Here is a 103,089-nt window from a genome sequence, read left to right on the forward strand (position 1 = left end):
TGAAGCATGTTTATATATTGAATGTTTCCCAGCTATTCCTGAATTCTGTTTGTGTTCTTCAGGTGACAGGACAAAGAAATGTGATCTTATAAGAGGATTAATTTAATAACCATTTTGTCATGTGATCAACCATGGCCTTAAGCCAAATAAATATCTTAATGCGTGTTCTCTGGAAAAACTTCACAAGGTGTGATGGTAAGGGGCGGTGGGGGGAGAGAGAGGCACACGTAAGTTAGTTTTGAACAATTTATTCCTTTTTTTATCAAACCAATGAACAAGCAGTTGATTTTTTGAAAATATGCAGAGCATTTTGACAACTCTCTTCTTTGGAGCAATGTAAGTTTTACAACAGGATGTGAAGCTGTATTTGCACAATGCAGCTTTGGGATAGAGAAGGACTGGCCTATTACATTCCTTGAATTTTGTGAATGTTTAAACCCAAGGGTTTAAACGTGCCACATGCTCCTATATATACACATGTTACTTACCACCTACCACTGTTAATATCATTAAGATAAAGCTTTCAAGGGGAAGAGCCCCCTTGCATCCATAACTAGTAAACTATTTAAACAGAAGCCAGAATGGGCATTTTCAAGAGCAGGGAATTAAAGACAGGAGTGCGTTAGCTCATTCTTGCATTTCTAGCATTCTAGTACTTACTAGGAAATAAGTCCCCATTGAACCCAGTAGGACTTATTTCTATGTAAACTGCCTAAATTCAGACTGCAAATACGGGCCAAGGTCACTGTGCCTTTAATAGCTGAGTAGAAGGGAGAATGCTGGCAAGTGTGGTTTCTCCTCCATAGTGGCCCAGTAGCAGGAAAAGCTGCAACTTCCAGGTTTATTTTTCTTCCACACCAGGGTGGGCAACTTGTGGCCCTCCAGATGTTTTGGCCTACAACTCCCATCATCCCTAGTCAACATAGCCAATGATGAGGACTGATGGGAGTTACAGGCCAAAACATCTGCAGGGTCACAAGTTGTCCACCTCTGTTCTACACAATTATGAAGCCATAAAAGTCAAGCAATTGGAGCCCAGCCACTTGCTATGGGCAGCGCTGTCTGATTTCACACTGGAAAAGGTTTTTCTGAGGTTCAGCCTTTTCATCCAGAAGTCTAATGAACCTCCTGACTGATCTCGAATCTGTTTCAGATGCTAGATTAGCAGTTCCTTATGGTGAATCCCCCCATGATGCAGCAGGTTTCGTTAGGTTCTGGGTTCTCTGGAAGCTTACTCAGCACTGTAAGCTATGCTGGGCATGCACAGACACCTCCTGTACCAGTACGCTTCTTTAAGAGCATCACAGATCACACTGGCCAGGAGACCTCTGAGCAAGCCTAGTGCAGCAGCCTCGAATGCCAGAAAAGTTTGTGCCGAAGTCTCCTGCCTTGACATGGCCGCCCTCCTGGCACTAGAAGATGCTTCCCCAGCCCTGCAGTTAGGAAAGCTTTCTGAGTTCTCAGTGAAACTATCCAGATGCCAATAAATCTTGTTTCAGTTCTGCTGTGAGCAGAACTGCCAATTAACTGGCAAGTTCCATTTGCAGCAGGATTCACTGGCATCTCTACTAACTGGAGATACATAGTGATGCTGAGCTTTGGATTTATGCGTAAGAGGAATCACACACTGGCTATGCAGTTCGACACACACCTGCCTTCTGGCTGGGTGTGCCACAGTAGCAGAGCATGTTGTGTTGCGAAGTCGGAATGTGTTGTAGAAACCTAGGGCCTAGTTCTCATTGAGGGGGTAGAACTGTGCCTGGGCTGTACAACTTCAGGATACAGAAGGAGACTCAAAGGAGCAATCGCTCCTCCATACAAAAAATACATAAATCCTGGCACCTGGCACACCTGGAAGAAGGCCAGGCTAGAAGCCCCTGATATTAAGGGCCAAGCTACACTTTATCCTGGGAGCACCATGTTTGGAGATTTTCCTTTTTTGTAAAAAGCAGTCATGGGTGGGGTGGGGGCACGGGAGAGAGAACCCTGATTTGGATCAGGGCCATGGCATGGACATGTGTATGTTTAATAGCTATTAGTCAAGGAATGGAAAACTTGGAGGCTTAAACATTTAAGCTGGCCAAATTCCCCTTCTGCGGCTAGCAGCAGTTCTGAGGATCGACGGGGATCTGCATCAGGGCTGCAGCACATGGGGAGGGAAGGGTTAACACGGTGCCCATCCAAATTCCTCCCCTGTCTGCAGCTGTTTCTTAAAAAGGAAAATTACATGGAACTCCAATGTAATGGGAGTATTTGCATGTAATGACAAACCAGGAATCTTGCCTTAATAAACTACAGTGTGAAAGAGCTGCATGCTAAAGCACCCAGTTTGTTCACTCCTCCCTTCACACAAGTGGGTAAATGAAATAGGAAGGGGACAGCTTTGCACGGCATCCAAATCTGGGATTATGGCTTCTTGTGCCCAAACAAGCTAGGATTTGTAAGACAACAAAACCTGGTTTAAAGCTGGCTTGTTATGATCCTGGCTTGTCTGAGGGCACTTAACCATAATCCCAAGTTTGGACTTCATGTGTAGCTCTCTCCTTCCTAGTTTGTTTAGCCACTTGCAAACAAAGAACAAAGAAGTTGTGTGCGCCAGCATGCAGCTCATTCGCATTTTGTTTTATTAAACCAGGATTCGTGGCTTATCATTGGGTGGACTTGGCCAATGCGTCATTCTACTCTTAGTTTTCAGTGTGGAGGGTGTGTGTGTATGAAGAAGCATTCAATCATATGAGTCTGCACATCTGCAGTCTCAAATGTAACAGCCCAGAAACTGCTTTTATCACAGCCCAGAAACTGCTTTTATCACACTTCATTGCTTTATCACTTCACATTGACACTCTTTCTTTAGCATGGGGCACAGTGCCATCAAATGATACAAGCAAGAGAAAATTTGTGTTTAGATCTTTTTGGAACCAATTCATTTATTTTTTAATGAATTATAGAAGAAAGGGTTTGGGCAAATTATCCCTGTTGGTGGTTGTTTTGCCACCTTGCTAGGGAAGAGCAACCTTTCCTTGCATCCAGATGTAGTCTATGAAACTCAGATACAAGGATTTTCTGCATCCCTCTGTATTTTCTGTATGCAGTTCTTAATTCTCAGGGAGATTTTAAAAAAGAAAAAGAGAGGAGAGGAGTGTCTGGGGGTTGCATTTTTCTGCTCTAGAAATGGGTTTCATTCTTCTGTTCCTTCAATGATGGTCTTAAAGGAGAATGGTGTAAATGCATAACCTGACCCAGCATAGAATTTGTTCTGGAACTCTACCCTAATGGAGGGAAAAAAAAGGAATGTTAGAGGTCTGTGTTCCTTGAGGAATTATTTCTATCCCACCTTTTTATTAAATGATAATCAAAGTGGCTTACAGAAGGAAAAAAAGAGAAAAAATGCAGTGAGATATAAAACCAATTAAAATGACATACCCATTTTTTTACTCCAGAAGCATAAAAAAAAAATCAAAAAGGTGACAGTGCCAACACTTCCTAATCAAGGGGAAGGGTTGTGGCAGGACCATCACTGAACACAGTTGTGGGTGGAATTATCACTATGAGTGTGTGTTAGGGCAGCCTTCCCCAACGTGGTGCCCTCCAGTTGTTTTGGACTTCAACTCCTATCACCCCAGCTAGCATGGCCAATGGTCAGGAATGCTGGGAGTTGTAGTCCAAAATATCTGGAGAGCACTAGGCTGGGGAAAGCTAACTTAGGTGCAATCCTATGCATGTTTAGACAGAAGAAAGTCCTACAACTCCCAGCATTCCTCAGCCAGCTGGCTGAGGAATGCTGGGAGTTGTAGGACTTTCTTCTGTCTAAACATGCATAGGATTGCACCCTTAGAGCAATGCCTGATCACAGTCTGTGAGTGGACAACCCAGTTATGTTTATGCAACACACTTACCCACACTCAATGGTTGGGTGTGGGTTGTTGTTGAACTGTGCGTTGTTTGCTGAACTGTGGGTTAGCGTGTTGCCTGGACCCAGGACATTTTCCACAGGCTGACTTGTTATCCACCCTGAAGAACTGAACAATAGCCCATGGGTTCTCAAAGTGGCTTGCTCGGGAAAATCTGGTGCGCTCCAGATATTTTGGAGTACAACTCCCAGAATTCCTTACCATTAAGCCTCCTGGCTGGAGCAGAAGGGAGCTGAAGTCCAAAACATCTGGAGGGCACCAGGTTGGGAAAGGCTGGGGTAGAGAGAGCCTCTCTCTGGGGATCAGATGTGAAGTAGAAGAGCTGCCACCTGGCAGGAGTACCCCTGCTGCTAGCTTCCACTGCCACTCTACTTGAATAGTTACAACTAAATCACGTATTTAAAAAAAACACTACCAATCTCCAGTGTTCCCTCCTCCAAAGGCAGTTAAACCCACGTAGCACTTCTCCTGGAACTTCTCAGGGAAGCAGGGACCCCATAACAATACCTGTGCAAAGTATTATTTTATACATACACTACTTAAAACTTTCACTACTTAAAGCCCCAGAAAAAAAATCCTACAACTCCCAGCATGCTGGCTGGGGAGTGCTGGGAGTTGTAGGACTTTTTTTCTTTCTAAACATGCACAGGATTGTGCCCTTAAGCACTTAAAACTACCCAGGTTACTCAGTAGTTGGGATGGATGAATCTGTCAGTTTCTATCGGTGTCACCTTTTTCTAATCTTAAGTTCACTCCGTCCTTTTTCTGCATCAGTTAGCAAACCTTATTTTAAAATATGCACTAAAATTCATGTGCATTTTTGTGTGGACTTCTCCTAACATATGCATTTTTGCAAGCAATTTTCCCTAATGTCATTAATGCATTGTTGTACGCTATTTTCACTTATATGTATTTTTCTTGCCACTTCCCCAAATGCATGCCTTTTTGTATGGATTTCTTATTCAGAGAGGTGCATCGCAAAATTCGGAGAAGTGTGAATATACCAAACAAATTATTGTGTTTCAGTTTGTGTATTGGTTTGGGAAGTGCAGATTAGGTAGGTTTGCATTAAAACGAGAACCAAATGGATTTCTCCCCTGTGCTCCTACTTACCAGTGAAGTCTTAGTGCATGCAGGAAGGCAGAGAGGCCCTCCATGATAAGCAGAATGGCTATAGTCAAACAAGCAAAGACAGCAAAGATGATGAAGATGGTGATGAGTCCTACCCAACCAGAAGAGTACAACCCCTGGTGCATCACCATGCTCCAGAGGACCTCTGAGAGCTCTGAAGAACAAAGGGGGCGGGGAGAGAGAGAAAGCACCAAGAAACATGGCAAGTGAGAAAGAGCCAGGAGCAAAAATATATTATAATCCATTCCGATATCAGAAGTTCTTACAAAGCCACCCCCACCCAAAGGGCTTTTCTACATAAAGCTTTTAACCTGCACCTTTACAGAGGCTTCTGCTTCTGGATTTTTTGCAGGATTAAGATTGGCTCCTTTACACATAGTGTTTTTCCAGGCTTTTTCTTTCTCTGCTTTTCTATTATGTTCTATTACACAACCATTAGGTGGCGCTGTTCTTTAGGGGAATTGCACAGATAAAAATACCAGACTTTCCTCATCAGGGAAAGAATCGCAATAATGGTTGCAAAGTACAGGACAGGCTCAGGAGGATGACAACGTCGTGTAAAAGACCCACAAACTACCGTGAGTGAGGCATCATGAGCACACAATAAAAGCCTCACATAGAAAGGCTCAAAAATGATGGTTAGGACCCTCCAGTAGGGTCACAGGGACATGTGGGTGAGCTATGTGGATACTGACAGGTGCCAGGTCAGTATCAGCAGGGAGAGAAATTCTGCAAGTGGGAACCACAGCACGACAATGCCATTAAAAGAGTTAACAGTTTTCAGCATAATACAAGAATCCCTCTTTGTCCTAAGCAGTGGTGAAGTGGAGCCTGGAGTGGGGTAGCAGATCTCACAGGGATGCAGCACTGGCACTTTTTTTATTAGCAGGGATACTGATGTCATCTGCCGGCCCTCTCCAACTTCCCTGTTCCCTCTGAGCTTGGCTGCAATTTTCATAGCTGGGGGGAAACTAATTTTCCCAACAATAAAATATTGTTCTTTGTTGTAATGCCAAGTATTTCAGGGTGGTTTGAAATGGGCAATTAAGAAGAATAGCTTCCAAATCCCGGGAAGTACTAGTTCCCGTCTACTCAGCACTGTTTAGCTTCATCTGGAGTACTGTGTCCAGTTCTGGGCACCACATTTTAAGAAGGATGCAGACAAACTGGAGAGGGTTCAGAGGAGGAATTGTCGACAATGGAACCCATTCCCTAGGGAGGTGGTGGGCTCTCCCACACTGGAGGCCTTCAAGACGAGGCTGGACAGCCACCTGTCAGGGATGCTCTGACTTGGATTCCTGCATTGAGCAGGGGGTTGGACTCGATGGCTTTGTAGGCTCCTTCCAACCCTACTATTCTATGATTCTATGATTCTATGACCCTTTAGCTTTACAAAAGACCTGCTCCTGGTGGAGATAAAACAGCTAGAGCTGGTTCGTTTAGTTAGTTAGTTAGTTAGTTTATTTATTTATTTATTTCATTTCTATGCCACCCAGTAGCTGAAGCTCTCTGGGTGGTTCACAAAAATTAAAACCACAAAGTGCAGCATAAAACAATTTAAAATATAAAAGCTTAAAACAACAATATAACAGTACAACCAGAATAAAGCCCAGCAGCAGTGAAGAGATTTAAAATACAGATTTAAAGCACCAGAGCTAAAAGATTTAGAGCACAATCCTATCAAGATAGGCGGCTGCCTATCTAAAGCAAGGCAAGAGAGGCATGGGGGGGATTGTTCCCTCCATGCCTCTCCTGCCCTGCTACTTTCCACCGCAGGGGGGCTGACTGGGAGAGGAGGCTGCTATACGACACATTGGATGTGTCGTACACGCAGCTCCACTCTCCCCGCCCCGGAATGCCGCTCTGTGCTCCTCTTCAGAGCGTGGAGGATGGGGCTTCTCTGCGCTGCCTCCAAGGCAGCGCGGATGTGGGGGGTGGTCAGTTTTCCGGGAACCGACCTCAGAGTATGGGCATATCCTGGAAAACAGCATGTCCTATGGCCCTCTAGACAGTGTCTACTGGCCATAGGATTGCTCCCTCCGACACTAAAATACTAAAATACTGGGAGAATAAAAAGGTCTTCACCTGGCACCAGAAGGAGTGTAACATAGGCACCAGGCAAACCTTTCTAAGGAGCTCATTCCACAGCTGGGGGGCCACAGCAGAAAAGGCCCTCCTCCTGGTAGCCACCTGCCTCACTACCTTTGGTGCGGGCTGCTGGAGAAGGATCCCAGAGGATTATCTTTGTTGATATGGATCAACACAGGTGCCTGAATTTTTGGACTCTCCTTGGGGAGCTATAGGGAGTTTTAGCTTAAATTAGCCTAACTTTATCCATTTTGTGCCCAGAGTGATTTAATTAGCTGCTACGCATTCGGATATTCTATACAGATTCATACTAGAGTATCAATATCAGTCTTAATACTGAGAGCCAGTGTGGTGCAGTGGTTAGAGTAGTGGACTAGGACTGGGGAAATTCAGGTTCTGGTCCCCACTTGGTCGTGAAGCTCACTGGGTCACTTTGCGCCAGTCACTGACTTTCAGCCTAACCTACCTCACAGGGTTGTTGCAAGGATAACATGGAGAGGCGGAGGAGCATGTACACCACAGTTGTTACTCACAGAGGTGAGCACCATAAAAATGAAAACTCACGTGCATGAGCCAGGCTAAGTGCCCAGAGCCGAAGGTACGAAGCCGTGTTGGAAATGCAACCCAGACAATATTCAATGGTGTGAATACACTGGTGGACAAAGATGTCTCCGAAGTTGAACTGAAATGGATTTTAAAGAAAAACACTAAGGGTTGGATCCAAATTTCACCACGCTTAGAGTACATGCATTGGAATCAACTGGACCTAATTGAATCATGATTAACTTAAGTCCCATTGATTACACTGGGTAAGCATGACTAAGTCTGGATCCAACCCCAAATATATTGTAACCAGAATTTGAAGTAGTGTACAGTTGGTTCCATCAGCCCAAAATGGGTTTGGACTTATTTTTTTTCCAAACAGCAGAACCCCCACACCCCCCCACCACCAGTACTGCACACATTCTTAAGTCAAACTGATGCTACTGACTTCAACATGATAAGCCGTTCAGTCCACTGTCCAGTTGGATCTAGACACTTGGGTCTAAGGGTGACTCTAGGTCAAGTCCCACAACCACAAGGTTGTGGTTTCACTCCAGTTTCATATGGTGAAATGTCACTATTTGAATGACGGGGGACAAGACAGCCCGTGTGGTGTAGTGGTTAGGGTGTTAGACTGGGACTCGGGAGATCCGGGTTCTAGTCCCCACTCGGCCACAGTGCTCACTGGGTGACTTTGGGCCAGTCACTGACTCTCAGCCTAACCTACCTCACAGGGTTGTTGTGAGGATAAAATGGAGAGGAGGAGGATTGTGTAAGCCGCCTTGGGTTCCTTGCAAGAGGAAAAAAGGTGGGATATAAATGTAATAATAAAAAATAAAGAAGGGGATTGCATTTTCTGGAAGCCCTCTTACCTACCGTGTTTAGAAGGCTAATGGGGAGGGGGATGATTTGGTTAAAGCTGGAGGGAGTGAGGGAGGGCTTGTGGATTTCATTAAGGATCCCTCCACCTTTCCTCACAATAACGAGAGCACTGGGTTTTGTATCTGCCACATGTGAAGAACCTCAGGCCTGGAGTCCCAATAGAGCCCTTCTGGGACTCCACAGATGGTCACGCCCCCTTTCCCTGGTCCCATCCCCTTTCCCTGACCACCAATTTGTGGTTTCCTGGCTTTTGTGCAGTTTTCCCTTGAAATGCCTTTCCTAAGGCTGAGTTACTGGCAGGAAAAGCTTGAAGCTAAAACATGTTGACACGTTGGGTATTTCGGCCCTGCTCCTTTTGCCTTCAGCCCCGCCCACCACTGGAACATGGCCCCAAAGAGCTTTTCCAAAATTGAATTGGGCCCTCTGGCTGTAAGAGGTCCCCCACCCCTGGTATAAGCCCTCCTATGTCATTATACTGTTCATTACCAAGATCATAAGCTGTGATCTAGGAAATCTCCCCTTCAATGCGGTGCCCTGTAAGCCATTTTCTCTGCTTCTGCCATGCTATATTTAATATGGGGACAATATGGCCTAAAGTAGACATGACATCATTCATGTGATTAGCAATTCTGTTGCAGGCGCGCGCGAGTGTGTGTGTATGGGGGGGTATCCAAATTGAGACCCTGTCATGGGGAACAAAGGGGTGCTTTAAATCTTTCCCCACCTCCCAGCTGTGGTCCTGGTCCAGGTCACTCCCTCTCCCAGTACCTGCTATTTGCATAGTGCGGGGGCAGGGAGGTGTTCCCAGATTTACTGAAGACACTTTGAAATTTGAAATGAGCAGTGTTGAATTTTCTAATCATGTTTACTGATTTAATTTACTTTCTATTTCATTTGTAATATAATGCCTTTTTCCTGTTTTATAGTGTCATGACCTAGGGCTGTAAACAAACTAAACAGATACTTGGACCTCATTCAGTAATGGTGATATCAAGATTGTTAAGGACGGTGCTTCCACAAGACACAGAAAGCTGAAATGAGGTCCACATCTACAAGCCATCCTAGTTACTAGAAAGTCTGACAAGAAGCCGTCTTTTTATTCCTCTCATCTGAACATTACAACATGAAATCTAGCGCAGAGTTATTTTGTAAATGTCATGTATACACACTTCACTTAATAGGTCGTCTACATTATGGATCCTATTAGAATATGCAAGGAAGTAGAACATTTCTAAACCTATCTGTTCATAGCAGCCAGACTTCTATCAAATATCTAGACTACGTCATTTATAAAACGCATGGCTGATGTGGCATTTGCAGTGGCAGGCAGGAACATACCACGTATGCCAGAGGTGTGCAAGCTCCCTTTCCACACACCTCTGCTGTCACCGAGTCAAGGGGAGTGCAATCCAAGAATGTACCATCCAAGCTCATAGAATTCAGGCAGTAGTGACTATTACACATGTGCAAGGATGGGTGGGGATGGGGAAGCAACGGACTATTCCACTGTGGCTTCCTTCAGGTCTCCTCCTCCCCAGTCCTACCTCTTCCTCATGGTTCTCATGTCCTCCATGACCACCACCGCTGTGTTCTTCTAGCTTTCCTTTTTTAGAGTGGTTAGACTCCATGATCTCCACCTCGATATCACCGGTGGGACTCTCCGACAATCCAGATGAAACCAGCTTAAGAGAAGCAAGACAGAGAATGACTACTGTCAGCAAACAAAGAGCAGAACCAAGAGGTATTGACTTCTGGGAGGGATTCATAATTGAACAGTCTCCCATTCATTCATTCATTCATTCATTCATTCATTCATATTGTTGTTGCTGTTGTTGTTATTTCATTTATATCCCACTTTTCTTCCATTGTGGAACTCAAGGTGGCTACATATGGTTCCCAGGTGATCTCCCCTCCAAGCACTGTCCAGACCCAGATCTGCTTAGCTTCAGCAAGGTAGTTGTTTCATGTACCTTCACACCATGCTTGGGACCACTGAGGGGGCAGGGGGAGGGTTACCTTTTCTGCATTTAGAAATGTAGTACGTCATGCAGAAGGGTTCAGCCTAGCCTCCTCCCTGAGAAGCTGTTTTTCTACCTGCAGGGAGTTTGTGTTCACATGTATGAACATTCACATACAAACATCCCCACCTGCAAATTTTGTAAGAACAAAAGCAGTGCATGAAAACAAAAGTATCTTAGGACATTGACTCAGAAGCAGTTTTGTTGCACAGATCCTGGATTTCTTTTCCAACATGTTTTGTAGGCAAAAACTCATCATGACATGTGGATAGGGGTGGGTATTGCCCAACTGAATCAGTAATCTCTATCATACTTGCCCATTTCAAGCTGTCTCAAGTGTTGGAACAAAGAAGGCATTTTGTTAGAGCTCCCTCTCCTCTCATGTTTAATATTTTTGGATACAGAACTTCTGAATAGGGCTCTTGAGAATCCCCAGATACTGCCCCAAATGGCAGCCTTTGAAGATGAGGCAACATCACAAATGGTGGCTTGTTGGTTCAGATGCAATGCCACACCACAGTTTGCCAAAAGTGTGGTTCGTAAACCAGCTTCAAGCTATGCTTTCAAAGCCTGGTTTGGCAGCTATTCGCAAACCATATGTTTGGCAAATGGTGCTATTTGCAAACTATCGTTTGGCAAACGTGACAAACGGCTTAAATTTGTCCACTGAAGGGGACTGGTACATTTTCAGCAGGAATAGAGACAACCCAGTTGTGAGAGTTGCAAAATGTTGCTCCTCATCTTCCATTCAGCGAGGCTTCACCCAATGCAATCGCTACCCCTGCAGAGGCCCTGTGTCACAAGAGACCTTTGGTCTTACCATCCGCTGAGCTCTCTGGTGATTGGCTCGAAGGATGAAGGGCCTAATCAGGAGCATCCAAGGAATAGAAATCAAGGCGAAAATGACCAGGAAGGTTTGCACTTCTTCCTAGAAGGAATATATAGATCCTTAAAATCTGCTTATAGGAAAATGCAATGTCAATTATCTTCTTTTTAAGATGTTACTGTGCTGTAACACTGGAAAAGAACAGCACCATCTCATTCCACAGAATTGCAGAACGTTTGGATTCAAAATTTCACCAGCTTCCTTGGTGGGAAGAAACAGACAGTCGGTAACGATGACCATTGGACCCAGCCTCCCCCAACCAGGTGCACTCTAGAGGCATCTAATGAAGTGGGCTATAGTCCACAAAAGCTTCTGACAGAATAAGGGTGCAATCCTATGCCTGTTTAGACAGAAAAAAGTCCTACAACTCCCAGCATACTGGCTGGGGAATGCTGGGAGCTGTAGGGCTTGACTTGACATGTCTAAACAAGCATAGGATTGCACCCTATTTCTTTCCCTACACAGCACCATGTCTACATCTTAGTCTAACTTATTATCACTCAGTCTGGGTGACTGCTTTAAATCATCAGGCATTGATTTATCACTTTGTAGGCTCACTGCCTCCAGCAAAGGAGATCGTTACCTTGTCGTGGTGCTGGAGCTTGAGCACCTCAGTGACGCCATGAGCTAAACCATGAAAGGACACCCAAGATGGGAAGGTCATGGCAGAGAGGTCAGACTAAATACGATCCCTGGGAAGGAAACGGCAACCCACCCCAATATTCTTGCTGTGAAAACTAAATGGTCAGTACAACCAGAGATATGTCGGTGTACCATCAGAAGATGGGACTCCCAGGTCAGAAGATGGTCAAAATGCTACTGGGGAGGAACTGAGGATAAGTTCAACTAGCCCCAGATGTGATGACGCAGCTAGCTCAAAGCCGAAAGGACGGCTAGCAGCCGACAGTGCTGGTGGTGAACGATGAATCCGATGTTCTAAAGATCAACACACCATAGGAACCTGGAATGTAAGATCTATGAGCCAGGGCAAATTGGATGTGGTTACTGGGGAGATGTCAAGATTAAATATAGACATTTTGGGTGTCAGTGAACTGAAATGGACTGGAATGGGCCACTTCACATCAGATGACCACCAGATCTACTACTGTGGACAAGAGGACCACAGAAGAAATGGAGTAGCCTTCATAATTAATAATAAAGTGGCTAAAGTAGTGCTTGGATACAATCCAAAAAACAATAGAATGATCTCAATTCAAATTCAGGGTAAGCCATTCAACATCACAGTGATCCAAATATACGCCCCAACCACAGGTGCTGAAGAAGCAGAAGTGGATCGGTTCTATGAGGATCTGCAGCACCTACTGGATAATACGCCATAAAGAGATGTTATTTTTATTACAGGAGAGTGGAATGCTAAGGTGGGTAGTCAAACGACACCTGGAATTACAGGCAAGCATGGTCTGGGAGAACAAAATGAAGCAGGACATAGGCTGATAGAATTTTGCCAAGACAACTCACTGTGCATAACAAACACTCTCTTCCAACAACCTAAAAGACGACTTTATACATGGACTTCACCAGATGGTCGACACCGAAATCAGATTGACTACATCCTTTGTAGCCAAAGGTGGCGGACATCTATACAGTAGATAAAAACAAGACTTGGAGCTGACTGTAGTTCAGATCACGAACTTCTTATTGCACACTTTAGAATCAGACTAAAGAGAATAGGGAAGACCCACAGATCAGTTAGATATGAGCTCACTAATATTCCTCATGAATATGCACTGGAGGAGAAGAATAGAGTTAAGGGACTAGATTTAGTAGATAGGGTCCTGGAAGAACTATGGACAGAAGTTCGCAACATTGTTCAGGAAGCGGCAACAAAAAGCATCCCAAAGAAAAAGAAAACCAAGAAGGCAAGATGGCTGTCTGCTGAGACAGTGGAAGCAGCCCACGAAAGAAGGAAAGCAAAAGGCAACAATGATAGGGGGAGATATGCCCAATTAAATGCAAAATTCCAGAGGTTAGCCGGAAGAGATAAGGAATTATTTTTAAACAAGCAATGCATGGAAGTGGAAGAAGATAATAGAATAGGAAGGACAAGAAACCGCTTCCAGAAAATTAGAAACATCGGAGGTAAATTCCATTCCAGGCAAAAATGGGTATGATCAAAAACAAAGATGGCAAGGACCTAACAGAAGCAGAAGAGATCAAGAAAAGGTGGCAAGAATATATGGAAGATCTGTATAGGAAGGATCATAGTATCGACGGGGATAGATTTGACGGTGTGGTCAGTGAGTTAGAGCCAGACATCCTGAAGAGTGAGGTTGAATGGGCCTTAAGAAGCATTGCTAATAACAAGGCAGCAGGAGACGACGGTATCCCAGCTGAACTGTTTAAAACCTTGCAAGGTAATGCTGTCAAGGTGATGCATGCCATATGCCAGCAAATTTGGAAAACACAAGAATGGCCACCAGATTGGAAAAAATCAACTTATATCCCCACACCAAAAAAGGGAAACACTAAAGAATGTTCAAACTATCGAACAGTAGCACTTATTTCACATGCCAGTATGGTAATGCTCAAGGTCTTGCAAGGTAGACTCCTTCAAGGAATGAGAATTGCCAGATGTACAAGCTGGGTTTAGAAAAGGCAGAGGAACTAGAGACCAAATTGCTAATATCCGCTTGATAATGGAGAAAGCCAGGGAGTTTCAGAAAAACATCTATTTCTGTTTTATTGACTATTCTGAAGCCTTTGACCGTGTGGAGCATAACAAATTGTGGCCAAGTGCTTGGTGGTATGGGGATACCAAGTCATCTTGTCTGCCTCCTGAGGACTCTGTATAACGACCAAGTAGCAACGGTAAGAACAGACCACGGAAAAACAGACTGGTTTAAGATTGGGAAAGGAGTACGGCAGGGTTGTATACTCTCACCCTACCTATTCAACCTGTACGTAGAACACATCATGCAACGTGCTGGGCTTGATGAATCCAAGGCTGGAGTTAAAATTGCTGGAAGAAACATTAACCACCTCAGATATGCAGATGATACCACTTTGATGGCTGAAAGCGAGGAGGAGCTGAGGAACCTTATGACCAAGGTGAAAGAAGAAAGTGCAAAAGCTGGGTTGCAGTTAAACCTCAAAAAAAACAAGATTATGGCAACCAGCTTGATTGATAACTGGCAAATAGAGGGAGAAAACATGGAGGCAGTGACAGACTTGGTATTTCTAGGTGCAAAGATTACTGCAGATGCTGACTGCAGCCAGGAAATCAGAAGACGTTTACTTCTTGGGAGGACAGCAATGACAAATCTTGATAAAATAGTGAAGAGCAGAGACATCACCCTGACAACAAAGGTCCGCATAGTTAAAGCAATGGTATTTCCGATAGTAACCTATGGATGTGAGAGCTGGACCATAAGGAAGGCTGAGCGAAGGAAGATAGATGCTTTTGAACTGTGGTGTTGAAGGAAAATTCTGAGAGTGCCTTGGACTGCAAGAAGATCCAACCAGTCCATACTCCAGGAAATAATGCCAGACTGCTCACTTGAGGGAATGGTATTAAAGGCAAAACTGAAGTACTTTAGCCACATAATGAGAAGACAGGATACCCTGGTGAAGATGCTGATGCTAGGGAAAGTGGAAGGCAAAAGGAAGAGGGGCCGACCAAGGGCAAGATGGATGGATGATATTCTGGAGGTGGCGGACTCGACCTTGGGGGAGCTGGGGGTGGCGACGGCCGACAGGAAGCTCTGGCGTGGGCTGGTCCATGAAGTCACAGAGAGTCAGAAGCAACTGAACGAATAAACAACAAAGGCTCACTGCTCATCCAACGCTTGTTGGAGCTATTATAAAGGCATTTAGTCATGTCACTAGCATCTGCCTGCTTTTTTGCCAGCACTAATTAGCTGTCTAAGGGTGCAATCCTATGCATATTTAGGTAGAAGAAAGTCCTACAACTCCCTCTTGTGCATGGAGGTAGTGCTGCTTCAGATAATGATAGGCACTCATCCCTGAACATCACCAATAGAGGGAATGATTAAAGTGGATCTGAACTATAGAACTGGAAGCAACTGCAAGGCTGGTAACAAAAAGAAAGCCGAGAGATGCTAGCCAGCCTGTATGCAGAGGTTTAAATGCTACACAGGGTGGGCAATCTGGATTGTGCCAGCATGCGCATCATTGAGGGTGCAATTGCTCCTGCCTGACATTTGCACATTGGACTTGCTGGGTTGGATCCAGGTGAAGTAGCACTGAAACGACTGTGAAACATTAGCCACAACTGACTTATGTCCCATTGATTTCAATGGGAACTAAAAGTGACTAACTTAAGGCAGAATCCTATGCATGTTTAGACAGAAAAAAGTCTTTCAGCTGCCAGCATACCACAGCCAGCATGGCTGACTGGAGAATGCTGGGAATTGTAGGACTTTTTTCTGTCTAAACAGGCATAGGATTGCACCCTAACGTACCAGAGCAGTAGGATGAAGATTGGGGGTGGGTGGGAGAGTATATATTCTTGCCATCCCATGTCCCACCTCTTGACCAACCACTTCACCACTATTTCCAAGGGCGAAAATGGACCTAGAAAAGGCAGGCTTCTATAGTACAGGCAGAAGGTCGATCTCTAGAAGTTTTGGATTTCAACTCCTAAAAGCCCCTGCCAGCATGGCGAATGATCACGAATGCTGGGAGTTGGAAGTCCAAAACATCTGGAAATCTACCTTCTGCCCACCCCTGTTATATACCATATATGTAGGAGTATGGGTTTGGGTTTGTACCTCCATTGGCATATATTCACATTATATTTGGTATCAAAGGCCCATGTGACCTTCTGACCGAAGTCTGCCCTAAGCCAGAAGTTTCTAGCTTTTCTTGCTGAAAGGCTTATCCAGGTTCCTGGAAGTTTCTGTCAAGCACATAAGGCCTATGCTCTCTTACAATAAAAGTTTGTTTTAAGTTGGAAATACAGATTCTTAAAAGAAACAACCCTATGCCTTCCAAAAACACCAACTGCCTTGGCTCTAAATTGGTGAAATTACTATATTGAGAAACAGAGACATATCCTAGGAAACGAGTGAACTTAGCAGTCACCTCCCAACATGACTAATTTGGACTGTTAGGAAAGAGGTTTCCCAACTTTTGAACTGTATTTTCATTGAAAGTTTATTTGGCCAACATGAGACATGTTCTTCTTGCTCAAGACTGCGTGCTAATAAAGCCAGCGTATTTGCTAATCACTTGCTAATCTGGTTCCTGCAAGCTCATTTCAACATGTTACCTGAAACTGAGTGGTTCTGTGACATTATAGGACATACACGTCCATGGGGCAATGGCTGTATTTTTGCTCTGTCATTGTTCCAACCAGCCTTATCTGTATTGCCTGAAGTCTCTGCCTGTATGGCTTTCCTTCCATCTGGCTTTCATAAACCAAATTCTTATGGGAGAGTCTCGCAATGTTGGCAGACCCAGAGGCCCTACACCATAAGACCTCTTTTAACCCAAGGGCCAAATTCCATTTTGGAGAAGCTCTTGGGGGCTACATTCCGGTGGGCAAAAGGGGGCAGGACCAAAAAATACCCCAAATACCAGCATGTTCTGGCTTAAAGCTCTTACTGCCAGAAACTAAACCCCATTCTACCTTTTAGAATGGGGAAAAACTGCACAAAAGCTATGAAAACACCAAATGATTGGTGGTCGGTGGAAAGGGGGTGGGGCCAAGGAACTCCAGAGGGCTGATTGGAATTGTGTTTACAAGGCTTTTCTACATGAAGCTTTCAACCCGCACCTTTACCGATGCTTCTGGATTCTTTGCAGGATTAAGTTCGGCACTTTTATACTTTTTTTCAGGGGGTTTCTTCCTCTGCCTTTCTATATGTTCCATTACACAGCCACTAGGTAGCACTGTGGTACAGTGGAATTACACAGTTACACAACATTTCTTTAGCATTACAGAGGCCATTCAGAAAAAATATCACACTTCCCTCATTAGGAAAAAACCTGCAATAATGGTTGCAAAGCATGGGACGGGTCCTGAAGGGCTGTCGTGTAAAGGACCCACAAACTTCTGTGAGTGAGCAATCACAAGCACACAATAAAAGCCTCATGTAGAAAGGCCCACCATCTATTGAGAAATTCTGATTCAGCGGAAATGTGTCCAACTCATGGAGCTATCTCTTTGAATCCCCAACCATAAAATTTATGTAATGGGCTAAAACAGGTAGAGAACCTATAGCTTTCCAGATGGTGTTGGCTTACAGCTCCCATCATTCCTGCCCATTGGCCATGCTAGCTGGGGCTGATGAGAGTGGGATTCCAACAACATATGGAAGGCTGCAGATCCCTCCCCTCTGGTCTAAAACCTACAGGAGTTAAAGAAGCTGGAAGAGGCTGTACATGTTAAACCACAGGAGAACATTACAGAGAAGGACCTCTGAGTGAGCAACAGTCAATCGAAGATCTGCTGTAACTGAGCTGAAGAGCAATCCTATGGTCCCTGGGAGAATGTTCCAGAGACCATAGGATTGGTTGGAGACCGCCTCCCAAGGCCACAGACACTGCCACGACCTCGGGAGGGGGACTCTGAGTTATGATCCTCCTTTCCCACCCCTTCGCTGCTGCCACGGGAAGATCTGTGCTGGCTGCTTCCTAAGGTTGTAAAAGCGGCTTCAGAGAGCTCAGAACAGGGGCATTTTTGTGGGCAAGGAGGAGAGGGGAAGGAAGGGGAGGGGAGAGGCCAGGATATGAAAAATCTTATGGCCTCTCCAGCCTCAGCCCAGCCCCCGCCAGTATGCCATCTCTAGACGAGTTCAAAGGCCAGTCTAGAGGGAAAACATTTAAAAGGAGGATGGAGAGGCAAAAATCACTTCCATTGCTACTCCTGCCCTGCTGGCAGCAGCCCAGCAGGGCACTGGATTTGCAGAAGCCTCCGAGATTGGAGACTTCCTCTGAAGCTAGCTAACTCCCTGGTCTTCACTCACCTGCAGCCCTGGAACAACCTGATTAGTTCTAGCATGGGGGAAATGAACAGAAACAATGGATGAGTACTAGGGAAGTAAAAGAGGAAGAAGTGTTTATAATTCTAAACATTTGGCCCTGCAACCAATGCAACCATTCATGGTATGTCCTGAGTTAAGGGATTCTACTATAATAAGTGTCACATTAGGGTTAACTTAACTAAAGGCAAGGTGATACGATCAATTTACTTTAAAGAGAAAAGTCACCTTGTGGTAACCTTTCCCTGTAAAGCAAATTGAGAGTATCACCTTGCCCTTAGCTAAGTAAACCCTACTGCACAATTGTTATTACCACAAGGTGACCTTTCCCTTTAATTTCTCCAGGGATTGTTTTTACTGGTTTTTATCCATGTGATCCTACATGCTGAAACTGAGATACAACCACAAGAAACTCAATCACTAAAAAAAAACCCCACTTCTCACAACGTAAGGTTGGATTTTCTGTAGTTGTACCGCAGTCTCATCATGTTGGAAGACATGGGTAAAAGCAAGTCACTATTTCTTAAAAAAAATTAAAGGGGCAGGTCGCTTGGTGAAAACATTTCCTGTAAAAAGGTAACCTATAAATTCACTCTGTGTCTGACTGGTGTACTTCCTCAAGTAAGTAACAGGATTCTTGGGTGCAGAGGAGAGGGAGAGAGGCAAAAAAGACCTCCGGGCCTGCCCCAGCTGGATCCTCAGAGCCATCTACCATCAACTATCCTGTGGGAAGGATTTCAGAAGAAAGAGGGAGGTAGATGAGGACAACCCCAGACATCTGGTGCTGTTCCATCTGGACTTTCCCTACCCCCAGTGCCATAGTCCAGCATCTGCCCCAAGGGAAGGATCCTGACTATACACATGTTAATATTGTTTGTTGTGGTTTTATTGTTTTTAAGTTCCTTGCAGGTGGCCTTGGTAGGATGAATTATGAAAAGGCGGCATATAAATAATTGCAATGAATGAATGAATGAATGAATGAATGAAGACAAGGTGTCCATACCTGATGCTCGTATAGAGGACGATTTGTCTGGTCACTGTAACTAAACAGAAACATGTTGATGAAGTGGATGAGGATGCTTGGGGCAAATTGGGCACTTTGGGCATTGTACTTGCACCACTTGAAAATAATCATGAAAACGAGGTAACCAAATAGGGAGAGGATGAAGATCATCTCTGGAATGAACTGCAGGAAGATGTTGATGGTTTTCTTGAAATAACTGGGAAGACACGAGCCAAGAGAAGGAAAAGCATTGGTGTGGAGGGTCAGTGGTCACTGTGGAAGCAAAGAGTGTGGGGAACACGTGGTCCTCCAAATGTTAATGAACTCCAGCCCCTATCTGCCCAGCCAGTGTGGCCAATGGTCAGGGATGATGGGAATTGTAGTTCAATCAGGGCTGGCACCAAGGGTAGGCATGATTGGGCACTTGCCGAGGGTCCAAATCTCAGCAGGGGCCCACTGATAAGAGCTCCCTGGACTTGCTCCACCACTGCAACCTGCATTGTTCACAGTACGTGCCACTGCCTACCTGTTCACGGGCTGTCTGCCCATCAAGCAAGCAAGTGGCAGTGATAATGAGAAAGTGGAGGAAGAGTGGGAGCTGGTTGACTTAGATTCCTGCACTGAGCAGAGGGTTGGACTCGATGGTCTTATAGGCCCCTTCCCACCCTACGATTCTATGGTTCTGTGATTCTAAGGAGGCCCACTGAGGGTGTCTTGCCCCAGGGCCCTCAAAATCCTGGAGCTGGCACTGATCTGGAAGGCCACAGATTCCCAACATCTGGGTTATAGGACGATGTAGAAGGAAGAAGAAAACCTGGGTCATATAAAAATAATCTCTTGGTTTATTTTGGAATGGTGATGCCAACAGAAACCAACTGCATCATGTAGAGGTCATCTGGCTCAATCAGCTCTACATCATGTAGAGGTCACATGGTCAATCCATGCTGAATGACTTAAAAAGTAGCTCATCTCACCACAAAACAGGATAGTGGTGCAATCCAGAGGTGGGGAGCCTGTCGCCTTCTAGATGTTGTTGGATTACAAGTCCCATCAGCCCCAGCCAACACTGTAAATTGTCAGGGATTGTGGAATTTGTAACCCAGCAACATCTGCTGGAAAGTCACATGTTGCCCAACCCTGGTGTAATCAACACAGTCTCAGTTGCCAGAGACCTTTGCACTGGGAATTTCCTGTTAGGAAGGACCAGAGCACCTAAGGAAGGCCAAAGGAGCAGCTTTTTTGCTTCCACCCCAGTTGCCACTGAAGGGGAAATTTGGGGGAAAGGGAAAAGGGAGTCTGCAAAGGAAGGCAAAGGAGAGAAACCAGCTGCAAGGGAACTTGACGAGAGCGGCAGGCTGGCAGGGAACCATTTGGAACAGGCAAGGCCTTTCCAAGATTTCAAAGAACTCTCGGGAAAAGCCCAAGCTCCAGAAGAATGGGCTGATTCCTCCAAATCAAAATGGAGAAGTTGGCTCATCTCTGTCAGGAAGTGGAGCAGGACGAGAAGGGGCAGAACGAGGAGCCATGTTAGTGTGGTGCTACTTTGTATATAGGTAAAATCTGCTGCTAATAGGGAGGGGAAATTATATAGCAGGGCTGAGCAACCAGAATAGGAGGGGGCCCTGGATGACACCCCCCCCAGCTCTTTCTTTTTTTGTCATGAAATCTTACTTTATTTTGAAACAATGTTAACAAAATCAGTGCAACAAAAAGAAGAACATACATAATAATAAATCATGATCGCTAAAGAAACAAAGGAATTCCCAAACTAAATAACTAATATGCTTATGGAACATCCATAGTAAATAGTGTGGCCACACCCTCTGGCGTTATTTGTCCCCAGAGTGTGTGTTGGATGATCATCCTGGCACATCTCCCAGGAACCGGCTTCACAGCATGCAGGTCTTCTCCCATCCAAAAAGGCCCACCTGTGGCAAGAATGCTTGGCCTGCCCTGCACCTTCTTCCATTGGGAATCCCTCTCCCAGACTCCTCACAAAGCCCCCCCCCCAGCCTCCAGGGCCTGTATGGGCAACCTCTGCAGGCTGCATTAGGCCTTTAGGCCAGATGTTGCCCTCCGCTGTTATATGGGGACCAGAAAGGACAGCAGCCAATCACACAGAAGGCGAAGGGCTGGAGCAGTAGAAAGTGGTGTTGAAGCTGCTTGGCTCCTGGGCTTACAGTTTCACATAGAGGCTGGCACAGCAAGGGCTACCTCTGGCTATTGACCCTGAAAATACTAGCAACCCTCAGGCTGTCACTGGGAGATCTGGACACTGAAGAGGTGGTTAGATGAAGGTAAGGGTGAGATACCAGAGATCATAAATTTAAACAAAATGGAGGGAACTGGGACTGGGGACTGTGAAGTCTCCAAAGCCAGGATGTGAAACAGGGTTTTGATTCAGAATTCCCAGCAGGCTCACAAATGATTCACAGTAGTATATCGCAACAAGCAATATTTGCAACTACGAGACACTAAAACTTACACATGGTTGAAGAGACTAAGTATCACGCCAAAGACCATGTGTGTGATCCCCATGATGACGGACATCTTCATTTTGTAGGAGTTCAAGAATGTCAGCTTGTTGCTTGCGATGTTCCAGATCTTGGAGAAACAGGTAAGTAGGTGAGCGAACAAAAGAAAATAACAATTAGAAGTGAGGGCCTGTAAGGCCGTATGAGAAGTTTAACTTTATTTTTAACTTAAGTTTATCCCACACAAGTTTAAAAGAAGTGCCATCCATCCTTTCTGAACTCTGTGGGACTACAGAAATATGCTGAACTCGGACTGCATCATTTTGCAGAAAGAAAACCGCCTATCATCCAAGAACATCAGAGGAAAATATTAGCCTTATTTTAAGAAACAGAGAAGCTAAGTCAACATACAAATAAATTGATTTACGGTCACCCAACTGGGCAAAGACTTCAGATTCAAGATCTCCTGAGCTGGGTTGGAGAAGCAGAATCCAAATGTTCTGATAATCAGCATTTGCGTTGCTCAATAGTCATAATATTTGATTACAAAAAAAAGAGAGAGAGAGAGCGAGAGAGAGATCTTGGATATTGGGATCATTATATCAGTGTAGCTGTCCCTGCTTCTTATCGCTACTCAACAGAAGAGCCATTTTATAGAGAAACAGGCAGCAAAGCTTCTACTGCAAGGCAAAACGTCCAGCTACAAGTACAGAATTTCTGAATGCTCTCCATTACGGGGGGTGAGGGTGGAGATGCTTGCATGTAGAAAAATAGCAGGCCAGGAAGAAGCGTCTGAGAATACAGTTTTCAGGGGCTTCTTTACCTGCCTATTAATGCACTTAATCAAATTTAAATAAATTATTACATAAATTTCGCATATCCAGAAAAGCTTAGTATGGGTGCCTCTGGGAGGATGTTGAATGGAATGTGAGAAAACTCCCAACTTAATATAAATTGTAAGTCAGTGTTAAAAGGAAAAGCGTCCCTGACCCTCTTCACCCTCCTTCCCCACCCCTGACTCTGCCCGGCTGCAACCCAGACCTGCCACGTTCCTCCTCCCTGGTGCCACCTAACCCCCAATGAGAGTTCTTTTCTACCTGTTCCCCCTGATCAGGGCCAGCGTCAAGGATAGGCAACTTTGGGCACCTGCCAGGGGCCCACACCCCAACAAGGGCCCACTGACAAGAGCCCCTTGGAGTTGCTCCTCCTCTTCACCATTGCAGCCTGCTTGTTCACCTGCCTCTCGCACTGGCCTAGTCAATGATGGTGGTGAGAAGGAGGAGGAGGAGATGCTACTGCCTACTTGCTCCCGGGCTCTCTGCCTGTCAAGCGAGTAAGTGGCAGCAATAATAAGAAAGAAGATAAGGAGTAACAAAAGACCACCTGTCCATTATTTAGCCAGGCATACTGATATCCCCACTCTTGTCACTGTCCTTGTCAATTTCATGCTCAACTTCTGGGCTTCCCTTGATAGTGCACACCTTCTTTAAAAGGCTGCTTCACATTCTACTGAAGTAAGAATGCCCACCCCTTAAGCTTCTCCTCTCCTGCAGCCGCCAGCTGCGTTCGGCTCCCCCACCCACCCACCTATGTGCTTGTCGCTTCCCTCCACTGGTCTCCATTGCTAGCTGTCACATATACATATGGACTGCAGAGCAGTGAGCAGGATCGCCAAGCATACACAAATGTCATGGCAAAGCAGTAAAACAGAGGGGGAAATTGTGCAAATTTCAAGGCGCAGCAGTAAAACTAACAGGGAAATTGCGCAAATCTCATGGAAAAGCAGTTTTTACCTAATTGTTTTACATTTTGAATCTTAAATTTTTTTTAGACATTTTATTATACTGTTGTATTATAATGTTTACAATGTTGTAGTTTTTGTATTTTTCTGTGAATTGTTGCAAATCACCCCAAAAGTCTCAGCTATTGGGCGGGACATAAATGAAATGAAATCAATAAGGGGAAAACTGCACAAATTTCAAGGCAGAGCAATAAAGCGAAGCGGGAAATTATGCAAATTTCCTAGTGGCAAATGTCACTCCTGCACACTTGTGCAGGATTAGAAAAAAAAATGCAAATGTGTTCAGAACATTCTCTGGTGTCCTTTCTTCTCTGATTTTTAGGAGCATGGTGCTGAGAGCACTGAGAAGGGATGAGGAAGGATAGTGGCGGTACTAGCAAGATCGCAAGGAGTGGCAGGGGTTTTCACTGCTCTTGCCAGGTGGCTCTCTAGCCAGACCCAACAATCTACAATGAAGACACCCTGCTGGGTTTGGATGTCAGAACAATCCACTGTGGGTATGAACAACCCAACAACAAGCCATGGGGTGTAGTGGCTAGAGTGCTGGACTGGAGTCGGGAGATCCGGGTTCTAGTCCCCTCTCGGCCATGGAAGCTCACTGGGTGACTTTGGGCCAGTCACAGACTCTCAGTCCAACCCACCTCACAGGGTTGTTGTTGTGAGGATAAAATGGAGGAAGGAGGAGGATCATGTACGCTGCCTTGAGTTCCTTGGAGGAAAAAAGGCGGGATATAAATGAAATAAATAAATAAATGGGTTCACAAGGGTGGCTTGTTCATGAAAAATAAGCCACCCTGCGGAAACCGCACCAGGTTCCCACAAAATGACAACCCACTATATCTGGTGGGTTGTCATGCCTTGAGAACCAGGCCATTGCATCCATGTGAAACATTGTCAGGGATTCAGCTCCACGTAACAACTCTTGTGGACAAACATTGGGCGCAGATCCATTCCTGCAGCCTGCCTGCTCTCGGTGGATGGCACATTTAGGCTGGGTGGCAGGCTGGCCTGCAGGAAGCTGGTGAGCGAATTTCCTGCCTTTGAGTAGCTCTGGACTGCAAGTTTTGATTCCCTTGCAATGATGCAATTCTATACGGCAGGGGTGAAGAACCTCTTTCAGCCTAACAGCTGAAGTCAATTTCAGAGAAGCTCTCCTGGTCTGCATTCCAGTGGCAGGTGAGGCCCAAATGCCAAAAATGCCAGCACATTTTAGTTTACAGCTCTAAGTATCAGTAACTAAGAATCCCAAGACCAGTTAAAACCTTATGCTATGCTGGGAGTAGAGTACTTTCTTAATCTGGCGCTGAAAGGATGACAATGTTGGCACCCTTATGCAAACTTCAAAATTGCTGTTAACTGTACTTTTTACGCCTGGTTAATCTTCTTCTGCCAAGTCTTCTTTGCTGAAAGGCAGCATGGAAATTTCATCCGTTCATTAAGACATGGTGAGGTTGCAGGAGCATAGACCTGAACAGGGCCGCCCAAAGTCTACCATGGACCATGGTATTAAGACTGATATGAACGCCAGCTCAGCAGCTTAGAGGAAGGCTTGCAACCAATGCTGCCATCTAGTGGCAATTTGCCATAGTCACAGTCATTCAGTGATTAAGCTGGATGTTTCTTTTCATGTCTATCAAACAGCCTTAACAAGACACTGATAATGAATTTTTGGTGGAAGGCAACATTGATGTGGGATGGAAAATGTTCTGGTAAATTTTTCACTGCTATATTTTTCTGTAGAAAAATAATCTATTTCTTAAAAAAAGCACTGTTGCATAAAGTTGATTACTAACATAAAGACTGGATACAACCCCAGCGAATTTGAAGAGTTTTAAAGTTGTAATCGAGTTCCCCCCACCCCAGTAACTATGCTTGGATATTTAGTAAATACAAATTCATACTCTTTAGCCATGATGAAATTAACATTTTCAATTTCGGTATTGGAAATGGATACCACTGAAAATCTAAATAATTTAATGGGCTGTTATTGAGTTTAATATAAAATATTAAGGCCAGGTGGGTCCAATTTGGAATTTGGATTTGCCAAATTCTTCCTCCATCCCTAGTGGCCACTGAGAACTCTCAGTCGTTATTTATTCATTAATTAAATGCCTCACAAAACTAGTTCTCACCCGTTTTCAATTGAGTCTGTCTGTCTGTCTGTCTATCTACAGCGCGCGCACACACACACACACATGAAAGATATATATATGGCAATCCAATTAAAATAATTTTGCATATAATTTTGCATACCAGTAATGGGCTGGTTTGGGGGATTCCCCCCTCTTATGGGTTTTTTTCTAAAGATTTTTTCTGCTTTTGCAATCCTTGGAGATCTCCCAAGCCTGCTGGTACCTCCCTCCCATGTGTAGATGGTGCATGGACTGGCACTCACACTGAACAACAGAATAAGTGGGAATGATATATGTGGTGCCACTTCTTTCTCACCCTTCAAACCCTTCTTCAAAATCCACCATTACTGCATGGCCTTTGGCTTATCCTCTTAATCCTCATTCCTAATTGTAGCGAAGCTTTGATATGTAATGAATTTGATTTTGCCCATGTACTTCTCTCCTCACTCTCTATCCCTCCCTCCATTATTTCCCCCCTCTTGTCTATCCCCCCCTCCGTTATTTCCCCCCTCTTGTCTATCCCTCCCTCTATTATTTCCCCACTCTCGTCTACCTCTCCCTCTGTTATTTCCCCACTCTCATCGATCTTTCCCTCCGTTATTTCCCCACTCTTGTCTATCCCTCCCTCCATTATTTCCCTACTCTCGTCTATCCCTCCCTCTGTTATTTCCCCACTCTCGTCTACCTCTCCCTCTATTATTTCCCCACTCTCGTCTATCCCTCCCTCTATTATTTCCCCACTCTCGTCTATCCCTCCCTCTGTTATTTCCCCACTCTCGTCTATCTCTCCCTCCGTTATTTCTTCACTCTCGACTATCCCTCCCTCCGTTATTTCCCCACTCTCGACTATCCATCCCTCCGTTATTTCCCCTCTTGTCTATCCCTCCCTCCGTTATTTCCCCACTCTCGTCTATCTCCCTCTCCATTATTTCTCCACTCTCATCTATCTCTTCCTCCGTTATTTCCCCACTGTCTAGAATAGACAGACTGTAAGCTCCATGGGAGCATGGATCTGCCTTCACTGCCCATGCATGTCTGGAAGATGCCATATATACTGTTGGTGCAGGATCACCCAATCAATAAATATTAGATCTGGGAGAAGAAAGCTGAGCTCACGTGCTTCTTGAATTTGGGGTCTCTGCCCATGTAGCTTTGTTTCCTTAAAATGCACCTCACTAAAAACTTTGTCCCCAACAGTGGTTGCCTGTCACTAGCTTAAATCCTAAGAATTCATGTAGTCATAGTACTATCCCTACATGGTAGGCAGAAATACAACAAGCAAAGCTTTTCCCCTGCATGGTGATGCAGTGAAGGAAGAACCTTTAACCAGCTGAATTTCTGCCTATAGTTTCAGCTATTAAGGGTGCAATCCAAGCAAGTTCAGACAAAAAAGTCCTACAACTCCCAGCATTCCCTAGCCAGCATGCTGGGAGTTGCAGGACTTTTTTCCATTTAAACATGGAAGACAAAAGACTCAGAAGACATTGCTAGAAACCCCAGACTTAGTCCTAAAACTGCTGTCTTCTGAGTAACTGTGTCAATTTACGGACGCCTTTCTGGAAAACTTTAGGTTGCCCCAACAAATTGCCCCTTATTCCTTCCTTATGATCCACTGGCAGATGAGTGACATGGAGAAATCTTTTTTGTTTGTTTTAATTACCGGATCAATTCCAAAAGGATAGGGGTTTCCAGAGTATACTCCTGGTTTTGCTGCGTTCAGCTGGAGCACTTCATTTGCATGAACAAATTCATCCCTAAGAATGAAGGAAGAGAGGAATGTTAGATGCTTAGGCTCCCCGCAGATGTGAAATGGGCTTTCGTAGGGATGTCAGAGAATTCCGCCACGGATCTCAGTGAGGCTGAATGCCAGTGCATTCGGCCCCCCGAACTCCGTGGCGGAACGGCCTGCCCCCCCCGCCCCCCCGTGGATCCCCCCCGGGATGAGACTTACCTGGGGCGGATCTTCCGGGTGGCGGCGGCAGCGGCTGGTCTTCCGACCAGCTGCCGCCATCGCCATTTGCAGTCTTGTAAAAAAACAAAAACAAAACGACGTCATAGGCTACGTAAAGATTTACGTAGCCTGTCATGGCTGGGTTTAAAAAACAAAACAAAACCGCGTACGCAAATGGCGGCGGCTACGGCTGCCACCATTTACGTTCCTTATTTTTGGCCATCTTAATCTACGTAAATATTTACGTAGACTATGACGGCGAAAATAAAGGGGAATGCAAATAGCGTAGCGGGTGCTATTTGCGTCCCTTTTTGATTCGCCGTTTTAGCCTACGTAAATCTTTACGTAGGCTAAAATGGTGAATCAAAAAGGGACGCAAATAGCACCCGCTACGCTATTTGCATTCCCCTTTATTTTCGCCGTCATAGTCTACGTAAATATTTACGTAGATTAAGATGGCCAAAAATAAGGAACGCAAATGGCGGCGGCCGTAGCAACTGCCATTTGCATACGAGGTTCCCCCCCCCAGAGCCCTCCGTGGCCGGAGATCCGGCTGCGGCTGGCTCTGGCCTGGCTGGGCCTGGCCGGCTGCTCCACAGAGCTGCCGCGGAGCACAGCCGGCCGTGGAGGATTCCAGAGGGGGAGGAACGGATCGCCTCCCCCCCGTCGAGGATTCCGGGGGGAGGGACAGAATGCCTCCCCCACCACCACCATCAACATAATCTGCGGAAAGGTAAGTGACTTTCGTACATCCCTAGGCTTTCGTCACTACTTGATTTAACAAAAAAAAAACCCCAAAAGCTCAACCCTAAACCATTGTGTAGACTGGCCTGACTAGCACATCATGGTAGCTGAGATTTTTAAAAAATTCTGGGTTACCACGAATGAGGCAGCAGGCTGGTATACAGTACGTGACTGCTCCCGCTGAAAGCAGGAGCAGTTGAACAAACCAGGGACCACAGCTTATGGCCCTGGCTTATTGCAGGAGAGACAAGCCAGAGTTTCTGGTTTGCATGTAACTCTTAGGGAAGGCCTGTGGTTTGTTTAGCTGCTCCCTTGTGCAGAGGAAGTGACTGGGGAGCAAGTACCACCATTCATGAGAACCCAGAGTTTAAAAAAAAAATACTTCCAGTGTCCTCAGGAGAAAACCTTTTCTTTTTGTTGTTCTGACTGAGGTTGTCAGGTCAAGATCCTCCTGTTCTTTTGGTGGTAACAAAAATTTCCTCCAGTCGTTCACAGTCTGTTGAAGGGTGTGAAAGAACAGGAGGATTCTTGACCTGAAAGGAACATCTTGACCTGACATCTTCAATCAAAACAACAAAAAGAAAAGATTTTCTCCCATGGACATCAAATTTCTTTTTCCTAGTGACTTGATAAATAATTAACGTAGCTGAAACAGAATTTTACTGGTACTTCATAGTCGTTATTGGAGTCTGAAATATAATTCTCTATTGTGCATTCTCACTTATGTGTTGAGGAAATTGTGTGTGTGTGTGTGTATAGTGTATTCACTCTTTGTTATATGTTGAATTAAGTAAATATATTGTGTATGTACAGTAGCCTTTGTTTTGGATGGATAGTGCCTATGAATGAACATCTTAGTTTGTGCGCATTCTTACATCTTCTGTGTCACCAGCCCTAGACTTCCCTTTGAAGTAGAACTTATCCCATGTATTGACACCATGGATGTTCTGTGTTTTCCCTAGTGATGGTGCTGAAGTTTGGAAAATGGGAGGGGAGCAATTGTAAGGTTGAATTTAGGAGCCTGTCCCCCACATACACAGTGGTGTAGCCAGAATTCATAGAGATGCAGCACTGGCATTTTTGATTAGCAGGAACGCTGAGATGAGATTATCTCACTCCCATCCTCTGCAATTCCCTGTTCTCCTTGTGCTTAGCTGCAATCTTCACATTAGCTGGGAGGGAAATGGATTTTCCCAGCCAAAATATATTGTTTCTTGTAGTGATGCCAAGTATTTTGAGATGGCTTACTCTTGAATAAGCCATAAAGACCCATGAGCTTTACAAACAACCTGCCCCTGAAGGAGATGAAAAGTGCTAGAACTGGTGTGTTTATATGGGTCAACACAGCTGCTTGAAGTTTTGGACTCTCCTTGGGGGCATGGCTAAGGGGACTGTCACGATGAGTGCCTGCACTTCAAAATTTACCATGGCACCATTGATCCCCCCAGAGACTCATTAGGAGCCAAGCCCAAATGTCCATGAAATCCCTGACATTGCAGCCACCCCATTTCCCATCACAGTAACCTCGCAGGGGGAGGCATCACTGCATCTCCATTCATCCCTTCTCGGCACCTTGAACACTAGAAACAGCAGAGCCCCAGGGAAATGTACTTCTTCAGGGCACTGAGTACTTAATATAGACACCAGGCATCCTGGAAATTACACATTCCAGGGCTCCCTACACCCAGGACATTGTCGTAAGCATGCTTACAATAATGTCCCATGCACAGGGAGCGTAGAACATGTAGTTTCCAGATGCCTGGTGTCCACGCCAAGTGTACTTGGGTACCCTGGAGAACAGTATTTCCCAGGGCCCCTGGTATGAAGGTTCCCCACTACTAACACCACTACCAAGTAACTTATCCAGGACAAAAGGAATGTCAGAGTGAGGCTAAGGCAGCTTGCAAATTGCGGGCTTGTGGGTGGGTTGAAATAATCTGTGTGGATCCTATCATATTTCTGGAGTCAGAATTTTGGAACGGGCTCAGAATAAAAACATTTTGTAGGATTTCCCTTTTTTTTAAACAACAACACCTCGTATGGGCCAAGCCCGTTCTGAATCAAGCCAAGGGACATTTTGCTGTCACTAGTTTCCCCTCACTGGCCCTGCATCATTGGCTGCTGTTGGCACAGGGAAATGTGGCAGGTTATTGCGACGTGTCCTGAAGTAAGTTCCACAAGATGTTATGGAAGGGTAGGGGGGAAATGGATACGTGGATGCTGTTTTCTGCAGCAGTCATGGATATGTGGCTGCTGTTTTCTCCAGCAGCCATGTGTAACGTATCTAGCTCGGCTGACAAACGCGGAGTTTACCACTTACGTCCATCCACCATTGTTGTACATGGGGCGGACATGCCAGGAAGACCCAAATATGTTGAATGACTTAGAGAAGCAATCATTGTAGATAAAGCCAGTGTAGATGGAGAAGATACTCATGAGAAGGATCAGGTAGCGGCCACTGAAAAAGGTGTTCCAGATCTGCACAGGAAGATTACAAGGTTACTCAAGAGATCTTCAGGAATAGTATACAGCCGGGTCTCTTGGTGCCAACCAGGCTCCCTGCCCGTCCTGATTTTTATTTTAGTTGTTAAGATTTTTCAAAATTAGGAGGCTACTATGCTGTAAAGCAAAGTGTTGCCCTCCAGAGCCATCTTCATTTGGAATCAAAAAGTGAATTTTGTGTTTTGGAGCTCTGCCTCGGAATTAGGTTCTTGGGCAAATTACTTTTCTTTTAGTCTCACCAATTTACCTTCTGGGAAATGAGTGTTTTGTGATCAGCCATGCCCACTATGACCCTCATTTTATGAATGGGCAAGCCTCCCACCATGGCAGGTATTTTGTTAGAATGCCCATGACACTCTCAAAATTCCGAACATGCCCACTGACCCAAAATGTTTGGGGATCCCTGCAGTGCAAAGCACTCTAGATAGTTCCTTTGGAGTTCTGACTGGCTCTGGCTGAAACCTAGAGTGGATTCACTGCCCCACTGACATCAGAGACACCAGAGACACCAGCCTCCACTGGATCCCAGATCCAGAGTGTCCTACCATCTACATCCGCCTTCCACAACCTGGTGCCCCCTGGATGTTTTAGGCTAGGGTGGGGAAGGCTGATCTCAAGGTAAGAGCTCTTCATCTGGCCATTCTCCCCACTTCATTACTGGTTTGGAAAGTAATGAAAATTTGGAAAGAAATTAATCTACTGAGCAAACCTTGGAAACTGCTGTAAGGATACAATTCCACTTGAGAGCACTCACCTCACTGTCATTCTTCTGGGCTAAAAGGGACTTCTCGTTGCTGATCATCCAAAGAGCGAAGCCCAGCATGACTGTGCCATGACCACAATCACCAAACATCACCGCAAACAGGAAAGGGAAGGTAATTATAGTGTAGGGAGCTGTGGGAAGGACAAAGACGGTCAGGTCATTCCCTTAAAAGGAAGTGGATTGCTATATCGTCTTCCTCATCACCACCGTATACATAAAAGCAGTGGAGCCTGGTGGCTCCGATTTCGGTGGGGCTGTGATTCCATTCTGGGTTTCAGTCAGAACTAGCCGGAACTCTAAAGCAGCTATCCAAAGTGCTGAACCCCATCCCCAAAATGGGTTCAGCACCCTGGATAGCTCCTTCAGAGTTCCAGCTGGTTCTGACTAAAACCCGGGATGGAATCACAGCCCCACCGAAATCAGAGCCACCACATCCACTGCATAAAAGCCAGTTGCACACTTGCCTGCCTTGGTCACACTGGGCTTTCATCATCCTGTGTAGCGGTGGCCCTGAAATTCAGAACTGTGGAGCTTTGGAATGAACTCCTCCACTCTAGGAAACAATGAGCCAAGCCCAAACCCTCCGGAAATGCAACCCCATTCTGCAGTGGCCCACCCTAACACCAATACTCTTTGCTACCAGACAGCCCTCCCTGCTACCGGTTTCACCTGCTTTGCCAAAACATACCTTTCTAAAGAAGGGGCAGTAGGAGCAGGGAAGGGTGTCTGGTGTGGATACTTTCAGAGGCTTGGATGTGCTTGTGGATCATCCATCACTGCCAAGGAACCTGGAGAATAGAGTACCCAACCTTGCTGCTTAATTGACTGGGCCAGAAAGTACTGGGAACTTCCATTTCCCAGGCAACCTAGAAGCAATGGATGCTTCTGAACAAGGTTTCCAGTGCCTCCTGGCTCAATCTACTGGGCTAAGAAGCACTGGGAACTTCCATTTCCCAGGCAACCTAGAAGCAATGGATGCTTCCGAACAAGGTTTCCAATGCCTCCTGGATCAATCTACTGGGCTAAGAAGCACTGGGAACTTCCATTTCCCAGGCTCCCCAGAAGCAGTGGATGCTTCCGAACAAGGTTTCCAATGCCTCCTGGATCAATCTACTGGGCTAAGAAGCACTGGGAACTTCCATTTCCCAGGCAACCTAGAAGCAATGGATGCTTCTGAACAAGGTTTCCAGTGCCTCCTGGCTCAATCTACTGGGCTAAGAAGCACTGGGAACTTCCATTTCCCAGGCAACCTAGAAGCAATGGATGCTTCTGAACAAGGTTTCTAGTGCCTCCTGGATCAATCTACTGGGCTAAAAGTACTGGGAACTTCCATTTCCCAGGCAACCTAGAAGCAGTGGATGCTTCCGAACAAGGTTTCCAATGCCTCCTGGATCAATCTACTGGGCTAAGAAGCACTGGGAACTTCCATTTCCCAGGCTCCCCAGAAGCAGTGGATGCTTCCGAACAAGGTTTCCAATGCCTCCTAGCTCAATCTACTGGGCTAAGAAGCACTGGGAATGTCTATTTCGTAGCATGGGACACCCCATTTTCTGACACTGGAAAATCCATTTCCCAGGTGTGATATGCCCAAGAGCAGGAGAAATACCATTTGGCTCCCTGCCCACAAGAGCTGGTTGGAATTAATCACAGCTGGATCGGATAAGGGCAAGGGTGGGAAAGCGGAGGGAGGCATGTGACAAGCAGGAAGGGCAGCTTTGGCTTTATTAGCAGCAAAGAATGCTGAAGAGAAGGAGAGGGAATGGGGAGGACAGAGAGAGGTTGAGAGGGAGAAGTCGTTTGCTTCTAGGAAAGCATGGAAGATTATTTCTACTAAAATACGTGGTGAAAAATGTTTTTGCATTATTATTGTACATTTTTTATTGTGTGTGTGTGTGCACACACACAAATGCCATGTGTGAATTCAACCTTGGGGGCAGAGAGGGGGCCCACTACAGATGGCTAGCCCCAGGGTCCATCATGGCCTGGATCCAGCCCTGCTGAGAAAGCTCTGAGAGGCTGGGATCATGTGGAGAACCCCACACCAGGCTTTTTGTCCATATCCTGTGCCCATTTGCTCAAACAGTGTAGTATCCAATGGTAGTCCTACACAGAGTAGACAATGGGTCTACTCTGCACAGGACTACCATTGGATACTGCCCACAGTCTTTTACCTATTCAGGCTCAGTATCATACTTTAGAATGAAATTTAGGCAGTAAATATTTGTCTTTAGTAATTATTTTTCAGATTTCTGTTGTTGTTGTTGTTCAGTCGTTCAGTCGTGTCCGACTCTTCGTGACCCCATGGACCATAGCATGCCAGGCCTTCCTGTCCTGCGCTCTCTCCCGGAGCGTGCTCAAGTTCATATTCATTGCATCGGTGATGTTATCTAGCCATCTCATCCTCTGCCATCCCCTTCTCCTTTTGCCTTCAGTCTTTCCCAGCATCAGGGTCTTTTCCAGAGTTTTCTCTTCGCATTAGGTGGCCAAAATACTGGAGCTTCAGCTTCATTATCTGTCCTTCCAATGAGCACTCAGGGTTGATTTCCTTTAGGATGGACTGATTTGACCTCCTTGCAGTCCAGGGCACTCGTAAGAGTCTTCTCCAGCACCACAGTTCGAAAGCATCAATTCTTCGGCGCTCAGCCTTCCTTATAGTCCAGCTCTCACAGCCATACATTACTACTGGGAAAACCATAGCTTTGATTAGACGGACCTTTGTCGGCAAGGTGATGTCTCTGCTTCTTACTATGCTGTCTAGGTTGGCCATAGCTTTCCTCCCAAGGAGCAAGCGTCTTTGAATTTCATGGGCAGCGAATGTTGGCGATTTGATCTCTAGTTCCTCTGCCTCTTCGAAACCCCGCTTGTACTTCCGGTAGTTCTCGGTTCGCATACTGCTGAAGCCTAGCTTGTAGGATTTTGAGCATCACCTTGCTGGCATGTGAAATGAGCGCAATTGTGCGGTAATTTGAACACTCTTTGGCGTTGCCCTTCTTTGGAATTGGAATGTAAACTGACCTTTTCCAGTCTTGCGGCCATTGTTGAGTGTTCCAAATGTGTTGGCATATTGAATGCAGCACTTTAACAGCATCATCTTTTAGGATTTTAAATAGCTCAGCTGGAATACTGTCATCTCCGCTAGCTTTGTTGTTACTAATGTTTCCTAAGGCCCACTTGACTTCACTCTCGAGGATGTCCGGCTCAAGTTCAGTGACTGCACTGTCATGGCTATCAGGGACATTCAGATCTTTTCTGTATAGTTCTTCTGTGTATTCTTGCCACCTCTTCTTAATCTCATCTGCTTCTGTTAGGTCCCTGCCTTCTTGGTCCTTTATCATGCCCGTCTTGGCACAAAACGTTCCCTTGAGATCTCCAATTTTCTTGAAAAGATCTCTAGTCTTTCCCATTCTGTTGTTTTCCTCGATTTCTTTGCATTGTTCATTTAACAAGGCCTTCTTGTCTCTCCTTGCTATTCTCTGGAACTCTGCATTCAGTTGGATATATCTTCCCCTTTCTCTTTTCGCTTTTCGCTTCCCTTCTTTCCTCAGCTACTTGTAAAGCCTCATCAGACAGCCACTTGGCTTTCTTGCATTTCTTTTTCTTTGGGATGGATTTCGTTGCTGCCTCCTGAACAATGTTACGGACCTCTGTCCATAGTTCCTCAGGCACCCTGTCTATCAGGTCTAATCCCTGAAATCTATTCCTCACCTCCACTGTATATTCATCAGGGATATGATTTAGGTCATACCTGAATGGTTTAGTGGTTTTCCTTACGTTCTTCAATTTAAGCCGAAATTTTGCAAGAAGCAGCTCATGATCTGAGCCACAGTCAGCTCCAGGTCTTGTTTTTACTGACTGTATGGAGCTTCTCCATCTTTGGCTGCAAAGGACATAATCAATCTGATTTCGATATTGACCATCTGGTGACGTCCATGTGTAGAGTTGTCTCTTGCGCTGTTGGAAAAGAGTGTTTGCTATGATCAGCGTGTTCTCTTGGCAAAACTCTATTAGCCTTTGTCCTGCTTCATTTTGTACACCAAGGCCATGCCTGCCTGTTATCCCGGTGATTTCTTGACTTCCTACTTTAGCATTCCAATCCCCTATGATGAAGAGGACATCTTTTTTGGGTGTTAGTTCTAGAAGGTGTTGTAGGTCTTCATAGAACCGATCAACCTCAGCTTCTTCGGCATCTGTGGTTGGGGCATAGACTTGAATTACTGTGATGTTGAATGGTTTGCCTTGGATTCGTACTGAGATCATTCTATCATTTTTAAGATTGTACCCCAGTACTGCTTCTCCCACCCTTTTGTTGACTATGAGTGCTACTCCATTTCTTCTAAGGGATCCTTGCCCACAATAGTAGATATGATGGTCACCTGAATTAAATTCGCCCATGCCAGTCCATTTTAGTTTGCTGATTCCCAAGATGTCGATGTTCAATCTTGCCATCTCATGTTTGACCACCTCCAGTTTACCTTGATTCATTGATCTGACATTCCAGGTTCCTAAACAATATTGTTCTTTACAGCATCGGATTTTCTTTTCACCCCATGGAACGTATCACAAGGCTAAAAGATTTCTGTTAGATCTCTTAAATACCAGTTTTCACCTATTAATTCCATCAAATGGGATCTAATTTGAAAAGTATGCAAACCAGGTGGATCTCTATAATTTATTCTTTAACAAGCATATGATGATATATTATTTTGAGATTAATAGGTCTTTATAACGGAAACAGTTATTTTATTTCCAACTTCTAAAACATTGTTTGCTATTTAATTCTAGATCTTCAGTCGCTGAACTGAATGGAGTTCACTCCCTCTTCACACCTGGCGCCTTTTGTGGCATCCACCTTGAGGGCCAAACTACACGTTCTAATCACACATAGTATAATGATGTGTGACAGTTTTCCTTAGTCTTGTGTAAGCACGTGCAGCCCCAATTTGGACCACAATGCTCAGGAAGGGGGGTGTTAAACCTTCCCCCAACCCAGTTTATTCCTGAATTTCCAACCCCCACCCTCAAGGGTTATTAAAAAATGAAAAAAAGTTTCCACTGGAGTCAATGCATGAGTAGCGGAATGTCTAGTTTGGCCCTTAACTAGGAATATACTGATATTGTTAAATCCTTTCTGTCTGTGTTTCGCAGATTGTCAGGCGCCTTTTGTTCTGTCATCTACTCACTGATAGAATCGGAATTTATTAACCAGAAATGTTGTTCTACTTGCGCTGCTTCACATTAGTGCTAATGCACACTTGTGCAAATGCACATTAGTTAATCAGTTAATGAGCATTAGTGCAAATCCCCCTCCCCCTGTGAAAACCCAGTCTGCGTGACTCGGAAAAAGCTGGTCTGCTGTGGAACCCACAGGTCGGATTCACAGAAAGCAGAGCATATTTGAATCTGTTGAGGATTTCTCCAACATCCCTACTTTAGCTCCTGATTTTACGCTATAGGTGAGCCCAAGATTTGGCAAAAATGCCGGGGGGGGGGGGGAATGAGACAAAGGATAAGGCTTGTGCATTTCATTAAGCACCTCCCCACCTCTTCCCCCATACAGTACTGACTGTACTGATTTCAGCATGTCCAAAAATTTAACACACAAGAACTTTAAAATGTGTGTTATTACAATTGGAATCGCCAGATGGTGCTGTTACACAGAGTTTTCATGTGTTCTTTGCGGACATACTGGGAAGGAATGCTTGCTCATTTTGCAGTGACATTTTCCTTTTGCGCAAGGTATTCCAAAGCAGGAAGACAGGCCATTTTCTCTACCAGAAATTGATGATAATAATAGACAGTCATTATAATTGTCTTTTCAAAACTGAGCATTGGTGATCACACTGAACGTTCGGTGAGAAATGTTTGCTTGGTTAGTTGCACGTTTTGTCCATCTACTTAGTTCTTAAAACAGCATACAATAAAAAGAATATATCCAGAATTCACATTGTTATTTTTTTCCCTATAAAATATTTGATCTACAAAGAGCCAAACGTCCTTGCGTGTCAGGCAAACTGCCCGGGTAAAAGTTGGAGTAACTGGAATCAACCATGACAAGGCCCTTCGCATTTCATGTCCAATTCTCAATCTAAAAAACGCAGTATAGTCAAAATAAAACAGAATGCATTTACCTGGATTGAGCTCTCTGTAATTACCCACACCATAAGCATTTACTATGTTCTGAAAACCTGAGGTGAATTTATTGGTTCTGTTGAAGGTAGGAGGAGCCATCTTGGTCTGTATAGTGGTCAGGATTGGATTGATTGTAGAGCCGCTACGTTCCTGCGACCAGATTGATGATGATTATTGTCACATCTACACCACAACTGGCTGTAAAACTGGGTTAACTGTCATATAGCATCTGCCAAGGAATCCTGGGATTTGTAGTATTTTGGAGGTGGGCCAGTGAGAGTTTTCAGATAAATATCTCAAGTGGTCTCAATAAACTACATTTCCCGGGGATCTTTGCGAGAGAAAAGCCATTAAACTGGGTTAATCTGTAGCATGGATGGGCCCTAGGACTACAGAGGGGAGCAGAACCAGTCAAAGTTATCATGGATTTCATTCACTGATAGTGGAATCCCAACTCATTCTATCTTGAAGACTAAGGGCTAGGAATGTCGGAGGAATCTGGGGGGCAGAGCTCAACAAGCTTTCATCGGCTCACCCCCCCCCCCCAGACTTTATTCCATCTTCCGCCAGCTCGTCCAACTCAGTCTGCAGCAAATGGGGCCAGCTGGCAGATTTTCCGTATTTTTTTATTTGTGTAAATAGACATTTGCTCAAATTTCAGCTGCAACTTGTGTAATTAGCACAAATTGCAGTTGAAATTTGTACAAATTCTATAAATTGTGTCTGCAATTTGTATAAATGTCTACTTACCAGCAGCTTGGCTCATAAATGCAAGCCTAGTTGGGGCACCGTAGAAATGCAGCAAGCTCAAAAAGAGCTGCATTTCCAAGAGATGGACATCCCTACTAAAGGCTGAAGTAAAGTGGACCTCCCAAATTCACCAGGAGGGGCTGACCCTCTGGCCCTACCCTCGATGATCCATGGCTCCTCCCAGCCCCACCTTCCATGTCAGGGTTTCAAACATGGTACCCTCCAGATTAGTTCCCATAATTCTCAGCCAGCATGGCCAATGGCCATGGTTGGGGAAGGCTGCACCACACATTAGCACAGATGGTCTTCCAGGTCCTGAAGAAGTCCTACATGGGTAGGATTCTCTGCCTCACTCATTCAGGCTCGTGATGACCAGGGTTGAAGGTAGCTGTGTGTTATTGGGGGGTGGGGGTGCAGCCCCACAGCTCCTTTCTATGCATGTCACCCCTTCATGCAAGTCACGCATGAAGGGGGCTTAAGTCTCAAGCTGTTTACATGTTAGCAGTAGCAGTTTATAGGATGGGCCAGTTGCAATGGAAAGTTTTGCCACATCCAGCAGAACAAAGGTCAGTCACCAGTAAAATAGCAACAGCAAAAACAAAACAAAACCCACAACGAAAACTGAAAACAGCTGCTCTCAGCAGCCCACAGATTATTTGTTCAGTTCTCCCCATGTTTTGAGAGTCTTTTCCAAGGGTCACACATTTCTTTTATGAAGTTTCCAAACTTAGCTATTGCCAAACTGGCAGCAGCTGTATTCATTTCCCACCCATTGCAATGAAGACTTTCTGCCATGGAAGATTACCTATGTGGAATAACGGCCTGGTTCCAATGAGCTTAGAGGCAACATGTGGTGGGGAACTGAGGTGGAGATTGAGTTCGTCCTATCCCACACATTGGGTGCACTTGTCAGCCTCAGGCACATGTGGATACCACATTTGCAGAGGGCCTTTTCTGAAATACAAACATCGACTGCATAATTTGGACCTTTCACCGTTGAGCAGGGCCAGCGTCAAAGGTAGGCATGGTTGGGCACTTGCTGAGGGCCCATGTCCCAGGAGGGGCCCACCGACAACCGCCCCCTGGTGTTGCTCCTCCTCTTTCTCATTGCAACCTGCTTGTTCACCTGCCTTTCTCTCTGACCCAGACAACGGTGGTGGTGAGAAGAAGGAGCAGTAGATGCCTCCTTGCTCACTGCCTCTCTGCCTGCCAAGCAGGCAATGATGAGAAAGAGAACGGCCCTGTTCGCACGATCGCAGGATGGCCCTGAACAAGCCACGGTGCCTTGTTCATCACCCTGCACACGCTGGTCACACACCAGGGGGATTCACATAAAGACCCTGGGCAGCACGGCTTGTCATGTTGTGTGAACTTGGCCAGGGTGGCTTCTTGCCATGGGTAACAAGCCACCCAGAAACCATGGCATGTGTGCGTGGGGGAGAGGGCAGGGGGGAATAAGCCACCGTGGCTTATTTCACCCTCTGTGATTGTGCCAGTCAATGAGGAGCATTTGCGGCAGGTGACAATGACAGTGAGAACGTAACTCACTGAGGATGGGGCCCCGTTGAGGGTGTCTTGCCCAAGCACCCTCAAAAACCTGGAGCCAGCACTGCTGTTGGATTTTGCGTGTGTCGATTGGGTCCTATCCAGATATTATGTCCGTGCATGGACACCCACTGGGCCCAGAGGTTGAAGAGAGGCACCACCTAGGAGAGGAAACATGGGAACCATCATATTCTTCCACCGCGGACAGCCTCTGGGTTTGTCCGAACCAGGCCTCCATCAGAATGCAAGATCCACCTTGACTTTTTCAGGAAGCATCTCTGCACAGCATCGGGCAGGAGTCGATCTTGATCCCAGATCTTTCTTGCAAAACCCTCATAGATTTTTCTGCATTCTGATGCAACAGGTGGCTTGTTAACCACCCTTTAAAAAAAATTACATCAGAATTGGCTGGTTTCCAGGAAAAGCACATGCAGAAAAAGTCACAAGTACAAGGAAGCAGCAAAAATGGATGATTTTGGATTTGGAAATCATTAGGAACACATCCCATATTGTCAAAATCAGCCTTCCCCAGCTGGTTGCCCCCCAGATGAGTTGGACTACAACCCCATCATCCCCATCCAGCATGGGTATTGGCCATGCTTGCTGGGATTGATGGGAACTGAAGTCCAACACATCTGGAGGGCAACCGGTTGGGGAAGGCTGGACTACCATGATTGGCAGCAGCTCTCTTGGATTTCTGATAAGGGTCTTTCTCAGCCCTACCTGGAGAGGCCGGGGATTGAACCTGGGACCTTCTGCATGCAAAGCAGGAGCGCTGCCACTGAGCCATTCGTCCAAAGCATGCTGGCGAAGGTCCTCTGGAAATTAGCTAAGGGATTCCAGATGAAGCATCTTACCATTCCTTTGTCCAGAGCCCTCTTTATCCTGCCCGTGTCTGCCACGGGGAACCAGATCTCAGCAATGACACACTGCTGGGTGACATCAATGTTGCAAGAGTTCAGGATGTGGTAGATGGCCTTCATTTTCTTCACCTTGATCCCCCAGCTCCACAGGTTTGCGGATGCTTCCTTCAACAGCCCTTGGCGATGGGACTCAGTTTGGGTGATCACCTGTAAGCAAGGAATGGACAAGCGCTCAGGTCAGGGGTGCAAATCCAGCCCTCTGGGGCTCCCCAGAGAGCCACACCCTCTTCCACTGGCTCCACCCCCTTCCCCCTGCCTGCTGATTGCTTGGTGGTTTCCTGGCTTTTGTGCAGTTCCACCCACCACCCACCCTCATTCTAACAGCTTGAAATGCCTTTTCTAAGGAAGTAAGAGCTGTAAGCGAAAATGTGTTGGCATTTTAGGGTTTCTGACCCCACCCCTTTTGCCTTTGGCCCCGCCCACCACAGGAATGCAGCCCACAAGAGCTTCTCCAAAATGCAGTCCAACCCTCAGGCTGAAAGGCATCCTGCACCCCTGGGCTTAGGTCATTCTTAATTTAGCTTTGCTGCTTATTAGAGGGCCATGCAGGACCAGGTTGTAACTAATGCCTCCCATGCCTCTGGGGACCGCTTGATGCCAGCTCTCACATCTTTATGCCACAGCCGCAGGAATCCTTTAAATGGTGCCTGGAATTTGCTTTCTTCCTTTGAGCACCAGGCTCTTCATCAGTGGAGGCTGGTGGCTCCGATGTCAGTGGGGCTGTGCATCTGCTCTGGGTTTCAGTCAGAACTCTAAAGGAGCCCTCCAAGGTGGGCACCTTGGAGGGCTCCTTCAGAGTTCTGACTGGTTCTGACTGAAACCGGAGTGGATTCACAGCCCCACTGACCTCCACGGCTCATCAACCTTCTGTCACAACAAAGGCAGCTCCAGGTTTGAGGGGGCCCTTGGCAAAGTGTCCATCGTGGGGGCCCTCCTACATTAGTGGGTCCTGGTGGGCTTTCCTGCCAGCACAGCCAGCAGACAGCGTTGTAATTTCCGACAGTGCCATTCCTCCACTTATTGTTGCTCCGGGGCACTGTGGGAAATAAAAATGGCAGCTGCCAGACACAGTTGCTGTTTTCAAAAAGGGAGACGTGGGCAAGCAACAGAGGAGGCCCCTGGGGACCCTGGCACCTGCCCCAAGGTGCTTTGCGCCAGTGCTGGGCTTGACTCACCATCTGCCATTCCTGAGCAGCAAAAATGCATATGCCAAGGTAGTGGCATAAAGGGGGAAATTGCTCTTATGCTGCACAAACGTCCTGTCCTTTACAGTGGACTGTCCAAAGGCCAAAACAGTGTGATGCAGGGCTGCTGTTGTTATCCCTGCCAGGCTAAATAAAAAAGGGGAGACCAGGGAAAAGAAGGGGTGTGGCTTAGAGAAGGGCTGTGGCTCAATGGCAGAGCACTTGCTTTGCACGCAAAAGGTCCCAGGTTCAATCCCCGGCATCTCCAGGTAGGGCTAGGAAGGAATCCTGCTGGAATCCCTGGAGGGCCACTGCCAGTCAGGGTTGACAGTACTGGGCTGGATGGACCGGTGGTCCGACTCGGTATAAGGCAGCTTCCTGCTGTTCCTAACAGCAGTTCTTGCCATGGTTCTGAGGCCCTGAAATTGGCCTGAGGATGCTGCAGACCCCGGGCCTGGACTACCACTAAGGCAGAAGACCAAGGCTGAAGGATACGTACCGTGTTTAGATCCTCAATCCTTGTGTTCACACCAGCAGCTATTTCGCGGCGTTCTCCAGCTGACTCTGGACAGGGGTACACTGTAGCACGGAACCTGGTGGAGAAACAAGACAAAATGAACCAGGCAACAGCACCTATTGTACCCAAGTGTTTGTTATATACTGAAAGAAAAACGTTCCTGTCAGGGATGGCGTCAAGGGTAGGCCTGGTCAGGCACCTGCCAAGGGCCCATGCCCCAGGAGGGGCCCACTGACAAGAGCCCCCTGGACTTGCTGTTCCTCTTCCCCGTTGCAATTTGCTTGCTCACTTCCCTCTCGTTCTGGCCCAGACCATGGTGACGGTGAGAAGGAGAAGCTGTAGATGCCACTGTCCGTTTGGTCACTGTCTCACTGCCTGTCTAGAAAGCAAGTGGTCGCAATGATGAGAAAGAGGAACAGAAGGAGCAATAGCAGCTGGTGACAATGGTGGCGAGAAGGGAGACCTACCAAGAGAGGGGGCCCATTGAGGGTGTCTGGCCCCCCCATTGAGGGGGCCCATTGAGGGTGTCTGGCCCCCCCATTGAGGGGGCCCATTGAGGGTGTCTGGCCCACCCTCAATGGCCCCCCTTTGAAGGCAAAGGGGGTGGGGCCAAATTACAAAAAATACCAGCATATTTTAGCGTAAAGCTTTTACTGCCAGGAACTAACCCTTAGGAGAGGCATTTTAACATTTTAGAATTGGGAGAACACTTCACAAAAGCCAGGACACCATCAAACAGTAGGTGGTTGGGGAAAAGGGGGCGTGGCTATTCTGGGCCAGAGCAAGAGGCAAGTGAAGAAGCAGGTTGCAATGGTGAGGAAGAACAACTCCAGGGGGATCTCGTCCGTGGGCTCCTGCTGAAAATTATTATACTACCCTTGACACCAGCCCTGCTCCTCTTGTCCAAGCTAAATGAACCCAGCTCTTTCAACCATTCCTCGTAGGACTTGGGTCTCCAGACCTCTCACGATCCTGGCTGTTGTCCTCTGGGTGCACCCCCAGTTCCCCACCCCCTAGTTCTTTAAATTAGACATTAGAGAAGGGAAGTTAGAACTTGACACGGGGCAGTGTAATTTTCAGTGGAAAGTTTCCACTGTTTTCTTTGTACCATTCAGTTGTGTCCTAAATGACTTGTTTGCCCAATCAGTGTTCAATAATGAAAACAACATCATGACCGAATACTTATAATCATGAGTATACCGAAGCTGCCTGAAAACACCGGGTGTTTTGCCCAATGATGCACCGAGCAGCCATCATTTGCCAAGCCGAAACCTGATCACAAGACAGTCCTTGCATATACATGAACAAGATCACCAGGGGAAGGTAGCAATCCTCGTAAGTACTTTGCACCTTCAATTTCAGACAGAAAGAGCTACAGAGGAACATAGAAAGCTGCTGTATAACTGAATCACAGATCTCTTGGTCCATCTAGTGCAGTATTGCCAACACTGACTGGAAGCGGCTCTCCTGGGTTTCAGGCAGGATTTTTTCCTCACCGTATCTGGAGATACCAGGGATTGAACTTGGGAAGTTCTGCATGCAAAGCAGGTGCCCTGGCACTGAGCTACAGATCCTCTGAGTCCCTCCACCCCACCCCTCTCCCTGCCTTCAATTCAACAAAACCATTCTCTCTTCTGATTTTATTGCGGGACCTGTTTACACTGCCAACATGAACTGGTTTAGCAGTCATGGCTTCCCTCAAGGAGTTTTGGGAGGGCAAACAATCACTTCTAAGTAACAGAGACTACAAATCCGTAATAATCTTCACTCCAGTTCTAACTCTGGAATGGGATCACCACCAAAATATTCTTTAAAAAAATTGTTTAAGGCAACTCAAGCCTCCGGGCTCTCTTTCGTTATTATTTCTGCTTCATATGCTTCTGGGTTCTTAGCCCATATTTAAATTGGGCTTTTTAATCATGCCTGAAAGATTATTCCTCTTTACTGCAGCCCACAGAGTTCATCCCCCACTCCCCCCCCCCACATTATTGCAGTAATGCGGCTTTGATCTCCAAACAGTCCTTTTGCATACAGAATGTCAGTTTTACCCTAATGGCACATACATCTAGGAAAGCTTAAGGAGAATTCACTGGGGAGCCTTCAGATTGATAAATCTGCTGCAGTGTTCACATCGGCACCCGCAAGCGAAAGAGACTGGGATGGGGGAAATGGCTGGCATTTTTGTGCTGCCTTCTCTTTTTAAGGAATCTGCATGTAAATTTCCCATTTGTGAAATTGGCAAAGCGGCATTACTAATTAAGAAGAACTTGGCGTAAAAACAAGAGGCAGAGGAGCATCGCAATAAATGGATAACCCTACTTTGGAGTGCTACTGCTGTCTCACATTTCTAATTTCCGTACAATATTAGCTGTTTGCGGTTGCACTTAGGCATAAACACAGTGCCAGGGTCTCCAAGGAATTAGGACAGCACACCATGGCTCTGAACTGTTGATGATTGGCACACAACTAGAAGGCAGGATGTTGCATGGTGGACGAATTTCTTCATGTTCAGTGTCCGAAAGACTGCCATATTTAGAGCCTTTCTGCATTAAGCTTTTATTGTGCACTCGTGATTGCTCTCTCACAGTCGTTTGCGGGTCCTAGAATTATCATCCTCCAGGACCTCCCGTGTGCTTTGCAACCATTATTGTGGGGGTTTTTAAATTGAGGAAAGTCTGGAATATCCTGAATGGCACTATGAATGCTCTTTGTATTTATGCAATCCTACTATACCACAGTGCCATCTAGTGGCTGCATAATGAACCATACAGAATGGCAGAGAAAGGAAAATCCATGGAAAAAAACACCTGTAAAGGAGCCAAGCTTAATCCTGCAAAGAATCCAGAAGCAGAAGCCCCAGTAAAGATGCAGGATACAAGCCTCACACAGAAATGCCCTTAATGCTAGGAAGAACCCCCATCCCTGCCCAGGTGAGATTGGCTAATGACTCAGGAAAAAGGAGATGAAGTGCCTTCCCATGCAGTACATACATCAAATCACACTGCATGAGGTAGAGCTATTTACTTTCCATGCAACCTTTTGTAATGCACATGGCTCTTGGCACAGTGGTTTGGACTGTATTATTGCCCAGTGGAAACCTCCTGGGACAAATGGTCCTGCACGGCAAGAAGATGTCTGACTGGATGTTCTTTTAGGCGGTGCTAGTTCTAGGTTCCCCTGAACATGCTGGTATCTCCCTCTTATGCATGGAGACAGAGCTGCTTTGGCTAGATAAGGATAGGCACTCATCCCTGAACGTCGCCAATAGAGGGAATGATGAAAGTGGACCTGAACTACAGAACTGGAAACAACTGCAAGGCAGGTAATGAAAAGAAAGCCAAGAGACGCTAGCCGGCCTGTATGCAGAGGTTTAAATGCTACACAGGGTGGGCAATCTGGATTGTGCCAGCAGTTGCCCCTGCCTGATATTTGCACATTGGACTTGTTGGGTTGGATCCAGATGACGTCGCACTGAGACCAGTGTGAAACATTAGCCACAACTGACTTACGTCCCACTGATTTCAATGGGAACTAAAAGTGACTAACTTAGGGAGGAATCCTATGCATGGTCAGAGAGAATAAAGTCCCACAGCTCCCATGTTTGCACAGAGGCCTACATATGTACAGACCAATGTGTGTAGGCCTATCCACTCCATCTGCATGCCACAAAATCAAGGGCCAAAGGTCAACACACAAATGACAGGCAGGAATGGGGTGAACATATTGTAGGGTATGGGGTAGGTTGACACAGTCTTCACCCCACCTGCATAGATAAGATTCGAACGTCAGTCCGCACAGGACGCTGACTTGTGTTCCAAACACCGTTGATCACAACTGATAAAACACTTCATCTGTTTGCATCAAAATGCTGTTTTCTCAACAGCTCTTTTTTTTTTTTTTTTACCCTTCACAAATCTTTTTGATTTTCTGTCTGAGCTGCTCCCCTTGATAGAAGATAATGAACACATTCTTTTTCATTTCTTCTTTCTGGAGAAAATAAATGCAATATAAGTAGAATGTTAAAATACTCATGCAGCCCAGCCAAACGCTACACTAGCAATTCAATAGCATTGTATACCAAACACAATACTAGGAGTGATAAAATTAAAAACCCATCTACACCTACTGTGATAGGATCTTCCAGGAGTGTATCCATTTCACTGAACCTCAGATAGATGTTTCCCCGGCAGGCTCTCCACAGCAAACGTTCAAAAGGTACCAACCTTTCCCTTTTTATCACACCAGCTATGAATCTGTGGAACAACAACAACAACAACAGATAAATTACAAGTCTACTGCTTAAATTACTGGTTAATTGCTATCATTGAGAGCCAGTGTGGTGTAGTGGCTAGAGTGTTGGACTGGGAGTCGGGAGATCTGGGTTCTAGCCCCACTCGGCCACGGAAGCTCACTGGGTGACTTTAGGCCAGTCACAGACTCTCAGCCCAACCCACCTCACAGGGTTGTTGTTGTGAGGATAAAATGGAGAAGGAGGTGGATAATGTACGCTGCCTTGGGTTCCTTAAGGAGAAAAAAAGGAGGGATATAAATGAAATGAATAAGTGAATGAATCATTGGGGAAAGGAGAAATGGCTCAAAGTGCAAAATTACCATTCCTCCTCCTAAGAACATAAAAAGAGACATGCTAGATCAGACCAAAGACCTATCTAGCCCAGTTTCTGTCCCCACAGTGGCCAATCAGATGCCTCAGTGGGAAGCCCACAAGTAGGACATGAGTGCAATAGCATCTCTGATACTGGAGGCAATACACAGCCCTCATGGCTAGTAACCATCGACAGCCTTTGAATGAACTGATCTCATTCGCTTTTAAAGTCATCCAAGTTGGTAGCCATCACTACATTTAATCTCCAATTGAAGGGTTGAAAACACAGGTGTCAGGCCAGCAGAACTGTGTAATAGGGATGGTATACTACAGAGTGAGATGCCTCCCCAAGGTGTTTGCCGTTTAGAAGGTGCAGAGTGCTCAATTTAAAAACTAACAAAGAAGTGTAACACCCCCTGGCCACGCTTTAATCCTATTTCTGAGGCAATTTGCTAATTCGGTAGAGGCTATATTTTCACTACAAACCTATATTGGTTTTATATCAGTTGCTTTCCAATTGTTTGAAAATCTGAGCCATGGAAGCAGAAAAAAAATATTCAGAATAAAATTTATTCACCTTTGTTTTCCATAACTTTTTTAGAGCAGAGAATTTCAGGTTCTTTGGGGCAAAAATGTGGTAGCGTTTAGGATGTGTGTGTTTTGCTTTATCTCCCCTTCTTGGGCAACTTGATGATTCAGTGTGCTATATGATAAATTTGTTATATGGGTTTTATACCAGGTTAACTGGCATGGCTTCCCCCAAAGAATCCTGGGAATTATAGTTTGGTGTGGGTGCCACAACTTCTCTGTTAGAGACCCCAAGGCTTCCACACAGAATTACAATTCCCATGGTCCCCTGGAGAAAGGGCATGGCTATAGAACGAGGCTGAGTCTGTGATTCAGATGGACACCCTAGAAGGAAGAGGAAGAATTAAGCTAGATAACCAAAGGAAGATCTTCTCTATCATTTCTGAGCCAAGCCAGAAGGATCTGCCATTGATTTCAATGAGATGTTCAAAGATGCCTGCAGTGAACTATGTGCTCTCAGGGGATGGGGGGTGGGAGGAAGCTTCCTTCATGAAAATAAATCAACAAGAATAATGCTAACCCCAGTTTTGCAGCAACTGCTGCAGGAGTACTTCTTAATTCCAACAAGCCCGAGGTGTCTTCACTGAAGAAATCATCAGGCAAATTAGTTTCAGTCTGAAAGCAGGAATAATATTTATCTTACAGGTCTGTTTAGAAAATCAGCAGAGCATAAAGTGGTTGTCACGTCTCACTGCTGCTAATGCTGCTCTCAGTCACGTTGTTTTAGGCCATAGCTAAATTGCAGGCTTAAGGCACAATCCTATGCATGTTTAGACAGAAAAAAAGGCCTACAGCTCCCAGTATGACCCAGCACTGTGCCCGTAAACTGGTTTAGTAGACATTTGCTCTTCACAGGAAACCTTGGGAATTGTAGTTCTGTGAGGTATTGGATGGCCTAGAGCAGGAGTGGGCTACCACAGCGCCCCCCAATTGCCGCCACCGCTGTTGTTGCCACACCACTGAAATCCCAGCAATCCTTGTTTGGAGAGTGTGGGCCTTGTTTCCCAGCAGAATGAGGTTCACCACAGCCCCCCAAACAGTCTTGGGGGGACTATTAGCTGTGGTGTGCAGAAAGGGAAGGTTTTGTCAGGAAGCCACAATCCCCACAAAAATCACCCCCCAGCAAGACAATTAGTTTCAGGAAAAAGACTGTGGGAACTTTCTCCCTAATGCGAATTGCCATGGGGGCACAGTCAATTTTTGTCAGCTTCAGTGGGAATGGTTAGCACACACACACCCTGCCTCGGTACACTGCTGTCCGGACAAAAATTGCGCCTTTGCGCCTAGTTTTTAATTTGTTAAAAACACAGATATAGTTGCTAAGCTATGCGATTAATCATTTGACTCTTAATTCCTGTAAGCATTTTCTGAGTATAGATGGGAGGGGCCAACTGGGTGTAGTAGTTGACTGGCAACAGGAGGGAGGGACAAGCACCATAATAATCAGGTACACCAAGATCCCAGGGACAGTGGGAGCCAGTGCAGCTGATAGGATTTACAGGCCTCAGAATATATGTGAGGGGAAGCAATCCTATGGCCCCTAGGCAGCATCTGTGGGGCCACTGGACACTTTGCATTCCTGGATCCGAGGTCGAGGCAGCACTCCAGCCTGTGATCCAGGAATCCACACTGCACCCCCCCTCCCCCTTGCAGCCAGCACGGAAAGAACCACAATAGCTGCCTCTCCAAGGCTGGGGGTAAAGGCGGCGTTCCAGTGAGCAGGGAAGGGAGGAGACTGGAGAGGCCGGGATACAAGCTATCCTGCAGCCTCTCCAGCTTTCTTCCCTCCCACTCTGGAACACCACAGCTAGATGGGCAAAAAAGCCTGTCTAGTGAAAATGCAGAGCGGGAGCAGTGGCAGAAGCAACAATCACCTGCACTGCTCCTCCCACTCTGCACTGGATGCTCATAAGCCTCTAAGTTCGGAGGCTTATGAGCATCAACGGTGGGAGTCATAGGATTGGGCTCTAAAAGCGTTAGGCCTCTTTGTTACAAGTTTGTATCATACCCAAGGAAATTATGCTTGGGCACTGTTCACATACAGTTTGACCTTGAGCTAAACTGAAAGGATATTCCAAAAAACTGGCAGCATATTCCAAGATTACATCACCTCAAAGAAGTCCTGGGTTTTCTTCAGGAGATGTTTTAGTTCAGTGAGTTCTAGAAAGTTCTGCCTCAATGCCTGCAGGTTCTGGTTGGCCTCTTGCAGCTCCCCTTCCAGTTTCTCCAAAACTGCCTGTTCATAGCCAGAGCAAAACAAAGCCATGTCCAATTATTCCTTCATGCACCTCGCTGCTGACAAAAACAGATTACTACGAAGATGGATTATTACGTTGCAAACATTTCAAAATAAATATGTCTCTCAGCGTGTTAGTCAATCTTGTGGGGAATATTAAAATCTCAGTGCTGTTTCTGAGAATGAATGATTCATGAATTACAAAAATGATGCACTGATAGTAAAATAAGTAACAGTAAACATGAGAAATCATCTTTAGTTTGCTTTAAGTGAAACGGTGAATGATGATGATGAGTTTCTTACACCTCTCATACCTAAAAGCATCTCTACACCAGCCTAAACTCCCGCATTTAAAACGGGGCTTTCTGTTCCCATTTTAAATGCAGGATAACAGTGGACTCCCTTTACACGTGCTTCCTTTTCCCCCTCCCCTTTCCCCCTCCTTCTCCCCCTTATCAGAGTCTTCCATATGTTTCACTATCTGGCTTCTTTTCTCGCAGTTTTTCCTTTTTCATGGAGGAAACTCAAGCTGAACATGAGTGGGCTAATTTGATACCTCATTATCTCCGATCTTTATAAAAATGAAATAAAGCTCATTTAGTGCAGGAGATAGCCTGGAGGTTCACGATGTCATCTAAAGGGCCTGCAAACTTCTGTGAGTGAGCAACCTCAATCGCAGGATAAAAGCTCCATGTGAAGAAGCCCTAAGGCTCTTTTAGGGTTCAGAAAGCTTCTCCAAAATGGAATTTGGCCCCTGGGCTGAAAGAGGTTCTGCCCCTCCGCACTAGGGAGTAAAAACCATTGAACACAGTGGGAATTCCCACAATTTCACACATTCCTGTCCTTCTACCTTTAAGCAGGGTGCATAAAGAAATTAGTCAAAGAAACACTTTTCTCCCTCCCTTGTTGTGCTAGAATTTAGGGCTAAACTAGAGATTCACTTAATACATAGTATACATCTATGTAACTCAACCTTTTTGGACCCATGGGCACATTTGGGAATTTGAGAAACTGCTGTGGGCACCACCACAAAATGGCTCCCACGGAGAATGTGGCTAGTCACATAATGGCTGCTGTGGAGGCCTGGCTAGTCAAATGTCAGCTAAAGAAGGGCAGGGGAAAAGGAATACTGAGGCTAGCAGCTGGGAGGGAGGGGGAAACAGCAAGGCAAAGGGGTAGAGGGAAGAGGAAGAGCAAGGCTAGAGGTCAGAAAAGGAGAGACAGAAGACTGCTATAACATTTTCCTAGGTTTTAATGAAAACATTTTTTTTAAGAGGGCAGGGAAGGGAGAGCTTTGTGGGAGCCAAGTTGTGGACCCCTGATGTAACTTGTTTTACCTTAAATAACTGTGTGTGCATGCGTGCGCGCATGTTCATGCGTGGAGGCTCATATGATTCAGAACAGATAAAAGGAAGAACTTCTTCACACAGCACATAGTTAAATGATGGAATTCGCTATCACAGGATGTAGTGATGGCCACCAACCTTGATGGCTTTAAAAGGGGGTTAGACAAATTCCTGGAGGAGAAGGCTATCAATGGCGACTGGTCCTGATGGCTATGTGCTACCTCCAGTATCAGTGGCAGTGAGCCAATGCACACCAGTTGCTGGGGAACATGAACAGGAGGGTGCTGTTTCACTCCAGAATGCTGGACTAGATGGACCCTTGGTCTGATCCAGCAGGGCTCTTATGTTCTTATAGCTTTACTTCCCTACTGCAATCAGAACAAAATCTTTCCCCCGCCTTACCCCATGCAGCTCAGAGCCTTCAGGAAAAATGTCTAAGTCTCCTAGCCACACACATGGGGCAGGGTGGGGGGTGGCCGGTCCACGGTTTATGCCGACCACAGCAAGGGAGTGAAAAGCTTCGCCTCACTGTGCACTACCTTTCCAGTACGAATCACGAACACACACACACACACACCCTATGCATGACTGTTGTAACAGACCAGAAACAGCAGAACAGCTTCTTTGACGAAGTCGACTCTGGCGAGCCCTCTATCTTTTTCTTCGTTTTCTTATTTTATATCAAACTTAAGAGAACAAACAGAGCATAATTTTCTGCTGACAGAACTGAGGGAGAAGGCCTAACTACTGCTAACAGAAAGCACAAATTATTTTCAGGTTCACTTTGCTAAGAAAAACATTAAACCTTTAGAGGTTCAGCACCTGTAATTTAAGGAAAAACAAGATACGTAGCTATGTGCTACGGATGTAGGTGTAGTCTGGCCCTCAGGAGCATCTGACAAAACTGACCGGCAACAGAGTCAGGACAGAGAACAGGAAGTACCTCTTGACACAGGGCGTCATTAATTTATGAAATGCACAGCTGTGGGAGGTGGTGACAGTCATGAGCTTGGGTGGCTTTAAAGGGGGATCAATCTGTCAGTGGTGGATCAATCTATCCATGGCTATATGGAACTCCATGTTCATAGGCAGCATTGCCACTGAATACCAATCACTACGGAGCAATAGCAGGGGGTTATTGCTTTCCAGCCATATTCAGGCTTCCTGGCAGCCCGCTGTTGGAAACAGGATGCTAGCTGGTTAGGCCTTTAGTCTGATCCACCAGGGCTCCTCTTGCGTTCTTTCCACTGAAAGCCACATAAGCCTACCTGAATGTATTCCTTTGTCATCCAAGAAGAACGTGTAACAGAAGGGTAATACTTTTACTAGGACCAACAAAAAGCTGACAAAGAACTGAGTAAGCACTTGAGTTCATCAACATTCTTCATCAGGTCAACCTGTTTATTACTAGTCCTAGGAAAGGCATTACCCTGCTATTCCATTCCATTTTTCCCCTAATGGATCACCATAGCTACCTGCAATGCTTGTCTAACAAGAAGCATATGGGTTTCCTAAGGCAGGTGAATTTCAGGCTAAGCACCAAGGGCTTCTTCACAAAGAGCTTTTATCCGGCTATTGAGATTGCTCACTCATGGAAGTTTGCAGGCCCTTTAGATGACGTCATGAACCTCCAGGGCGTCTCCTGCACTAAATGACTTTTATTCCGTTTTTTTTTTAAAGATCAGAGATAATGAGGTATCAAATCACCCCGCTTGTGTTCTGCTTGAGTTTCCTCCGTGAAAAAGGAAAAGCCGCAAGAAGAGGAGCGAGATCAGTGAAACATATGGGAGACTCAGATAAGGGGGAGAAGGAGGGGGAAAGGGAGGAGGGAAAGGAAGCACGTGCAAAGGGAGTCCATTGTGATCCTGCATTTAAAACGGAAGCAGAAAGCCCCCTTTTAAATGCGGGATTTTAGGCTGGTGTCGAGATGCTCCAAATTCAATTTTGGAGAAGCTCTTGGGAGCTGTGTTCCAGTGGTGGGCAGGGCCAAAGTCAAAAGGGGCGGGACCAAAACACCATTTATTGTAGTTTCAAGCTCTTCCTGCCAGTAGCTAAGCCTAAGGAGAGCGGCGTTTCAACCTCTTAGAGGCAGGGGGGGAGTGTGCAAAAATTGGGAAACCACCAAACCATCGGTAGTTGAGGATAAGGAGGTATGGCCATCTGGGGAACCCCAGGGGGCTGTATTTGACCCCCAGGTGGGCCAGATTTGGCCCATGGGCCTGAGGTCCTTCACCCCTGTCCTAAGCTCATGGGTCAATGTCACATTCAAGTCCTCCTGGAAGCCGCAAGCATGGCAAGAAGGCAACAGCCTCTCCCTCCTTCAAGCTGTTCATCGCCAGCACAGGCATGCAGGAAGTCCGGAAACCCTTACCTCTAGGTCAATCATTTCTCGAGGCAGTGGAGTCTCTGGATATTTCCCAGGATTAAGAAGAAGAATATCATCTCCCATTTCACTCTCCAGAAAGCCTGCAAGCAAACCAAACAGAAGCATGCTACCTTCATTGTCATATGAATATAGGATGGAATGGTGGGCCATGCCAAAGGAAGCACTCACCCGCTCCTGCAAGATCGCTGTGTGGCCCGCTAGTCGAAAGTAAAAAGTGCTGTACTCCCTTAACTGTGACTAATAATCCACCAGGCTGGTATTTAATAAAACATTGCAAAAAGAGTTCTGGAAGGGATCTGAAGCCACCCCTGCCGGCAGGAATAATAGCCTGAATTTGGCCAGAGATAAAGAAAACTGTTTGAGATTGTAGAACTAGCTGAGTAAGAGGTTTCTAGCTGGATTCTTTTTTAAAATAAGGGGTGTTGGGGCTAGCAGAGTTTTCCTACTTGCTTCCCACCTGTTCAAGCTGTACACATTCTCTCTCTCTCTCTCTCTCTCTCTCACACACACACACACACATACACACACGTGTGTATACATGTGTGTGTATATACATACAGAGAGAGAGAGGGGTGATTTGGGGTTAGTCTGGATCAGGGGTGACAAACCTCTTTCAGCCCAAGTGCCAAATTCCACTTCCAGTGGTGGATGAAACCAAAGGCATAGGGGGACTGCGGAGGCAAAAGGGGAGGGGGGCAAAATACCAAAAATTACCAGCATATTGTGCTTAAAGCTCTTAAAGCTCTGCCAGTAACTAGGAGAGGCATTTCAGCTTTTTAGAATGGGGAGAACACTTCACAAAAGCTGGGAAACTACTGAAAGATCAGTGGTTGGGGACAGAGGAAGGGGGCATGCCCTTCTGGGGAATGCCAGGAGCCTGGATTGGCATCCTAGATTCTGCATCCCTGGTCTGGATTATCGCCTGGAGGCTGCTCCCAACCCTGTGACAAGGAAGGCATCAACTGATGAAAGTTGGTCAAACCTGCTGGACAGGTTTGGCCTGGACAACTGATCCTTAAACAAAATTCTGAATGGGAATCCACTCTCCCCATTCCCCTGAGGAATGTGCTAATTGAGCCTGAGGTAAGAACAAAGGAAGCAGCTTGACTGACTTGTACTTCTGGGAGACTGGGGGCCAATCTAAAGTCTTTGTGAATGATTTGGGCAAAATCTGCATTGTCATAGAATCGAATTAGCGCTTTCCGCGGTACACGCAGTGCTGCATTCCTCCGCTTTTGCGGGGTAAATGGGAACTGAAGCCGCATTAGTTGGGGTGGGGTGAGTGAGTCCCACCGCAAGTAGAAATGAATGTCAGCAGTTGCGTAGGTGAGGGGCAGCCAATGGGCGGAGCCTTGCTGCCCCTCCTTCGCGTGTTCAACGGAAGTGCAATGGAGGACTTGCTAATGAGCAGGCATTCATGACAAACCCCACATACCCCTCACACACACACACACATTTATGAGGCGGGTGGGCAAGGAGGCAGCTGCCACTGCCGGGAGACTGAGCAGAATGAGCAGGAGTGCAAGAGGTGCTGAGAGCAGAGTGCAGAGCTGGAAAGGAGGGAGAGCGACTGGAAAGGAGGGAGAGCACGTTGTCTTTGATGTATATGAATTGCCCAATCAACAGGCTCCCCACCACACAGACACACACACACACACAGGCTCAATGTAGTGCTTCTGTGTGCACATTCATGAAAATCATCCTCCCTGGCATCCACCCTTCTTAGCTACGCAGCTTTGAATCAACAGGTGTCCCCCGTTGCTTCAGTGCACTCCTTCCTAGCTGTGCAGTTTCAAAACAGCGGGGCTAGCTCCCCCGCCCCGCCCCGCCCCGCCCCGCCCCGCTCCCAAGCTCAATGACTTTTTAAAGTGAGAGGCAGTGACTCAGCCCACGTTCACAGCTGCGCAGTTTCAAAGCAGCTGGGTTGCTCCTGTACTTAGCAAAATGGAACGGAAGGCAATGAGTTAGTTCTGGGTAGACATGTTTACCCCTCTGCTCTCACCATGCAACTTTCCCTTCCACCAATCAGCGTTGTTTCCACCAGCCCAAGCCAAAGCCAGCTGACATCACACAGGCTCCCAAACAGCCCCGAAGCTGCTGTGACAGGAAAATCCGACACAAAATGCATTTGAAAAAAATCTGGATGTAGGGCAAGAAATGCCAGGCTAGCTACGGAGTACAGCATGCATCACAGAATCATAAGGCTGGAAGGGGCCTACAAGACCATCGAGTCCAGCCCCCGGCTCAATGCAGGAAGCCTGATTCCCAGGCAGTCTCCCATCCAAGTACTAACCAGGGCTGACCCTGCTTAGCTTCTGAGATCAGACCAGTTCAGGCACATCCAGCCATCTAACACTATTGACCTGGGGGTGGAGTAGACCTGGAGTAAAAGCCCCATGTAGATGGGGCCTAGGACAGGGTCAGGCTGGGAGCTCAGAGACCTTAGTTGGGACTCTAGAGCCCTCTTTAGGGTGCCAGCCCCGCCCCTGAGAAACCTAGTGTGGGAGCCATATCTGTTGGAGTTTTAGAGCTGTGAAGGTGCACTCATGTGCAACCTGTATCTTTGTTTAAAAAAACACACACATTACAGAACGCTGCAAGCCCCCAGTGACCTCTATCCAAAGAAACCCGGCCCTGGGAAAGTTACTGGCACCATCGGCATTCTGCCGCTTGGAGAACTGGAGTGCGAGGGTGTAATAACATATGTGCATGCAGCAGGGCCGGCACTACCATGAGGTAAGCTCAAGGAGCGCCTCCAGCAACACCAGACAGGCCACTTAACAAGATCAGCCTCGGATGGCCTTCTCTCTGTCCCATCAGCCAGGACAGTTAAGACTGGTGAGGACGAGGGAGAGGGCCTTCTCTGTGGTGGCCCCCATTCTGTGGAACTCCCTCCCTAGGGAACTCCGCCATGCCCCCTCTTTAATGAGCTTCCGCCACGCATTAAAAACGTGGTTCAGGTAGGCATTTGAGGTAGGTTAGGGTATTTTAGAAATATGATGCTTTTAATGTAGAATTTTATTGTTCTAAACTGTTTTTATTATTGTACATCACCCAAAGTGGCTGGGTGACCAGCCAGATGGGCGATTAATAAATTTAATAAATAAATATGTAAGTAAGCAAGCAAGCACGCGAGGTGGCTGCTTCAGGCAGCAGATTGCTGGGAAGTGTAGAATGGATAGAGCTGTGATTAATTAATTAAATGTGTATCCTACTTTTCTGCCAAAAATGTCTCTGAAGGCGGCTACTTGCGCCACGTGGCTTACTCTGCTCTCACTAAGCTATCCTGCTGCCCTCAGTTGGAGCGGAGAATGCTATCCTGTCATCAGCGTTGAAATAAGATTCAGCTGACAGCAGCAGAGGCTGGTGGCTCCCATTTCAGTGGGGCTGTGAATCAATTCTGAGTTTCAGTCAGAGCCAGCCAGAACTCTAAAGGAGCTGTCCAAAGTTCTGAACCCTATCCCCAAAATGGGTTTGGCACCTTGGATAGCTCCCTTAGAGTTCTGGCAGGTTCTGACTGAGCCCCAAAATGGATTCACAGCCCCACTGAAATGGGAGCCACCAGCCTCCGCTGACTGACAGTCTGGTCAGCTTTTGTATGGAATCCAAGGGGTGGAGGAAGGCACCATGTTGTCCTTTGATTCAGGAAGCAACATGTTTGTATGAAAAAGCCACTAGAATTCTCTAGTGCTCACTTCTTACAAGGAAATTCCGCATGTAAAAAAGTAGCCCTGGAACCTTCCACGGCTTAGGACCGAAGTAGAAATGACTGTAGCACACATGCATTTAAAAATATGGATCTGCCCCACTCAGTATAAAATAGGATAGGCTCAGATTTTAACAGCAGCTGAGTACACCCACAATTTATCTCTCTGCAGCCCTTGCCCCTCAGTGCTTTTCTCACAGCTAAGCACACTTCTGGCACCACAGGTCAGGAGAAAAACACTCAGAGGGACTGACCGTAGGAGGAAGTAAGTTGGATGGGGGGGTGCACTCCTCATTCACATCCCTGTTGCTGTACAAGATAGGCTTCTCCCTTTTCTATATGATTGGGGCAGACCTGTCCAAACTCATGAGTCTGCCACCATCAGATGACCCTTATGGAATTGTGGGTCATGAAACAATAAGATGGGAGTCGCTCTTATGTAAGGCGCTGCCTGTCTTGTTATGCACCTGTCCAAGGATGGCCCAGGATATTTTGCTGCCTGAAGCAAAGGACAAGACGGCGCCCCCACCTTCCATGTACTAATCACTCTTATCTCATTCCCAGTCTAATTTCTGGGCAGTATCCAGTGCTGTCGGTGTCCCTTTGCTGATGATGTTGCACCAGTGGGAACCACCATCAGCGCAATAGAAAGCTAGCGCTTCCTAGAGCAACCCCAGAAATGAGCCGAAATGCTAGTATCTGGAACAGGACAGGTCAGCAGAGCTCCCTTCTGCAAGCTCCATTATAACTTGTTTCAGAAACAAACATCTTGGCTTGTTTCTGGTTACTTTACGAAGCACTAGCTAGTGGTGGGTTCCGCTGGTGCATGTGAAACGTTGGATATGGCCAAGGCTGGCCCAAGTTATTTTGCTGCCTGAAGCAAAGGACAAGATCCCCCCCCCCATTCCATGTACAGAAGCCAACTGGACTGGACTCACAGGGGAAATTTAATTCAACCCTGGCAATCGATAGCATCCTTCATCACTCCTGTAGTAAAAATGTAACCTAAAAGCCATTGTATGTGTCTTAAGCAGCACATAGTACTGTAAGAGCTGCGCATGCCTGGAATGAGCAGACAGTAACCCTAAGATAAGGTTGCTAAGCAAACCGCTGGCAACCAATCAAAAGTAACACGCTGGCTGAGGAATGCAAGCTAAGTGATAAAACTGTAGCGCGGAGGTTGCCCAGGGTCGACTCTGCTTTGAGCGTGAGATCCTTTGTCGAACTGTTTGCAAACAATAAAATCAAGTTGGACCCAGCCTGAAGTTGACTCTCCTCTTTGGGGCAAATTGGACTAGCCTCCAGGGGGCGAAACTAGCATTTTGTGCAACAAACTGGCGAGCCAGTCAAGAGTCCCTTGGACCACCCTGGGGTCAAACGACAGAACCGGCAAAGGTGCCTGTGGGGCGCGCCGGACCGCCTTTGAGGTCTGCCACGGCACCAGAGAACGGGGGTCGGGACACCCAGGAGGTTAAAGGCGTGGACTCCATTGATTGAGTCAACCAGGCTGAATGGGTCTGAAGAGACGGCACTAGGGTGTTGGGCAGAGTAAGTACTTGATTTCCCTTCTGTCTTTCTGTTTGAGTTGCCTTCGGAGCGTCTGAGGTTTGTCAGACTCTGTGTAAACGTCTGAGGTTTGTCAGACTCCGTGTAAGTGTCGGAGGTTTGTCAGGCTCCGTGTATGGTTTCAAATAGAGGTAGGCACAATGGGGGCGGGTAGCTCCCATTTAGAAAGCTCTGCCACTCCCTTGGGATGCATGCTAAAGAACTTTAGCAAAGTCAAGCGTCTGAGGTTTGTCAGACTCCGTGTACTAAGATGTCGAAAGGCAAGCTGGTTACACTCTGTCAATTGGAATGGCCAGCATTTGGAATTAGTTGGCCAGACATAGGATCCTTTGGTGTAAATCTTGTAAATGCTGTATATAAAAATGTGGTGAATAATGGGCAATGGGATCAATTCGCCTATATTGATGGTTGGTTGAATTGGTGCGGAAAGAATCCCCCTTAGTTACAGAAGTGTAAATGTGTAAATGTGTTACTGGCAAAGGACCACAGGGGCAAGAGACCCCGGGTGGTGTCTGAATCAAGTAGTAAGAGATAAATTTGCCTCAGGGAAGGTGAGGTTATCAGCATTTGGATGAGTGCCAACCAAAATCCACTGAAGGCGAGAAAAGGTTGAATATAAAGTTCAGTATTGTAAAGTCATGATGGTATGCTCCGAGGTGAAGCCCAAAGCCCCTGTTCTCCCTGATTCAAGCCCCACAGAAGGAGCTTGAAGACTGGGAGACCCTGCCCAAGGTGCCCTGAGCTCCCCCCGGTCTGATTCGGTCTGTTAGGTTGGGAGGAGAGGTTGTTGGGGGAGGGAGGGGGCCCTCCAGAGACAGTTTGTCTGCCACCGTATCCAAGTTTGTTAGAAGAAGCAAAAGCAGTTAAAAAAGTTGCAACTTCTGAAGAAAGAGATTTGTTTGACGACTTAAAGACTGTGGCAAAATCAAGAAACAAAGACAGAGCAAGTTCTTAAAATATCAGGGTCTGTGTAAGCTTATCTCTGTCAGCCTGCTCAGAGCAGAGCCAAGGGGGACTTGCCTAACCCCCCTTCGCCGTGGCTGGTTTAGCCTTAGCAAGCAGAGAGGCTGGAAGGTGTCTGTGAGGACCTGACAAAAGAGTGAGATTTGCAAAAAAAACAAACAAACAAGAAAAGCATCACAGCTGGAAAGCTGAGCAGCACTGCTCTGTTCTTATCTGTGGAGGAATCTAGAAGAGGTGTAAGGTTACACCTTCCCCATTCGAACTGATGAAGAGACACAGAGCTTTTGTTAAAAACATCCCTTCTTTATGGCCCAAAGCCTTCTTTGTTAGAGGCACTCTGCACATGGACTGGAACTTTAGACAGTTAAAGACTTGGCATGAAAAGTACTGTGAGGCTTGTCATAGCCTTAAACTCCCGTTGTTGTAGATTGTGTGTTTGTTTGTGATCAGCTCAGTGTACAGTTTGATTTGTGATTTCAACACTCAGATAAAAAGCTGCATTTGACTGAAAGAACTGGGTATATTTAGCCTTGAGAAGAGAAGACTGAGAGGAGATCTGATAGCACTCTTCAAGTACTTAAAAGGTTGTCCCAGAGAGGAAGGCCAGGATCTCTTCTCAATCATCCCAGAGTGCAGGACACGGAATAATGGGCTCAAGTGACAGGAAGCTGGATTCCAGCTGAACATCAGGAGAAACGTCCTAACTGTTAGAGCAATACGACAACGGAACCAATTACCTGGGGAGGTGGTGGGCTCTCCCACCCTGGAGGCATTCAAGACGAGGCTGGACAGCCATCTGTCAGGGATGCTCTGATTTAGATTCCTGCACTGGGCAAGGGGTTGGACTCGATGGCCTTGTAAGCCCCTTCCAACCCTACTATTCTATGATTCTATGATTTCCAAGGCTTTGATTTCATTTACCCTAATGAAGCATACAGATACAAATTTCTAGAGATTCATAGACTACAAAGGAAACAGCCTTCAAAAACTTCAAAGAGAAACTACGAAAGTTAGTTTCCCTTTAAAAAGGGGGGCAGCAAATTCTCTTAACTTAAGAGGTGAGAGAGAGAGAGTCCCCCACTATCCCGTGATACTTCTAAGCCCAGCTGTGTTTCTGAAGACTAAGAAAGTTCCTGCCCCATGTGTTCCAGCTCTTTCTCAAAATCTGAACTGTTCTGACGTTCCATTTGCTCAGAGGCAAACCTGACACTCTGCCAAAACTCATGCAGTGTGGAGTTGCCGATGCAAAAATGGTGGCTTGGAACTCTTTCCACATATGAGAACGCCCTTCCCTTGATTTTGATGGGCCCTGACCATGCAGTCAGAGGAGCAGTATAATGGTTAGATCTGCTCCACCATGCCCTACTATACAAAACAAATGTTTTCCAGTCATGGTGTTAGATTTTAATGATATGAAAAAGGTATAAAAGAAGGCAGAAGAAAGTAGCAGACAAAAAGGCTTAAAAAAAAAAGAAAGAAAGCTTATCCCAAATGTGTGTCGTTGAGATTAGTAAGAAGATCTAAGCAAGCGAGTCTCTGTCGAAGCAATGGCAAACAGCCTAACTTGCAGAGAAAACAAAGAGTTAAAACTGGTGCATGGCACAGAGAATTTGAAACATGATTTGCAGAACAGGCAAGCCAAAAGATAAGTGTGCCTGTTACAAGAGGGAGGCTATAGTAGCCATAAAAAGGGGTGAAGCCCCCGTATGAAGCTTTAACAAAAATATTACCCACTAGAAGTGGACAATTAAAATAAAAAAGGCTTTTCTTAAATTGAAGCAAGCCTTAATATCACCGCCTGCTTTAGCCTTATCAGACCCCAGATCATGAAGTTTTTAGAGCTATGGTGCACATGAGAGCACATAAAAAAGTGCCATTCCTGGAAAAAGGAAAAGGCAATGCTGGCAGCCACCATGGGCGGAGATATAAACAGCAGCTTGAGAGCACAGAAGCGACCAGAGGGGGGGGGGGGCAGAAAAGGAAAGGGCCGACCGGGGCTCAATAAATGTGCGTATTGCCGAGAGAAGAGACATTGGAAGAAAGATTGTCCAGAGCTGAAAGAAAAGAGAAAAGAGACTCACCCTGAAGGCTGCCAAATGCTGGCAGGGTCCTCCAGTGGGGGGGAGTCTAGCTGAAGGGCCACCACCCTACGAACAAACGCTCGGGAGAATCCCAAGGTAAAAGTAAGGGTTGGTGGCGAGGACTGTAAAGCCCTAGTAGATACTGGAGCCACATTTTCTATGATCCCTGTGAAGCCCCCCGGCAAGAGAAAGTGGAAAGCATGTAACTATAAAAGAAATTAAAGGGGAAAAAAAACAAACTAAATTGCCCATGTGTAAGCCCCTCCTCACGAAGACTGGAAATAACATACTGGAACATGCCTTTGTAGTTTCATCTGCATACCTGGTTGCCCTCTTGGGGCGGGACTTGTTAACAAAACTGCAAGCTAAAATCTTCTTCAGTGATAATCAGATTGTAGTACAGCTGCCAGCAATGCAGGGCTCAAATTATCGAATGGCCGGCCCTTCAAGCAATCAAGATTGTGTCAGAGGCCAAAGGGACTGAGATTTTAGAGAATGTTTATCCATGTGTGTGGGCAGACAGAACCCCTGCCCGACCAAATGCATAACACAAATTAAAATCTTCTTTAAAAAGGGAGAGCCCTGTGTGCGTAAGGCAGTATCCTCTGAAAAAAGCCACCTGTGCAGGCTTGAAGCCGCTCATTGAGAAGTTCAAAAATTATGGTTAGTTAATAAAGGGATCATCCCCCTTTAACACCCCGATTTTGAGTGCGCCCGAGGCAGATAGCACCTCCTTCAGGTTAGACCAAGACCTGAGAACAGTGGCTGACTGCCCTTTGTGCCTCAAAAATAATTCAAAGATGTTTGAGCCCCCAGCTCAAATGAGAAGTCGCCCATGCGCTTACTATCCTTTTCAGAGATTTCAAATTGACTTTTCAGAGTTGCCCCAGACTCATGGCTATCGGTACCTGCTAGTAATGATAAAAGCAATTGACTGCACCGCTCAGACAGTAGCCAAGATCCTGTTAAAAAGTAATCCCTAAGCTCTTGTTACCTAAAGAGAGTGAATCAAATCGGGGGCCCCATTTTGTTGGACAAGTGACGCAAGTAGTGGCCCAGGCATAACAAACTAACTAGAAGCTACACCCCCCTTGGAAACCTCAATCTATAAGTCAAGTTGAGAAGATGAACCGCACCTTAAAGACAATGCTCATTAAAATTTGTTTAAAGATTAAGTTGAAAGGCCACAGGCCTTGCCAATCACCTTGACTCGAGTATGGTGCACCCCCAAGGGAAGTATTAAATTGACACCTTTTAAACGTTCCATAAGTGCCCACCTCGGATATTACCTATGGCTGATAGCTTAAATGTGAATTTAAAAGTAAAAGTTTTAAGATTCAGGGCTATGTTACTGCTTTGCAGTCTGTTTTGTTTTCACAGGTTTGCGACACCGCACCAATCCTGGCCTTTAGATGCTCCAGTGCATAATCTCAATCCCAGCGATTGGGTGCTAATCCAGTCCTAGAAAGATGAACCACCTACCAAGAAGCAGAAGGGTCTGTTTCAGATCCTACTTACCACTCCCATTGCTATGAAAGTTGCCAAAGAAAAGAAGTGGATTCATCACACTGAATAAAGGCATCACCTGCACCAGAGAGGGTCACACCGGAAGCTGACCCACCTGAAGGTCACCGTTGGAATAATGAACCATGAATAATGAACAAGAAGAAAAGGTGGAAGACAACAGAAGAAGCCAATGTGGCTTCACAAAAAGCTTAGGGATGACCTGAAAACAAAAAAGGACACATATAGGAAGTGGAAAGAAGGCCAAGTAACAAAGGAAGAGTACAGGCAGGTAGCACAGAATTGCAGGGATGGCGTCAGGAAGGCTAAAGCGGAGAACGAGGTGAGGTTAGCGAGGGATGCTAAAAACAACAAAAAGGCTTTCTTCAGCTACGTGCATAGTAAAAGGCAGAGGAAAGAAATGGTTGTTCAGCTATTAAATAAGGATGGCAAAATGATAACAGAGGACAAAGAAAAGGCAGAGGTGCTCAATTCCTACTTTGGCTCAGTCTTCTCCCAAAAGAGGGTCTATGACCCCCCTGGCAAAGGCGAAGTACAGGCTGAAGGGGCAGGATTGCAGCTTGAGATCGACAGGCATATGGTCAAGGAACACCTCATTACTTTGAATGAGTTCAAATCTCCAGGGCCAGATGAACTGCATCCTAGAGTCATAAAGGAACTGGCAGAAGAACTCTCAGAACCGCTGTCTATTCTCTTTGAGAAATCATGGAGGACAGGGGAAGTGCCAGATGACTGGAGGAGGGCTAACGTTGTCCCTATCTTCAAAAAGGGTAAAAAGGAGGAACCTGGGAACTACAGACCAGTCAGTCTGACATCAATCCCTGGGAAAATTCTGGAGCAGATCATAAAGCAATCCATCTGGAAGCACCTTGACATCAATGCCGTGATTACTCGAAGCCAACATGGATTTGTCAAAAACAAGTCCTGCCAGACAAATCTGATCTCATTTTTTGATCAAGTCACCTCCCTTGTAGACCGTGGGAATGCTGTAGACATCATATACCTCGACTTCAGCAAAGCTTTCGACAAAGTGCCCCATGATATCCTGATGAGCAAACTAGCTCGAAGTGGGCTAGATGAAACAACGATCCGGTGGATCCACAGTTGGCTACAGAATCGGACTCAAAGAGTGCTTATCAATGGGACCTTCTCAAGCTGGGGAGAGGTAACGAGTGGGGTACCGCAGGGCTCAGTCCTGGGCCCAGTGCTCTTCAACATTTTTATTAATGACTTGGAGGAGGAGGTGCAGGGAATGCTGATCAAATTTGCAGATGACACAAAATTGGGAGGGATAGCTAATACTTTGGAAGACAGAAACAAAATTCAAAGTGATCTGGATAGACTGGAGTGCTGGGCAGAAAACAACAGAATGGCATTTAATAGGGACAAATGCCAAGTTCTGCACCTAGGAAAAAGAAACCAAATGCACAGTTACAAGATGGGGGATACGTGGCTCAACCACACTACGAGCGAGAAGGATCTTGGAATTGTCGTCGATCACAAGCTGAATATGAGCCAACAGTGTGATGTGGCTGCAAAAAAGGCAAATGCTATTTTGGGCTGCATTCATAGAAGCATCGCTTCCAAATCCCGGGAAGTACTAGTTCCCCTCTACTCAGCACTGGTTAGGCCTCATCTGGAGTACTGTGTCCAGTTCTGGGCACCACACTTTAAGAAGGATGCAGACAAGCTGGAGAGGGTTCAAAGGAGGGCAACAAAGATGATCAGGGGACTGGAAACAAAGCCCTATGAAGAGAGACTGAAAGAACTGGGCATGTTTAGCCTTGAGAAGAGAAGACTGAGGGGAGATATGATAGCACTCTTCAAGTACTTGAAAGGTTGTCACAGAGAAGAAGGCCAGGATCTCTTCTTGATCATCCCAGAGTGCAGGACACGGAATAATGGGCTCAAGTTACAGGAAGCCAGATTCCGACTGAACATCAGGAAAAACTTCCTGAGTGTCAGAGCAATACGGCAATGGAACCAATTACCTGGGGAGGTGGTGGGCTCTCCCACACTGGAGGCCTTCAAGACGAGGCTGGACAGCCATTTGTCAGGGATGCTCTGACTTGGATTCCTGCACTGAGCAGGGGGTTGGACTCGATGGCCTTGTAGGCCCCTTCCAACCCTACTATTCTATGATTCTATGATTCTATGAACCCCTGAAAGGACTCAAGTAGCTCTACAGAAAGAGGGTGCTCTCGTTTCAAGGGTTCCTGATGAACAGAACAAAACTGAGTTCCAAAAGTTCAAAAAAAAGTGTTTTTGTTGTCAACATTCTAGTAGCTAGAACAAAGGCGTCCCAGGCCTCACTTGCTGTTTAGAGAAAACCATCAATGCCACAGCGATAATAGTTTGCGCCTTTAAGTGCATAGTCCACCGCGGGACCAAAGAGAGTATAAATTTGAGAAAAGCCTTTTGAGGGGGGAATTGTAGTAAAAATGTAACCTAAAAGCCATTGTATGTGTCTTAAGCAGCACATAGTACTGTAAGAGCTGCGCATGCCTGGAATGAGCAGACAGTAACCCTAAGATAAGGTTGCTAAGCAAACCGCTGGCAACCAATCAAAAGTAACACGCTGGCTGAGGAATGCAAGCTAAGTGATAAAACTGTAGCGCGGAGGTTGCCCAGGGTCGACTCTGCTTTGAGCGTGAGCTCCTTTGTCGAACTGTTTGCAAACAATAAAATCGAGTTGGACCCAGCCTGAAGTTGACTCTCCTCTTTGGGGCAAATTGGACTAGCCTCCAGGGGGTGAAACTAGCATTTTGTGCAACACTCCCGAGGGCAGCAACCTAGCTGAGGGAAACCGGGCAGGCTGAACAGCATGCACAGCTCTGTCCTCCAACACCTCACCACCTTTCCTCTCTCCTCTGTATCTGCTGCCTGAGGCAAGGACTTCACTTTGCCTAATGGTAGGGCCGGCCCTGAACCCATCCTTACAATCTGCAGGACTGGCCTGCAAAGGCCCATTTGTTGGGCACGTCTGAAAGGGCTTTCTCCTGTGCTGTTCCCAAACTGTGGAATATGTACTCCCTTGAAAACTACGATTAGCCCCCCACACACACTGTAATGGCCCCAGGAGTGTAACCAAGTCACCTGTAGTTTTAGAGGGACCTAGAGATCCATAATGCTTTGCTTAGGTTCATTATTAGTGAGATTTCCTTGCTAGTGGGCCTCTGAGCATGTGAGATGAGTCAAAGGTCAATAGCACGGCCTCAGCATATTCCATGCTAATGAAGGCTAGTATCTTATCAGGGCCTAGGATGTGCCTGAGAAGTGAGGTTATGTTTATGCCAAGCTACAGGTAGCTGTGCTGGGAAAGTTCTGATTGTTTTCCCTCTGAACAAGTACTGTTAGCCTATGCTGGGAAAGTTCTAGATGAATGCTAATTAACGCTTGCTGCTGTCATACTGCCTCACTGCTGACATGTATGGTATAAAACCCATTTTACCCCTTGGCTCTGGGTTCAGAGAAGCTGTCTGATCCAACCATTCGGTGTGCCTGTGGGCTGTAAGTACTCATTACAGTCTCCTTGTAAGTAAACCTGGATCTGGCTTATCATTATCTCGGCACCTCCAAACCTTAGCAGCCCACAGCAGGGGCATACACCCATTCTCTTGGTTTTTAGAAAGGGTGTGAAGACACATCTCTTTAATTTAGCCTTTCAAATTATGTAGTTTTATTGTTTTTAATGTTCTTCCTTCTAATTGTTTTAAGGTTTGTTTTAAATTGTTGTATACTGCACTGGTGGTTTTTTGTAAATGGTGGGATATGGATATAGATGATTATGATGGTGATACTATTATTATTATTATAATATATAATAATAATGAAAAATAATGCGCACATTCGTTTCATTTCCTTCATTTATTATATTTCTATATTGCCCCATAGCCAAAGCTCTTTGAGTGGTTCACAAAAATGAAAAACATTAAAATACATTATATAAAATAAAAAACTATTCACGTAATGAAATGAAATTAAAAATGAAATAAATAAATAAATAACACAAATAACACACACGACAACAACATATATCTAAAACAATTTAAAACGATCAGCTAGAGACAATCAAGATACTCATTATACGCTCCCAAATGCCTGAGAGAAGAGGGCAGTTTTAACCTGGTGCCAAAATGATGACAATGTTGGCACCAGACAGGCCTCATCAGGGAGATTATTCTATAAATGGGGAGCCACCACTGAAAAGAACCTCTCCCTTGTTGCCGCCCTCCAAGCCTCCCTCGGAGGAGGCTCCTGGAGGAGGCTCTTAGATGCAGAGCATAGTGTACAGGTCAGTTCATGCTGGGAGAGGTGTTCTGTCAGGTACTGTGGGCCCAAACTGCGTAGGGCTTTATAGGTCAAAAACAGCACTTTGAATTGGGCTCAAAAGCATACAAGCAGTCAGTGCAAGCGGGCCAGAATCAGTCTTACATGTTCAGACCTTCTGGTCCCCGTTACCTGTCTGGCTGCTGCATTTTGCACAAGCTGCAGCTTCCAAACCATCTTCAAAGGCAGCCCCACATAGAGTGCATTGCAGTAATCTAACTTGGAGGTTACCAGAGCATAGACAACTGAAGCCAGGCTATCCCTGTCCAGATAGGGGCGTAGCTGGGCTGCCAGCCGTAGCTGCGCTACCAACCACACATAGGAAGCTGCCTTATATTAGGCCAGGCTCTTTGTCCCTCTAGCTCAGTACTGCCTGCTCTGACTGGCAGTGTCTCTCCAGGGTGTCAGGCAGAGAAGGGTCTTCCCATCACCTGCTACCTGGTCCACTTTTTAAACTGGAGATGCCAGGGATTGAACCTGGGACCTTGTGTATGCAAAGCATGTGCTCTATGCCACTGAGCTACGGTCCCTCCCCTAATACTGTCTTCTATTCCAATTTACACTCAGCTTCTGGAGATTTTTTAAGTGCTAAAACTAAACATCTCTCCCAAAAGAGCTAGCACTCTTTACTACAAACATTCCTGAGGTTTGCTTTGGAGTGTTTTTAAAAAGCAAAACCATTTTGCAGTTTGTTTTACTAAGAACAGCTCCTTTAATTAAAAAAAAATCAATAAATCTACTTACGAAGGACCCTTTCCAAGGATTCACATCTTCTTACTTCATTCACAAACTTCCTTTGGAAGCTGTTCACGTTTGCATTCAACTGAAGTGTTTGTATACAACAAAAATGAGGAGAAATTAGCCAAAGACAAACAGACGAATAGGGGAGAGCCATCCTATGGCCCCTAGACAGCATCTGGAGGGCCATAGGAGAGTTTGGATTCCCAGATCCGAGGTTGGAAACAGCACTCCAACCTCAGAGGAGGGAATCCATGCTGCACCCCCTTCCCCCTCACAGCTGGCACAGAAAGAATCATGTTGGCTGCCTCTCCAAGGTTGGGAACTCGACCTCAGAGAGCATAAAGGGGATGTTTCAGTGGGCAGGGTGGGGAAGAGACAGGAATGGCTGGGATATGAGCTATCCCAAGGCCTCCCCAGCCTCCTTCCCTCCCCTTCCGAAGCACCCCAGCAAAAAAGCCCATCTAGTAAAAATGCAGAGCAGGAGGAGCGGAGAGGCGGCGATCGCCTCCACCACTCCTCCTGCTCTGCACTGGATGCATAAGCTGGAGGCTTAGAAGCATCAAGGGCGTAAACAGCAGGATTGTACCCTAAATCTATCCATTTATATATAGATAGTGTAAGCTCAGATAAATCCTGAAGACATTTGCTGCTCATCACAGCCATGACCGAGACACATGTGGAGTTATCAAACCCAACATGACCATTTGCCAGGTAAAGCAGAATGATTTCCTCAAGCAAAAGTACTATATATAAATGGAAGATATGACAGAATATGACATAGCAAAATGGGGTCCCTTAAATCCTAGAGCCTGTGTGTATGAGAAGATGGAGGGAAAAGGGTTAATATGTTAGTCCTACATGGAGTAGACCCATTCATTTCAATGGGTCTATTCTGCATAGGACTAACAGTGGATATTACTCAGGGTCAGGACTATAAAACTAAAAGATTAACCCATCAAGTGATGACAAAAAATAGAGATAATCATGATGGATACTACAGATAGATAGATCCACTTATCTATACCTCCATTTATCAGGGCTGGCCCTGCCACCAGGTGGAATGAGGCAACCGTCTCAAGCGGCAGATGCTGGGGTGGGGGGCAGCAGAGGCAGTCATTAGTCATTTCTCCTGAGCTGCATGCAAGGTTTCTGTGGCAGATGTGGAAAGAGTTCCCTGAAGGTAGAAAACCAGCGCTTTATATAAAACTACCCTGATTTTGCTCTTGGTTCCGTATGCAACTACAGCTAACACTAAAGTACAAGAAACTCCCACTCTCTTCATCGGTCCTTGGAAACGCAACCACCACCCCTTTCCCACCTGATGGCTTGCAACACCTACTCACGTCTCTGAACTGAACCAGGCCCAGCTCTCCAAGTTCTGCCACGCAGCAATAGGCGGACTCCACCTGGAGAAAAAGTTGGGACAGACACATCTCTTCGCTCCGGAACACAGATGCCATCTTGCGTGTTCTTCTGTGGGGGGACATGAGGAGAAATACTGAAAAGGATGGTTTTGCCTAAGGCAGGAGAGCAGAGCCTCAGGGCCAGGGTCCCAGTCCAGCTCTCCAGGCTTCCCTAGAAGTCCATGCTGCTCCACATGATGCCACCCCCTTTCCCCAGCCACTGATTATTTGGTGGTTTCCTCATGTTTGCATAGTGTTTCCCCATTCTGTACAAGTGAAAGGCCTTCCCTAAGGCTTAGTCGCCGGTACTAATAGCTTTAAGCTAAAATATGCTGGTAGTCTTGGTCCAGCCCCTTTTGCCTTCAGCCCTGCCTAGCCCTGGAACATAACCCTCGATAGCTTCCCTGAAATGGAATTTGGCGCTCAGGGTGAAAGAGGCTCTGCACCCCTGGTCTAAGGTCTGCTTAACACAAGACACTTCCCTTTCACAACGGTCATCTCATTGGAGGGGGAAACTGCACAGTCACTTCGGAAGTGATGTCTGAATGCTTATTTTGTCAGAAAATAAGTGGGAAGCTGCTGGGGAACTTTGGATTCCCAACTTCTTGCTGCAGTTGCCTAGCAGGAAGGAGCCTTCACACAAAACATGGATGTCATTTGTGAAGTAGCTCTGAAGCAGCAATCCTCTATCCGCTTATCTGGGAGTTGAGGCTTACTTTTGAGTAGACACATATAGAATTGTGCGGCAAACGTATAAGAAGTTCAGAGTAGTTGGCAAGCCAGATGAGCAAGGTAATTCCATGAGGACTGGTAGCACTGCCCAAGAAAATCATGTTTACACATTAGCTTCAAAGTATGTATAATAAATTCATACTGATTTAGGGAGCAATCTTATGGTCCCTGGGGGAGCGTCTTAGGGACCATAGGATTGTTTGGAGTCCCCCTTCCAAGGTCAGAGACAGCACTCCAACCTCGGAAGGCCCTCCAAGGTCGGAAAAGCAATCTCAAAGGAGGAGGAAAGGGGGCATTCCACTGGGAGGGGAGGAGACTGGAGAGGCCAGGATACACGATCCACCCTCCCTCTCCGAAGTGCCCTTGCTTGACAGGCTAAAAAGCCCATCTAGCAAAATTTTATTTATTATTTATTTATTAAATTTATTAATCGCCCATCTGGCCAGTCACCCAGCCACTCTGGGCGATGTACAACAATAAAAACAGTTTATACAATAAAATCTGCAAGGCAGGAGGACAGGGAAGCAAAGATCACCTCTGCCGCTCCTCCTGCCCTGCACTGGATGATCGGATGCCTCCAAGTTTGGGGGCTTCCAGTCACCAAGGATTGAGATAGGATTGCACCCTTATTGACATATTCCACCTCCCTGAATTATTCAGCGTTTCTGTAAATTCTAACAAAGTTCCAAGATCCATTTTTTCATATAAGGCAGGCAGTACAGTGTTTCCAACCAAAAAAAGACAGTAGGTACACTTAGTATATACTAAAACAAGTACCATGTAAGCCTAATCGGAGCATATATTTTTAAATTGGGACTATAAGGTTTAATTAGCTTAACTGATAATCAACTAACGCTTTCAATGATTAATAGGTAAGGGCATATATTAATCAGACTGAAAATGAAAGGTCACTTGTATATTATTTTAAATCTAATTTTGATTATGATATCATACTTCAATAAGGCATTAAAAATAAAGGGAAAATATTAAAGATAGACCTTTCTAACAATGATGGTAGGCTTTTTTACAAAAATATTATTAAATTGTCTCAGATATCCTTCTCTACTTTAAAGAGGCATGCAGTATTAAGGTTTTGGTAATACAATTACTTAAGCATAATTAGAAACTGAACAATCCACCAGTTAAAGACAGATGATTACGCAACTAACAGCATGATCCTCAGAAGCAAGCCTCACTGAGTTCAATGGGACTTACTCCCAGGTAAATGTGTGTACAGGATTGCAGCCTAAAAATGCTTTAATCCATTAACAGCCCCACTTGATGGGCTTCACAATGCAATTAACGTGAATGTTGACCACATCTAGGAAAATATTGCCCAAAAATAGTCTTAAGCTGCAATTCTATACCCATTCACCTATGAGTAAGTGCTATTGAACTCAATGGGATTTACATCTGAGTAGACTGGTATAGGCTTGCACTGTTAGGAGCCAAAAGGCTAGGCATCATTCTAGTACTGAATGCACGCGGGAAAATATATTTCAGACCAAAATGCCACCAGCATTCAATACGAAGAGGTCCTGGTTACCAGAGGCCTGGGATTTGTCCTGGCCTGCTCTGTAAATTGCTTCTCAACCTTCATACTGCAAACTTCTCAGCTACTGGGGGAGGAAGGGTGTCAAAAGAAGACAACAGACCCGGAGAGAAAGCGGATATGGAAAGGGCGCCTTCTCTGTAGCTCCTCCCTACATAGTTCCCCAAACTTTTCCTTCTGCTGTTGTCCCATCCCTGCTGCAAGGAAGAGAGGAACAGGAGTGGGCTTGGAGAGGAATATGACTAGGAATGGCACAGCATCCCCTTCAGGGAGGGAGGAAGCCCTGCAGCGCTGAAACGCCTCTTGAACTGCTGCCCCTTGACCTCAGTGGAGGCTGATGGCTCCGATGTCAGTGGGGCTGTGGGTCTGCTCTGGTTTCGGTCAGAATCAGCCAGAACTCTAACAGAGCTGTCCAAGGTGCTGAACCCTAGCACCCCCCATGGGTGCAGCACCTTGAATAGCTCCTTTAGAGTTCTGGCTGAAACTCAGAGCGGATTTATGGCGCCACTGACATTGGAGGCACCAACCTCCATTGCTTTACCTTGGAAAATGGGAGGAGGGCTACTCCCTGTCAAAACCTGTAAGGCACATCGCTGTTTCCATCCTTGGCACCTGTGATCTGCTCTAATGTCCTTTAAACCAACAGGATGCTCCAGAGCCATGGTTAGAAGTGCACAAGTGGGATCTGCAACAAAATGTTGCAGTGCACAGTGCTCTTGTTCAGGATTCCAGCCAGCCATAACCTCTTCAAGGAGACTCCATTCCATTTCCCTTCCCCTGGTGTTCTCTTCCCCGCCTCAACACACTCAGTGGTCAGTGTCTTGTGACCACTGAGCATGGTCAGTCCTCAATGGGATTTGTGGAGCGGGGTGGGTGGGGGGTGTTTGCCCCTTTGGCTTTTCTTTTGTACATCAACAAACCCCAGAACCTGCTGATCCCTCCCTCTTGTTTCTCAGTGGCTCTGTTTTGGCTGTAATCCTCTCAGCACTCATCAGCCAAGATCACTGTTAGAGGGAATGATTGAGTCCAGGCCCTGCCTAGAGCACAAATGCGAAAATTGTGCTATTGATATTAATTTCATTTATTACATTTCTATACTGCCCAATAGCCAAAGCTCTCTAAGTGGTCTACAAAGATTAAAAACCTTAAAAAGACAGTATTATGCATGATAAAAAAAAGGTTTATCTACAAACATAGAAAAAGAGCACACACATGCACACATATCCAAACAATATCCCCTGACCTGATTAAAAATCATATGCTGCCAAATGTCTGGAAGTAGATGGTCTTAACCTGGCACTGAAAAGATAATAATGTTGAAGCCAGACAGGCCTTGCTGGGGAGTTCGTTCAATAATTGCAGGGGGGGTTGCCACTGAGAAGGCCCTCTCCCTTTGTTGCCACCTTCTGAGCCTCCCTCAGAGGAGGTACTTGGAGGAGGGCCTTAGGCGATGAGTGTCATATACGGGTAGGTTCATATCAGGATTCACCCTTGTAGATACATGGCAGAACATCTTCCAGTCAATATTCCTGCCTCATTAACTGAATCCACCTCAAGTAGGGGAGGGACCATAACTCAGTGGTAGAGGACATGATTGGCAGCTACAAGATCCTAGGTTCAATCCCCAGCATCTACAGGTTTTTTTGTTTTAAAGAATGACATAGCAGATGACAGTGAAGAACCTTCCATGCCTGAGACCCTGCTGCCAGTCAGAGTACTGATCTAGAAGGAATTATCGTCTGACCAGATACAAGGCAGCTTCAGGTATTCCGTAACCAGCAAACCCATCAAAATTATTTTTTCAACATGCTCTGTAGTTCCCCAATGAGGAAGATTCTGCCATAACCCTGAGCTGCTTGTTTCACTCAGAGAGGCTTCAGACATTACATTGAACACACCTCCATGAACTCACGAGTGACTTGCATTTACGCTAGCCCTTTTTTTCAGGCCTTCTTTCAACATGTGGAGGGTGTAGTGGAGTGGAGCACACTGTCCTTGCACCCCTGAGCTACATGCATTCATTTGAAGGTTGGAATAGGACCTATATGCATACAAGAGCATGTCACTAAACAAGCAGAGTTCCAGATCATGGAATCATAGAATAGTAGGGTTGGAAGGGGCCTACAAGGCCATCCAGTCCAACCCCCTGCTCAATGCAGGAATCCAAGTCAGAGCTTCCCTGACAAGTGGCTGTCCAGCCTCGTCTTGAACGCCTCCAGTGTGGGAGAGCCCACCAGCTCCCTAGGTCATTGGTTCCATTGTCGTGAGGATGCAAGCACTTACATTAGGGTGGCTACTGGTACATCACCCAAAAAAGAGGACAAAAGAGCACACATATTTGCATAAAATCTGCATATGCTAGTTGAGAGAGAGAGAGAGAGAGAGAGACATTTAGAAATAATTGCTATAGTTTTAAAAGAAATACAAGAGATCTTACCCTAGTGGGGAAGAGTGTGAACAGGTGACCCGTGTGTCTGTCCTGTCTGCTGTCCAGGTGCTGCTAATGGTTGATGGGCAATTTCAAGACCCCCACATTCCCTCCCTCACAGTTCTTTACCTTTAAACTGGACAGTCCTTCAGACAGAGGACAATTTCAAATAGAGGGCTGTCCTGTGACAGGCCTTTCAAATAGAGGACAGTTCTCAGTAAAGTAGGTCACCCAAACTTCCAGCCAGCCAGTGACCAGACTCAGAGCTGGTTAACACGAGCTACTTTGCTGCATCCTTTGCCTTCAAGTCCTTGGCATGTTGCTAAACTATAAAGCGGGGTGAGCAACGTCTGGCCTACAACTCTGTTCATCCTTCACCATTGGCTATGCTGGCTTGGGCTGATGGAAATTCTCGGCCAAAACATCTGGAGAGCTACACATTGCCTACCCCTGCCATATAATATAGGCATACAAAGCATACTATTTGAAAAGCATAATCATTTAAGGAGAAGGGAGTTTGCTATCAGAACATTCATCCATGGTTTCATTGGATTTTCAATAAGGAAAACGCATATACCGTATTGTGTGATAAACAGACATTTCACAATATTGTGACATTTCAAGCATCACCCCCCCTTTTTTTTCTCTGCTCTTCTCTGCTTTTTGTGGAAGCTACAAAACTAAGCAACAAATCTCTGCACTCAAGTTCCTTCGCTCTGTGAACCAAAGCATTCTAGCAATGGGCTCCTGATTTCTTCATGGGTTTCCACCAACCAGACACATTTTTTTATTTCAGAATGACAAGTGTAACATGACAAGTGTAACAATGTCAAACTTTATCTATTTCTATGTATTTTGTTGTTGTATATGTATGACTTATAGTGCAATCCACTGCATATCTATTCAGAAGTAAGTCCCACTGATTTCAATTAATTTACTCACAGGTATAAGATTGCAGCTTTAGCCTCTTTGAAAGATTTTGTGCCCGATAAAGCAGCATCAAAAAATTTAAATGAGTAAAATTAATCTCTGTGTTCACAAGGACTAGAAACTTTAAACATTACAACTGGAATTCACTAGACATTAAAGCCACAATCCACAGCTTATTTACTAAAAAAAAAGTCCCAGGAACATACGAACCTTATACCAGGTCAGGCTATTTGTCCACCTAGCTGGCTGGGGAATGCTATGAGTTGTAGAACATTTTTCTGTAAACATGCATAGGATTGCGCCTTCAGTGGCTCTCCAGGGTCTCTTGCAAACGTCTTTCCCATCAGCCTTTTAACTGAAGATGTATCATAGAATCATAGGGTTGGAAGGGGCCTACAAGACCATCAAGTCCAACCCCCTGCTCGGTGCAGGAAGCCTGATTCCCAGGCTGTCCCCATCCAAGTACTAACCAGGGCTGACCCTGCTTAGCTTCCAAGATCAGACAAGATCGGGCACATCCAGCCCTTCAGAGATCTATTCTAATATTGAGCTTGGCTCCTCCCCACACATAATGGAGATACTCTAATGTAAATCTAATATATTTGAGATATTAATCCTACCACACATCTCTGCAGAATCCTCAAGAAGTCTTACAACGCAAATGAATTGTGGATTGCTGCCTAAAAGTACATAGACTATCTCCCTATATGTTGCTCATTCCAGTATAAATATTACTAGCCTGATATTACTAGTCCATCCTCATTAACATACCATCCATATCCCTCATCCATATCAGTTTATGAAAAAGAATAATCACTCACGTTCATTTCTGCTAGACTCTTGCTGGCTTTTTTGTACTAAAGTTATAATTAGATCAAGCACACCAGCAATTAGAGAGCCTAAAAATCCAATGCTGTTAAATGTTAATTGCTGGTTTCAAAATACATATTTAGCTATTTAATCAAGGCCTAGATTAATATCTCTCTTTTTGGAGGGGAGGGAGTTTAGGCTATTTGCCTGTTAATGAGAGGGGAAAACATGCAGCATCCATATGTTGAAGTGATCTCCCCCTTTAGGAAAATTCAGTAGGCACCAAAAATGCAGAGAAACGTCTGTGCCCTCTGGAGAATTGCTCGAGTTCATACATGCCAAGATCTCACCTCAATTATCCACTCTTCTGTTTCCTTTTCTCCGTCTAGCCTGAGCAAATTCTGAAACTGCTTCCAGTTTAGCAGGGCTGCAAATGAAGTACCCAGGTGACCTAGCGTTTCTAGACATGTGTCCTTAGAATAATTGAACTGGTCCTGACCAGATCAAAGAGAACTTTTTGTCCTCTAGTCACTGGGTAGAAAGGATCAGGAAGCATCCTGCTATACCTAAACTTTTCACGTCAGATCTATATGAAAAGAACTAACAGTGTTGTGTCAGCAGTGGGGTGTTTCCACTAACAACAAAGTCAGGCATTCCCTTTTGCCACAGATTTTTTTGTGGTGATGGGTCTACATACACCGCTCTATGGAATTAAGAACCGGGCAGAAAAATGCTTGTTAGACGCAGGTGCAGTAAAATGGAGGTCAAATACTTTTGCCTTCTTTCCACAGTCACTTTCTGCAGGAGCAGTGATGCAGTTCAGTAATTTATTCTCGGTCTGGACTTAATGATCAGGGGGTGGGGGCAGGGGAGGCCAACAATAGCAACACTTTAGATGGTAATGTGTATTACTTCACTTACTTTAAAATGTGGTAAGACAGACCTGCTGGATTTAGGGGGTCCTCCTCATGAATGGGACCTTGGACTTCTGCCCCAAAGTCTCAGAGCATCTTCACACCAGCCTAAAAGCCTTCATTTAAAACAGGGCTTTCTGCTTCCATTTTAAATGCAGGATCACAACAACTCCCTTTTTCACCCGCTTCCTTTTCCCCCTCCCCTTTCCCCCTCCTTCTCCCTGTATCTGAGGGTTTCATCACACAGAGCTTTTATCCTGCAGTTGAGATTGCTCCTTCACGGAAGTTTGCGGGCTCTTTACATGACGCTGTGAACCTCCAAGGTGTCTCCTGCACTAATTGCCCTTTGTTCCATTTTTAAATGTAGATTGAAGATAATGAGGTATGGATGGAGCAATCCTATGGCCGCTAGACAGTGGCTAGACGGACATAGGATATCTTGTTTTCCAGGAACTGACCTCAGAGCCCGCACTCCAAGGTCGGTTCCTAGAGAACCAACCTCCGCCCACTTCCGTGCTGCCTCGGAGGCAGGGCGGAACAGCCCCGCCCTCCACGCTCACAAGAGGAGTGCAGAGCAGCCGAAAAGGGGCGTTCTGGGAGGCGTTCCGGGGTGGGGAGGGCGGAAATGCCTGTACGACACATCCAATATGTCATACAGCAGCCTCCTCCCCCCGCTCAGCCCTCCCACAACTAGACAGCTGCAATCGGCTGTCTAGCCAAAAATGCAGGGCAGCAGATGCGCGGAGGGAACGAGCCCCTCCGTGCTTCTCCTGCCCGGCATTGACTAGGTGGCCGCCTTCAGGTTCAGAGGCCGCCGCCTATCTGAATTGGATTGTGCCCCAAATTACCCCGTTGTGTTCACTTGAATTCCCTCCATGAAAAGAGAAAAAGCAGCAAGAAGAGGAGTGAGATCAATGAAAGATAATGGAAGACTCAGATACGGGAAGAAGGAGGGGGAAAGGGGAGAGGGGAAAGGAAGTCGTTGAAAAGGGAGTCATTGTGATCCTGCATTTAAAACAGAAGCAGAAAGCCCCATTTTAAATGCAGGATTTTAGGCTGGTGTAGAGATGCCCTGAGTCTTCCATATATTTAATTGATCTCACTCCTCTTCTTGCCGCTTTTCTTCTGTTCACGGAGGGAACTCAAGCAGAACACAACAGGGTAATTTGATAGCTCATTATATGTGATCTATTTAAAAACAGAACAACGGGCATTTAGTGTAGGAGAGGTCCTGGAGGGTCATGGCGTCATGTAAAGAGCCCGCTAATTTCCGTGAAGGAGCGATCTCAATCGCAGGACTGTGTGAAGAAAGCCAGAGACCTGCTGTATTTGGGGGTCCTCCTCATGAATGGGACCTTGGACTTCTGCCCCAAAGTCTTATCCTAACAGCACAACTGTGCAGGAGAACTGAAGGATGAAAAGGCCCTATTCTGCTGGATTGCCAGAAGCTGAGTATGGAGGGTTTAGGTTCTTTAATCCCTAATCTCCTGTTCCCTTTTTCCCTGATCAGAATCTCCCCACATAGGCTTCTGTTTGATTCGCAGGGGGTGTTTGATTCGCAGGGGGTGGGACTGGTGCCTGTATTTCCCCCCACCCCCAAACAGCAGCCCAAACTGGGGAAAAGATGTGGGGAGAGTTAATGCCTCATGGGCTCAAAAGAAATTAGCGGCCAGCTGCATTTTAGCTAGTTATAGCGCGATCCTATCCATGTTTAGACAGAATAAAGTCCTACAGTTCCCAGCATGCCCCAGAGAGCCATTGCAGGACTTTTTTTTGGTCTAAACTTGCATAGGATTGCACCCCTTAATTAGTTAGTTGTTTTTAAGTCAAGAGATCACAGTTCTCCAAAATAATGTATCACTTGACACTAATGACCAAACTAGCATGTGTATCTGTGTGTGCGTATATGAGAGAGAGGGGTGGCGGGGGGTGGCCATATGTCCTACTTTACAGAGGGCAGTTCTTTATTTTAAGGGCTGTCAGGAGGACGGTCTTCTATTTGAAAGCATCCTCTGGTGGAACTTTAAAGCTTTTTTAAAAACTTAAGAAAGGAGCGCAATTGGGCCTTTAAGGGTGCAAACCTATGCATGTTTAGACAGAAGAAAAGGCCTACAACTCCCAGTATGCCCCAACCAGCCTTGCTGGCTGGGGCATGCTGGGAGTTGTAGGCCTTTTCCCCTGTCTAAACATGCATAGGATTGTGCCCTAAGTTGCGCATCCACAGTGAGCACCTCGACAGCAGACCGAGCAAGGCACACAGGACACCTGGTCATAGTCTTCCCCCCATGCTGTGCGCTGTATTGCATTTCTATTTAAATTCCAGTAAGTATTTCTGTATTTTCATCTATACATATAAATTAGCATATGCAAATGTTATACAATTCTGCATGCTCTCTTGTCCTCTTTTATGGTGATGCATTTCCTTTTTTTTTTATAATGCTCAATGGCCACCCTAGAGAGAGAATGTTTATTAAACACTCACTTCTCTGCTTGGCTATAAAGTGGGGAGGGGGCTAATTTTTTTATATTAAAAGGAGCATGTGGAGTGGAGCAAACCCCTAATTCACTGCCCTGCTTTACTTTGCTGCGCTCCACTACTTTAAGCCATTTTCTCCCTGCCAGCCCACTTCCCATATCAGAGCCAGACGGAGGGAAAATGGCTTAAAGCAGCAAAGCATGGCAAGATGGGGGGGGGGGGCAGGTTTTGCTCCTCTCCTCATGCACTCCTTTTAGTATAAGGGTTTAAAAACAAAACAAAAAACGTACCCACTTTACAGCCAGATGGGCAAGTGTGTGTTTAAAAAAATACAGGCATGCCTGGTTTGGCCCAGGGTCTCACAACAGAATTTGCGTGGGAAAGTGTGCTGAAGAGTTGGCATCATTTCTCTGCTTTACTGCTCTTGTTGGCCCAACCAGGGATGATTAGCTGTACAAAGGCGAGCCGGTTCCCACTCTGTTTAGGCTACATCCTTTTCAACTAGGTTAAGTGTAAGGGGCAGCTGATACGGCTGGGGTCACGGATGCCTGAAGCAAGATGAAAGAGAGGACTGAGGCATCCATGCTTATCAGAGGAACATGGGAAGATGCCCCATACAGGAGTCAGACTGCGGGGTCATTTAGCCGAGCATGACAGCTGCTCTTAGTGGTGCAGCTAGGTCATTTTAGACCCTGGATTTAGGGGACAATCCTATGCATGTTTAGACAGAAAAATGTCTTGCAAGTCCCAGCATTCCCCAGACAACCATAGCTGGCTGGGGAATGCTGGGAGCTGTAGGACTTTTTTCTGTCTGAACATGCATAGGATTGCACCCTTAATGATCTTATTGTGGTGTGGGGAGGCCCTTTAGGCAGCATGTATTTCTTCTGAAGCACAGAACCAACATTTCTCTTCACACACATACACATACCCCTGACCTCAGATTATCGCACAAAACTGGAGAAATCAAAATGGCCTGTCCATTCTACAATGGAGGGATAAATCGTGGTCAGTTGTACTCATGGAAAAACGTACGGTATATGTGCACTCCTTGGGGAATTATGAAGGACACGAGGACTTTTATGCAATTTGGCATCCGTTTATTTCCCATGCTAACAGGAATACTGACGAATTCAATATGCCAATATCTCATGTAAATCTATGGAAAAATTTGGTGTATTGACAATGATTTTCATCTATATATAACTCTTTTATGGAAGGCTGAGAAGAATAAGGGTATGAATTTTATAAAGGGAGGGTTGTCCATTTCTTGGAAGTATTTTGTGTGTATAGTTTGGTAACTTTTTATTGTCCATTTGGTGATGTCTTTGTGTGTGTGTGTGTGTGTGTAGGGGGGGGGAATAAATTCTATTCACACACATACACACACACACCATCATTCCACGCTTTGCAACTGCTTCAGCATTCTTGATATGTTAGAACAATAACAACAACAAAACTATTTGCCAACCCTGATGTAAAAAAAGAAAAGAAAACCTATTCGGAGCATGTGCAGTTTTGCATTTTAAACTTACTTCAATCACAGCACCATCATGACTACAGGAATAAAATGGAGTTTGCTTCTGCTGCCCTCATCACCGGCTGCTCTCTGGGTGGTTATTTGAGGAGTCCCTGGACTGCAGGGTCCTGGACTTTGGCCCCATAGCTGCATCACAAGCTGCTCTCCAGGGTTCCAGGCAGGGGCCTTTCCCAGCCCTGTATGGAGATGCCAAAGATTGAACCTGGAACCTTCTGCACGCAAACCACATGCTCTACCACAGAGCTACAGTGCTTCCCTTCTACCAGGCAGTGCAGAGCCGGCCCTACCGTTGGACAGAGTGAAGTGCTCATCTCAGGCAGCAGAGACAAAGGGCGAGTAATGTGTTGGAGGACACAGCTATGTATACTACTCAGCCTGCCCTGTGTCCCCTAGTCACAAGGAGTTCTTCACTCACGAGGAGCCTTCCTTTGCAAATAGGCACTCCTTCTCACAGGGGTTGTTCTGGCCTGCCTCTTGAGATGCTGACACTCTCAGGGGCTAGGTGGTTGCTCAGTCTCTGTTTCTGAGGCTGAGTTCCCCTCCTCTTGCAAGGATGGGCCCACAGCCACTTCTCTCAAGGGCCCAGGCTCCTCCTGGTTTTGTGGCCTGGGCTGTTCTTTGATGCTATTTGTCACTGGGAGTTCTAGCTCCTCTTCTGAAGAGGATTCCTCCAGTGGTGACATGACCGCGATGCTGCTGCCCTTTGACAGGTTCACTGTGCAGCCACTTATGCTGCAGGAGACCCCCCCCCCCCGTCATGTTCTGCGATTTAAATTCATCCAGTTGCCTCAGCAGAAAAAGTAGTCTTACAAAAGAAGAATTGGAATGGCATCTCTTTCAGTTTAAATGATCCAAACATGTGATTGCATTCTCTCTTGGGGATTGAAACTTGTAAATAGAACAGGACGAAAGTTGCAAGAACCATGACTATGATCTTACGCTGCAACAAACATTCGCAGCACCTCAGTGAATTCCTTACTACTACGATGTCCTCTTTCAGTTCTGCAATGGTGCGCTTGTATTGTTGGAAACCCTTTCAGCATAGGATGGTCCTCTTTTGGGGTGATGAGTAAGTGGCCACCCCACTCATACAGTACAAGCAGGCTGGCAGAGATAATAACATGCAGAAGGTGTCCTCTGTTTGAAGGGCTGTCGAGTCCAAGTCTGGTTTGAAGATAACCCTGGAGAAGGTTTGTAAGGACTTTAAGCGCACACCTTACAAAACAAAAGGCATCATCTTAATTGCTCCAAAACAGGAGACAGTGGGCAGTATCCAACTGTGTCATTCTGTTAGTGCAAATGATTATGGTTGTGCAACCCATTGTGCAACTGGTTCTGCATAACTTCTGTGCAACCTGTTGTGCAACCAGCTGTGCAAGCAGAGAATCATAGAATAATAGGGTTGGAAGGGGCCTATAAGACCATCGGGTCCAATCCCCTGCTCAATGCAGGAATCTAAGTCAAAGTACCCTGACAGATGGCTGTCCAGCCTTGTCTTGAATGCCTCCACTGTAGGAGAGCCACCACCTCCCTAGGTCATTGGTTCCATTGTCATATTGTCATATTGCTCAATATGTCAATAAGTCAGGAAGTTTTTCCTGATGTTCAGCCGGAATCTGGCTTCCTGTAACTTGAGCCCATTATTCCGTGTCCTGCACTCTGGGATGATCGAGAAGAGATCCTGGCCTTCCTCTCTGTGACAACCTTTCAAGTACTTGAAGAGCACTATCATATCTCCCCTCAGTCTTCTCTTCTTAAGGCTAAACATCCCAGTTCTTTCAGTTTCTCTTCATAGGGCTTTGTTTCCAGTCCCCTGATCATCTTTGTTGCCCTCCTCTGAACCCTCTCCAGTTTGTTTGCATCCTTCTTAAAGTGTGGTGCCCAGAACTGGACACAGTACTCTAGATGAGGCCTAACCAGTGCTGAGTAAAGGGGAACTAGTACTTCCCGGGATTTGGAAGCTATGCTTCTATTAATGCAGCCCAAAATAGCATTTGCCTTTTTTGCAGCCACATCACATTGTTGGCTCATATTCAGCTTGTGATCGACAACAATTCCAAGATCCTTCTCGCTTGTAGTGTTGTTGAGCCATGTATCCCCCATCTTGTAACTGTGCATTTGGTTTCTTTTTCCTAGGTGCAGAACCTGGCATTTATCCCTATTACATTTCATTCTGTTGTTTTCTGCCCAGCGCTCCAGTCTATCCAGATCACTTTGAATTTTGTTTCTGTCTTCCAAAGTATTAGCTATCCCACCCAATTTTGTGTCATCTGCAGATTTGATCAGCACCCCCTGCACCTCCTCCTCCAAGTCATTAATAAAAATGTTGAAGAGCACTGGGCCCAGGACTGAGCCCTGCAGTACCCCACTCGTTACCTCCCCCCAGTTTGAGACGGTCCCATTGATAAGCACTCTTTGAGTCCGATTCTGTAGCCAACTGTGGATCCACCGGATCGTTGTTTCATCTAGCCCACTTTGAGCTAGTTTGTTCATCAGGATATCATGGGGCACTTTGTCAAAAGCGTTGCTAAAGTCGAGGTATATTATGTCCACAGTATTCCCACGGTCCACAAGGGAGGTGACTTGATCAAAAAATGAGATCAGATTTGTCTGGTAGGACTTGTTCTTGACAAATCCATGTTGGCTTCGAGTAATCACGGCATTGTTTTCAAGGTGCTTACAGATGGATTGCTTTATCATCTGCTCCACAATTTTCCCAGGGATTGATGTCAGACTGACTGGTCTGTAGTTCCCAGGTTCCTCCTTTTTACCCTTTTTGAAGATAGGGACAACATTAGCCCTCCTCCAGTCATCTGGCACTTCATCCGTCCTCCATGATTTCTCAAAGAGAATAGACAGCGGTTCTGAGAGTTCTTCTGCCAGTTCCTTTATTACTCTAGGGTGCAGCTCATCTGGCCCTGGAGATTTGAACTCATTCAAAGGAATTAGGTGTTCCTTGACCATATGCCTATCGATCTCAAGCTGCAATCCTGCCCCTTCAGCCTGTACTTCGCCTTTGCCAGGGGGGTCATAAACCCTCTTTTGGGAGAAGACTGAGCCAAAGTAGGAATTGAGCACCTCTGCCTTTTCTTTGCCATCTGTTATCGTTTTGCCATCCTTATTTAATAGTTGAACCACCATTTCTTTCCTCTGCCTTTTACTATGCACGTAGCTGAAGAAAGCCTTTTTGTTGTTTTTAGCCTCCCTCGCTAACCTCAGCCCGTTCTCAGCTTTAGCCTTCCTGACGCCATCCCTGCAATTCTGGGCTTCCTGCCTGTACTCTTCCTTTGTTACTTGTCCTTCTTTCCACTTCCTATATGTGTCCTTTTTTGTTTTCAGGTCACCTCTAAGCTTTTTGTGAAGCCACATTGGCTTCTTCTGTTGTCTTCCACCTTTTCTTCTTGTTGGAATTCTTTGTAATTGTGCCTTGAGAATTTCCTTTTTAAAAGCTCCCACCCATCTTGGACTCCTTTTCTCGTTATAGTCACTTGCCATGGGACCTTACTGATCATTGTTCTGAGTTTATTAAAATCAGCTTTCCTAAAATCCAGGGTACGCGTTTGACTACACTCGGCTTTTGCTTCCCTTAGAACCAAGAACTCAAGTACAACATGGTCGCTTTCCCCCAGAGTTCCTGTAACTGCTACTTTATCCACTAAGTCATCCCTGTTGGTTAGGATCAAGTCAAGGATAGCTGATCTTTTAGTTCCTTCCTCTACTTTCTGTAGGAGGAAGTTATCCGCCACACAAGTCAGGAATTTCCTGGCGTGCCATGTTTTGCAGAATTTGTCTCCAAACAAATATCGGGGAAATTGAAGTCCCCCATTACTACTACATCATGCTTCCTTAAAACATTGGCTATTTGCTTTTCAGAAGTTTCATCCTCGTCTTCTCCTTGATTGGGTGGCCGGTAGTAGACTCCCACCATCAGGTTCCTTTTATTCTTTTCTCCATTTATTTTGATCCAGATGCTCTCTGGGCTACTTGAAGAGCACTATCATATCTCCCCTCAGTCTTCTCTTCTCAAGGCTAAACATGCCCAGTTCTTTCAGCCTCTCCTCATAGGGCTTTGTTTCCAGTCCCTTGATCATCTTCTTTGCCCTCTTCTGAACCCTCTCCAGTTTGTCTGCATCCTCCTTAAAGTGTGGCGCCCAGAACTGGACACAGTACTCAAGATGAGGCCTAACTAGTGCTGAGTAGAGGGGAACTAGTACTTCACATGATCTGGAACCTATACTTCTATTAATGCAGCCCAAAATAGCATTTGCCTTTTTGGCAGCCACAGCATATTGTTGGCTCATATTCAGCTTGTGTTCAGCATAATAGGCAACTAGTTGCTCAGTTGAAAAAAAAAGAATTCAGTGAATGTACATGTAGTGAGTGGGGTTTGGGGAGGTTTAGAAGGGGAAGGCAGGTAGGTTAGGAATAAGTATAGGATGATTAAATAATAATATATATAACTCTTCTTGTGTTTAATAAAATTGTATTTGTTTTATTAAACTCCTAGACCTAGTTTGTTGATATGGATCGACACAGCTGCCTGAGATTTTTGGACTGCCCTTGGAGACTGTCACAATGAGCTTCTGCATTTCCAAATTTACCACTACACCACTGTGTGTGTGTGTGTGTGTGTGTGTGCACGTGTGTGTGTAGTTCAATCCAGCTGGGTGAGTGGACGTTTCTGTGGGAAAGGGAGGGGGGAGATATAATAAAGGAGCTTAGGGAAGGCTTGTGGGTAATGTTGGGGTGCTGAGGGGGTGTGCAAGGGGGCTGTTTAAATGAGAAGGGATCTGTCCATGAGGGCTGAGTTGAGAGGGTGAAGCTTCCATAGAGTATCATATTTTGAAAACCTAAAATGTTCATGTCTGAGTGAGTGGATGAAAAAGATTTTAACACCCTTGCATTTTTTCCTCATACATCCAGCTGAAATACCACTGCCTTACTCTCAGCTGTGCTGTTTTTGGATCCCAGCTGAAAGCTGTTTATCTTGCGAAGTTGTATAATCTTAGAAGGGGGCATGGCTGTGACTGTCACGAAGGGACCCTGCACTTCTGAATTTGCCACCACACTACTGTGTAGGACGTTTTTCTGTCTAAACATGCATAGGATTGTGCCCTTAGTCACTTTGTCTAATGAGCAGTTTGACTGCTGTGTAAACATGACTGCTGTGTCACAAATGCCAAGGGGGGAAAAGCCAGCCTCATCTAGTTTGAGTATCAACAGACAGAAAGGCAGACCCAACAAGAATGACCCACTGGAGACTGCCTGTAGGCTGCTCCAACTTCCTTACAAGTTGAAACATTAAACAAAACTGATCTGGAACATTAAAGGTTGAAGGTTAATTCTAAACAGACCTCTTCTTCCATACTGATCAATGGACAAATATTTGCACAGTCTTGATAAAACTGGGTTAAAATCATAATTTTAAAAATATTAACATTTGCCTTATCTTCCCTATCAAGCTACTGAACTAAGTGAACAAAACAGTGGTTCCATCTGCACAGGCCTAAATGGGATTCCTGTTGCGTGCAGGAGAAAAAAAGGCCAGGCTTGAAACCATTTTTCACACAGGGAAATAGCGGGAACTAATGAGAACACGGGCACAGATTTCATTCATTCATTCATTCATTCATCTCTATCCCATCTGTCTGCCAAAAAATGGCGTTCAAGGCCACTAACAATAAAATCCACATAAACAAAAACTTAATTAAAGCATAGCATAAAAACAAATACACTAGAAACACAATTCAAAACACAATAAGAGAAATAAACAGCATCAAACAATTAAAACCTCCTTCAGCAACAGACCAACTGATATGCCAAGGCTTGCCTGAATAAAAATCTTAGACTGCCAGTGGAAGTGTAACCCACTAGTATATTTTTCTTTAAGAATTCTGAGTGGGAATATCCCTGCACATGCTCAGTAAAGGAGTGAGTTAGGGAGTGGCCACCATTTTAGGCAGTTACCAAAATGCAGTGTGAAAGAAGCTTGTTTTCTCCTCTCTGTAAGACTCTGAACCCTTGAGACAGATTAATAGGGAGGTTTCGTTTTGAATTTTTTTTTAAGTGTCATGATTTTTTTTACAAACATTATGAGATCCTTGTTTATGTTGTTTTATATTATATAAAGGGCTGTTTACAAAGTTGTTCCTGTGCTGCTGGATCCTGGTCCATTTTGAGAAGATTGCTGCGGAGCTGGAGTGAATTGAGTGTAGACTGCTTTCTTTCTTTGACCAGCAGAAAAATCAAGCTTCAGAGAGTTATATTTATATTTTTGTTTGTGGACTCAAGCTAAAAGACAGAACTTTGGGAGGGCTGTACTCTGTTTTATTGTTTTGGTGATGTGGTAACTCAGTGAAGCCATAAGCTATGCCGTGCAGGGCCACCCAAGACGGACAGGTCATGGCAGAGAGTTCTGGCAAAATGTGGTCCTCTGGAGAAGGAAATGGCAACCCACTCCAGTATTCTTGTCAAGAAAACCCCATGGAACGTATCACAAGGCTAAAAGATATGACGCCGGAAGATGAGCCCCTCAGGTCGGAAGGTGTCCAATATGCTACCGGGGAAGAGCAGAGGGTATTTCCAAGTAGCTCCAGAGAGAGTGAAGCAGCTGGGCCAAAGCCGAAAGGACACTCAGCTGTGGATGTGTCTGGTGGTGAAAAGAAAATCCGATGCTGTAAAGAACAATATTGTTTAGGAACCTGGAATGTCAGATCAATGAATCAAGGTAAGCTGGAGGTGGTCAAACATGAGATGGCAAGATTGAACATCGACATCTTGGGAATCAGCGAACTCAAATGGACAGGCATGGGCGAATTTAATTCAGGTGACCATCATATCTACTATTGTGGGCAAGAATCCCTTAGAAGAAATGGAGTAGCACTCATAGTCAACAAAAGGGTGGGAAAAGCAGTACTGGGGTACAATCTTAAAAATGATAGAATGATCTCAGTACGAATCCAAGGCAAACCATTCAACATCACAGTAATTCAAGTCTATGCCCCAACCACTGATGCCGAAGAAGCTGAGGTTGATCGGTTCTATGAAGACCTACAACACCTTCTAGAACTAACACCAAAAAAAGATGTCCTCTTCATCATAGGGGATTGGAATGCTAAAGTAGGAAGTCAAGAAATCACCGGGATAACAGGCAGGCATGGCCTTGGTGTACAAAATGAAGCAGGACAAAAGCTAATAGAGTTTTGCCAAGAGAACATGCTGATCATAGCAAACACTCTTTTCCAACAGCACAAGAGGCGACTCTACACATGGACGTCACCAAATGGTCAATATCGAAATCAGATTGATTATGTCCTTTGCAGCCAAAGATGGAGAAGCTCCATACAGTCAGTAAAAACAAGACCTGGAGCTGACTGTGGCTCAGATCATGAGCTGCTTCTTGCAAAATTTCGGCTTAAATTGAAGAACGTCGGGAAAACCACTAAACCTTTCAGGTATGACCTAAATCATATCCCTGATGAATATACAGTGGAGGTGAGGAATAGATTTCAGGGATTAGACCTGATAGACAGAGTGCCTGAGGAACTATGGACGGAGGTCCGTAACATTGTTCAGGAGGCAGCAACGAAATCCATCCCAAAGAAAAAGAAATGCAAGAAAGCCAAGTGGCTGTCTGATGAGGCTTTACAAGTAGCTCACGAAAGAAGGGAAGCGAAAAGCAAAGGAGAAAGGGGAAGATATACCCAACTGAATGCAGAGTTCCAGAGAATAGCAAGGAGAGACAAGGCCTTCTTAAATGAACAATGCAAAGAAATCGAGGAAAACAACAGAATGGGAAAGACTAGAGATCTCTTCAAGAAAATTGGAGATCTCAAGGGAACGTTTTGTGCAAAGACGGGCATGATAAAGGACAAAGAAGGCAGGGACCTAACAGAAGCAGATGAGATTAAGAAGAGGTGGAAAGAATACACAGAAGAACTATACAGGAAAGATCTGAATGTCCCTGATAGCCATGATAGTGCGGTCACTGAACTTGAGCCGGACATCCTCGAGAGTGAAGTCAAGTGGGCCTTAGGAAGCATTAGTAACAACAAAGCTAGCGGAGATGACAGTATTCCAGCCGAGCTATTTAAAATCCTAAAAGATGATGCTGTTAAAGTGCTGCATTCAATATGCCAACAAATCTGGAACACTCAACAGTGGCCACAAGACTGGAAAAGGTCAGTTTACATTCCAATTCCAAAGAAGGGCAACGCCAAAGAGTGTTCAAACTACCGCACAATTGCGCTCATTTCACATGCCAGCAAGGTGATGCTCAAAATCCTACAAGTTAGGCTTCAGCAGTATGCAAACCGAGAACTACCGGAAGTACAAGCTGGGTTTCGAAGAGGCAGAGGAACTAGAGATCAAATCGCCAACATTCACTGCATCATGGAGAAAGCAAGAGAATTCCAGCAAAACGTCTATTTCTGCTTCACTGACTACGCTAAAGCCTTTGATTGTGTGGATCACAACAAACTGTGGCAAATTCTGAAAGTGATGGGAGTACCAGACCACCTGACCTGTCTCCTGAGAAACCTGTACGAGGGTCAAGAAGCAACAGTAAGAACCAGACATGGAACAACCGATTGGTTCAAAATTGGGAAAGGAGTACGACAAGGCTGCATATTGTCACCCTGCTTATTTAACTTATATGCAGAGTACATCATGAGAAATGCCGGGTTGGATGAATGAGAGGTCGGAATTAAGATTGCCGGGAGAATTATCAACAACCTCCGATATGCAGACGATACCACCCTAATGGCAGAAAGCGAAGAGGATCTCAAGAGCCTCTTGTTGAGGGTGAAAGAGGAGAGTGCAAAAGCTGGTTTGAAACTCAACATTAAAAAAACGAAGATCATGGCATCTGGCCCTATCACTTCCTGGCATATAGAAGGGGAAGAAATGGAAGCAGTGACAGATTTTACTTTCTTGGGCTCCAAGATCACCGCAGACGGTGACTGTAGCCATGAAATTAAAAGACGCTTGCTCCTGGGGAGGAAAGCTATGGCCAACCTAGACAGCATAGTAAGAAGCAGAGACATCACCTTGCCGACAAAGGTCCGTCTAATCAAAGCTATGGTTTTCCCAGTAGTAATGTATGGCTGTGAGAGCTGGACTATAAGGAAGGCTGAGCGCCGAAGAATTGATGCTTTCGAACTGTGGTGCTGGAGAAGACTCTTACGAGTCCCCTGGACTGCAAGGAGGTCAAATCAGTCCATCCTAAATGAAATCAACCCTGAGTGCTCATTGGAAGGACAGATACTGAAGCTGAAGCTCAAATATTTTGGCCACCTAATGTGAAGAGAAAACTCCCTGGAAAAGACCCTGATGCTGGGAAAGACTGAAGGCAAAAGGAGAAGGGGACGGCAGAGGATGAGATGGCTAGATAGCATCACGGATGCAATGAATATGAACTTGAGCACGCTCCGGGAGAGAGCGCAGGACAGGAAGGCCTGGCGTGCTATGGTCCATGGGGTCATGAAGAGTCGGACACGACTGAACGACTGAACAACAATGGTTATGCATGTAAAATTATTACATGTACATTATTATTGTTTTTAATTAAGAAATTAAAATGATATATGTTAATTGTCCCTGTACAAGGCCTTGGCTGTGAGTCCCTTTAGAGACCCTGGAGAAAAGTGCTACAGAAGGACAAGAGGGAGGGGGCCAACCTAGCCTTCCTCAGCAGGGACTTCCACAGCCTGGGAGCAGCCACCAAGAAGGCCCTCTCTCATATAATATAAACATTTAATAATATAAAGAGATTACTATTTGGCTCATTTGTCAACTAAAATTGGCTATTCATCTCTGATCTAGAATTAAATGTACATCCCCATCCATCAAATGACTGCGCACAGTACCATTCATGAGCACTGCCCCTTTGAATATGTGTTCGATTGGATCAGTTCTATAGAGTTCCCCCCCCCCCATCCTCCACATGCATTATTTTAATTCTGACCCGTATGGCAAGCATGGCACAAATAATAAATGTTTGCAGCACTCCTGGACAGGAGCAGGATGACGCACGTATCTGGTTAGAGCTGGCTTCCCCAACCTGGAGGCCCTCCAGATGTGCTGGACTGCAACTCCCATCATTCCCTGCTGGGAATGATGGGAATTCCTGCGCAAAATATCTGGAGGGCATCAGGTTGGAGAAGGCCACTGTATGACATTAAAGGCCTTTTAGTTTTAAGGTGCTACAAGACTCTTGGTTGTGGAAAAAGGGCAACTGAAATTATCAAGGGGCTGGAGCATCTTTAAGAGGGGAGGTTACAACAGCTGGGTCTGTTTAGCTTGGAAAAAGGGAGGGTAAGGGGAGACGACAGAGGTGTACAAAATTATGCAAGGTGTGGAGAATGTGGATAGGGAGACATTTTTCTCCATCTCTTATAATACTAGAACCCAATGGGTCATCCCATGAAGCTGATTGGTGGGAGATTCAGGACAGATAAAAGGAAATACTTCTTCACATGGCACATAGTTAAACTATGAAACTCGCTACCACATGATGTAGTGATGGCCACCAATTTGGATGGCTTTTAAAGGAGGTTAGACAAATTCCTGGAGGAAAATGCTATCAATGGCTATTACTCTTGATGGCTATGTGTTACCTACAGAACCAGAGGCAGTGAGCCTATGTACACCAGTTGCTGGGGAACATGGGTGGGTGGGTGCTTTTGCACTCATGTCCTGCTTGTGGGTTCCTGGTCGACAGCTGGTTGGCCACTGTGTGAACAGAATGCTGGACTAAAGGGGCCCTTGGTCTGATCCAGCAGGGCAGTTCTGATGCTCTTATTTTTTGGCTGCTACAAACTAACACAGCTACCTCTCCGAAAGTTGCTGAAGAACATTCACCCCTTGGAAAGAATAAAAGCCTCTAACCAAACATAAAGAACAAAAAGGGCCCAGTCCCAGAGGTATGTGTTGATTACCCAACTTAGAGCGCAAGCCTATGTGTGTTTAGACAGGAAAAAAAAAGTCCTACAACTCCCAGCATTCCCCAGCCAGCCATACTGGCTGGGGAATGCTGAGAGTTGTAGGACTTTTTTTCCGTTCAAATACGCATAGGATTGTGCCCTTAAACGATGAAACCCAATGCATGTTGATCTCTTCATTTTCATCAGGGGTTACAATTTACTATATGCCTGTTTCTATATGCTAATAAAGATTATCCAAAGTATTTTAGGAATAGTACGTGTTCAGATCAGCAGTGGCCCAAAGAACAGTGTGAAGGTGTAATCTCTGCCAACTGTGAGGAATCGACCGGTGCTTAGTTCTGTTTGCTGCTAACTTCCCTGGAAGCCACCTGCACTGCACAAATGGAAGGAGGAGTTGATTGTTTTGTGTTTGGGTTAAGCTCATCTGGAAATAGGTGAATTCAAGGTGCCCCAGCACAGCAGGAAGTTTATTTTCTCCACCCACTTGCTCTGGACACGATATTTGACTTTGCATTGAATTGCTACAGTCACCTCTCTGGTTGTTGCCGGTGGCTTTGGTACTGATCATCATCAGGGCTATTTGGGGCTGGGGTCCCAAAATTCAGGGATGGCTCCACTGACCTTTATTGCTGTTGCCGTTCTCTTGCTGTCCTCTGCTTCATCTTCAGAAGGTGATCCATTCTTTTCTGATTTATTGTAATTTGGGCTGCAGTTGGGATATTAGCACAGGGGGTGCAGGGTGGAGTTGGAGAACTGTTTGGGGGGGGACTTGGGATTAATAGGGCTTGTGTTTAGAAATGCACACATTTTCTTACAGTCACCACCAAGAACGTTAATTGTTTTAAGATTACAATTCTTATGGGATTGTTCAGTGCAGCAAATACTAGTTTGAAAAAGGCAGGGCAGGTTGTTTTTTGTTTTGTTTTTTCAATTATTACATTTCCACTCATCTAAAGAAAATTCAGGCTAGATAAACCAAAGGCCAGAGTGTCTTGACTAAAGGTCTTTTCACATGACTGTGAGGGGAAAGTATTGGGGAAAAAAACCCTGTACCCACGCCACATAGTGAGCTGGTTCTGTGCACCTGTTGTTTGCACAAGATTTAGGTTTTGCAATGGGAAGCATAAATGGGGAGAGGGCAAAGCTCAACAGTTAAGAGTACTTGCTTCGCTTACAGAAATCCCACATTAGAGTGGCCAAAAAGGAGGAAATGCATCACCCCCCTCCCCAAGGAATAAAGAGGACACAGATTTGCATAAAATCTGCCTATGCTAATTTATATGTATAGATGCATATTTAGAACTAATTGCTGTACTTTAAATAGAAATACAAGACATCTTACCATAGAGGGGAAGATTGACCAGGTGACCCATGTACTTGCCTCTTCAGTCTGCTGTTCAGGTGCTAACAGGTGATGGGCAACTTCAAGGCCCCTGCTCTCTCCCCTTAGGGTTCTTTGGGTTGTACCCAACAGTGTCATTCTGCTGTTGCAAGTCATTCTGTCAGTGGAACCAGGCGAGGGGCAATTCCCCCTCATCCCCTAAGCACCCTCAAAAATTTGCTCCAGAGGGCTGGGAAACTCTGGAGCAGATTTTCAGGAGGCACAGAGGGCTGCAGAGGGAAGAGAGGGGGAGAAAATCCTCCACTTGTGCGACATTGGATTAACCCTTTATCTTTAAATTGGACTTGGACTGGACAGCCCTTCAAATAGAGGACTGTAAAATAGGACACCTGGCCACCCTATCCCAAATTCTCAATCTCAATTCCCACCCCTTTTTTCCGTTTGCTTTTCTTCTAGTTTGTCTCTTAGTGTTACTGTTACATTGCAAATAGAAAGATTAAAAAAGAAAAGAAAAAGTTCTCAGTCCCTGGCATCCCCAGTTAAAAAACAACAGAAGATAAGGTGATGAGACCTCTGCATAATAAGGGGCAAGGCAATTTCAGCAGAGGCAGGGGAAGATTTAGTGTGAGGGTCAAAGGCCTACTCTTGGATATATATTTAAGTTTGAAGTATAAATAAAGCAGTTTAGGGAATGGGGTTGACAGCCTGCATGAGCAGGGAATTCTCTAAGAATGTTGCCTGCAGGTAGGAAATGGGATTCCCTCATCTTTCCCAAGGTAAGAATCCACGTCTCCTCTTGGGTTTCTCATTCTAAATGATACCTCTTCCTACTCTTTTCTTGTTTTCTAGTGACTAAAGGACACCCTCTCAACTCTTCATGTCCTCGTAAGTATTTCTTAATGTGCAGCAACAACAGTGACAGGATTACTCACATAGGTTCTGGACAGGCTGTTCAGAGTTAGAAATGATCATGCAGTGCTTTTAGTTATAGTAACTCCAGCAGTACTCAAAATCCACCATGTCTCTGCTGTGTCAGAGGGCTGCTTTCACAAAGAAGATCAACGTTTAACATGGGTATCGCTTCTGCATAGAAAATGGGCATATGCCGCCTTATGTGTGTGACAAATGCATGTGTGTCTATTTCGCTGCATGTGCACACACAATGGGAATTGACTCTCATATGGGGCAGCATCAGCCAACTTTGAGTAATTTCATAGGCCTTGGTTAATTATTTTCTCTCTCCATATCATCAGCATCACAACTTTATGACTCATTGCTCTGAGCAGAGGCAGTGGTATAAATCCACTCACTCTAGGCTGTTAGGCATGTAGAATACATAATTACCCTTAAAAGGAAAGTCAGCTGCTTCTTTCTTCCTAGGTACCAATTCCCCAGTGTTAGAGGAATTAATCTTTACCTTTTCTGCCAATAGCTTTTCTATGCAGAAGACATACTTTGTCCCTCAGGGCTGGCCCTACCACTAGGCAGAGGTGTCCACTTCATGTGGCAGATATTGGGTGGCATAAAAAGGCAGCAAATTGTTAGTTATTTACTTTGTTATTATTGTATTTCTACTGCCAGGGATGAGGAGAGGGGCTGATGGGATTTTCTGCCTCATGTACCAAAATAATTTGGCTGACTTTGAGTACTATGCAACTTGACTTGCGTGGGTGGCATGCAATTTGTTCCTCTGCCTCAGGCAGCAAAATGTCTTGGGTTGTCCCTGCTCTTTGCTTTCAGAATTTATTTATTACATTTATTAATTGCCCATCTGGCTGGTCACCCAGCCACTCCGGGTGATGTACAGCATATAATAAAACAGTTTAAAACAATAAAATTCTACAATAAAAACATTTTCTAAAATACCCTAACCCACCCCAAATGCCTGCCTGAACAACCACGTTTTTAATGCATGGCGGAAGCTCATTAAAGAGGGGGCATGATGGAGTTCCCTAGGGAGGGAGTTCCACAAAGTGGGGGCCACCACAGAAAAGGCCCGCTGCCTCGTCCCCACCAGTCTAGCTGTCCTGGCTGATGGGACAGAGAGAAGGCCATCCAAGGCTGATCTTGTTAAGCGGCCTGTTTAGTGTTGCTGGAGGCACTCCTTAAGATAGGCTGGGCTGGAACCATGTAGGGTTTTAAAGGTCAAAACCAACACCTTGAATTTGGCCCGGAAAACAACTGGTAACCAGTGCAACTCCTTCAGCACTGGAGTGATGTGATCTTGCCTGCTGCTGCCTTTAATCAGGCGAGCCGCCGCGTTCTGTACCAGCTGCAGCTTCCGAACCGTCTTCAAGGGTAACCCCACGTAGAGCGCATTACAGTTGTCTAAACGAGAGGAGACCAGGGCATGTACTACCAATGTAGAATGACTTCTGTATCACTTAATTTGAACCATTGACCTGCTAGCCACTAATGATTAGGCCTTTTAGATATATTTTAAGCCATCATGGAGTTCCCAGAAGAGATAAGGAAGAGAATGATCATACTCTATCTTAAGAATTCTGTCTTAATGATTTCTCACAATATACCCTACCCCAGTTACCAGTAACTCTCACTAAAAATATGTGGTGTTGATGCATATGTCACAACTCCAAGACTGATGTATTTAAGCAAATGTTATTCTCACACACAGACACACAGCTCTAGGATGGCTTTTGACACACAGGAACATAAAATAGCCAAGCAGGCAGTACTTCTCTTTGAATAACCATATGGTTAACACAAAGAAAGAACCGAATTGATGTCAAGTGTATACATCCTTTTTCTTATTTAACCTATGGGGGTTCTCCATCCTCAAGCAAATGAGAGGAAACGAAAACAGCCACAGGAAGAAAGAAAACAAATGCATACACATTCATCCCAATGCATTTTGAGAATATCCTTTTATCAATGAAATTTCTCTTCTGTGCTTAAAGAACTCATTGGAGCACATTTGTTCCAGGTAGTCTTTTAAGCAGTGAGAAGAAATTCTCTTGATAAAGTGATATTGACCCTAGAAACACATTGGGAACCTAATACATGTGCAGCTGTCTACTTTGGTTTAGATCCAGATTTAGGTGCATGCAGCTAAAGACTGGCAGAAGTAGACTTTCCCACTTCCTCATCATCACAGCAGCACCCCCCCCCCAGCTCCCTGAAAATGCTACACAGAGGGTCTGGGGACCCTGCTGACTGCAGTGAGCTGTGGGGAGGGGGGAGGCGGATCCCCCAAAATTGGGAGAGGCACTTTTTATGAGCAGAGCCCTTCCATTCACAGAAGGCAGATGGATCCACCCTTTGTGTTTGGCTTTCCAATCTTACCACCTTCCCTTCACATGAGTATTATCAAGGAGCATAGAACCAAGCAGGTTGAGGTTTATGCGAGTCTAGAACAGAACTCTAGAATTACCAAGACAAAACTCAGAAATATTTTAAAACAAGGGAAATTTATTCTGGGGGAAAGAGCCAGTCTGGTGTAGTGGCTAGAGTGTTGGACTGGGAGTCGGGAGATCCGGGTTCTAGTCCCCACTCGGCTATGGAAGATCACTGGATGACTTTGGGCCAGTCACAGACTCTCAGCCCAACCTACCTCACAGGGTTGTTTCTGCAAGGATAAAATGGAGGGGGGGAGGAGGAGCGTGTACACTGCCTGGGGTTCCTTAAGGAGGAAAAAAGGTGGGATATAAATTTAAGGAAGGAAGGAAGGAAGGAAGGAAGGAAGGAAGGAAGGAAGGAAGGAAGGAAGGAAAAGAAAGAAAGAAAGAAAGAAAGAAAGAAAGAAAGAAAGAAAGAAAGAGTTTAGGTGTCATTGTCCTGGTGAGCACCTGTACTGTTCACCCAAACCACTAACTTCCTATGTTACAGGCATTGTAGGGACACAAGATCCGGTCATGTGGTAGTGACTGCTGCATCACCACTGCAATTTAAGAATGAAGCCATGGGGCCTTGTTTAGGGCCACCCAGAGAACTTCAACCTTGAGAAGAGATTTGATCCACATCCAACACTCTAGCAGCTGGATTGGCCTCACCCCCTTGATGTCAGGGAGTGTGGCCATACTCCTTTGACATTAGGAGGCATGGCCACACCCAACATCAGAGATGTGACCATGCCACTTTGGCATCATTTGGCCCACAGCGGGCTGCGTGGATGTTATCTGGCTCCCACCAAATTTTGGTTGCTTGCTCCTACAGTAGCTACTATATCACACAGGCTCTCCTGGTTTAGGAACACAAACCCTAAGCACAAATTGTGGTGTGGGATGTAGTAGGTCACTTGGACATTGGTACACATTCACTGTTCAACCTATCCATAACTTTGGGATAATGGAAAGTAATGAATATCTCCATGTAAGACTCTTTTCTCTTTCTCTGCCATCAGATACTGAATTCTGCTCAGAAGCAGCCAAATGCTGTCAGTTTGGAGTGGATGAATATGGCTGGATTGCCGCAGCGGTTGGCTGGAGTCTCTGGTTTCTCACCCTTATCCTTCTCTGCATTGATAAACTCATGAAACTCAGGCCTGATGAACCAAAGTATTTGGGAGCATGATGCTTGGCAAAGCTGACAAATGCTTCTGCCTGATGATGCCATACAAGGGTCAACAAGGGGATGAAAAAATTAATTTAGCCTGCTCTGTTGCTGAAATGTAGAAAAAGGACATTTATGTATGGCATGTGATGAAAACAGCCTAAGAGGAAGGAAGCACTACCAGGCCATGCTTTGTTTTTATACATCTCTGTATCTAATCTTGCCAAGTCTCTGGAAGAGAAGCCCCGCTCCTTATTGTAGTTTATATGTATAGTCCCATCAAACAAGATTGCACCACTCTTCTGTTGTCTTAGTTGTGAATTGAATAGCCATAGTTAAAGTACAATGTATGTCCTCTAAATCAAATGGGGAACCTACAGCTAGTCGGGATTTACATTTGATGACACAACTGTGACATTTTGCAGGGTCAGCGGTTTGATTAAAAAAAACCCATAGCTTTGCCTCCCTCTCTCTGGGTTTTTTTTTTAATGAAACCAGTAACAGTGACAGTGTAACCTTGTACAAACTTGCTGGTCCTCTGGAAAGCTTCAGTGTTTTTGCTTCTGTGGGGCTGTATAGCAAACACAGGGCCAGATGCTTGCACAACAACTAAATTGTGTTTTCACCCTCCTCCGGCTCATTTCTCAACGGCCGTGCACAGTAAGCGTCATGCAACAACTGCTGGTCTTTTCACTATGTTATAAAAGCTGCAACATTCACAGTTTCAAAAGGACATGAAGGCCAGAGGAAGCGTTTCAGAGGGCTGCTAAATATAATAAAAGAATGGCATTTTGTTGTAAAATATATAATTTGTGTCTGTCTCTTTCTCCATAAGAATTTCCAGTATTCCCCATAAAACAAAGTATTATCTCCAGCTCGATTCCCAGCCATAACAGCAGTTACCCCCTCCTTTCACCATGCTTCCCCTCTTTTCTTTCCTACAGGAACTCACCCAAGACGAACTTCTCAAAACTCAATCTAATAGTTAACAGGATAGAACAGTATGGGATAACAATCTGATGGCACTGTTGTACTGCAATCTCTTACATACAGAGGTCACCCATCTCCCCATGTTGTAGTCCTCTCTCTCCTTCAGCAAAAAACCTGAAGCTGCAATTCCACTCTCCTTCACTCACAGGACATAATCTTCCCTTACAGACAGTGGCCTCTGTTGCACATTAACGACTGCAAATCATGGGTTAATTAACATGTCCACCACATGCCACCGCTATTTTGAAGATGGAACCTCTGATTGGTGGTTATTCTATGACATGTGAAACCAGACATGGATTAATCATGGGCTAAACAACCTACAGTTAACCTAAGAACCAATTAACCCATGATTTGCCGCCATTACATGCAAAATGGGTCAGCACATCCCCACTTTCAATTTTTTATCCCTCACTCCAAGAAATACCTAGATGGATTTACTATTGTGTGTGTATGTGTGTATGTATGACATTTATATTCTGCTTTACCTCCAAGGAGCTCAAGGCAGCATGATTACCACCCCTTTAAAAAAATCCTTTATGGTACATTAGGCTGAAAAATAGTGACTGGCTCAACAGGACGAATCCATGGCATTTTGCTGTTGAAGGGAAAGGACGAGATGGAGCCCCCTCCCATTCCATGTACAAAAGCTGATTGGCCTGGCAGTTGAATTTACTTCAACACTGGTGATGGGACAGCGTCTTCCACTGCAGCTGCAGACAGCAGGGCAAGCCACATGACACACACAGCAATGTCCTCCAACACCCAAAGACCATTCCCGGCCTTCCAGTATGTGCTGCCTGAGGCAGCTGCTTCACACTGCCCAATGGTAGGGCCAGCCCAGTGGCTCGACATCACCCAGTTTTATGGCCAAGTTGGAATTTGAACCAAGGTCTCCTCAGTCCTAGTCCAACACACTACTATATTACACTGGCCAAGAATAAGTCTGTATGCAGAGTTGCATTTAAAGTATAACTTTACTATGCTTGGGGTGGGGTGGGACCTTCTTCAGGGCCCAGGTATGCTGTTTATCAGACAGCAGACTTGTGTTGCCATTTGCAGAACTCCAAGACTTCCTTCTTCATGGTGAAGGAAAAAGCGAGCAATGGTGATAGACTTTCCCCCTCACATCTTTTTCTCACCACCAGGGGCAGTAGTGTTTCTTTTGTTCCTCCTGCCATATATTGGGGAGGATTGGTGGTGGCCAAAATTCCTGAGGGGAAATTCAAACTTCCAGAACTAGCTCCTAAAATTTCTATCCAGGTGTGAAATTCTTTGGAAACTTGGGATGGAAGGCCAACTCATTCACATATCTGGAAGTCTTATATTCACTGATCTCAGCCAAAAATTTTATTGAGTAGATTAAATTCAGCTATCCAAGTCCTCAGCTTCTTATTACATGATGGAAAGTTCCCCTATTCCAAGAATTCCTCTCTGGTTTAATTGGTTCAACATCAGTAACGTTCCTATTACATCATCCTCTTTGGCTCATGTTTCACTAGGTTGTTCTTTAAGAGGGCCTTGTGAGTTGGCTAATCCAATGCCACTTCTTTGAATTAGGCCAGCACTACTTCTCAAGCACTTGCACTCTAGGGCAATCTTCCCAACTTGGTGCACTCTATATTTATTAGTATATCTCCCATCAGCCCTGATCATTGGCCATGCTGGCTGGGGCTGATGGAGAGTGTAGTTCAAAACATCCTGAGGGCATCAGGTTGGGGAAGGCTACTTTAGGAGCACAGGCACAGAAAGTGGACAACAACCCTTTCTGGGGCGAGGCTTTATTATGGGAGGAGGATTGGCTAGTTATATCAGTCTCACAAAGGTGATGGAAACCTTCGGTAACCTCGATATTCTTTCCTCAGAGTTCAGAAATGTGTCTGCTTACACAGGTTGGTTTCTTACATAACCTATGATGTGTCTTGATTGATCAGTATTGCCCTGTGGGGTCTCCAAATGGTGCAATCCCATTTTCCTAATGGTCAGGGTGTGGGGTATGTTTGTAAAGGTAGCACATGACCCCCACACCCTCTTAGCCCAGTCCAATGGAGGCTTTTGCTTTTTTAACCCTCAAGACGGGTGTGTGTGTGAGATTTCAGGAAACAAACAGCTGGAGTGGAAGCTTTAATCCTCTCCTCCCTGTCCACTCTGATCCTGACCTGAATTGGGGCATAACTAGAGAAAGCAACTAAACATATTTTAAATGAATAAATAAAAATTCCAATACCATAACGTCTTTAGATAAATCTATGGTGCAACCAGACTTGGAATACTGTGTACAGTTCTGGTCACTGCACCTCAAAAAGGGTATTGTAGAACTGGAAAAGGTGCAGAAACGGGCAATCAAAGTGATAAAACTATATTATATATGACTGATATTCCCTAACTGCAGTGATGCCTACAAAGCATAGTTCCACTGCATGAAGAATGCCCTAGCTTGCTTATTAATAGAAGAGAAAGGGCTCATACTGGATGAGTGAGGGTAGAATCAATATTGCTTTCAAATAAGTACATAGCACAAAACTATCAAGCCTGAATGGCTTGGTAGAGAAACTAGGTCAAACACAATAGCAATTATATTAGTGGGATTTGACAGTTCCAGAGATACTGCTTTTTGTAGGGCTGGATCCAAACTAATTTAGTCACAGTTCAGCCCCACTGAAATCAACTGGAAGTTAGTCATGACTAACTTGAGTCCCACTGACTGCAAAGAGACTGAAGCATGACTCCCCAAGTCTGGATATAGCTCATAGATGATCAGGACTCCAAATATCCCACACCCTCTCCCTCCCCTCATTAAGAATCAGGAGTAGATGTCCTGAATACTGTAAAGTTGCTCTCTACTTCTAAGGATTCTATAGCCGGTTTAATTTCTTACAGTAAACCAAAACTTATATACTTTTATTTATACTGCAATCATCTGTGTGCAGAAATATACTAAAGTGCAGGATTTGGGCTCCACTATAATTAGGTGTGTAAAGCAAGATATTTTATCACACACACAATAGGAAGAAAGAACCCACAGTCATAGTAAGTGTACATATATTATCAACCAGCCAGCTGGAACATATGCTGTGATTCAATGTTCTCCCAAGAGCTGAAACTACTTAGAACCAAGGGAGCATCCACTTTGTATAGGTCAAGGCCAATTCTTTTCATCCCCAGCAAATTACATGCTTAGGGCACAATCCTATGCATGTTTAGACAGAAAAAAATTCCTACAACACCCAGTATCCCCCAGCCAGCATGGCTGGGGGATGCTGGGAGTTGTAAGACTTTTCCGTCTAGACTTGCATAAGATTGCACCCTAACTGTGTAAGTGTATCTAGCCTGAGCTGATTTTGTGATGTATTAAAAGTACTTAATCACATAATCATGTCTCCCTGCTAGTCAGTTCTATGCATCTGTTGGGACTCAACTTAGAATTTCATTACACATTGACAGTGGCCATGTTTGTACCAGGTGTGAACGAGGACTGGGGCCGTTTGCTCCTCCCTTCCTTCCATTTCGCCCCACCTTTAGTGTGAAGATCCTAGCTTACATTAAGCCAGAGTTTTGTTACATCACAACCAGGGAACTCTGGCTTAATGTTGTTAAACAAACCATGAT

General features: G+C 45.5%; 2 protein-coding genes across 5 annotated transcripts; one reads left to right on the plus strand and one right to left on the minus strand.

The window, feature by feature from the left end:
* Nucleotides 1-240: 240 nt before the first annotated feature.
* On the minus strand, nt 241-72,859 carry ATP6V0A4 (ATPase H+ transporting V0 subunit a4). Of its 4 annotated transcripts, none has more exons than XM_084809547.1 (21): nt 72,702-72,859; nt 70,255-70,384; nt 68,915-68,993; nt 53,987-54,081; nt 50,144-50,269; nt 48,554-48,648; nt 46,969-47,095; nt 46,747-46,829; nt 42,825-42,918; nt 41,076-41,288; nt 37,923-38,073; nt 31,786-31,925; nt 30,850-31,007; nt 27,495-27,588; nt 21,913-22,031; nt 19,428-19,644; nt 11,394-11,501; nt 10,100-10,237; nt 7,695-7,812; nt 5,025-5,196; nt 241-3,269 (listed from the first exon to the last, which is right to left on the minus strand). In XM_084809547.1, the coding sequence occupies exons 1-21, from the start codon at nt 72,788-72,790 to the stop codon at nt 3,179-3,181; spliced, it is 2,637 nt and encodes an 878-aa protein (XP_084665673.1). In that variant the 5' UTR covers nt 72,791-72,859; the 3' UTR covers nt 241-3,178. The 4 variants fall into 4 exon arrangements, with proteins under 4 accessions (XP_084665673.1, XP_084665674.1, XP_084665675.1 ...); XM_084809548.1 differs by having other exon boundaries at nt 72,593-72,812; XM_084809549.1 differs by lacking the exon at nt 68,915-68,993 and having other exon boundaries at nt 72,593-72,812.
* A 7,047-nt stretch (nt 72,860-79,906) lies between these two features.
* TMEM213 (transmembrane protein 213) lies at nt 79,907-99,288 on the plus strand. The gene is made up of 3 exons (XM_084811726.1): nt 79,907-80,002; nt 94,831-94,866; nt 98,342-99,288. Exons 1-3 carry the CDS (start codon nt 79,966-79,968, stop codon nt 98,509-98,511), a joined length of 243 nt encoding a protein of 80 aa, XP_084667852.1. The 5' UTR covers nt 79,907-79,965; the 3' UTR covers nt 98,512-99,288.
* Nucleotides 99,289-103,089: the final 3,801 nt, after the last annotated feature.

The sequence above is a fragment of the Heloderma suspectum genome, chromosome 7 (assembly GCF_057233095.1).
Source record: "Heloderma suspectum isolate Gila_16-S chromosome 7, 16-S_ref, whole genome shotgun sequence".
Taxonomy (NCBI): Eukaryota; Metazoa; Chordata; class Lepidosauria; order Squamata; family Helodermatidae; genus Heloderma; species Heloderma suspectum.

What these genes read in the sequence shown, in the direction of transcription:
- ATP6V0A4 (XM_084809547.1), bottom strand. Translation starts at nt 72,790, where the DNA reads ATGGGACAACAGCAGAAGGAAAAGTTTGGGGAACTATGTAGGGAGGAG. An exon ending in ATCCTTTTGGAATTGATCCG is followed by an intron (nt 22,032 to 27,494) that starts GTAATTAAAACA and finishes TGTTTCTCCAAG; the next exon opens with ATCTGGAACATCGCAAGCAA. An exon ending in GTCCTCTATACGAGCATCAG is followed by an intron (nt 11,502 to 19,427) that starts GTATGGACACCT and finishes TATTCCTTCTAG; the next exon opens with GAAGAAGTGCAAACCTTCCT.
- TMEM213 (XM_084811726.1), top strand. Translation starts at nt 79,966, where the DNA reads ATGCTGTGCGCTGTATTGCATTTCTATTTAAATTCCA. An exon ending in GCATTTCTATTTAAATTCCA is followed by an intron (nt 80,003 to 94,830) that starts GTAAGTATTTCT and finishes CTTGTTTTCTAG; the next exon opens with TGACTAAAGGACACCCTCTC. An exon ending in TCTCAACTCTTCATGTCCTC is followed by an intron (nt 94,867 to 98,341) that starts GTAAGTATTTCT and finishes CTCTGCCATCAG; the next exon opens with ATACTGAATTCTGCTCAGAA.